The 133,340-nt window shown below is 37.5% G+C and overlaps 1 protein-coding gene across 4 annotated transcripts; it reads right to left on the reverse strand.

Moving 5' to 3' along the window:
* Window positions 1-58,390: 58,390 nt before the first annotated feature.
* Window positions 58,391-121,686, reverse strand: GRB14 (growth factor receptor bound protein 14). 4 transcript variants are annotated; one of them, XM_051623428.1, is made up of 14 exons: window positions 120,290-120,616; window positions 118,554-118,686; window positions 82,337-82,493; window positions 77,081-77,202; window positions 75,048-75,122; window positions 69,924-70,061; window positions 69,055-69,165; window positions 68,769-68,864; window positions 68,107-68,187; window positions 65,802-65,918; window positions 65,651-65,708; window positions 65,472-65,559; window positions 62,471-62,564; window positions 58,391-59,088 (listed from the first exon to the last, which is right to left on the reverse strand). In XM_051623428.1, the coding sequence occupies exons 1-14, from the start codon at window positions 120,430-120,432 to the stop codon at window positions 58,942-58,944; spliced, it is 1,560 nt and encodes a 519-aa protein (XP_051479388.1). In that variant the 5' UTR covers window positions 120,433-120,616; the 3' UTR covers window positions 58,391-58,941. The 4 variants fall into 4 exon arrangements, with proteins under 4 accessions (XP_051479388.1, XP_051479390.1, XP_051479389.1 ...); XM_051623430.1 differs by lacking the exons at window positions 118,554-118,686; window positions 120,290-120,616 and adding an exon at window positions 121,663-121,686; XM_051623429.1 differs by lacking the exons at window positions 118,554-118,686; window positions 120,290-120,616 and adding an exon at window positions 104,288-104,368.
* Between the last annotated feature and the right edge of the window lie 11,654 nt (window positions 121,687-133,340).

Genomic DNA, 133,340 nt, shown 5'->3' on the forward strand with positions numbered 1-133,340 from the left:
GAGTTCAATCAAGTCTATATTTTTAGGTTTTAGTCTGCTACCACTAAGATAAAAAAAAAAAAGCTGATTGTTCACATATCATCTCATTCCTATAAAAGCTGAAGCTTTCAGAAAAAAAAAAAAACCTCTGCCTCTCCCCTAGGCCTTCATTATGCCCCCCCCCCAAAAAAAAACAAAACAAACAAACCCCACAAACCCAAATATGAGAACTGTGAAACAGAAGATCATAAGAAGGATGGAAGTTAACCACATCTTCTATGAAGAACAGTATAGCAGTCAGTTTTCACAACCAAGAGGTAGAAAACAAAGTTACCCTAATTAAAATCAATCAAGATAAAAGCATAAAGTGTAGAGCACCGAATCTAAAATTTAATAAAGGAGAGGGGAGAAAATATGCCTCATAAGCGTTCAGAAAGTTTGGTTTTCTCTTAATTCACTAATTGAAAATGCTCTTTGCTACACTGAGTGCTTATGAATGAAACTGAACTAAAATTTACTAATTAGTTATGGCCAGGGACATACAAAAAACCCCAACAGCCAACCAGAAAACCCACACCCAGCTATGACCAAGCAGTGAATATTTGGTGTGCTCTTTAACTAAGATCTTGCATAGATTCACAGGACACAATAAGCTTTGAAAACTTTGAGCTGCCTTCTCCCTTAAAATTATTGAATAATCATTTACTGTTTACATACAGGAAATTAAACAAAATCTTAAATTGCTCTAAGCCTCCAAACCTGTCTCTGGCAAGGAACAAAATAAATACAACTGGCCAACTTCAGATTTCCTTGGCAATTTTTCAAAGATAGAAAGGAGCGTGAAACAGGCTCTCTGCCAGGCCTTGTGTGTCTCTGAATATTCTGAAAAAAAAAAAAAAATATCTAAAAAGCACTTCAGTCATACCAGTTGTTGTTCTTACTACACTTTTCTTTGCAGTAAAAGGAAAGACAAAAATCGTATCACCTGGACAAAAACAAGCTAACAAACAACTCCGAAAAAACACACATTGGAAAAAAAAGGATAAAGGGGTATTTCAAGAAAGAAAAAATTGCTTTTCAGTAGGCATTTTGATACCCTTATAAAGAAAGGCTATGAGGATGATTATGGTGCCATAAAAAACAAACAGTATCAAGCTAGGACTTTCCATCTCTTTTGACTCACGCAGTTTTACCAGATTTGTGTAAAGTTCACAGTGCTTCAAGAAACAGCAGAAAGACACATTAACTCCACAGTAGCTCAGAAAAACTTCCTTTGAGATAGGAAACATATTCATGTTGAAAACACAGAGTCACTAAGCCCTCAGACTGCATTCCAGAAGTCTACCAGAAACATTTCAATCAAGAGTATGAGTATGTGACAGCCAGGCCATTTGGGCTAAAAAGCATTGTGCAGAATTATGTTGGCGAATCTCATGCCCTCTAAATGACCTTATATTATGGCCATAGTATTAAGTCATGGAGAAACCTGTAAGTAAGATGTATAATTTTTTTTTTTTTCCTTAAAAAAAAAAAAGGAAAGGGAAAACTCTCAAGTTGCCAGTAAGAATGCTAAATTACCCCCTCTCCCAATGGAATGCTTCACTTTCATTTCCAAGTAGCAGTAAGCCTATTGACCCCCATGGTGTTATCCTTTTTACTGCTCTTGCAGTACTTTCTTTAATCTCTTGGATCAAAGATTGGTCAATAAAAATCATCTCTGCTTTTGTGGGGAGCAAACAAACTGCACCGAGTCCTATGATAATTGTAAATCTTCACTAAAATCCCCAAGGAAGAAAACCCCCACATATATGTTGACATTAACTTTACAACTGGAAATGTTTATGTTCCTTTCAATGAAATAAGTTGAATTATTTCATTTTTAATCAGTTCTTATTGATTTATACCCTTTCATACTCATTGTATTCTTTAATTAATTTTAGGCATTGAAAAACTAAAATGAAATTATACTTAAAATCAGTTCTGCAGTATTTCTAATAAATTGGTTTAAATTCTAATTCTAGAAAAACCTGTGGGTTTTCCACAAAGGTAAAAAAATTGGCCAGTATTTTACAATTGAAATATTTATTGAGACTGTTTTCAATGCCCCCCAACTAGATGGAATCCAAGGACTTTGTGTTACACCTTAGGTATCAAGTCTAATGAGAATCTGAGATTTAAAAAAGAGAAAATAAAAGCAAGACCCAAATCAAATTTTTCGCTGGAAGAAATATAATCAGGGGTATTCCAGGGAAGTTATTTTTGTTTAGCAGAAGCTCCTTTAAGTCACTTGTAATCACTGCATCTTCATCTACTCCAAACTCCCTGATAAACACAGAGCATTTCCCCTCTACTGAGTCTCAAGAAAAGCACAAATTGTGGATGGCCCTTATAATCCAGCTGTGACTCTAGTGCAACTTTCAATGTTCTACCCTGTCTCCCATTCCAAAACAGTGTTTAAAAGTCTTGACATCACCTTCATCACATAATCTGTTATCATGTATTTGTCAGCTCCAGCTGCCCTCTTTACTTCACCTATGAGGTATTCAAACCCACATTGCTACTAAGAAGTCTTCCCATTTTATCCCCTATATTCACTTGGCCCTCAGACAGGTTGTCTGCAAAGCTGCTAACAGATCCTCAGTCAAGCACTCTTCCTTAGTAATTCTAGTAAAACAACAACGCACATGTACCCAGAACATTTTAGTCATAGCAAGAGAGAGATTCCAGCATGCTGGGCCTACAGCTTCTCAGAGCAGAGATCCATGTGCTTTAACACATCCTTTTCCAGCAGCAATTTCCTGCCTCATAGAGCTCCAAGCCACTTTTTTTCTCACACTGAAAATAGATCAGGTTACTCAATGGTGAAGATGAATATCTTCTTATTTGTATTATGTGATGCCATCACTCTGGAGTGATGTAAAGTAACACAAAGCTAAATACTACCCATAAATACTGAACTATAATTATTTTCTCACACATTTATTGTAGGGTCAAGAGTTATTCTACTCATTTGCCAATTTGAAAAAACAACTCCACTTTCAAATCCAGATCCCTCAATCCACAGTGCCAAACTGAGAGACCAACTTATGTCTGCACATCAAACCCCTGCCTTAAAGATGGAGACGTACTCTGCGAATCAGGTTTGGCCCTTCAGTTTCCATAGAGAGCCAGAGGGTGGGTGAAGCTTAGATGAATCCAGATTAACCTAAAACAAAGTGCAATCTTAGTTTTGTTGCATTAACAAATTCATTGTTTTATTCAAAAACTGAGCATGGAGGCAATAGGCAGCTGGGTTTCTTGTCCAAATCCTGAACAGTTTTTTTCCCCCCCTTATCAAAGGAAAATACTTTATCACTTGGAAAATAGATTTTTAAAATATTCTTTTAAACTAGGTTTTAGGTTGCTACTGAAGAAACAAACCTTTTGTTCAAAGAGGTAGGAAGGAAGCCACAATAGTGTCAGTGATACTAGTGCAGAGAGAAGCTAACAAAAGGCACCCATGCTGTCTGCTGCAGCACTAGAAATGGAGCAAAATACAGGAAAGTGTCGGGAAAAGGCAAAACAAAACAAGCTAATTTCAAGGTCATTTTCAAAACCAGATCTGAAGTATGAAAATAGAGCTTCCTACTTTTATGATTGGCTAAGCTGACAGACTTTGTTCCATTGTTACAGTAAACTCAGAAAAATATTTCTTTGTCTAGAGCAACTTCCTGATTAAAAATAAAACACAGTTTATATTTTTTCTAAATTTCAGTGCATCTGAAATATCACACACAACATAAAGCACAGACAAACACACATCTATCAATATATTCTTACTGTTACACCATTTAGATGATTTCCCATACAGAATAATAGCAACTCATTTAAAATAAAGGTTTGATATTGTTTTTTTAAATATAGCACTCATACTAAAACTGGAATATTTAATATAGAAAGTAGGTTGGTATTCTCTAAAATCACCTCTAATCTTAGCTGAATATTAATAAAATCCATAAACCATTAGTACATTACAGCTGCTTTGTTCTGAGTTACATAGACCTCTTATGTTTATTCCTCAGTGAAAATACATTTAAAAAATGAAATCCTCTCTAATTGTGCTCTCTGAAAAAAAGGTGGTAAAATCATTTCTAGCAGCAATAAATCAATTGTAGTATTAAAATGACCTGCCAGGTGCATCTTCTGGGTATCAGACTAATTAAGGGAATGTATTAATTGCAACTATTCATCAACACCAATGTTGTTAGGTAACCCTTACAATGAATCTTTTTACTATATTAGCCAGCAATGAAACTGTAGTTTGACCAAATATGAGGGATTGAGCAAAAACACCCTCAAAAACCTATACACAGCTTTCTTCATTGTATCACTTTGATTCCAGTTCTGTACTAGAAAAATCAAGTAAAAGCAATAACAGAGAATTCTATGTGCATATGTAATTTATATATACATAACTGTCTCAGTAGCAAGTTCTACTACGTTTCAGAAACTGATGTGGGTTTTTATTTCACCCTCCCCAAAAATCTAACTCTCATCACCATGAGCAATGAGCCAAATGTGACCAAATTCAGATCATACAGGCCTTCACTGGTAAAGATTATTTACTTCTGGAAGTATGGCTTACTAGTATCTTCATTATTTTTCCACCAGGACTTCTTTATCATTTTAACCTATACTTTCTTATAATGCAGACAACATAATTCCAGTGTGCTGTTTTGTATGGATTGCTGGTTCCTCCAGTGTTATTTTCCCTTCTAAAAATAAAACCTGTGTCACAGTGTGACTCTTCAAAACTGATACAACTTATCACCTTCTCGTACAAGGAAAAATTCTGGGTTACACAATAACTTTGTACATTTCAGACAAAACACTAGAAATTGCAGGAAGCAGTAGAATTCCTACCATACCAATATCTCTGCCATGCTTTTTAGTGTAGAAGATTAGAACAGGGATGAAATTGTAGATTAACATAGGAGAAAAACACATACATGCCTGAGTTCAATTAGCAAAATACACAGAGAACAGTAAAGACAGACCAAATCTAAAAGGCACAAGGACAAAATTTGGCCCACCATATCAAAGTTCATGTTCCTCTCCCCAGTGTGCTGTGAGCACTCATACCTAGGAGTCTGGTTCTTGTTGACTCACTCTAGCTACACCTTTTAGGTATTTTTAACTCATCCAGGTATCTAAGCACAAAAAAATAGATGTAACTATGGCATTTCTATTGCCACTCCCATGACTATCACGATCATCCCCTGTCCCAGGTGAACTAGAGATTCAGTAGCACCTGTATATGCACAGGAGTTCATTCTTGTACCCAGACAAAAATCTACCTCTGTTCTGGCTGCACAGTTGTAGATGGGAAGTGAGATAGTGAATGTCATCATACTTCATACATTTGGTCATTTGGCTATAAACAAGTGCACGCACACTTGTAATAGAAGAAGAATATCTTGGTTTTATTTTTAAAAGGAGGAGCTGGAGGACACTTCATAACCATGGGACCCCTGCTTGTAGTTTTGCAAAATTTTTCAAGCCTTAACTTCTGCAGTAAACCCAGAGAATCACGCACCTGAGGGCCACAGTACTAAATATCATGGTAATCAAAGACAGGAAGCCAGATGGGAAAACATCAGCACTACAGTGCAAATGCAATGGTTTTAACTTCCCAGATAACCTTAACTCAAGTGCCAGGCAAAGAGCACAGGAGGGGCTTACAACAGCCAGCCAGTTCAACATCCACAGCCCATGCACTCCAGTCACAGTTCTGGAAACATGCTGCAGTCCTGACCCCAACACTGATTAATGTTGTTTTGAATGTTTCTTGAACAGCTACTCCCAAAATTGTCAAAATGAATGAAATTGAGAGGAAATAGAGCCACAGTGAAAAACGATTTATTTTTATTTAGGGCTCAAAATAAGAATACATACCTTCCTACTTTTAAAGTCTGTCAAGTACAGTAATTTTAAAATTATGTAGATGATTCAATCAGTGACAAATTTTAAAGTGAACCATGTGTCTCTAGCTTGTGTCAGTACATATAAAGAAATGCTCTTGACTGCCTTTGGTATTCAAACAGTTAGAAATAGAAGTTCACAAGTAAGATATTGTTCCTGTCTTTCCCTTCACTACCCAGACTGCTTTCTGATCTTCCTTTTGTCCTCAATCCATTCCTTATCCCTTTCACCTCTTTCTCACCCTCACTCCGTCCCCTTGATCCATCAGACACAGCCAAGCTATCTGACACCTATGCCTTAAAGTAATTTTGGACAGAAGCAAAGTGCCCTAGAAACCTTAGTAATCCTCCTCAGATCCTTGTACTGAGCTGCAGTTTGGCTCTTTTATAGCCACGGTCATTCTTTCAGCTAGCTAGCCTGGAAACTGAAAGTCGTTTCAGTAACAGAGGAAAGACAAGTCCTAAAAGTAAATGAGCCTGCTTGTGAAGGAAAACAACAAGCCAACCTTTTTTGGTGTTGACATTAATATAGGCCAGAACAACCAAACCAATCAATAAAGGAAAGTTAAGAAACTCTGACTATAGAAGGTAAATAGGAAGACAGTGAGTTCATGGCAGCAGAATTTGTCCTTTCCTCACAGTTGTGTACACTCCACATTCTGGCAGAAGACAAAGGTTTATTAACACCAGTGGTTTTGTGAATTATTGAAACAGCTACAGTGTTCTGTAAGCCTGCAGAAATATGTCTTTCACCCATTATCAATCCCTGTTGAGTCAAAGTGTAGTTTTTGACATACCACAGTGGTACTTTTTTGTCCTTTTCCAGTACAACTAAATCAAAAGCCATATGGAATTCACAGAGGTAAATAAAAAATAACACACAAAAATCAATAGACTACTGCCAAGACCCTGTAGATTGTACTAAAGTCAGTTAAATTACTTTTCATGACTAAGCAAGAATCTAGAAAAACTGAAAAGACTACTTGTACCATACTGAGTTACAGAGCTGCTCTCCCCCAGGCTCAGGTTGTACCAGCAGTCACACTCCTTAGGTACAAAAGGTAGATTTCCGTGACAAGCTGTGGGTCCTAAAGCTATCTCATCCTTTATAGGGAAAAGTATTTGACAAACTTATTCTTCTCAGTGTGGGACATAACAGATCCTTCTCTTAGCAGTCTAATATGAGAACTTCTCTCCACTTTTCTAATATTTTTAATAGATTGATTCAGATTGGAAAAGACCATTCACAAGCCAGTCCTTCCCAGCAAAACAAAACAGTTGGATACATCCAGGGAACAAAATAGATTACAAAAAGCAATGAAGGACTGTAAAGATTATGAGTTATTGTACTAAAAGAACATGGGGATTTTTTAAAGTGGGGTGAAGGAGGAAAGGGGAGGAACAGGAGGAAACTGAGGTGTCAGAAGCTGCTTCTTTCTGCCAAAGCCCATCAGATTTTGGCAAGTAACAGTACATGGATACAGATACCAGGCACAGACTATCTTAGGGTAAGGGCTTACTTCTTCCTTAGCTCTACCTTGTTGCCAATGGATGCTAGAAGACTTGTATCAGATTTACTGTAGTGTAATAAGGAGCAGAATCTGGCCTTGAGCTGTTGCAAGTACAGTCAGATGAACTAATGCCCAACACATCTATCTGCTGACACAGATTAGATTTTTTTTCAAGATAAAAACAGGAGCTCACCTATTCTCTGCAATTTAAGTGATCAGCTGTTTCTAAATCAAATAATTGGTATTTCTCTGTAGCAAAACAAATAAAGACACTGTACAAGACTTGCTTAAGGGAAAAAAAGTACACAAAAGCAAAAAACACTCATCACTGAAGGAAATGGACCATACCTGTTACTAAAAGCTATGATACAGACATGGCCAGCCCTTCTCCTTCCTCCAAAGAAGCAATTTACAACAGTGAGAGGACACAAGTCAGGGGATCAGACACAAGAAAAGTTTAAAAGCACGTTTTGGTGGCCATAGTGATGCAACCTAATGGGGGCAAAAGCAACTTAATGCCACATAAATCCATTTTTCTGGTAGGGCAGTAAGGCTTTGAGGCATCCTGACAGCTGATTCCATCTCTCTGGGATGTCAGTAGGCAATGCTCTTTAGAAAAGCACAGCCCAGACTTAAGAAGCTTTACTCACTCTTACTTCCTCATGACGAGTTGCAGCATGTGCCACATCAAGAGGTAAAGACTTTCAGCATTGCCATGTCCAGTGTTCCTAGCATTAAACTCTTGAAATAGACTGTTTTTTTCCGAAAATCCCACTTCTAAACACCATTTTCGCTTAAGAAAATACTTTAAAAACTAGAACAGCAAGATAAGATTAGCAAAGTAAAAACACACTACCACAAAACTATCATCCCAGATTAATTATTTTGGAAGTAATTGATTTTTTGAATGCTTTAGTCTATGGGAGAACCTAATCTGAGGTGGATAATTTTTGGTTCATAGCATGTATATTCCCCATAATTAACATTTAAAAGTTTAGGAAGAAGAGTGCATACCAGTTTGTTTTGCTTTTGTTTGCAAAATAGGCATTGCCAAACAAGAACTCGACCTTTGGTGGACGGGTGACTTCAAAACACATTTGCTCACCCTGCTCTACAATACTCATTAGGTTATTTCTCCAGCACTATAGTAAAGAGGTAAAGTTTTTAGTCACAATCACTCTAGACATCTGCCAATATGAATGGCACATAGGTACTTCATTTCTAAGCATCATTACTGTACCATAGGCCAAAAATCAATTTCCCTATTTTAGCTCTTGCCTACAGTCTAGTTGGTCAAGATATATGTACAAGGAGATCAAAACATCCATAATCTTCTGCAGTATACTCTGCTTTCTTAAAATGGCATTTGGCCTCAGACTTTGTCCAAAACAGCAGCAGATGCACTACAAAGCAACAGCAAAATCCTTACCTATAATCTGATTTTCTCCAATTGTACTGCTACACCAGCTTCAAGTCATTAGCAATGAGTTTACTAGTATTTTTCTCCTCCTCTACCTTAGTTAGAAAAGAAAAAAGTTTTTCCTCTAAAACCTATTGATTCTACAAGCATCTCCTCCTTACCATGATTGTTCCAGTAAACTGTTACTCTGTTTTCTCCACTATTCTTCTCCTATACAGTTATACTTTTAAAAAAGTAGTTGTTTTCTTTTAAAGTTTTACATGGATTATTTTTCTTTTATTCACCATGGTGATGTATCCTTAATATCATTGCAGAATATAACACATTATTCCCTATTTCCACATTTATTTTGTATCTGCTCTTTTCTCCCCAAGTGTCAGTTACATAGCGATTTTTTAAATAAATACATGAAATCTAATGAAGGCTTAATTCATTAATAAATGCAATTTACAGATCACACAATACAGGTATAAGACAAACATCAATCTGAAAAATATATGTAACTAATAGTGAACCATTATTTAATACTATTACATAGCTGAAAAATTCCTAAGAAACATATTCTTCAATCATATTTAAGATAGCTAGACCTTTTTTAGGAAGCAACCATCTGTCTTCCATTGCATGTGTAGTTAAGACAATTGTTCAGGACCTCAGTGGCCTTGCCCAGTGCATGAGTCAAGAGTATTTTTGCTGAATCAGGGTCTTAGCTCTAAATGATACCAATTTTTCTTTTCACAGTTCAGATTTCCTCTCTCAGAAAAAAAAAAAAAAGATAGAGGGTGGAGGAAGGGAGGGGAAGGCAGTTCGTTTACCTGTTTCAAAACAAAACACTGGAATTAGTAGAATTTCTATCAGTGAATTAAAACAAGGAATGAGATATACTTTTAGCACAAGTTTCCAGTAGAGGAACTCTGATTAAAAGTCCTTAGTCTTAAAACATAATAGGGAAATGCATCATTCCCATGATGAAAAATAGTAGCCCAAATATTAGATTAGCAGCGTAGTTACTTCCATATGCTAGAAAATATTTACAGCATCATCCTGCAGTGTTAGTTTTCACTGCTATGATAAGAGAAAATTATCTGAGAGGGGCATGGTACTAATTCATTCATATCATTTTACACTTTGGAGAAAAGTACATCAGAATAATCACACTAGACAACTAACAGTCTCTATAATGACATTTGTTATTTTCAAATATTCTTGGCCAGAAGCTGGAAATTGTGGCAATTCTGAATGGTTTTTATTATCTTATTAAATCCTAAGGGACCATGGGTGTGTTTCCCATTTCCTATATTTTTTCATCATTAGAAAGTTAAGATTTGCTAAAGGAAATGCTTACAACAGTAGCAGTAGTAGTCAATTTCAGAAACTTACCTCTACCCAGTATGTTTTATTACTAAAACAATATATTGCCACTGAAGTAAATTATTCTTCTTCAGTTTTTTAGTTGAAACAACGTTGTCATTAGAAAGCCAGCTTCCACATTAATATATCACTAGAGACACAGGTATCACTTCATGTCAATTGTATGAACACTTACATCCATATAATTTATTGAAACTACAACTACACAGAAAAAGTTCATAATTTTGCCTTTTTTCTTTTCATCCTCATTTTCCTCAATAGTCCAAACAATCAAAAATTGCACATTTCATCTTTTGCCAGTGACTCAATAATTATGATGGAGCTGTAGAGGAAATTATACACTTATGGATGTGGATGATTAAATCAGCCTAAACATTCTACTCTCATGATTCATTGTGGCATGAATGAAGACACCATATTCTTATTCTTATATCTGTCCTGCTAATTTTTCTTAGCTTCATTTTTTTTTTTTGTCTGGTATCTTTGACCCTTCTTTTGCTTCCCCCCACCATCATCTGTCTCTCTCTTTTTCTTCTAATTAGGCCACTTTTTTTTTCCTGTCCTTGCTCCAGGTATATTTCTGTCCTTGCTCCAGGTATACTTCTGTCCCTGCTCTCACCTCTTCTCCACATTATTCCTTTCTAAGCACAATACCAGTACTTCCCACCCCCTTTCTGTTTTCTGAAAGTCTTTCTTTCCTCTGTCCCTGCCCAGGCTTCCTACCCCCTGCCTAAGCTTTTCCTTTCTCCTCTATTATGAGTTATGGTCCCTCTTATATTTCTAGCTCTGAAGTTCACTGAGCTTTTGGGAAAAGAAAACCAGCTGCGGTGAAACAACATAGCTTTGTCCAAAACTACTGCTGGCAATTAAATTCAGTTATCTGTTTGTTTGTTCTACAGTAGTTGCACAATTGCCCTAATTACTGGAAATTTAGAAATTAAATAACATAAAAACACTAAACCTGAAACTACCAAGACAAATCCACTGGGGAAATGCACTTGCAGAAATCCTTTTGCCAGGAATTTCACAGACTGCCTGCACTGTGTGCATGCTTTTTAGAGGATTATAACACAGTAAAGCTCAACAGAAATTGCTAGACTTAAGTGATGTAGATTGAGGCATCTCTAGTAACAAAGCTGTACTAACATAATCCAGGTTAAGAGCTGTTTCTTAAAGTAGATAGTTGTATGGTTATAACCCTTATGTACAATGTACACCCTGTACATCCAATCAGTTCAGCTCCTCTGTCACCTAATATTTCAAATCAAGGATAAATTTTTTATATGATTTCATTTGCAGTACAACATAAAGTGTAAGACAACTGAGGAAAGTGATGATCAATTGGCAGTCATTTGCAAGGACCTTAGATGAAAGCACACCTACAAATAAATGCCCTAATAGTATATTCAGTCTCATACTTCAAGTATGCTGTGTTAAGGCTGTTGTAACATTACCAATACATACATTCCTTTGTAAACCAGAAATACACACCTGCATAATGCTCCTTAAAACACACTCCCTTTTTCAAGACAACTCTTGAAACTAAGTGTAGGCACTTCTATAAATCTTTCCTGATTTCAGTCCTACACTTTAATATACTTGTAGCCTTCTCATTTATATTTTATAAAGACATTCTTATTTCTACTCCCATATTGAGAATATCATCTCCTATCTATACATCTTCTCAGCAGAAACACCCATTGCTACAATACCCTCTACTGCTTTATATCTCGTTACAAACAAGAAAGACAGGGAAATTCTTCTTGAAATTTAAGTCATCTTAAATTACAATTAGATTAATGGCTTCTTTTAGATGTTGCCTTTAGCTTTCTTTTTGTTTTGCCTAAGGGAAGAAGTCAGAAACAGGCCTTTGTAAAATAATCTGTAAAGCCAAACAGAGTTTTGTTCGACTAATAGCTTCACAATTTAGTATCTTTCCCATCTTTTCTTTACTAAAAACGTATTACTGGGCAATATTACCAAAGCTGGCTATTCATATATCCAAACACAAGTGGCCAGTTCTCAGAACTATTAAACATCTAAAGTAATCTTAATGATCACATGGAATACATTGAAAAGAGGCTAGCAGTTCCTAAGGCATGAAAGGCTTATTTGGACCCCTAATTTTAGGCATCCGATATTATAAATTCTGAGGTGCAGAAAGAATGGTGAACTTTCCAAGGAAAACATACCTGTACATTAATATATTAATGACTGCACAGAAACAATTTGTCAATTTACTGTCTGCTGCTCTTCCTACTCCGTCAGAACATACTTGTAACCATTTCAAAACAGCTAAGTTGCAAAATATGAGAAAAAATGGAGAATCCAGCCTTTACAAAAAAATGACATAAACAAGCATAGCTATTCATGGAAAAACAGTATCTAACATACTAATTCCGTAAGGACTTTACTAAAGACTGAGAAACAAATATATATGATTGACTGCTTCTGAATGCTATATAAATCGGTGAAGTTTTGCACTCACCCATGAATTAGATTTGTAAGTCTTACATTGCATTAATTAGTCTTACTGATGCAATTCTACATCTCACTTTAGGAAAACTGTTAGCACAAGTTTTAAAAAAAATTATATTTCATTCACTGCCCCTATGTATTTTAGAGTCATTTTAAGATAAATAATGCTGTGGTAAGAGGAAAAAAGCATTAGCACTAGCATTTCTGCAAAAGTTTTTTATTCTGAGAAGTTCTGCAGAAATTACGCTATGCCAGTGATATTTAATTGTAGCATAAAAATTAAACACCATTTACTTGGTATAAAATTGGGATACTATGTAAATTAAGTAAGTTTCAAGTCATGTCATCTTACTCACATCTGTTGGCAGTTTAAATAGTTTTAGTGTCATTAATTGTTACAAAAGTGCAAGATTTGCTGTATGCTTGCCACTTAGGACCAAAGGCACAAAAGTCTAATTGAACTAAGTAATTAGTAATTTGTCATTTCCTATTGTCAGCAATTACTTTCCATTAGAAATCCTCACTGAAAATTCTAATTTGAAGTGAGGTTTGCATTTTATTGCTGTCCATCCAAATTAGTTTAAAATTGACAGCTACATTTTAATTTAAAAATTTAAAGATGCTTGAAGACACTGAAGCATATTCTACCCCATGTGTAGTTGTGATAATGTATCTGGAATCAAAAGAATGAGCATGAAAATCCAAAGTATTTTTTTTCCTTCAATTATGAATAGTGCCCTTAATTGGCAATTTCAAAGGGTAACAAACACAGAGTATAACACACAAGATCTATAAGGATTTATAATGATTTCTTATTCACTTTTACACAAGAAACCAGAAACACAGGTATCGAAAGAGCAGGTGTAAATTGAATGGAACTGTGTAATTTTATGTCTTTGTCCTAGAGGCTTTTCCTTGTGGTTTTACTGCAAGAAAAATTAAAAAAAAAATATTCAGATTTGTTAAAGTAATCAGCACTCTCCAATTGCTCATGCTTTGTGTGCAGCACAAAGCAGCACTTGGGAGGGCAGGAATGCTGCAGTTCCTCAGAAACGCACACAGTTGATTAGCCATGAGGAGGAAAAGATTTATAATTAAGATGTGTCAAATTGGTATGTACCATCATTTCAGTGCTTGTAACATGGAGCTGCCTAGCAAGCAGCAGCCTGGTGCCTTGTAAAATGCTTCTGCTGCCCAGTTCAACCCAGTCCTGCAACTAGGAGACAACTGGACGTCCCAAGGGACAAAATAGTTCAACTTTATGCAGCCCACAGGAGCACAAACATAGCAATGGTATAAATTCAACACTGTCCCAGAGCTCTTTTGCAAGCAAGTTACAAATCTGAAAGCAAAGAGCAGGGAGTTTTGCTGGTTTTAATGTAGAAAATGCTCAAACGTTTCAGCAATAAAGCTAACAGTTTAGCAGAGGTTTGTAGTAAATATGTTCAGAAGATACAAGTGGATAGCAACTGATAACCAGCTGGGAAGTAAGTCTCAAAAAAACCAAACAAAACAAAAATACAGAAGATAAAAGGTAGACGATAAGATTTCACCATATGATGAAGGGAGGGAATTTGATTTATACTGACATGGCCAACTATGTAGCGATATTTTAATGTATTAATTTACAGAATTAGAAAATTAAGACCAGAAGACAACAGAATTGCACAATTACATGTCTAATAACAGAAGAGACATTGGAGGTAGTATCAAGCACATTTACACTTTAACTGCAGTTCTGTGGTATACTGGCATCTTTTTCTTTGTTTATGTGATATGATAATTAACCTTTAAATCCAGCAACAGTGATGAATTTCCTTGAAATAGTTATTCTACACTCATATCCTGAAAGAACACACCCTCCACCAAAAGTCTCTCTGATAACTAGTTAATACACACCACAGATCATTAGCACTCTATATTAAGCGCACATTAATTCCTGTTAATTTAGAACATTATTCCTATAAAAAACAACCACATGCTAACAAAAAAATCATAATTAATGCAATGAAAAAGAAAAGTGACAAATTCTAATTATTAACCACTAATAAGTAGCAGCCACTGTCCATAAGACTTTCATGGTTGAAGCACATCAAGCAGACTGTACCAGGGAATCTCTCGGACAGACAGTATCATAGGCCTCTTTCCTTAAAATGATTTAAGCACTATAATCACTAGGAGTATATTTGTTCCCTCTACAGGGAAGGAAAAAAAAAAGGGAAAAGAATACAAAAGAAAGAGACAGAAAAGGTCAACTGGACTCTCAACAGAACTCTATTGGACTGGCTTAGTAAGCCCACTCCAACCCCATCACCACCTTGCACTGCAGGTAGTTTTACCTCATACTCTATTGGTAAGAGCTGATTTTAATTAGATGATATCCACTGAAGGAAAAAAAAACCTGATCTCCAAATGCACAGACTGTTTCCTAATTGTGTGTCCCCTAACTCCACAAGGTGTTCCAAGCTAGGCTTTGGAGATATTTTCAGAATAAAAAAAGATAGTAGGTATGTTGCAAGCCATTATTCTGCCATTTCTGCAGCTGTGTTTAATTGCCAATAAGGCACGGAACAAAACAGAGAATTAAATTAAAAGTTCAATAAACACTGATCAATATTCTTGTAAATACCAAGTCTATAAAATGATCTTTTCTTTAAATGTAGTTATACTACAGGCAATGTGCAGATGTTCCACGTATTAATGTCATATGTTGCTTGAAATTCTAGTCAAATTTCCAGTAAAAACATTTGGAATCTAGGAATGTTGTTAAAGATTATAAACCTGCCTTTATTCTTAAACTGCTTTCGTCTTCTGATTTTGCATTAGCTCATGACCAGCTGAATAAAGAAGTCATCTTCTGTCTAACATGTAAATAAATCATCACCTTCAGTTACTTTACCACTAGCTGTTTGTCATTCAGGAAAATAATGGTTAATCAATGACTAATCAATGAAGATGTGTAACGTATTAGTTTGCAGTCCTTCATCATCCTATTTTCCTCAATTGCCTGGGGGTTTGTGTTCAGTACTTACAGAATCGATTACAATTGTGAGTGATCATTCAGCTCATGTTGAGAGCTGTCAGCTGTGCTTTCTGCCAGGATTTTTACCCTCCTGTTTAATACGAGATGCTAATATTTAGCTGCATCTGACAAGCTAGATGCCATAGTAGAAAATTTTATAAGAAGTGCTTAAGTAACTAATTGCAACACTACATGTCACTTGATGAAACTAAACTTTTCCTGACTTCACAATAATCATAAGCATTACTGGCTTGCTGTGGAAAATTAAAGGAAAATAGCTGTCTGCTTGAGTCTGATCATGCCTGCAGGGAAGGTCTAAGAAAGGGAACTGACAATGATGCCTTTGTGCATAACTGCAGGAGGAAAACAGATAATTCTTCAATTTTCATATAAACTGACATTCTTCACCATATGACATTCATGGGTGTGCTCAGTTTCTTAACAGAGCCACTAAAAAGTTGGACACACAGACTTTTGATACAAAATAGCATAAATGAGTAACAAAGGCTTCTACAACGAAAGTAAGTTTTACTGCTTGACAAGATTGCTTTGAAGCAGGTTTAAGCTTGTCACCAATGTAAGGAGAAAAGATTGGCTGTTTTTCCCACACACACGTATTACTACCAATGTATAGCTTTATTCACTTTAATTATTGTTTTCATATTTCTCTTAGAAAATGCATGTCAGTGGTAGTCATACGGTGTAAGAGTGGAAACTAATACTTGTTAATGTATTTCATTAAATATTTAGAACCGAGCAGTATTGATTAAAACGGCAATGTCTAAGTGCGCATTTCTAGCAGTTTTAGCTCCAACAGCTCCCTCTTGTGATGGAAATACCAAAGCTCCTTCGCCTAAACAGCTACATTCAGATGTCACGCTAAGCTTACCGGCACGCTTTCCGTAGCTTGTATTAAGAGAGAGAGAGAAGTTGTCTTACTAGAAAATCTTGCTAATATATCTTTTTAATTTAAAACATTCCAGTTTAATTCAATAATCAAGGATGATATCCAAATTTAATCTAGTAAAGTAAAACTCCATTAATTTCAGGAGTATAACTCACCTAAGGATTATTTTCATATTACAGGATTTTGTTCAGTTGCCCTAGTTCCAGCTGATGCAGTAGGGTAGATAGCAATGTATTTCAGGAAACAAATATTCCCCTACCACAAAGGCTAAAAGACGCACTGATACCCATGGTACTGAAAACACGGTTTCTCAGAGTGCATAGAAACAATCTAAATACATCCTTTTTACTCAAAAAAATAAGTGACCCATTAAAAATAGCTACAAAGCATTACCTTGCTATAGCATTTCCAGCATTAAATCTCATTTTATTTCTATATTTTTGTTCCTCATCTGTATTGGAGAGAAAATTACCTTTCGCAAAGGAGTAGATATTCAGAACTTGGTTTTATATACAGTTAGTTTGATAGAAAACACCAATTTGTAACATAATCAAAGAAACTGTTACTGTATTTAGTATTACTGCATGCAGCAAAAATAAAACCAAGCAGCTATTGAGTTACAGGACTAGAACTAGACAAAAATAAGGCCTACAAATTATTTGTAGCAATGATTGTCCTACAATTAAATAACAAGCAAACATTGTAAGAGAGTAATATAACTACACAGTTACATGACATTTTATCTACAACATTTGCAAAAGCATGACAACATTAATTTAGCCTCCATCTTAGAAAAAACTAGTGTTAATAGAAGATGGCTTAGCTAAGCTGCCCCCAAGGATCTGAATAAAATTCCTACTGGTAGCATGGTAGTTTTCCTCCCTAAAGCTTCCTATTGTACACAGAAATATTTAGACATGGTCAATTCATCTTAACATCTTGAACAACCACCACAGCTCCCAGCCCTTCAGAATGACAACACAAATAGTTGCTCTGAAATTACAAAGTAAAAGAAAAAAACACCTTAAATCATGGATGGCATTTTTAGTGCAAGCTCCTATTGTTTCTTATTTCTGAAGTTCCTGCCAAATACTCAAAGAAAACAAACAGGTAAAACAGGTTCATTCTCTTAGTTATTTGGTGTCTACAAAATAGCTGCATTTTGTTGAGCCTATTAAGACAAGAACAAAAATACTCCTCTACTTATATCAAGTTCATACTCTGAATTACCTTGTTTTGTCAGGTGACACTTCCTTTTGGCCTGGAAGGCCCTGGCTCATGATAAAGCTATTATCAATAACAGAAGAGTATGGTAATTCTGTGTGACTAAAATTTTTTCATTTGAACTTTTGCAAGCCAAACAGTGTTCTGACATCTCATGAAAATATATTTCTAACATACTTTTCTTGGGTGAAATAGCTAATAATGTTCTACATAAAATAAAAATAACACCAAAACAAAGCAATCATATTATGTAATAATGACTAGAGTGCTAATTCTATCCAAACAATAAAAAAGTCTTACTATGATATGCTTCTTGATGCACCAAACATTTTTCTTTCACTCCCCCTTTTTAAAAGATATAATCACCAAAACAATGACAAATGAAAGACTCAGAAAAGGTTATGACTTGACAAAGTAACATTTTTAAAACTTAGACACCAATCAAATTGATATAAGCATCAGTGATGCAACACTTTCTGACACTAAAGTCTTTACCACTGTCTAAAATATATAGAATAGCCTATTGTGATTGCTTAATGTCAACTTTTGTTCATAAGCTCTTTCATAAACGTGAAACAAGGAAAAATGATTTAAAGCAGTTCAATTTGTCTATTTACCTTAATCTTTAACTATTCCCATATGTCTTAGCTACATGATGTATGACTCGCCATAAACCAATTTTTCAAAGATATACAAGACAGAAAAAAGTCAGGCTCCTAACCTTTTATGCACTGAACTTTCATAGACAGCTGGCAAAACAAAACACTTCTAGGCTTCAGAAAAAGCTGAACATTTTGCTCTTTGGCTTTTGGGAAACATTTATGCCTGCTAAATAGGATTCAATTGAAACATTTTATCATGGCAAACAATCTCCAGGAAGGAAGGTCTTTTAAATTTTTGTTAATTAAACTAAAAAGTTGATGGCTGCTACTTTAATAGAACAATTACACTTCCATTTTAGAAGCAAAGACTAGAATTGTGCACTCTTCCAAATGAACAAATCTCAAAGTTAGAAATTGCAAGTGGTGTAATCTCACTTTATGGTCACATGCATAACTTAAGGCACTTAGTCTAGCCACTGTTTTTCAAAGTACTTAGTGGTAACACTCACTTTAATATGCATCAGTCTGAAGCACAGGGTAGTGCAACACACACTTTATTTTAGTTTAGCAAGACCAGCACTGGCAATTTAGAAAATAAGAAACACACTGCAGAATAAAAATGTCTGACTTACCTAGAAATGTTGGTAGACTGGACCAAGGGGGAGATGTGTTAATTAGAACATGTGGTTTTGTTCCATCCAAGAAGTCACAGCATAGGATCCATTTGGGCATTAGGAGAAAGGGGGTACCAGGTAGGATTGTTCAGAAGCTTATTATTCCCACTCTAAAAAAAAAATTAAAAAAGGAAAAAGCAATAGAAAAAAAAATACACACAGATAAAAGTGGGTTTACTTCTCTTCTATATAATAAATTACCTTTATAATTTTGTGTACTGTGGTAAACCAATTAAGAAATACAATATAATATTCAATTATCTATTATAAAGTGACATTCATATTTTTGCTTACATTCAAAATATTTAAATAAACTTCTACTTTAATGGTCATAATTGTGAACTTGATAACACAAGACAACTTCTCATATCAACAGTAGTTAAAGCTTTCCAGTAGGTCTAGCAACATACTAATTGTCTGTAATTTGGTATCGCTATGTATTTTGAAAACATTTTGTGTCAGAGACAGACCAGGTAGAGATATCTGACAATGTGGGGGATAGGGATGGGGCTGCCTTTTCAAAAACCTTGCTGTCAAAATCTGTTTGTGCTAAAACAAAACAAGTACCTACACATAAAATAGAGGGGGGGAAACCTACTTCAAACTTACAACTTCAGAGAAAGAAAAATAGGTATAATTCAGAATATAGTTATATATACTTTTTGAATACTAGCTTTAAAATGGCTGTTTTCTTAAACTTGAAGTAAGCTTGAGAAACTGACTGCAGATCATGTATACAATGTAGGGTCAATGCTGTATTGAATTTCTAGACCATTTTCAGACTACCTTCTGGCAATGGAAGCATTTTGACCACTGACACTCCCCATGGGTATATCTGACTATCCTGGTACAATGCACCATTCCCCATTATTGAATCTACAACAAACTGCTGTAGGTTATTCATTGATTGAGTGTTTAAGTGCATTCTTTGGGAGCAAATAGAGAATGAAATCTGTAAACAATCATGCACACAAAATCAGTACAATTCTTTACTCAGAGATGGTTTTCAGTTTCAGCACTTAATTATTTGTATTCTTTGATAAGAACAATATCACTTTAAATAAAGATGCACAGGAATTCTGCTTTTAAAAGATACTCAACATGGAGCTGCACATTTTATCTCAAACAAAAATTAAGCCATCATTGTCTACAACATGACTACATCACGACATAAGGTTTAAGCTCATCTGCCATACTTTATGCTAACATCTTTATCTAGATCAATTACAATATGCACTATCACTGTTAAATAACCAATATAGATGCAGACTGCAGCTCTATAATATTCCTAATGGAGGTTAGAGCAGATATTAAGAGCTACATTTTCATAAGCTCAAGCAGTAATTGTGTGTGCTTGTACACCTGTGCATATCTTCAATCAAGCTGTATTCTAATATAACAGGAAAATCTTGCTTTTTTTACTTTAACCAGTGCAGACCCCCCTATTTCTCATATACATAGTTCTGAGTTCATTTGTACAGTTTGTCTGCCACTATGTATTTATAGCTACTGCCTGAATGAGTGGTTCATACAGTAGCAGTGATCTAAAAATCCCAAATGAGATATTTGAAACTTACTTCATGATAATTTCCACCTCTGATTTAATGAAAAATAAGGAAAAGGGTCATACACAGAATACATACAAATGCTATTATTTCACCTTGAGAAAACTATTTGTATACATCACTGCAGCATAAAAGCATAATAGAAAGTTTACATTCCTTAGTTAAATCTTTAAGGTTAATTTTACCATAAATTTACAGTATAGCTCTATTACTCCATCCCATTCTCACTTAAAAAAATGTAACTACAATATCATTACTTTCTATTTCAAATCAGCACCAAAACACCAGGGATACAGGAATCTTTGTCATGTGAACTTTCTACACATGTACCAAAGATTTAACTGTGCTCCAAAAAGCTCAAAGCCAAGTGGTTTGGAGCAAAAAACACAACAACCTGTTGAAAATAACTTTGTTCTATGAACTGAACTTTGAACTACATTATGATTCTATTACACTATAGTACTGAAGATGAATATTCATGCTCTGTGCACAAAGACATTTATATGTTCAGCACAGAATAAGTTAAAAAACAGTGTTTGATCTGTCTAGAAGCCACCTAGGTATGTATATTCACAGACACGAAAATATTGAGGTGCAGCACAGCAGGACTCCACAGGTATCATAATTCAAGCATTTTAGCCACACTGCAAGACAACTCGCCCCCATGCCTGCTGGCACTCAGACACGTGTGGCTGTGTTCAGACTGCAGGTTGAAGTCAGGTCTTCAGCAGGGTCCCCTTGGAGAGTTCCTCTCAGAGAGAGCCTTATATTCACAGTCAGTCCAGTCAGTTTAGACAACCAGGGAGTAAAACTAAACTGCACCATGGAGAGCATCTGTTCTGCAACTCGGACCCTCCCAATATGCACTTTTGAGCAGAGACTCAAGTGTGTTATTAAATTGTGGTATCAATTTCCTTCGCTGTCCGACAAGGTTCAAATCCATATCTCATACCTCCCCAGGGGCAGCTCAGCCATCTGCCAGTAACCCCAGCCTATTCTTTCCCTTCCACTTTAGTGGAATCATGCACAGGTACTTGATGGGCTAGTGTGGGACTGGGCAGGTTCATGTTTGGAAATCCAGCAGTACCAACTTCTATATGCTTGCCTAATTTCATAGATATCCAAAGTGGTGCCCAGAAATGGGATTCAGTTGCATCCCATTAAAAGTACTTTCATAGGAATGCTAGAATATATTCTGTTGTGTCCAGCTGCCACTTCAGAAACATGTTAATTTCCCATAGTACATCTTCTGGTCACATTCAAGTATGTTGAATACTCCAAGACTGTCTGAAACAACACAAAGCATCTGCATTTTGACACAGCCAACCCTTAAACCAGGAATAGCCCATAAGTTTCCCAGCATATCTCAGATACCAGAAGCAGTCTAACCATATTAGCTTTCTTGAGATGTAATGATTAGCACTACCAGGGCAGCCACAACTAATATGGTTTCATTTTTTTAGCCTGTAGTTGAGATACCTCTTAACAACATTCACTGGACTATAGAGACTTACTCTCTTGTTCTGCTTCTAAATACACCCAGAGGATCAACATCTTCAGCACTGAACAGCCACATATACATAGAAGCTGCTGAGAAGCTTCTTTTATAAAAGATTTCATGCACTTTGTGACACCATTAATGGGTAAAATGCCATCACTGGAGCAGGAAGCAGAGCACAGATTTCCTGCTCCTGGCAGAATGTCCCTGCTTATTCCCTTCAGGCCAATACAGTATTTCTGCAAAGCAGGAGAAAAGAAAACTAGATGTAGTACAAGGTAGTGAGGCCTCTCACTGAAAAAGGAGATACAGGTTTAAACCTGGTATAGGTTTGAGTCTCCACCAGTCTGACCAAACTCCTGCTGAACACCTCATACCAGTGGACAGAAATTCCTTTCAGGAAAATAATATCCTGATTCACTTTTTGTAAAGAAACAGCTCCAAGAATCAAACACCAAGAGATAACTTAATGCTATAAATATCACATAGAGGTAGATGTTCAAGCTCTGAAAAATTAATGCAGTGCTTCAATACTGCTTGCAATCATGACTTCTTATTGACTAATTTAGATGGTTGCCTTATAAGTGTCTTCACATAAAACAGATCAGTAAATCTGATAGCATAAACTATCAGTAAATCTCTATCAGTCAGAGAAGAAGCCACAGTAAAGGTTTCATGTTGCAAATGAGGCCCCTGAGTGTCAGGTATTGCTACATGCAGCTGCACTGTGACCCTTTAAGGGCATGTATGTCTGCTGGTCCAAATACACAACTGTGTAGGCTATACAGAGGACTTTGAAGAACTTTTAAATCTCACCTTGAATCTCTTGTGGCTGACTAACTTACTGTTATGTCATAGGGTTTCTTTTGGAATGATTTGGAAATGAGGGCTTACATCATCAGGAGACTTTCCATAATATTCCAAAGCAAGGCAATCACAAAAAGCAAATAGAACAACAAGAAAAATTTGGGGGTGTTAGGGAGGGTGGTGTTTGGTTGGGTTTTTTTGTAATCAATAAAGTACTCTAGCATTGGTAACTCTCCTTTCTAAGATCATCTTGTATGATAGGGTAAATCTAATAACAGGAGTATTTATTAAAAAAAAAGTCAGGAGTTTTGTATTCTCTTGTTTTAGCTGGTAGGTGAAGAAGAGAAAAAAGTTTCCTCCTTTGCATACTAAACATGTCCAACAAAGCATCTTCATAAAGACTTCTTCCTTTGGGACAGTTCTCAGCACACAGCTATCTTTAAATTATATTAAAATGGAAAACTGGGGCATTCAGCACATTTCTGCTCAAAAATCTATTACATTCTGTTTCCTATCCTGAGGAAGACATCAAGACTGCATGTAATCACCTTGTCACTGCTCCAATTTAAGTGTGGTCAAAACTTGTGTTGTAAACTCCTAAAAATGGGGCTTAGTCATCTGACAGCAGATGTTTTACTCCCCATGTCGAGTTTGTAGATTAGTCAAAAGAAATTTGCTCTACTGAAATACTCATTTCATAGTTGTTTTGTTTTAAATGTAGGGATCAGCTTGTGTGAGATTACATCAAAAGGGCCACATGAAAGAAGTCCAAGCCCATTTGGGTGAGCAACTGGTAATCTGGCAGGCATGCTGCACTTGCCATTAAGTCTGCACTGGGAAGAAGTCACCACCAGGAAATGTCAAGGCCTGAGTTCGCACACACTGCATTAGCTCTGCTCTCTAATGTAAACACATTACAATACAGTCTTAACACATATAGTAATTTACTTTTTCAGACAATACATACTTTCTATAGTTAAACACATGTAACATCCTATGTTACATATTCCAGGCAGAGAAAGAACATCCACAATATACATGTACAATAAAGAATACCATTCTAGAATGCAGTAAATTAATTGCAAACAATTGTTCTATGCTTTAATTCTACCAAATACCTAGTTACCTGCCCCCAACTTTGTTATACTGAAGTGAGTTCTCACTGATGGCTGAAAATAAATGTGTACCATGGGTGCTACTTAACTCCATAAACTTGCCAAAGGGCAGAAAGACCTACATTTTTAGGGTACACCACAGCCTTTCTGAAAATATCACTAGGATCATCCAGGTGTAAGAGATCAAGTTTGGTTTTCACAGTCATAGTCAAGCGGGAGAAGAACACCTGATACACAAAAAATTCTGAAAATTGTTTAGACAGCAACCTGACTTGTACTAGTACTTCCCTAGTACTGGGAAGTTATGTCCCACCTTGTGTCTCATCAAGGAGAGCTTCTTCATTTCCAACTATCATGTCTCAGATTTTTATCTAGTCTGTAAAATTTTGTAGCAAGAAAGGCTGACAAAATGATTTTTTAAAAATGTTGTGTTACTGATTCTTAACTTCAGGGGGAGTGGCAGAAGCAGGGAGGGCAACTCACCAGAATACTGATGAATCAGAATTATTTAGTTTGGAAAAAAAACCCTTAGGATCACTGAGACCAAATGTTAATATAACAATACCAAGTCCACCACTAAAAATGGTTAATATGTGAATAGCCTAGTCCTCTGTCTGGACAACTGTTAAAGTCTTGTATTTGGGAGATACAACCTGAGAATTAAGTAAGAATAACCTCGGAGTCCTATAGGATTAAAGAGCAAACCACCTCAGAAACAGGATTGAGCTCTGATCCAACTCAACTCTAGTAACAACAATTTTAGTAAACTACTTGACAAGAAAAAAATGTTAATTAGAACATAATATTTCTGGTGGGTTTTTTTTAATAATTTATTACTCACAATTAGTAGACTTTCTGGGTACAAGATAGTCTCTTCACAATCTAAGACTGATAAAAGTTTGTTGGTCTTGCACCTTGGCAGATTCAAGAGGCCCAAAATAGAAACAATATAAGCATATAACTTTAAGTGTTACATGGTACTGAAAGAGAAAAGTCATTTTAGAAGCTAGACTGTGACACCTCAATGCAATAAAGTGACTTCTGAAGGTGCTACGTTTTGTTTGTATAGAGATGAGTGCATTTTTTTACATCACAGCTCAGAAATTAACTGTTGATCTAGAACAGCTGGAAAAAATTAGTTATTGACATGAGTTTAGAAAAGGCTTAAATACAGAAGGTCAAGGAAAGGGTTGCGTGTTTAACATTAGCATAACAGAGTGACACTTTGTGCAAATTTAATTACCTAATATGCATATTTAAAAGTTGTTTGAAAATAATCACTGCTGACTTATTGTAGTTACTGAAAAATTAGCAGCTCCAACTGCTAAGGAGGCTAAAGGCTGGCAGAGGCAATCCTTATGGTCATCAGAACAAAGGAAGAAGCTGGTGGGAATGTAAGCACATTTTGGTTAACTAAGGTAGGATTATTAATAAAATAATTGGTATAGATGGTAGTTAAGTCAGATCTAAATGGGGGATAACAGCTAGAAATAGTACTGGTAGACCCTGAAGAACTCCCTTCTTCCTTCTTTTAACAATTTTGCTGCTACCAAGTTAAAAAGAAAAAGCCAAATATGTCTAACATGATGGAAAATCCAGAAGAGAAATAAGGCTACCCGATTGTTGCTCACAAAATTGACCCTTCACTAACCTATGAGAAACTAGTCAAAATAAACAGACTTTAGCCATAGCCAGATGAACATACAAGGTGAGCAGGGAGGCCTGTGAGTGATAAAGCATACAACACTTGGAAGCCCTAAAGCAGAGAGACTAATCCATGAAGGTGAAGAAGAGAGGAAAAAAGAAAAAGAAGCCTCCCAGACCAGACTGCAAGCTCCTCCAAATGATGAGAGATTAATAAATTTTATCCCATGCCTTTTAATGAGAAAAAAGATCTGATTATAGGATATCTACATTGTTGTCACAAAATTATCTGTCACATTAGCACCACAAGCCACCAAATTGGCTTGGTCAGAACCAAAAGGCAACAAAATTCAGAAAGTTATTTTAGTCCACACAAAACATGCTTGAGTACTTCTGCACTGATACCAGCTAAAAAACGTGAAAATTAAGCATAAATGTGAAAATATATACATGGTGCTAAGCAACAAAAGCCAAGCTTAATTATGTTTGGCCACTTGGTTCAAACATTGCTTCCAGACACCTGATAACACATTCAGAAATTGGAAACTTAAATTGTAGTTATATTTACCCCACATAAATAATTGTAAAGATTTCACTAGGACTATTTAAATGGAAGCATGATTGTTGTTGCAATAATTCATTGTTATCTATTGCTCCCACCACCTAAATAATCTTCAAATACCAAGGCATAAGAGAACACTTAGTCATATAAGAGGGTTGTCTTGCCCTCCTTTCCATTGACTAGGATATTTATTTATCCATATTAGGATTACAGAAATGAACAAGTTTTGCATGATGCAATCTTACCTTGCTTTTTTTTTTTTAAATTGTGCCATAAAGAAGGTTATCTCCTCTGTAACAGAGGCTGGGCACAAAGAACAGCCCATTTAAGAGTTTTTCTAATTCAGGAAATTAAATTGAGGCCATTTCTATCCCACTACTCCCCAGCAAAAGGGAGACCAGAAGGGAAGAAGAATGGTAAATTTGCAAATCATATTAAAAGTGTGTTTGATTTCTTAGGGATCTCAGTTAGACACTGTCACTTTGAAGAATACAAATTTCTTATGAGTGATCTACTGCACAGCAGGACTTTGGTTGTGGTTACTCACAACCTTCTCCCTGACAGCTAATCATCCATTCTGTGCTCACTCTCTGAGCAGGAAGAAACACCCTCCTGACCACTTCCTATAAAATTAAACTGCTCTTAACAAAACAAGTAGATAACAAGCATCCAGCCCTCCTAAAACATAAACAAGAGTCATTTGGCTCCTTCAAAAGCTGTTTCAAGTATGCAATTTCTTATCAACAGATTTTTTTTCTTAAGGCACAACCACAAAGGGAACATGTTTGAAATTTATCTCCCCACTACAAGTTTTAATGTGTTGTTAAACTCTACCATTTAAACCAGCACCAGTGAAATAAAACTGATGACTCTTAAAGAATTTAAGATTAATGCAGGAGGAAATTACTTTGCCTAGTCATGTCTAATTTTATTAGTACCCTGCAGCTGTGTTTTATTTTGGATGTGGCAAAAGTATTATTTGAAAGTCAAGAAGGCAACTTCTTGAATTTTGTATTTAGTTCTTGAACACAGAACAACGCTACAGCTGCATTTCCAAAGTTTGCAGTGTTGCATTTCACAAGTTTTACATAAATAAACTAGTCATGGCAGTAAGAAATCATGTCTTCCCTTCATCAAGCTGAGAAATAGCTTATGCATTTTTTAAAATATGTATGTCCAGTAATCACTATACCAGCACTGCAGAGTTCTACAGTTTGCTTTTTCTTACTTTTAGATAAGACTTACTTTTTTAATAGAGGGAAACAGATGCAAGCTTCAAACATTTCAGTAGGTCCCCCTGATTACAAGTATTATGAGATTATTCCTGGTGTATTACTTTCAATTTTTATTGTAGTATGTGATTTTTAAAAGAGTACTAGTTGCAGCTTATGGTAAAGTTGTTTTTATTAATAAGGCTACATTGGACTAGGAATTCATTAGCAAAATGAAAAAACAAAGTCAGCCAAGTGAGTTAGAGAAGTTCTTTTATCAAGTTCTGCACATGAACTGTATAATCCTTGGTACATCCAAGAATACCATGTAGATTTTCCCTCCAATTTTCTGCTCATGAGAGCTGCATGTCTATATTACTGTGCAAATGCTTCAGTGCCTAATCATTAGCTAAATAGCTTGAAATATATTAATTTAATTTTAATATAATCTACTGTTTACTTAGGCCTGCCTTTAAAAGCAAAGCTGAAATGAATGAAGCAATTTTATCACCTCCCTTACTCTTATCCTTTCCCTACCCACAAGAAGGAAGCATCTAGAAAATGCCTTATCAAAATACATATATTCTAAATAGCAACAGGCTTGTGAAAAGAGGTACAGTGGTGAGAAGCACTGAAAACCACAGATTTTACTTTAGCACTGGTGAATACAAGGACCATACAAGAACAGTATTTGATCTTTCATTACTGTATTTTGAAGGTTGTTCACATGACCAAGAGCGAGAGAAAACAGACCAAGTAGTAGTATTAGATTTCTAAATATTTCCTTAATATTTTTTTTTCCTTTTCTGGCCATAGGAGAAAAGGAAAAAAAAAGGAAAATAAACTGTATAAAAGAAGAGTAGCAAACATTCTTAGAAGTACTTTGAACTCCTCATGAAGAAACATGAGACAAGTATGAAAAAACCTCCAAGGTATGAAATGCCTTCATCATGAAAGAAGCTATTACATGCTGAGATTCAATCTTGAGCTACAAGTTCTGCATAACTCGTTAGCTATTTGTGTGCACACAAGTGTTTAGTGCGAGGACGACAGCTCTGCAGAGAGCCGAGCAAATGGTGACCACTTGAGTCTATGCTTAAAACTGTCTGGTCCACACTGACAGTGTCCAGAACCCAGCACCACAAGGCAGTATTCTTGGTAAGAAAATTTTCCATTTGAAAAATGGAAAAAATAGTTTCAGAAAGGCAGAGTGCAATTACTGAGGCTGGAATTTGGCCAGGTCATTTGCCTTAACTTTCCTCTCTTGCAGAGAGTGGCATGAAGTCTTTAATGACCACAGGTGGTCAGGACCTTGAATTTGCATCTTATCTGAAAGACCTGAAGCATGTTATGCAACTATGCATGGAAGAAAAAAGGAAAAAAGGCTTCAGGTGTCAAAAGGGTAATTCCTTCTAGTTAAATTTAAATGTCAAGAGAGACTTAAAATCTAACACGATCTGATCCCTGAACTTCTAAAGCCAGTGAGCACTGTTCCTTAAGTCACTAAAAGGAATAGACAAATACAAAAAGTTTTAATATTATGTCCCAGAAAATTTTTATGTCTTCACTTCAGATTGGACCTTCATCTGAATAAGGGAAGCAAGAACATCAGAAATTTATTCAATCCAGAATCTTGCAGGGAAACAAGTACAACAAAACTGAGCCAAAGAGGAGAAAACACTATAACATTCGAGCACATACTATCAGGACCAAAGAGGAAGGCAGTTTATCATACTGATAATTTATTCTTATATTTAGAACCATTCACTTGGAGGAGGGGGAGAGAAACTGTGGGATTTTTCAGTTGCTTTACTCAACAAATCACAAAGTGTAATTCAGCATCACATGTCACTGCAATGCCCAGTCAACCTCTAAATCATAAACAAATGCAGCCTGCTGACCAATAGGCACTTGCCTCTGGGCTGGCAGAAGGGACTTGAACTCTTGAAAAAAATTTTAAAAAAGAGCAAGACTGATCCTTCAGCCCATTTTCCTGCCTCACCTGGAACCCTGCTAAAATTATTTATGCCTCTTACAAAACCATCCATGGCTTCAGCTAGCTCATTCCTAATGAGCACTGTGAACTCAAATGTGAATAGGAGAACTGATAAAGGGGGTAGAAATACTAATAATTACTGCAGAAGATTTTTCACAAAAAGAACCATTCCATAGCTAACTTTTCAGCCCTGAAGGAAGAGTTGAAGAAACAAATGAGGCAAAACCAGAAATAACATTCATATCTCAGCAATGAGAACTGTAGCAACAAAACAAAATGACTTTTTTTTAATATTAGTTTATTCACCAACTTTCTACCCCCAAATATTGCCTTAATGTTGCACAAATTATAATTCTCTCTCTTTCTCTGTGCCGTGGATGTTAGTGACCCTGTCACCCCTCTCCTTGTTAATACTTCCCCTTTGCTTCATGGGTCCAATCACCTTTTCTTTCAAATTGCCTAATTGAAGAACATAATCAAGTCAAGCTCAGAGCAACTGTTCTCAAACTATATTTCATTTTGAAAGGTTTTTTTGCTTCTATTTCAGACACTAAGAACGGCTTTGTGTTCAAAAGCTTGTTTGTCCCTCTCTTCCAACCCTGCAGCTATATCAGTTGTTTTCTTATCAGCCTTATCAAAGAGCTTGAGATAGCAAATAAAATTCATTCAAACTAACCACAAAGCTGAAAAACATACTGTTACTACCTCACTCAAGCCTTCAGATATGTAGAAACTTTAGGTAAGGAGTCAATTTATATTTGTAACCTGAAGTTCTGGTAGAAGAGATGGAGCACCATGGTTTTCTGTAGTTTTTTCTAGATCAATAAAAACACAAGCTAAGAACAAGATATATCTAGTGCAATAATAATAGCCCTAGTCTAATGCAGAGTCCAACATTAAGATAATTCCTTCTCCCTCAATCTCTAAACCAAATTTACCACTGCTGCAGCAACAGGCTTTATGCCAAGTAAAACAGACTTTTCCAAGTGTCAGTGGAAGTTAAAGCTATGGGTTTAAATTTAAAAACAAAACAACAAAAAAACCTACTTGTAAACCTTCTTCCACCTTATTTCCAACAGAACTTGGGCTCCTAAGGCATCTTAGCTCCTTTGAAAAGATTAACAGAATTTCTGTTGATGTAATCAAACAGTGCTTTAAGCCAAGCCATAAGAGATACAGACCTTCACTTCTGAGTACAGGGCATTGACAACTGCATCCTGTTCCAATATTGGGCCATCAGGAGTCTTGGCATTGAGGTTTGGGCCCAACACAACAACAAAGGAACAGCCACATGGCCACTGACTCAATTTTGTGCTCATTTTGCTCAGGTCTCATTTCAGTTCTTTTGTATGTTAACTGCAAAGGTGCATCTATTGTCCCTCTAATGGCTCCTCGGGGTTTTGGAGCAGGAGGAGCTTCTCAGGAGCCACTCCTGGGACCCTTCCCCCACTATCAAAAAACCCACCAAACCAAACCAGAATACTTGGTATGGGATAATTCAGTGATGTGTTCAAGGAATCACACTGGACTTTGCAAGTCCTAATACACATTATCTGCTGGAAAGATGCACATACTCAGTAATATCACTGGATCCTTGGTAATAAAAATCACTGAAGACTAAGTATCATTGTGAAGTTAATAATTGTATTGGCTTTTCATTTCAGAATCTTATTTATATCTTCAAACTGGCACTGACATTTCAAGTCCTTCTGCCATACAGAGACTCAATTTATACATTCTTCAAACCTGACCATTATATACTTAAACACTATATATTTTAACTGTTAGCCCAACATTATCAACAAATCAGCTCTTCTGTAGCTTTCAATTTTCAACACCTTGAAAGTAAAATAGCTATTTTGCACCTGAAGCAAGACTAATCTATTGCTTCCCTCCTCCCTCAATACTTTGGGGTTATTTTATTTCTGCTGGAAGAAGTGATGGAAAGCATCAATTTATGTTTGCCAACTTGCTTGTCACTGAATAGGCATTCTCGTAGAAGTACACCGAGCTACCCAGGAGCTTTACTATCCCTACTTTCCAGCTCTCAACATGCTTATAATTGAAGCTGCCAATATCACTGAATTTTATGGTTTTCAATTGCAGCTATAGAGAGAAACCACTGAACTCTGTTCAGCACCTGTAATATCAGTAAGATCTTAACTCAGGTCTCCTGAGGTGAAAGGAGAGTGTATCAAGCCTGCCATGCTACCTAGCCCTGAGCATATTAAGATATTAATTAGTCACTTTCCTTATTATTCAGTCAAAATATGCTGGATTGAAACAAATTAGATTTTTAGCACATATTTCACGCATTGGATCAAGTCTTGCAAGGGTTATCTTTTATTATTTATAAGATCATGTGCTGTCTTCCTGCTGAAAATGAGATGGTCTGCATGAGGAAAAAAGGTAAAAGAAAAGCAGAGAAATGAAAATCAGATATTCCCTAATGATATTTAAAAATAGAAATTTTGCTACTGTTACATACAGCATGTTCCATCTTTTGAGATTTAATGGCTCTCTTGTGGTTTAATGGAGAATTACTTTCAGTAATTGATTATTAAAATTTAAAATTGCTAACCATCTTCATTATTAGATGAGCGAACATGTTACCCTTGTAATTAAAAAAGCTTGAGATCCACTTTCATCCTGTTGACAGAATGGGCATATAGGCTCAGTACTCCACTGTGATGGTTTCAGGGTTCTTGTTTGACAAAAATAACCAGTAAGTTTTTTGATGATGAAAATACAGAACATCCACAGAGACTGAGCAAAAAATAGTGAAAGTAAAATAATAATAAAAAGCCCAATAAACTAAAGTTTTCAATCCAAAGTGTCATGGGCAGAATGCATCGAGTTTTCTCCTGAACTCAACTGAAACTCATTGGGGAAAAAAAAATTATATATACACTCATAGTTTGTATTACAAATACAGTTTACATGATACATTAGATTTTTTTCCTAGATACAGAGCTGTTTTCACCTTTTGGAATGCAGTGCTGGACTTCCTGCCTGCAGTAATGCAGACACATTTCTGGGCGGAGTCTGAAAACTCCATCTTCCCCCTTAAGAAAACAACTGAACAAAGAAGTAGACAAACACGGAAGGAGAACCAATTTTAAGATAACCTCACAAGTAAAATTCAAAGGGCTGAGAGTCTGCACAAGAAAAGCAATCCTTCGGCCTCTTGGTTGAGCCTACCATCAACATTTTAGGTCCTAATTTTAATACCATAGGCAGAACATGAGAAAAATTCTAATATATAAATTCATACTATTTATTTAATAGCAGTTTCTTTGCTAAAAGCATCACTTGCACAAATCTTTTGGTGTAATTTCTCCTGTTTCTTCAGTGAGATGTGAAAATTTCCACCTACATTGTTTATCCTGAAAAGCACAAAATTTTCCAAAATATATTGCAAAATTGAAGAAAAATATTTCCACTGTAATTAGAGTGGGAAATATGGGGGGGTTTTACCATCATATTGTGTGATCTTTCTAACCAAATGGTAATATCAGTATCAAATCTCTGTGAACTACAGGAGCACAGTTCACAAGCCCACCAGTATTTATAAACACGATCTCCTGGCTATCTCAGGTTCTGTTTTCTTCCACTCAGTTCTTGCCCAACATGGTTCTTTTCACCTCTTCCCAAGATGTGGGAATGCTACTTACTGTATATATGTCAGCATAGGTTGCACCATCTCAGCACAATGCAAGGCAGATTGAGAATAATTAACAACAGGCATTGACACATCAGTCACCAGTAACAACCCAGGACATAATGTCAATAACACTTTCAAAATATGCTATGGAGGGAAATCCCAGATCCTTAGCAGATTATGCTTCAATACATAAGGTATATAAAGTAGTGCCAGTTTTCCTCCATAGCACTGCTAGCAAATGAAGAGCACTAGCATATTGACTGTAAAATATATACTGTATTACTTTTCAGTGTTAAAAAAATATGTTCATGTTTGTATCTTGAGTGGCTTACTCAAAATAAGTCTAAGCACTGCTGCTGCCTTTGCATTAGTGATTAAATGTTTATTATACCACATCCCTAATCAAATGCTACAAGAATTATGCAAGAAGGGCATTAAATTACAGTTTGAATCACAGAGTAGGACCAAATAACAAAGCTCTCTAACTTCAATACATCTACAAAGTCTATTAGCTCAAGTGAATTAGTAAAATACAAAATAACAGAGCTGTCAGTATCTGGAGACAGATCACCTTTTTTGATCTTGTCTGTAGAACAAGAGAAATGTGCTTTTAGGATCCATTCTTCTATTTACAATATCCCCATTGAGATTAAAGTATTTTAAGAACTTTCCTGTTTGAAAGAAAAAGTGAATGTGGGTTTCCTGTTTAAGAGAATGCAAGATATATATATAGCCATTCAAAAAAAACAAAACAAAAAAAACCAAACCTGTGGTTTGCTTTTAAACCTAGACAAGCTGAAGCTGAAAGTTATGATGGCTTATGATTTCCTGTGGTTCCTGTTACCTGTATAGCCCTTGAAATTCCCTACGTTTTACACAGATGCAAGACTTTCTTCATCATCCAAACTGCAAAAGTATTTCCATCAGAAATGACAATCACAGAAAAGATTAGAACAGACTGCAATGAAGAGTTCACTATTTCAGACTTTCCTGTATTAATCATTTTGCATTTTTATGCATCATTATTGGATTGCACATCCATTATTGGACACTAGACACCTTGAGACTCAGTGGCAGACAATATATTCCAAAGTTAAATTATTTCTGAAAGTGAGCAGTGTAGGCTTAGGACCAGGGAATTGCAAATTGAGATGCCAATAGAATTATTTACAAGGATAGAACCAGAAGAACTGTATCTTTAACCATAAAAATCAAGTTCTCCCTGTGGTTTCAAAAATTATATTAAAGTTGCTTGCACATGCCAGTGATATTCCATGATAGTCACAACATCACTGTCTCTTTTACTTCGTTGTGCCTGCATATCAGAGCAGGTATTTGATATGTTGTGCAGTGCAAGTTCAGCTTTCACCTTCATCAGTCACCAGCAAATCTACACCACAGATGTATCCTAACCCTAATGGCATGAAGCAGGTTGGGAACAGTAAAAAGAATCCCAAATAGCTTCAACCTGTGAGACAGAGAGTGAGCAGAATGATAGCAGACATCAGCAGGGTCTTGAGATAAAGCTACTTTTGCGAACTCAAAACACTAGCAAATTAGTTGTTAGCCTTGGATTGCAGCTGTAATTAAGGTTAAATAGAAGGATGTGAAAAATTAGGTTTGCTGATTGTTTCCGCAGGCTTTCAGGGATAGCAGGAAGTATTTTTAATGCATCCAATGGATCATGCTTCCTTTTGATCCTGTATTGTTCAGTTACGAAGGCCTGCAAGAGATGGGTGCTGAACATAGTATGTTTAATAGTCCTCAAGCAGTCTCACAGCTACAAGCACTTTGTAGGGAAGCAGGAAAGAGCCAGGTGGAAGCAAGCCTCAAAAGCTTTCTATAAATAGCAATCCCAGGATGGTCCTCAGAGCCTAAAAGCTGAGTCAAAGAAGATGGGAGAAGAAAAGGCAATTTACATTTGTTATTTCCTTTAAGTGCATTGAATTCCTGGTATGCAAACCCTACTGTGAGCAGTGCCAGCATGGATCATCTTTTCAGCTAGATACCAAGATGGTAATTGTAAGGTTTTCTCTGGGAGAAGATTGGGGGGGTAGGCAGGGGGTGAATGCCCCAAGAAGGTACAGATACAGCTTGGCAGGAAGAGCCTCAAGACCCAACTATCCATGATACACAGTCACACAAAGCTAGTGTGAGTATCCACACAGTCACATGACTATATACAGCACCTGTAATAATCAAAACCCTGTGCATGTTTGTGCTTTTCTTAAGCAACTCATCACATTCTCCTATATGAAAAAGACTAAATCCCTTGAACTTCACCAAATAATCTATTTTCATAAGATACACTAAAATTACAGATTGCTCTAATTCAATATGTCATTAACTAATGCTATTGTGGTTGGATTACAAATCCATTGTCACCCCTATACACAACTCACTGGATGTCAGTTGAATGTTTGGCTCTGTGCCTAGTTACAACACAGGAGATCCAAACCTTCAAAGTTGGCCTTGTGTCATTCTTCCCTCCTGAGAGGATTTCTCCTTGTCCTTACATGGCTCTGCTGTGCTGTTATTATAGCAACAGACTACCTAAAGCCTAGTGCCAAGACAAATACATCTCTATCAGCAGGGACAGAGTAGAAGTGAAGTAATCAGGCAACATTTTTTCCAGAAGTCCATTAATGTTAAACTCCCATCTTTCTGCACTTACACTATGCAATGCACATGCATTGCCTATGCATGCAGGAAAACCCTTTTCTTCTCCTTGTTTTGGTAACTGCATTCCTGGTCTTAGGTTGACTATGCACCACACTGCCCAAGGTGATTTCCATTCCACTAATACTCTAAATTACTAGCTTATAGTAAGCAATGTTTTGGATTTTACAGTTTTATGTACAATGAGACAGCAAGGACTTCTTGTTTAAAAATTAGTCAGCTGAAATTACATGTTATTTAACATGAAAATATCTTTAAGCAAGATGCAAAGGAAAAAAAATTTTAAACTTCCCTAGAAGCAGTATCAGAAGTCTACTTGTACTGACTAGAAAAAGCTGGTTTTATCGTTTAAAGAAGCCTTAAAAATACAGAAGGATTTACAATAGAAAATACATCCAGTTTTATAGAGAAAAAACACAAAACCAAGGAATTTACTTGCAACTCTAATTAGAGTCTCAGAGATCTTAAAGAAAACTCAGAAAAGTCCACCAAAAACTTCATACATCTTTGCTTCTTCCGGGTGCAGAAGAAATCTGATGCCAGTGACACTTGTACTATTATTTATACTGTTAAACATTACCACTATAATTTTCCATTCATGTCCCATTGCTTTAAATCTATACCTGTGCAATTTGCAGGATCTGCTTTAACTTGCTAAACTACTGCAAATCCAGTTCTATTACAGTGCCAGAAGGATTTATCTGTGGTTTTGCTTTTATAAACCAGATTGAAGACAAGCAATGTTTGACACCTCTAAGAAAGTGACCCACTCTGGCAGACCAATGACTTTGATTCAGAAGTGGGCAGATTTACTGACAAGACACAGGGACCCTCCTCAGGTTATGTGGAGCTACAATCAGCCACATGCCCCCACCACCTCCAGGAAACCAGAAGATCCACGACACTAGTTCCACAGTACTCACAAGCCGTGGGTAAGGGGACAAGTCAAACCCCTGAACCCAAAAAGCAGCTCTGGGATCTCCTGACCTCCTTCAGCTCCCTGACTTCCTGCTACCACTGTGAAAGGAGCTCAGCTCAAACACACCAAGGGCACCTATCAAGATATTGGGTCACTCTCCAAATCATCACTGAGCTGCAAAAGAGAGTCTCGAGTCTTAGAATAAATTACCATAAAGTCCTATATCCTACATGCTCCCATTCCTGTTTTTGTTCTCCTTTACCAGCAGAAGAGTCAATGGTCCTCAGTGATCATCAAGGTTGAAAAAGACCTTCATCAAGGTCAACCATCCTCCCTACAACCCCTAACCACTAAACCTGCTCACATTTAACTAAGTTTTTCATGAGCAAAAAACGTAAGCTACTACCAACACTTGGATTTTGTGAAGGTACCAAATATCACTGCAGCAAGATGTCTCCAAATAACCAATTTTAGTTTGGTTGCTCTAGCAGAAGACAGAAATAAGAAAAACTATAAAAAAACAAATTGAAGGCACACAGGTAAGTTCACTAACAAAGAACACCAAGTACAATCATATCAGTGCTTTGCTAATTAAGCAATAAATCCACCAGCTGTACAGTAATTAGCTATAGCATCTAGCCCACAAGATTTAAAGAAGTTTTTCCCCTAACACTCAACAGAAAACCCAAGTTACATTCATACATCAACAAAATATTCTTAGCTCTTTATAGAAATTCAACACACAAGCAAAAAGCATGCAAACCAAGGACCAAGATCTAGTCTAATAGCACACCCAAAGCACAGCATTTGTCCCTATAGGAAGCAGGATGCTGGGTTTATAGATGGGCACAATCTGACCAATAAGGTGTAGTTATTAGATATCATTTCATGGGAGGCACTGTGAAAGCAAGTTTTTATTTGCTGTCTGTTGAAAATATTTTTTCCTCTGCAATATTTTATGTACCTTGTCACTGTTCCTTTTTGCACAGAATCACTTAATGTGTTTGGTTTGTGGTTTATTTTAGCTTTTTTTGTTGGTTTTTTTGGGAGGGGTTTTTGGGCTGGGTCATCCCTCCCCAGTTTAAAGTGCAGACACACACCACTTTGAAAAGCACATACCCTTCCTTACAAAATGTTCTTGGACCAACAGAAGAACAGCATGGCAGCCCCCATTTAGAGCCATACTAACGAGTAGTTAAACTAGTTACATTAAGTTAAAAAAAAAAAGCGGATTGAAAGTAACTGATTTTCTTTGGCTTATACAGTTTGTATTTTTTCCATACCATACACTAGCACAAGTATTGTAATTGCAACATCCAAAATGTTGTTAGATTACCACTTGAAGCTTATAATTTAAGGAGTATGAATATCATTAATACACAAACTACTGAGAATATTAACCACCACTACAAATCAGTGGAACAATTGTAAATGTATGCTGATCTCTGAACTTGTGGCTATTGTTTAGTGATGACCTCTACAAGCCTTTTGTCATTGTTTGTACCATACCAAATAGTTTAGGTTACAAATGTTTGGTTTCTCAGTCCTACCTTTGCAAGAAGAGAGCTGAAAGCCTGTAGCTAGTCTCAGACTGCAGACCAGCAGCAGAGTATGTTACAGTTCCCTGCTGTGCTCAACACACTGATGTGAGAGTGTAAGAGAACAAGGACAAAGCTTTGCCTTTCCAGCTCTAACAGTTCTGGAGTGCCCCATAACAGCCAAGAGCGCAGGGCTTGTATTTAGCCAGAGCAACCTAGAACCCGGAGTATCAAATGTCTAAAAAAAGTCACTATCTCACTTTAACTAAGAAAATTAATTGAACTATCATGTTTTATCCAGAACCAAAGCAGTGTAGAAAATAAATTCAGTGGCTGCCAGGAAGAAATATGTGCTGCTTCCAAAACTGATTTGGTAAAGAACTGCAATTTTAACAGGTCTTGTCTTTCAGGGTAGGGGGGAGAAATAAGAGACACTTTAGCACTGTAAATATGTCTTCTACACACACACACTAAAAAGCTGCCAGCTTAAATGGGTTGATTTCTTTTCTGAAGAATTTTGAAAGAGATACCATTTTGATTAAAACCCATGGGAAAGTAGTAGTCTTACGAGTAGAAAGAACAGCTCTTGCTCAGAACAGTGAAAAACAAAGATCCTGTTGTCCATAACTGCTCTGATCCCAGGTCATGTTAGCTTTTTGTGGCATTAGGCAATGGCTTCTTAAAAACTATCTTTCTGCAGTCCAGGGGACAAAAACACAGCAGTATAGATCATTACTTTTCTGACAACACTAAAAAACCTAGGGTACAGTTGAGCTCTTAATAAAGCCAGCAAAAGCCATTTTCTCACACCCCACTCTAGTTGTGTGTCTTCAAGGCACAGTTATTCCTTTTTAATCATATATTACCCGTTAGCAGCTCTTTTGACAAAAGATTCCCAGCCTCTTTCCTTTGCTGTGTAGGAGGTAGCGATCACCTAGACTTTTAGCTTTCTCCCTCAACTCCTGCAGAAAAATCTCACCCTCTAATCCTCAAGTCACAAGTATCCCTCTTTGCTCAAGGACTGTCACCACCTATTTTCTCTTGTTTGGTTGCCCAGCATATTTGATTCTCTCTCTCTCTTGGGAGAGCCGAGTTAGTTTTTTACACCTGCCTCCTTAAGGCTTGAAGACACATTGCTCAGCCAACTGAGAAGGTTTCTAGGCATCTCTTTTGCTTGGCCGAAAAACAGGTGCTATGGAACAACTTCCTAAGTATTACTAAAGCTTATGATCCTTTTGGATCTCCACATCACTTTTACTGATTTTCATCAGTAAACCAAGTACAGATCTGTGACCTTCCTGTCTCTCCTGCACTGGCATTTCAAGTGCAATAATTGCCACATTTTTGCTTCAATAGGATTTTTACTGCTATTAAATTTAAGCCAAGTATGAGTTGCAAAATGCTTCTAGCCTAGGGCAGACATCTTATTCTAGGGCTTAATATTTTATTTGACCCTAGTTTGACTTCATATCAGGATCTACAAGAATAATCAGACAGGTAGCTTCAAAGAAGCTTCAGGTATCAGCTTTTGAGGCCTTTTCATTAGAAATTGTTCCTCTAAGAACACAACACAAATAGTAGTCAGTATAAGAACAGCAGGACAACTGTTTCCACAAGCTTTTCTTTTTCTTCCAAATAGAAACACAAAATTCAAGGACCTGCAATTCCTCTGTATACAGCAATGACCTTATCTAAGAGATGTTACACAAATGGCAGTAACACAGGTATTATGAGGCAGAATACCAATGCACACAAGCAGCTTAAAATGTACTATACTCAATTTATCCTCTTCAGGAATCCTAACCTCCTACAAACAGAGTCAAGAACAAACACAGACTGCACCTATAATAAATAAGCCTATAAGCAGCAATAGTCATATTTTGCATTTACAGTAAACTCTCTAATGGATGCAGATGCACAGCACTTAAAAGGTCTCAGAGTTTAGGATCTTCTTGTTCAGTTCATTGCTTAGCTTCTGGAAAGGCTATGGAAAATCTTTCCCCTACACATTTTTCGACCCTTTTGCCAAAATTCATACACTTAGTATTTTATGTACTGTGATGGATGAAGCTGCTTTTTCACCTCTGCTTGCATGCCATCCCTAAAACTCACGACATTATTAACCTCTGTTTTTCAGCATCTAATAGGTGTCACCAGAAAAATACTTTAATAAATGCATCCTGGAACATTCAGTTTGGACCTAAGGTATCATATGTGAAAAGGGAAAATAATGATAAGTGATAAATGGGATAAAGATTTTAGGGAAAATTTATTGTATTTAATTAATCTACCATTCTTACTAAGTTGCTTTCAAGTGAAATGGCTTTTTACCAACTCCTTTTGAAAAGGTTAGAAGGGTATTCCCTGAGCTACAATCATTAGCATATAAATGTCTCTAAGTGTTAATTTCTGTTTTCACTGAATGAATGTAATTTAAAATGAGGCCCTTTCAAATCAGTTAAGTTTGGCCATTTGAGAAAGATAAGAAAAAGGGACTCACGCCTCAACCCCAGCAAAACCTACTTCTTAAGGATAAATACATGTCACTATTTAAGAGTCTCCACTGCCACATCCTGTAAATAACAAAAAAAGAAGGATTATTTGAATTCATTTTTTAAGAGTTGAAAACCAGCCTAGAAATTAGAGTTCTGGCAATTAGTTTTATACCTACAGCAAAACTCATTTAACTACTTGTTTTTCAGTTTTATATAACAAAGAAATATTAATTTAGGAGCTGATCCAGCTCCTAAATATATGGTATACCAGCTATCATCAGCAGCTCTATGAGGCTCAAGAGTATTTTGTAATTTTCATTGTAAAATAACATAATACAGGCTCAGAATGATGTACAATGAATCTGACACAGCTGTCCATGAAGGCTTATCAGATGCCCCCCAAAAAGAGGGTTTCTCTTCAGCAGATCTCCAGCACACACAACTAATAAAGACAGATAAAATTTGTAGTTAAACATCTCCTTATAAAAATCATATCCTCATCAGATTATAACTTTCCTGAAATGGCATTTTTCCCCAGAGTTACCATTTCTTGCTTGTATATCTTTTAAATAATGGGAGAAAAAAAAGAAATTAAACAACCAACCAATAAATCTTGGAGAATGTTTTCTCATAAGAAATAAAACTAGGGAAAGTGAGTTGCCCTAACCTACAAGTAAAGTCTACCTGTTCTGGAAAAGCTATAAAGTTTTTGATTGTCTTTAGTTTTCACATGCTGAAATGATCATTGCCAAATTTGGCAAAATCCTCACAAAGTGTGTTTGCTCTGAATACACCAGGATCTGGAGAACTCAAAACCAAGCCACATTTTCTTGGCAGGAGTAAAATCCTTAAGGTGTGGCAGGCACTAGAAGAGAAACCAGGGAGACTGCTTTTTAGGGAAAAGTACAACAGCCAGAAAGTCAAAACCAGAAGTCAGTGGAAGTAGAGACTAATGCCTTGCCAGCTCTTTCTCCATTCCATGGAGGACACAACAGCAGACTGAGTTTGATGGATACAAGTTGAAGGGACAGGAAGTCACAGCATGAATACATCACACACATCAAAAAAAGTAAATAAAAAATCCCTGAAACTCAGCTTCTACATTCTTGTTCAGAAATCAATAATATTCTCCTTCTGAGTTACTTATTTTTGTCACTTCTACAAGTTTCTCCATTAAGTCAAGTGAAGTAAAGATTTACATTGTAGGATATAGTAGGTAGATTGGCAAGAGAGAAGTCAATATTGTTTTAGACAAGTTCTTGTTCCCTACTTTATAATCAAAACCAACTAATTATATTGAAATAGCATTTAGGTTGCAAAATCAACATTCAACAGGAAGGAAACACTACATTAAACAAGCACTGACTATTACATATGTCCAATCTACTGCTTTGAGTTCAAATGAAGTTGTCTTCCCAAGAAAGGTAATTTCAGTGGAAGCTTTCTCCTCCAAATACTCTAGCCAAGATGTCTTAGCCGTGCTCAAGATCAGTTCTCTTGCCTCAGCCTCCCATCTCCCCTCCCAACAGCCAAGAGAAAGGCCAGCTGATGTCAGCTGTTGTGTGGATACAAGTCTGTTTGGGCTTGGACTAGGAGCAGCAACAGGGTGTATTAAATAAACTGAACAGATGGTAACAGCCAGCTTTGGTATTTTTTACCTCAGTTACTTTTATGCAGACTGGCTTGAAATGTGTTGGTTATACAAACCCTGAAAATGAGCTTTATACTCTTCAAACATACATACATTATCCAACACAATATTGTAGCAGCAAATACATAAATAGACCAACCCCTAGCTGGTATTTCTATGAATCCTTGCTAATAAATCCTGCTTAAATAAATCATACAATAGCACTGCAGGTACTCCAGTCTCTGCTGTGGGATAGGAGTTGGCCACATAGAGAGGGACTTCGCACTCAGAGTTCTTTATAATATTTCCCAAATATACACTATGTATGAACACTATCTGCACCATATATTGGCTTCAACAGCCCTATTTTATTAATAAGCAGCATTTACATAGAAAAGGCTGAGTGGAAGTTATGAAATCACCTTCCACGGTTACAACATCCTTTGTCCAGTGTTGTAAAAAAAAATTCTGATTGATACTTTTATTTTTGTTTCCATTCTGGAAGATATTCCAGAAAAGCACAAAATACTTTTGACCCTTATTTAAATCCCCAAGATTCTATTTTGATTTTTAAGTTCTTCTACATATAGCTCCCATACAGTTTCAAAAAAGTTCAATAGCTAAATTTCTTCACAGTATGTCTTCCACATCTAAAGTGTAAGCATGTTTTTAGTAGAGCTATAAATAAAAACACACCATGGTATTCTGTTTTGGTTTTGTTGGGGTTTTTTTTGCAAGGCCCTTCATGTAAGCAGAATGCTTGTGCTCTGTACTTGGTGTATATGAAATGTGCACAGTCTATAGAAACACAGACAATCAAAAAAAGAGCCGCTAGGGAACCAAAGTAATAACATTAGCTAATGCCACACAGTAATGTTTATTTAACAAATCTGCATTGCATGCCTGACATTTCCCCTGGCATCAATTTATTTAGTTTTGTCTTTCTCTGTTAGCAGCACAAATGCATTTAAAATGTAAACTTATTTTATACCTACCGAAGTGTATACACAATATAATAAAAACATACTTTTTTTAATATCTTATGGGAATACATACTGGACATGTGCAGAAAGCCCGACAGCCAAAGTAAATTATCTAGATTAAGTTCATTTTTAGCTTTCCCAATAGCTACTAAAACTGCAATTGTCAGTGCACTGTACATCACTGCATTAGGTTATTTATAAAGTGCTACAATGTGACAAAATGATGCTACCCATCAGGATCCAATCTTAACTGAAAGTGGCAGGGGAAGTGGAGTGGATGGAAAGATATCTTTGCAGTCCAATCAAACTGGCAGTTTGGAATAGTTACAAATGGCAATTTTCAGAAGTTTAATTTTCTGGTCATTTGTAAAAATGTACACAAATGATTCTATGAACCAAGTTAGCAGAAAAAAAAAGTTCCTACTTTCAAAGTTCTCCATAACCAAGCTCTCTTTTTCATTGTCCTTCCAGCCAAATATCATACCCTTTCATTCATACCACTCTTGCTTTCTTCACTAGTCTCCTAGATTTGTCAGCCTCTCCTTTAAGATCAGTCCCTTTCTTCACTTAGAAAGCCAGCCCAGCCAGGTGTTTCCAATAAATCCTCTTATATTTCCCTTTTCTTTGTTGTCTGGTATTTTCTTGTCTTGCTGCTTCACTGGACTTTTTCAGAACACCAAAATCCCAAATTTTATGTTTTCTTTTCTAAAATATTCTGGTTGTATCAGAAAACATGAATTACAACAATGGACAACACACCAGGCAGGATGACCTTGTCTCTCACATATACCCACATGCTACTTTAACAACAACAAAAATATTTTAAAAATAGAAAATTAAAGAAGCATTAGTATATCTGAAGTAACAAGAATAATCTGAAGGACATTTGCAATGATTGGCCACAAGTTAGAAGCTACCACTCCAAAAACATCAGTTGAATACTCAGCAGTAGACAGAAAAATAAACTGTATTAGAAGCTAAAGAAAGTGAGAACAGCAGCAACAAAATCTCAAAATGTGACTTCATAAATCCAAATACATACAGATCTTTCACTAAGTGCATTCAAGGAAAGCAGAGTTCAGAAAAGCAAAAGAATAATCAGGAATATAGAAAACATCCCAAAGGGAGAGAGTTCAACTCTTCTACTGGTCTCTTTCTCCACAAAGGCACGTTATGTCCCCATCCATAAAGTAATAAATCAGTGAGAAAAAGGGGTGATGATGAATCCCCTGCTTACTACTTGTCACTTATAAACATCTGGTGAGTACATCATCAGTATGCTTCAAAGCTCATAAAGAACTTCCACATAAGAAGTACAACTCAGCCTAGGTGGAAGAGTGTAAATGGGACCTAACAGAGCCAAAAAATAGTTCATGGTCCAGTAATGACTAATTAAGAACAGACAAGACACAGCTGACTGCAAGGAAGTTCTCCAATGACAGACCAGTTGCAGAAGGATGTGCAACAGGGAGGGTCCCTACATGTAGCTCCTGTTTTCTATTCCCTCTACCAGCATTCACAATTGACCATTGGAAGGAAGAGAATACAGTGTCCATTTGTCTTAAGTTAATTTGGAGATGTTATGAAAAATCATAATTAGCACTTCCCCACCCTATCCATCAGCTTTGGGATAAGGGGAAAAGAAATTCTTACTCCCAAAGTAGCTGTTCCTAAAACCAAAGGTTTCAAATTGTTTTCTCATTTCTTCAGTGCTCCATTTTGCTTTCTCCATCTCTCACACAGAACCAGTCAGCCTGCATTTCCACCTCTGACAATCATTAGCAGTTTTCCAGGTGCAGGAATTTGGGGCAGAAGGTTTCACAGGACAGAGGATACATCAAAATTATTCCTTCGTCCAAAGGAAATTATACCCTTCAACTAATTTGAATGGGCATGTGCCTCCAGTTACAAGCCTAAGTATTCAAGAATTGAAGAATGAAAGTAAGTTGACTGGAAAAGGAGGTTTAACAAGAAACTGTACACGTGTAGGTAGTTTTAACTAGACTATGAAATTAATACTGCAAGGTTTAGGATTTGTTAAACTGTCCTTAAGAAAAAGGCCTGGATATAGAAGCTATTTTATAACATGGGAGTCTTACTGCTATTGCTGCCACAACAGAATCTGGAAAGATACACTAGGATATTCTGCCATATGGTCATACTTGCTCAGTTGCCCAGCTCCATCTATTTTCTTCTCCAATATAAGAACAGCTTGTGTTGTGCAAAAAAGCCTCCATTAGATGAAAAGGTATTCTTCTAGGTATAATCCATCATGTAAAGATGTGTTAGCCCAGATATAAATATCACTGTTTACTTATTTGACCGATAACTCCTTTACCTGGCACAAAACCAGAATGTGAATGCTTACCCAAAGACAATGTTTTGCATTACAAAAAAGAATTCTAAAAAGTCTGCATCCAATAATAGTCTCAGCTGAATGCCATTAAATGTACTAATATCACTGTACCAAATGTATCAATGTGCTATTCACTGGTAGTATGCATACAGTGTAAAGGTTACACTTCAACGTATTTCCTGCTGGGTACCAGTAGCATAACACTTGAACAACTTCTATGCAATTATTTGAAGTCTGACATCTTAAGCAGTTTAGCTAACATTGATAAAAAGTAGACAAGCAAGAACACACCTCCACATCTGACTCTAGTGTATCACACCAGTACAATTCTTTTCTTTCTATCACCAGGATCAACACAGTAAATTGGCAGATGTTTCAGTTATGAAGGGGAAGACACCTTCACAATGTCAGGCACCCAGTTCTTTGCTACCCTCTTCCACAGTTTCATGTTCTCTTGCTCTCTATTATCTCTGCAGAAAACCATAGTCTTGTTCAGTCAGCAGAGGAAAACTGAAAATCTTGCCCAAGTAGGAATTTTAGTCACTATATTTACTCCACATTCAGCAGCTCAATATGATGAGCCTTTATCATTCTTTCTTTTAAAGATGTTTTCTCCAGCACAAACAATGGGCAATGTAGAAGTGGTTATGTCACACTAATGAGTTACTGGCTGTAGTCTATGTTGCTTTCTCTCTCTTCTTCAGTGCAAGTGTTTATCCTCATTCTAGTCCTTTCTCTGCCACAACTGGTTTTCCTAAACTGTTATCTGCCCTTGTCTGGGTCTGTTATAGGCTCAAATTCAAAAACCTTGACAAGTTACAGGCAAGATTTCCTATTGGAAGTCCATGGTATAATCATTAATATGATTTTGGAAGCAGCAGCTGCACAGAATGTGCCAGAACCACTACTCCTTGAAGCCTCATTTTTGCTTGGATTTCTATGTAAAGCTTCCCTATGCATATATGAATCCGTTAATTTGGATGGATAAGGCATGAGTTTTAAAAATATTATTCATCACCTAAAAAATACTTCTGTTTACATTCACATTGAGGGTGGTTTCTCTGCCCCTGTTCATGCCAAAGATACCAGAATGTTTTACAAAATGTAGAACTGACATAGGAGTCTAATTCAATACATAGGAAAGTAGTAATTCCCCAGGACTGGCAGAATAGCACACTTCCTTTAAGTAAGAAATTTACTCTTGATCCTCTTCCCACTACTCACAAATACACACATTACCAGAGAGATGAAAATCTGCTTGAGACCACTAAGTAGAAATAAAGTACTCTGCACAAACAGATACTCCTTTAACAGATGATTTCCACTAATACTAATAAAAAGCCTGTTTGAAGAGTTAATGTTCAGTTAGAACAGAAGAGGTCAGAAAAAGCATAACTATGTCAGCAATTAATTTCATCAGAAAGATTCTGTGTCAGCTCTGTCCGGGAACTCTGTAGCTTTTACAACTTCCTTTACTTTGTACAGATTTAATTTCTGCAGTGCATCATACCCTGCAACCTTTCTATAGCAAAACTTTTTGGTTCTTAAGACAGTCTTAAATTGAATCTTTTCAATATTTGAACATACATGTATTAACGTGAATCCTTGAGGATTCACCTCATAGTTCTACTTTAATAATAAATAGAAGACTTCGGTAAACATACTATCTACCTATCAAAAGTTCTGAACTGCTGTACTATGACACAATTCAGTCAACATATCAAAATCTTTATCCTAAATATTATTTCTCTTGGCAAGGTACCCATTTGTCTCAAGTGCCAAAGCTCAAAGTATTTTTGGCAATGATTCTTTGTCTCTCCTGTCCCTTATTATATCACCACTCAGACACAAAGTTAGAGAAATATTTTCTATGAAAAATACTTTAACTTAAGTAGTGGGAAAAAGAACACAGCACTGACTGTTTATCAGAAGAGCTAAAGTAACATACACATGTAAGCATGAAATGCAATCTCTTCCTGAAGAAGTATCAACATGTAAAACCTAGAATCTATTCGCTAAATAGGACAACATACGTGTAATGAGATTGTGCAAACACATTTTGGATATGAGCAGTAGCCACAAAAATCCCTACCTACTCAAAAAACAGAAAAAGGAACACCCCCTTGAAAAAAAGCACCACCACACACACACACAAAAAAAATCACACTTAGTGTTTCCTAATGCTCAAGAAACATTCTAACCCAAGGTCTTGTCCTTTGCTCAGCCCCTCTCAGTCACCTGATGACTTTTTGCCATCTTTCCATGTTCTTTGGTGTTTCTCATAACTGATCGTTATTTAAAACTGCTCTAGTTTCTGACATCTTATCTCCATCCACACAGAGCAAGTGAATTGTTCCTCCTCCTTCTTCCCACACCAACAAGAAAACAAACCTGAAGTACTGGATTTTTTTTCATGTTCCTTGGAGCCTGCATCTACAGGCAGAATACTCAAGTCTCTCTGCTCCTAATATGCTTCTCCAAACTGGGTTAATATTAAGTTCCTTCCTACCTTACTGAAACCAGCTTAGGTATATATGTACCTTGAATGTACTCAGAGAAATGTACTGGAAGAAACTGTCTGAGATCATCTTGTTCTTACTCTGAAGACTGTTATGTGTCCAGATGCAGTATGACTAAAACAAGAGAAGCTCTTCACCAAGACTCACACTGGAGCCAGAAGATTTGAACTCGCACCACTATTCCCAGCAAACAGAGGTTCTTTGCAAGAATGCTGTACAGAGGTACAGTCCACAGACAGGTCATTTTGTTTCTTTAAAAAGGAAAAGAATGGCATTGAGCTCATTTGACACTTTAAGTCATTATGTAATGTGTGCATTTTTAAAAATAATCATCTGCATTATGAAGTTTGCGACATCATGGAAGATTCTTTAAAGTACTTTTTATACTGTCCCAGTTATATATGTGAAAAGAAACTATAAAAATCATAAAGAACAATTCTTAAATTAGTACAAGGGCAGAGCAACAGCTTTTTTAAAAAATGGCTTTTATGCTGAACATGTTTGCAGTTTTCAAATTTATGGGTGTAGCTGTCAACATGTATACTCACTTTTAGACTATCGTCCTGGCTTAATGAGGTCTCCTGGAATGATTTATTTTAATAAAAAGTTAACATGCTTACATATCTGGTTTCCACCTTTCTACTTTTTTTCTTTATAAATATCTACGCTAGTCTTCAGCAGAGAGATCACAGCAAAGTTTACTTTAAAACTTTACAGAGCATTCAACTAGTTGAACGCTTCAAAGCCAGGCAGCTTCCAATGAAAGCTTCAGGTAACAATTGTCACAGCTAACCTTTAACAAATATGGATCTGTATCTTCAGCATAAGAAACTAAGCCACAGAAATCTCACAAGATAACTGCACTTTAGTTACAAGTGCATGCAATCAGCAAATGGTGCCACATTACTACATCAGATTTCTTACTAGTCTCTCCATCTTTGGTCAAGCCTCATAACTGCAGCACATATCATGTGTCTACCTCACTTTTGACTCACCATCTTGTCACCTGTCTCCAGTTTATGTTACTGTTTCTGCTAGGCAGAGCATAAAGGATTAGATTGAGAAAAAAAAATACAACCCTCAGAAAATAACTTCCCCTGTAACTTCAGAACACCAAGTGACAAGTTTAGAGTTACTCAGTAAAAATATTGGTGTTTCACAAGCTCAGAATTGCTTCATGAGTCTCCACAGGTGACTGACTGAATTGGTGGCAATTTTAAAATTCACATGTCTGCAAGAATGCCTCATAATCATGGTTCAAACAGATTAAGACCTCCCCAAACAGGTTTTGAATGTCTCTAGAGACAGACACCACAACCTCTCTGGGCAGCCTTTAGGAAGAAATTCTTTAGTGTAAATGTGGTGAGACACTGGAACAGGTTGCTCAGGGAGACTGTGAATGCCCCCTTCCTAAAAGTGTTCAAGGCCAGACTGGATGGGGCTTTGAGCAACCTGCTCTAGTGGAAGGTGTCCCAACCCATGCAGCAGGGTTAGAACTAGATGATCTTTAAGGTCCCTTCCAACCCTAGCCATTCTATGATTTCATTTTCTCAGTCACTCCTTCCTCTTTTCAGGATTTTTCAGGTTTGAAACTGCCACAGCTTACTGGGCTACACTGCCCCAGTTTTCTAGCTTTTACTTGGAGGTTGTTTCCTCCAGCCTCTTCATCATCATGCTTCTCTTCTTCAGGAGCTCTCAATTTTTTTTAATTTTTTTTTTTCTCTTGAGCTACCCACAAGCAGTCTGGTATAATATAAAGGCAAACCACTCCACTATAAAGCCTGATTATTTTTTGTCTGTAGAACCCAGTATAGTAGAATTTCTCCACCACCACATTTCTTTGTGAAGAGTCTGCATAACAAATATATTTTTCTCCTAATGTTACAAATTTGAAAGCATCCTGAACAGTACATGTGCATTAATCCATTTAATATTATGCTTTCAGCACTAAATTCAGCAACTGTAGATACAGAACCAATGCTGCTTCCAGATTACATCACAAACTTAAGAGAACGGCAAATCAACAATGCTCTTCATATAGCAAAAAGGGTATTTTCCTCTATTCTGTAGAATAAATTCTAGGAAGATAAAGAACTGACCAAAAATTTTCAGAGATATTAACTTCTGTAAACATTATAAATATAATCTAGGAAGAATTATATACAGAGGGAAGGTTGAAAGGCTAGCAGAATGTCAATAGTTAGCATTCTCACAGCTCCCTGGATCAACATGATGGCAAGAGCATTTTCATTCTTCTCTGCATTTCTAAATTCATGCTGAGTGTTACAGCCTCATTTCAAGTGGAAGTAGGAACAGAAGTGGAACACACACTCTTGCAGACAAAGGAACATTTCACTTAATCACAGAACAACCTAGAATTCATTTGTTTCAAACCCCCATAATGTTAAGCAAAGAGGCAATAAAATTCAGCTGTACTACTTTGCTATGGGGAGGCCATTCTAAGGGCCACCTGTGTTGCTGATATTTCAAATCAGTGTTAGTTTTATTTCTAGCAGAGAAATAGAATTAGATCATTCCCAGAATGCTTTTTAGTTCCTGACTCTACAGTGCTGAGGAATGAAGAATTTTTTCTTCCAAAGTATCACACACCTTACACTTTCACAAGACCAATGCTGTGTCAAATATAAATTGTTACTGCAAATCCTCTCTTGTAAAGGAGGCTTGAGGTTGTTGGGTTTTTTGTTGTGTTTTTTTTTTTTGTTGTTGTTGTTGTTTGTTTTGTGTGTTTTTTCTGAAAAACACAATACAGGATAGTAAGTATAAATAGCATTATCAATGTACAAGTACAAAAGGGGAAAAACATTCTTAATTTTTAGTTCAACTTCATATACTGCTCTTCATTTAACTAAAAAATAGAAATGGATATTACTTAGTCACAGTGAACCCACTGACCACAGTTCATCATTAAATATCAACTACAATTTCCACTTCAACACCAATTGAAGTATCACCTTATTACACTTAGTGAATTTCCACAAACCCTTCAAGTTGCTTTTGATATCTTTGACTCTGATCCTACCAATGCTTACAGACATTATCTAAGGCATATTGAAATACACAGCATTATGCACAGCACACATGTATTCAGAAATGAGGGCCTCATTAATAGTTCAGTATGGAAGCAAACCCCTTCAGATGTGATGGGTACAGGTTAGTAAAAAAAAACAAAACACAACAAACAACACACACAACAAAAAACCACAAAACTCACTCTAATAGCATATCTATTGTTGTTCCAAGTGTTTAGTATCTCTTTTAAAATTCCTTCCTTACCCTTCCACCCTCCTACACGTATCACCTCCCTTACATTCTCTGTAAATGCCTAAAAATAACTAACTATGCATATGGTCTGAGCACCACAGCCCTATACCATATAGCTGGGGAGAAAGTATTTTAGTTTGAATAGCTGACCTCACATCCATCATCAGAAGATATTTTTCCATGAGCTGTTTCCCAGAATTTAAACATTTAGCACAGGTTGCAGACTTGGTAATTGCAGAGTTCCACACAAAATAACAGAGTAAGTTTGGGGTTTTTTGTTAAAAATATATCACAATAAGCTACAAAAAACCCCACAACAAATAAAAAACCTCAACCTGTAAAAACATGATGCTTTTTTTTCCTCCAACCTGCATTTTCTTCCATCGTAAAGTGATTTGAAATTATGCATTTCCTTTCCTTCAACTTAAGGATTTTTCTTCATATTAGAAATATTTCATTCACATTAAAAAGAAATCTTAATTTATGAACGTGGGATGATATCAGCCTACCCCACATTCCACATTGCAATACTAAGAACTCATTCTTTTGTTTGGCTTCAGCCACAAGGAAGAAAGCAGGAAGCACCTCATTCACATCATCTATTTTTTTTTCCCCATTTGCTTACCCTAGTTAATGCTAGTTTCCTCTACTCCTTCTCTTTTCCCAAGTAGGTAGCTAGCATTATAAGAGGCATAATAAAGTACATTTGTGAAAAGTCAATTTAAGTTAAAGTAAGAAAAAAAAGCAAGAGAGGAAAGTTGTACATCTGAGTCAACACATCTTCTAGACAACTAGAGAAATGCCTTCAGGACTGTGCTCTGCTAAGGCAGTTCCTAAGTCACAGTCTAATTTCACACCACCAAAGAGGCACACTGGCTATTTTAGATAAAGATAGTTCTTACTTATATTTATCCTCCACCACAAGATCCTAGCCATGTTACCTCAGTGGTGAATAGCAATAAAAACACCTTCCTCAGGTCTCTAGAAAAGACTGTCCTCCAGTTCTGCAGCCTACTATAGCCAGAACTGGAAACATGAACCGTGCTTCACATAACTCAACCCTGAAGAATACTACAAAAAGCTCAACATTTGAAAAGAAAGGGACTTTAACTTATAAACAGAACAAATAAATAGGGCAACATAACACGCACAACAATCTCCCCTCACGCTTTCCCCTCCCCAATCTAAAAAAATGAACAATTTCACTCATTATTCATATTGACCACAAGTTGATACGTAACATACCTTCCCCAAGCACACACCTAGTCTAACCCAAAACACATATATTTATTAAGGGAAACTCATCAATTCTGACAATCTCCAGCTGGTGGGACTCATCAGCCTCACCTGAGGGGTGACAACTCCTTTTCCAGGAGGTGAAGAGCACAGGAGCAGCTCCTGCGTCATTTGCACCCACCTTTGAACAGGGTCCTCAGGAGAAACTGGGGCTGGCCCTCACCTTCCTTCCAGCCTTGTCCACAGTAACTCAGTCCCATGAGGTGCCTGGGGTCATCAGCTGTGTTCTTCGGTGGCACTGCGTCAGGCAGGCCAGAGGCAGAGCTGGAAGGAGAGGGAGAGAAAACTGCGTGTGGGCTCTCCCTGCTGTCAAGCGCAGCGCCTGAGGGGGCTGACTCCTGCCTACCCTACCTGCCCCCCGGGCACCTGAGCCAAGGGCATGGCAGCACACAGCTCACCCCTGTGCCTCCCCACACCTCCAGTCAGGTCTTGTCATCTCCTGTTCCCTCTCACAGAGGCCTTACGAAACACCTAACACATCTTTTGTGCCCACACAGGGAGCAGATGCCAAAAGCTGTGCCACACCACTAGTGCTGGCTGGTGCCAGCCCCTCGGCCTCCCTCCACACCTCAGCTGGTGCCCACCTTTGCCTCTCCAGGCTGTGATGGTGTGCTTCTCTCAGGGAGGTGGAAAGCCGTCTCTCCACCTACTCCCTTAACTGGCAATAAACTAATTCCTTTTCTTTTCCCCATGGGAGAAGAGGATGGGCCCCTCTTTCAGAGCCAGTCCTGCAGGTTCAAAAGCACAAGGCTGCTCCGGCTCACCCTGGGCTCCCGAGGGCCCCACCTGTCATCCTCCACCCCCAAACCTGTCTCACTGCTGCCTTGAGCACAGCTCTGAGGAGACAAGCTCGTCACACCACCCCCTCACACACATGCCCGCTACCTCAAAAAGCTGGTTTGGAGGGCAGCCCCTCTTTAGGAAACTGCCTGCCATTTGCCACACTGCCTGGTAGTTCCCCAGTGACATTAATATACCTGAGTGGTTCCCACAGAAATCGCAGGGGTTCCTTGCACACCTAGAATCCCACACATACTTAAATATTGTGGAAACCACATCTTGATACAGTTTAGTTTTTAACTGTAAAGTTTAGGAGAATCATCTGTATTATAAGGGCTAATCACATAAAGTTCTCTTTCAAAAATATGACTCACTAGTGGATAAAGTTTTCCCAAATTGCTTAAAAGATTAATAAAATAATCAACTTAGCAGAGGGGAAAAAAACCCACAAACTATTCCTGTAAGGGAATCACTTTATTGCCTATACATGTGAATGAGCTGTTTTAATACTCAGGTTCACCGCCTCCTCTGCATTTAATCTCTTATTTTATGTCCTACTCTGATTTTTTTAAAAGACTTTCAGGCTTTTTTAAAATTAATTATACAAATCATTAGTATTAAAAAGGTAATATAATGGTTTCAAGAACAAGCCTCACAGACTATCTGCATATTTAATAATTTCTGCTAATAAATTTTTAATCACTCATTGAGTTCAGGTTCTTGTCTTGAAGCTTAACTTGATAACAAACCTAGCAACTGGTAGGACTAATTGGTACAGACTAAGTGAATAATTTATAAGAGGAAAAAGAACTGGGTGTTCTGGAGGTGTGCAGAGACCACAAGTCAGATATTTCTGGGAGGAAGCAGGAAAACAGCAGCTGATTACAGGAATTTCATGATACACTGCTGACATCCAGAGGCCAACAGTCAATACTGTTCACATATGTGAACCAGGCTGTAAAGCATGCTGTAAAGCTAGATTCATTAAGTTTTCAATATTCATGCATTTCATTAAAGTTAACATTAATTGCACTACCATACACATTGATTATGCATAGACTATAAGTGTTTAACCTCTGAAATCTTGCAAGTGTATTCAAGTAATGGGGTTTGTCCCATCTTCGATGATTTCAGTGAAATCTTCAGCTACGAAGTTGAAATTAGAATTGTAATGATGACAGTGCTGAGGAACAGTAGCTTGAAATATTGGAACAGTAATAAAAATAATTATGTTACTAACCAAACAGAAACAGTTTGGTTAGAAACAGAAACAGCTGTAAGTTGCTTTATATTTTTCTTAACTAAAGTAAAAACGTTAACAAAAATTATGTGCAAGATTTCCTACTGACAAATGCTAGACTGATTTGCAAGCTACATCTATTAAATAAGTTTAAACAGTTAAATTAATTGCTGGCTGAGTGGCTTCTTTTTAGATGAAGATGACTAGTTTAAACAATGTAACAACAACAAAAGGTTATTATCTTGAAATGAGCTGATGGATGTCTTAAAATGAGACACCCAAACCCGCTTACACTAGAGTAATTCTAGTCCCCAGGAAGCACAAAATGCTGCAAGTCTTAAACCAGGATGTATCAGACAACATGTGACAGAAATTAAATTATCCTTGAAAGATACCACTTGTGGTTAGCTACATGTGTAATCCTTTTTTATTTAATGAGTTAAAGTTATGTTTTAAAATGTTTAGTTTGATGAGCTGGAGACTTTCTACATGTCAAAAAATTCATTAAGTGACTTAGTAAGATTGTTAAGTAAAGACACTCAGAAGTTTAAGAATGTCATTTAATGCTGCCTATGCGACCTTAATTCTGACTGTGTATTTATATGCATTACAAAACACCGGTGAATTAACTTTTAATCTCCTTTGAGCCAAAAATATTTAAGAATGGAAAGTAAGACACAAAGGGCATGCCAACAAATAAAACACTGAGCTTTATAGCAATCTCTGAGTTAGCTCACAGCTTGCAGAGCATACCCCTGCAGGGCTAATTACCCCAGACAGAAAGATGGGCCAGTACAGTCATAGTGCTTCTGGTACCTCTGCATGGCAAGCTTAGTTTTTTGTAGTACACAGGTACTCTAACCTGTGTACTCTGACAGAAGCACAACATAGGTGCTTGGGAACTGATTTTCCATCATGAAGTTTGAGACCGTAGATTTTGATCTCCTTAAAGCAAAGGTAAAGTCGTATCACTTTCTTATGTATTAAAAAAGCCCACTGCAAACAATACCATTTTCAATTAAAATTTTGTTGAAGACCAGTCCTTAAATCTTCTATGAGGGAGATATAAAATTGTCCACAGAAGCAAACTGTTGCAGACAGATAGACTGGTTTGTCCGAAATAGTACTGATTTCTGCCTGAGCTGTTAACAACTCATGATTAGCCAGACTTATTTGTGAAGGTGGACAATGAAGAAGTGTAGTATTCCTAATTAGAAGCCTGTTAGCACACTGAAATTCTGTTTAAATAGCGTTGCCTACACCCTCAAAGGATTTCATGGTCAGACATATTCTGGGTGGTACCATAAAAAACCTTGTTGTTTTTCTGTCAAGATCATACTGGTTCCTAGCAAGGATCTTGCAAGTCTTGTATCAAGTACCTGTACTTTTAGCATGTTTTAAAGTAGACTGGGTATCAAATAGTTTTGCTTTGTTTAGGGTTGGGTTTTTTTGTTCTGTTATTTTGGTTTTACACATTAGAACTATCTCTTTCATGTTTCTTCCTTCAAGAATATTTAAACAGTGAGGTAGCCTATTATGTCATTTAAACACTAAACTAGATTTTATTAGTTTTAGTGGTTTGGTTTTTAATGGCATAATCAGAACTAACCATACAGCTCCGGAAAGGTATGCACAGTTTAACAAACAAACAAACAAACAAACAAACAAAAAAAACCACTTTGAATTCTCAGCAAGATTTCAGTTTAGGTTTTAATTAAGAGAGCTGTCAAAATGCAGGAGACAATACTTCACAGAGTATTAAGGTTTTGAATACTTGCCAGATAGTAAATTTCCAATGGTCAAAAACCACGTTCATTAAGCAATACTTGGTTTTACTTGGGGTTTTTTGATGTTGTGTTTTTTTTCAATTTCACTTGTGAGAAAAAAATTTAAAAGCAACCAAAGATTCTTAATCTCTCCACCACATGAGATCATCTCCACACTCTCTTTTCTGATAGGCCTAAAGGTGACAGGCACTCACTCATGAGCAGTTTGCTTCTCTATCAAGCATGCTAGCAATTACAAATAAAAATTACAAATAGAAATTATGGCAAAGCTTTCATATGTCCAAGTAGAAATAGAATACAGTAGACAATAATTTATCAGAAGATGCTAAAGAAAACATGGATGCAGAGAAGAATGTTTCTCCTTATTCTATACCAATCTCTGAAATAATACTAGGCCTGAGAAGTAATCATATTATTAAACTAAATCTGAAGAGGTTTTAATTAAAACTATAGCTTTGTAATTACAATCTGAAATTATATTTGAGGTTTAAGAATTAAATTTATCAGACTGTGAAAAGTTTTACAAGGCAGTCCTAATGTACTGAGCCTAGGCACCACATATGCTGCATCTTTGGTACACATAATGAAGAGTTGCTTTTTTAATGAGCTTTAAAAACTGTTATTTGCATACCAGAGGAAAAGGTCAGTAAATTAAGTATCACAGTATTATGTTATTATGACTGCCTTCCACAGACACACAATAACAAAACCATAGGCTATAGTTACTATGCTATTCTAATGCTTCCATTTCCATGACCTTGTGGGCTTACACAGGCTGGTGCTGCTGTGCCCCTGCTGCCATCTTACTCCATCCCTTGCCCAGGCCTCCTTCACCTTCTCTCCCCACCAGCTCCTACAGCAGAGCAGCTGGTGTGTCTGACAGTCAGAGAATCAAAGCAGGCACAGGAATGAGGGGCCAGATTCTGTGAGATGGCCCATCTCCAAGGTCAACCCTGCATTCCAGCCTTTACCTTGAGTAAAGATACCCAAGGTCAGGTCTGGAACCCTTGTAACAAGATCAAACCAATTGGACAGCAAATCATCGGGACAGGGACACCTCTTCCAATCCACGCCCCATTCCACTTGAGTCTTCGTTCAAGGGTGCAGCAGAATCATCACTCTTTCAAAACACAGATACCAAGAGTATTTCTCCAAAATTTGAGTCAGTTTACCATAACAGCTTGTATTAGTTGAAATGTTAAGATGTTTGGTAATCTACAGAGACTGGTTGACTGGTAGATATACTGAAATTTTTATTCTGTGATAAATAATAAAATAAGCTAGGAACTGACTGCAAATACACTCTCACCAGGTTTTCAGCAAAAAGTTCACTGGATTTACCTTTATTTGTAAGTATTGTAAATATTCTGAAATACTGTAAATTTGAACATATTATAAGTTACCTTCATTTTTTTAAGGGCAATTGAAGTTGACTCCCTTTCCAACTCTGTGACAACCCACGGTAGTTAACAGGTCTCTCTCTATGCCTCTCTGTGTTAGAGACTGTAGGTACACACTAAACCACGTTATGCACAACATGATACTTCATGTGTGTTTATACATGTCACATTCAAGAAAGTAACACTCCAGCTCTGTGTAAAGATGTTGATTTAGTCATTAGAGGAAAAAATCCTTTCAATTATTACAACAGGAAAAGCATGACTCGATGCAACTGATCATTTTTAAGTAGTTTTAATGATTTTTCACTTTTTGTATATGATAATCCTCAAAGTAGCATTCAAAAATATAGTGCAAAATATTTATTCATTTTATTTACAAATAAAATGTGCAGTTCAGCTTATTCTCACCACAGTAAATATTATTCTTCTATGTGATGAACAGAAATTATGAGAAACATCTGAAGAGACAAAAAGTTCCTATTAAACCTAAGAACAAAGATCTTTCCTTCAGTCATAGTGTTGTAGAAGTTACACAATATTATTTTTAAAAAAATCTTTTCAATTGAAAAAAAGAGCCAAAGTCCAAGACAACATTAAAGAATTACAAAGGGAAGAATGGTGTGTTTTTTTTAAAACCATAACATTAATTTTGCTGTGACAATCACAATGCAAAGTCCTTATCTATACAGAACATAATTTTTTTTCAGTTAAAACACAGAATCTTTACAATTAAATGCTTTTCCCCTTCTTATTCTACAAATTGCCTGTAGTGGAAAAAAGAACTCTGGTATCTTCCTTTGCCTCTGATGGACCAACAGATGCTTTGGTTAAAGAGCAATTCGCGCACAATAGTGTTTTAGCTTGCAAGGCAGTACTCCTTTGTTAAGTTGGTAGAATTCCACTAGCTGGATGAGATCAGTAAATCTGGTATGGCCATCATCAAGGGTATAGAATAGCTTCCCATCATCTTCCAACTGTAAAAATGGAAAAACACGATAGAATAAAATCCTCTTTTGCTACGGTATTCCCCCCAACTGCAAAACATACCTTGAAAGGTTAGTTTTTAGTTTTAGATGCTTAAAAATTTACCAAATTTACCAATGTGTTTCCCTATTCTAGGTTACTGAACATCAGCTCTTGCACAATCTGTATCACATTTGAGTTTTGCAATTTATTTTCTCTACTCCTAATATGTCTAATATCAAGAAGTTTCAGTGCAATAGTGACTAATAAGTATTAATGTAAATAAGGGTAACTATTTTTAAAAAGAAAAGGGGAAAAAAGATACTTCACGAGATTGAGAGAGCAGTGAACAGAAGATCCTGAACTAGGGCTAGCACAGAGTATCAGATGGAGTGCTAGGGAATGATGCAACTATCCTACTGCAGTACAGGTGAAGGGAGAAAATATAATTAGCTCTCCTACCTGCTACTAAGATTTCTTATCTGATGCAGCTGTTGAACTGTTTATAACTCTTGGTTATTCTACTCCTTTCTACCATGTCTGGAAGTAGTTATTACTTCTGTATTCTCAGACTTCGGTCAACTCAGTCACACACTACTCGTTAAGGATTAACTGATGTGTGCATCTGCAGAGTCCTGTGCTCTATCTAGCAAATAAACTGAAAATGGATTATTACCCATTGGATTTCTCTTATACATGTAATTTTCCTGCCAACACACTGAAGACAAGGAGGAGTTGACAATTCAGATGTCTGTTGACCAGAATTTCATTTTTAGCTTATTTTTCCCTCTCTGAGTTAATCCCAAGCCTTGAAATGAATACCAGGCAGATTGCTAATTCTAGAGCAATCAGTATTTTGCAAAGTAAAAACTCATATCAAATTTACACTGCCCAGGAACCTAACAACTTCTGCGAGCTAAGAAGGCTGTTATGAGAGAAAATGTATTGGAAAAAGACAGTCCCAGAAATAGATATCAATCCTTCTTCTTTTGCATGGACTACAGAACAGCTAATTTCAGTTGACACTGAAGTTAACTTCTATCAGTTCAGAGTAGTAAGGCTAAAAAATACATTTAAGCTGTTCACAGTATGGGATCACAAATGTATCCCAAAGGTTTTCAACTTTTTACAATCAATTCCCTACCACCCACCTGCAATACCAGTTGCACATGTTACCAGTGTTAACATGATGCACCTGTTAATGTGGGGGAAGCTTGAATTGGCAGGCTGCATGCCCTATCTGAAGAAACATTTTTAAATGCAGTTTAACCTGAAGAAACCTAAAATCTAAGACAAAAATAATTCATTCAGAGACTAAATGATTTTTTAACTTGAAAAATACCTTCCAAATGCCATTTATTTATTTACATGTACTAGGAAAGTTTATCTTCACTTTCCAAGGACTGGAAAAAAGCAAGAGTTTAGAACAGTAGGATTTTAAGTTCAAAAACTTGTTCTGCAACTAATAAGCTCCCAACTTACTGCAGTAACACAAAATGCCTTGTGTCTTAGAAAATGATAACTTCATTTTGAAGATCAGTAGCAATTGGAAGCCAAACCTTTGCCCCCCTCAAAAAAAAATATTTTGTGAACTCCTTAAAGAGCAATGTTCTAGCAAAAGAGAGCGTGCAGTAAGTCAGGGTATTGAGAAGGGCATGAGGGATTCTGAATGCAACTAGGAATTTAAATGACAGACAGGAACTGAAATATATTTGGGGAACTAAGTTTCCATATTCTGTCTCTGGATTAAGTTGCTTTCATTACAGATTTATTTTTTCTGGTAACTAGCATAGGATAAATTGTTTTTAAAAATAATTTTAAAAAATTTTCTTCAAGGAAGAGAGGTTTTGCACTGAGGTGGTACGGGTCTTCTAGACTATTAGCATGGAAAAATTGACCCAAGTCTGTAGACAATCTGTGTCAAAATAAAGAATTCCTGGTTCCTCCAAACATTCTACAACAGGAGAGCAAGATTTTAGCATGCGTGCTTATGATGAATTCCTCAAATGCACTGCTTCCATCTGCAAAAGAACATTAGAATTGACTGGATAAATTTTTTGGAAGGAAGAGGAGAATCATCCAAGTTGAAGGAAACCAAAGAAAAGCAGCTTTCTTATACATTTTCTCTTATAGAAGAGAGGGTCTGTTTCCTGATAGGTAAAGAAAAAGTGGTCTCTTAAATTTGAGAGTTAAATGACATTCCAATGAAGTAGAACCATACAGTGTTTGTACAGAGTTCAGAAGGTTTTCTAAACCACACAATAGTTATCCCAAAGTAAATACTAGAAGCGATCACAGTCAATAGAAGCACAGAGATCTTACACCTGGGATTCTGATCACAGAGCGTATGCTGAAGCTCACAAAGGATAGCTATCCCTTTTGGATGAAGGACTCCTCCAGTGCTTGTAACTAACACAGTTAAAATCCTGGGCAATTCTTTTAACAAACAGATTCATTCCTTTTTCCTCTCAAGTAATTCTTCAGTTATATTCTACAGGAACCTTTTTAGGGGAGGATATCAGCTAGAAGCCTTAGGTGAGGCATACAGAAATTTGATGAAAGATCACAGGGGATCACCAGATCAGACACAAACAAAATGCCATTACACTCTTCTACTGAGAAACAGCAGAATCTAGAAACTTCAGCAGGAATCTAGAAACTTCATCTCAACAGAAGCAGCTTGTAAATAAAACAGAATAAACCACTTCTGGAGGGAGTGGAGGGATGAGGAAAACTGACCATTCTGGCAGGAGAATGGGATGATATCGCATTCTGATAGAAAACTGATGGAAATATTATTTCAATTTAGGAAATTTCAGCATACCTACAAATAGCTGGACTAAAGAAGAATTTCAATTTTTTTCTAAAATTTTCTCCCTAAAGAAGACCTGGACATGAATATACCACAAGAACATGAATCAAGGAGAGAGGTCAAGATAAAATGCTTGATTCCAAACATTGAGAGAAACTATCCTGAACAGATGAGTCAGTGAGATATGCACACACACATATACCATAGGCAGTCCATCTGAACAGATGACTAAAAAGAAAATGCACACATTTTGCAAAATGAAGACACAGTATGACCTTTATTAATTCATTATTTTCATGCCATGAGGGTTGCTTCTATTCCAGTTCAAACAGATTTGTCTATTTTTCCAAGACAATTTTTAGCATTACATAATACTAATCAAGTTTTATAACAAATCAAACAGCAAAGCTCAAAAAATGTTCAACTCTACTGAAGAATACTGATTATTTTTAGTGATGTAGCTATTATAATGTTTATCTCCTACAAACAAAGCAAAAGAAAAATATTCCAGTGATATTCTACCACAATTATTCAATTGTTTTGTTTAACAACTGAATTTATAAACTGGAAAAATTACTTACTGGTACAATTTGAAAATGCTTTATTTTCAATCCATGACTCAATGACAATACAAATGTTTTGGGGTTACTTTGGCTATCACGTACCAGGAACACCCTAAAAGAGATTGAAAATTTTCACAGTAAGATCACTCTGGAAAGACTTCTGTAAACATCAACTAAAAACTGTTGTAAATTCACTGTAGAAGTATCAGTGAAAATAAAAAATAACATTAATTACATATTAATAATTAATTATTAATATGGTTTAAATCAGTATTTCTTTGCAAATATGTTACTGAAAATCCTTTTGCTTAAATTTTTCTTTGCCTTGTCTATTATGTGAAAACAATGCATTCTCATAATGAATGATGCTGTAGGTGTTAGTTTTCACACTGAACAGAATTGCAATGTATTCCTTTAGACAGAAAAACAACCTCAAAGTTTGTGCTCTGAACAAAATTTTTCTTTGTACTCTGACATTTACCAAAATCTCAAGTGTTACAGGGAAAATCCAAAAGGTAGTTCAATGTGAAGTTTGCAGAAAAGGTAATGCAAGACATGTAAGAATTATTTTCACAGCTGGCCAATATATTCATACATGGAAACTCACTTCTGCACATTGGCACAATTCCCACTGAGACAGAGCTATGCTCTGCTCTCTTTATGGCATTGTTATTCAAATCACAACACTCTCCATGGCCAACAGTGTCACTGCAACTATTTCACTGGTAACTCATTCCAGCCAGGTTATGGCCAGACAGAACTTTACCATAATCCTGGGTAGGATAATCTGGTACAGGCAAAGGATGACTACCAGTAAGAGACAGCTTTCATTGAATCACTGGGTTTGGGATATTGGTAGATAACAGTCTGGAGGACAGAAAGAAGTACCTGACTGACAGATTTGTAGTGGAGAGAGTCTGAATGGTTTGAACTGTGCAGGTCTGGAAGAGATACAGCTAACCAATGTGCCCAAGGGAAATGGAGGAACAGCCATTGGCAATCATGCTTCTCTCTCAGGACACAAAAGAAATGGGCAAAATGGACTTGCAGGCATCAACTAAGTGAGCACTCATGGCCACCTACCTAAGTTAGCCCAACCATGTACCAGGAATTAGAGCGCAACTATTATATGAAAAGTAAGGATTTCAGGAGAAGAAACAAGACAAAGGTTTACAGTGCATTTTCACTGAATAAGGGTGCTGGATCCAAACTACTAATCACATCCTCAAAGTTTTAAGAGTTCTGTTTTTAAAAAGAAAAATACCTGGAATTACGAAATCTGGAGGCCACAATCATTTACACTTCTATAAAAATCCCCATGCTGTCTAATTCAAAGCTCTGATACTAATTCAGCTATTAAAGAAGGGTAATTGCCAACTCAGCACACGGCTCGTAACAGAACCCGGCAAGTCTAAGAACAGGAGTTCTCAATAGACTCGGGCTCTCCTAACAAGCTCTCTCTCACCACCTAGTGGCCTTCCACCCTCTCCAGGACATGAATGAAATTTTCCAGAGCAGTTAGATCCTTTGCATAAACTTAAATCTTTTCGATGTTTGTCATTAAGGACTGGCATTTTATTTTATTCAGAAAAATGACACTCATAAGAATGTGTCGTTCTGCAGATATCCCAAATGGGCTCTCTACAGTGATCCAGATGCACTGATCCACATTAAACAATACAAAGTAATCACCATTGAGTGGGAAACAACATACAAGTTGGTTAGGATTTATGTCCCCAGTCATCAGTTCTTTTAAAGTATATTTTCTTACTTTTTTTCCTCACTTTAACTGAAAAGATAAGCAAAATTTTTTCCTCCTTCATACTCTTTTCTAACCTTATCACATTAGACCTACTTTAACTGTTAAAGAACCTTTAAAAGGATCACTTTATTATGAAGAAAAGTTTTTAGTTCACAGAATCTTAGAAATGCTGGTTGAAAGGGAGCTTTTTACACATGCTGGATAAATCCAAACAACTGATTCTTCATAAATTTGTAAGGAATTATCTGAATTACCAGTTGCATTTTTCAACAGCATATTTGTTGGTACACACAGTATTACAGAGGTCCTACCACCTCTGTCATACATGCAGAAGATCTCCCCACTTGGGATCATCTTAAAAGGCTGCCAGAAACTAAAATTGTATTATTGTAATGGAAAACTTCTGTATTTCTGATGATAAGTCATTCTTTCAGCCCATCAAATAGCACAGCACTTGACACATGCTGTAATGTATTAATGACTTAATTGTAACTCCTGACTCTGTATCTTAAAGCACATGAGAACTTGTTGATTATGACTATTTTTGCCTCCCTCTCAGGTACAGGTACCTAACCGGAAACAGACTCAGAAAAACTTCAGTTTTATGGAATGACTCGTTGAATGAAGGAGGCTGAAGTTTACATTTAATATAGGAGCAAAGATAAAAATATGGAGACGAAAACCAGGAGGATTTAAGCATAAAATACCTATTTGCTTTTTAATTTAAAAAAAAATAATATTTAAATGAGAGAAAAACAAAATCAGTAGTCTTAACCTAATGTTTATTGATTACCATTACGGGATAATACAATTTTCAGTCATTTCATAAGGAAAAGCATACTTTTTTTTCAATGGCTGTCTCTGCACAGTTCATTTTAGAAAAACAGTAGTCAATGTTTTCAGGCTTTCTTTTGTTCTTTCATCACTAATACAAAATATACAAAAGACACTGGTGCCAAAGTTGACAGTTCTTAGAGAATACTGTGCAAACATAGAGCTCAAGTGCCGGGCTCTGAGCAGACATAAGTAATCTGTCAGTGACAGAATTGAAGTGTTAGATCACCACTTTACTGCTTCCAAAAGATATAAAATAGAAACCAACTGATCCCCAGATAGCCCTATATAAAAGATTTTTTATTTCTATTAGGTAAGTGCAAACTCTTCCTTCCTCCATCTCCCCCCGATAAGAAGTACATGAAAACAGCACTTGGTGACTAGAAATGTGTCTCAGAAGAGTTATTTAAAGAATTAACTTACCCATCTACAAGTCCATGCTGCAAAATAAGTCTCTGAGCCTCTTCTCTAGAGATTTTATGATGAAACCATGACTGAGATCTGTGTATAGCTGTAGAAATAAAGATCTTTAAAAAATGTATTGCCTTTATTGAAAGAACCAGCTATTGCCTTTCTCTGGCACTGAATTAACTCACACATACCCATGTTAGACATGGCAATAGGACTACCATGTGAGTTGAGTCGTAGACACCCTCTCCTCTGTATGAGAGAAGTAAAAACATGTTTTCAAAGCTTTTTTGTTTAAAAACAGAATCAGAAAATAGTATTCTGATAAAGCAAAGGTGTTTATACCCGCCATGCTAATCCTTCTTCAACTGCAACTGAAAGGGCTTCTGTTGGATTTTCTATGATTCTGCTTCTGTGTCCTGAGAAATCCATTGCTACTAAAGAATTTTCTGAAATGCTTCTCTGCAACAAAGAAAAATAAACTTAGCTTGTTAATAAACTTCGTTAATTTTTTAAACAATTCATCATTTAAAACGAGCTTCTGAGAAAACACTGTTTTGTAAGTGATGTTCCAAGTATCTGCAGTGTTTCCCATCAAAGCCAAACTCATTTTACCCTAAGGAGCATTAGTATTTCCAGTATGCTGCTGCAAGGCTCAATTTTACAGTCTGACAGTACAGATCAGCTTTTTGCTTTACTGCAGTGGAAGATAAATACATTGCTTTACCATAAACTCTATTTGTATGTTTGACTATCACTAGCCCTTTGCATCTAAAAACAAGCCAGAAGATTGTTACTTACTTGTCCAAGTAAAAAAAAAAGCTAAAACACAAAATTCTTATACACAGCCACCAAATTAACAAATATTTGAAATATTTTGCTATAAACACATAATAATTTTTTACATTTTGTATGTAAACTTCCACTCAAAGTTTACTGGTTTAAGAACTGAAAACAGCCAGAAGTTTACGGAGTTTAACTTGTAATCCCTTCTAAATGCTTGTTGTTTTTTTCTCCCAGTGAAGATCACATTTGTAGTAACAGAATAAAAAGCACTTTAAGTTTGACAAAACAGTCTTAAAATTCACCAAAATACTTCTCAGAAACTAAGGTTTACAAAATGAAGTTTAATACAGATTGTGAGGGTTCAAATGTTGGCAGACACTGGGATATCAAACAATTAATAGAACATTCTAGCATTGTGTAAGTTAAACTAACATCTGGAACACAAGAGGGCTAGATTTCTGTACAGTTATCAAAGCTTCCCAGTCCAAAACCAAAGCAGGTGTTTTGTGCCTGTTTAGTCATAGGCACGAATATAACTAGAAATGGAAGACAGCAATTCTTTAGTTTGCTGTAATTCTTGACACTGTAATCAAGGTCTACCTGAGTAACTGTAACCTGTAAAGAACTTTGCAAAAGTAAAAAAACAGACAAAATGGTTGCTTTTAGGAGTGGAACTCCTTGTAGCTGACATGGTTGTGAGTTATTGAGGAATGTGAAGTGGTTCCCCTATGAAGTATGTTCATTAGCTTGTGCACTTAATTCCCAAGTTTATCCAATTTGCTGTTTAATTAATGAATTATACACAAGCAGAAAAACAGTGCCGTGCTTAGTACTGGTTATAGATTCTGCCTGTGTTAGAAGCTATGTAAGCTTTTAGCACACAACAGTGTAAGAGGAGAGAGAATCAGTAATAGCTCCCACATCTGTTATAAAAGCAGCAGCGGGCTATTGTAACAGCTTCACATAACAGAAAGACACAGTCACTGTATGAAGCACAACTTTGAAGCCATACTTATTAGCGATATTACTGCAAACTATTTTTGGGAGTACCTATAGTATATATGAATGCATATTTTACACATTTTAACAGCAAGAACTATAGCAAGAGCTAAAAAAATCCACCATAAAATCACTCTCCCAAGACGTGACAAGTAATTTTTACCCAGTTTAGTCAACAAAAACCACAAGTGATATGAAACATCCATGAAAAAGTCTGTGATCAAATGACTCATAATGAACTAGGATAACGTAAGATAGTAAAGAAAAGGACAACCTGAACCAATCCCAACTATATGACTGAGGAAATGGACACAGTATCTAGTTCAGGCTGTTATTCCTCCAAAACCCAATTTGGCCAAATTACAGTGTTCCTCTCAAGTCCAGTCAGTATTACACCAGCTGAAATTCAGCCTAAGTACTTAAAATTTTATATTTTAGAAAAATTATAAAAGCAAGCACTACTGTATACTGAAAAGGATATTATAGATTTCTTATTAATAATTTACAGTATATGTAAGCTTAAAACTTCACTTCTTTTTTAATGCATTTATAGTTCTGCTGCTCTGTTTTCAAAATCCTCTTTCCATTCTTTTTGACTGTGATTATAAGCCAGTGAACCTCCAAAACACTGGAAATTTGACAAAGGGAAAAAGCCTGTTAACTCATCTGAACTACCCAATTTGTTTTTAGCAAATTTATTAATTAGCTCTTTAGCCAACCCTGACAGACCCAAAATTTTCAGCAAGCATTAATACATGCAAATATCTGCAGGATAAGTTCAGTAGTATAGCTGACACAAGTTACTTAAAAATAGCATGATGGCAGAAAAAAAATCATTTATTCATAGAGCTACAGTGGGACATACCATAGGTGTTACATTCAAAGGGCTGCAGCCACTTCTACCTTGATATGGTTGCATGTAATTCTGATACAGCTGCATCCCATACTAAAACCAGAAAAGAACATGGTTAGCATTTTAAATTATAAACCTAATCCAAGTAATTTTTCTCCAGGTGTAAAAGACAACACATACTTTCCTTTACCATCAAAACCAGGGACAAACACTGCTAGGGTAAGGTAATGCACAACAGCTGTCATTGCTGTTGCTGCCTTTATAAATGTACACTCTGCATTAAATACTATCCATTGAATACACTGACTGACCTACAGCTACGTTGTCACGAACAGACACATTTTTAATAGTAAATTTCTCTTCTTGTAGCTTTGATCCACAATACTCAACAATCTCAATTAACTCAGCATTGTTACATACAAGCATAGGCTTAGTGTTAAGTATTTAGGAATTTGCAGGACTAAGGCTTCAAAGCCATCATCCCATTCCCTACAATGATTCCAGTAATTTGGTCTCTCTCAATTTGTTGGGATGAAGGAAAACAAGCTTTCAGAATACAAAATTGATATAGCCATTGCATAGGAACCTAGAATTATGTTACTTCTCTACTGTACAGTATCAAAATGTCACATAGTAAATTTAAGCAAGAAGTTATCTCCACACAGAAAAATTACCTTAAGCAACCTAATTGCTGTCATCCAACAGGTCCTACTTTGCTCATCATCTGCACAGAGCTGTTTCAGGTCTCTGCTTCCTCCTGATTTGTTAGGCTAGAAGGCCACAGCACATTTTTTTAGCATTAATGCATATCTTGAAGATAATACCTGTTGAAATAAAAGCCACTAATTCTCCTATTTTATAATAAACAGCTGAATATTGTTTTCAAAAACCTTTAAGAAACTTAAGCTTACCTAAAAACTGTGGCTTGCTTTAATATGTATAAGAATACTAAGCTTGTACCTTAAAGCAGAATCCATAGTTTGTTGGTGCTCCAGAAATCTTTTTGCCTGTCAAAGACATGTACATATCACTATTGCTGAATTCACAGAAAAACTGCAGGTGCCTTGGCTCCTAAAAAGAAGAGCAATGTAATACAGTTAGACTATTTTTAGCAAGCCTCTCCAGGTAAGAAACTCAAAAGAGTATATATTGTAGTTATCCTGTTCCAAAATAGAGTCTTGCAGACTAGGGTTTTAACTGTGACATCATGAAATCTAGAAAGAGAGAATTCAACATTAATTTTACAATGCAGAGAAAAAACATCTCAAACTAGTCAAAGGATTTTTTCTTGTAGACAGGGAGAAAAACCCAAGTACAAGTGGTGTCAGTTCTGGGAAAGCATCCACTAAATTCAAGCCACGATAATATGAGTAGGAGTCAAGCTTTGAGATCACTGTGTCTTTCAAACATCAAATATACTTTCCTGATCTGAAAAACTGACAGTGTAGTGACAAAATTTGAGAACTCTCAAAATCTTCCTGTAAAAAGTTTTTATACACAGGTTTGTGTTTATTTTAGATAATGAAGAATTATGTCCACCTTTCAGAGCGTCTACTTAAGAATTTTCACTACGAAGGGCACTCTGTTAACTGATTGGAAAAATATTAACTGGAATGAAGCAAAATTATCAGGCAAAAAGAATCTACTGTTCCTAAGACAATACTTCCCCAATTTAATATTTCAATATATCTCTAGCTTTTATCTACAATAAATATTTTATTTCCTTTTTATTACTATAAATTGAAATTCAAATTTTTACTATTATTATAAGAAATGATAAATACATACACATTTGCTCTTCATTGTGCCCTTTTTTTTCCTCCCCTTACCTTAGATGTACCTTTAGTGGAAAAATAAAGGCCAGATCTTCTCAACAGAAAGTACAGTTTTTTCCACGATTTTTTTCCCTGCTCCTTTGCATGCAAATAACCATGAATCTCAGGATACGTGCTGGAGCTTAAGAACATCTGAAAGAAAATATCAGACTGCATTTTTCTTTTCACCTGAAACCAGCTTTCTGTTTCATTAATGTACTCATAAAGGACCTAGGGGAATAAACCCCTAAATCCACTGTCACACCACAGTAATTCAGTTATGATTGCATCTAATTTCATTAAGAGTGCCTCTCATTTAAGGTGTGCAGAATGTTACAGAACGAACTCCAAGGTATGCTAAGCAAGGTACTTATTTATATAAAACATAAGGTGTGGAGAATGTCACAGAACTCCAAGGTATGCTAAGCAAGGTACATATTTATATAAAGCCTATGGTTTGACATGCAAGCATGAGTTATGCAATATGTTGGCTTCAGTGTAAGAAGCTCTGATCCCATTTTGCAGACCCTATTTATATAAAAGTACAAATCAATGCTATGAAAAGAATCATTTAAAAAAAAGCCATCCCTCCCCCACCCCCCTTCTGTTTTATAAACCAGATAAGAGAACTGATCTGAGCCAAAATCAATTCAGGAAACAAACTACAAAATCTGAATCACAAAACCATGCAGGTCAGGCAGATATTACCAGTCTCAAAAGGAGGGAAAACAGTTTGCAGGACCTGAGGTGGTGCTTTAATAGGAGCTTTAGGAGCTTTAGTTGCACCAGAAACAGGAGAGGCTGGGCCAGACACCAAGACAGCTCCTGTTTGTGCTCAAGGTCATGTGGCAGAAAGTATTAAAAAACAAGCTGCACTGGGAGAAAGGAAAGAGGACTTAAAAAGTCTGAGAGATCAGCCACTCTGCCTCCAGAACTGCAAGAATAAGGTGCACACTCTCACAAGCCATAGAAAAGGCAGAATTATATAGTCAGACAGAGAAGCTAAGTAATGCACTGATAGCAGCTAACTGATGCACTGCCTCTGCTCAAAGAATTCAGTGGCTTCTCTTTAGCCAATTCAACCAGACATTGTCAGAATGCAACATTTCTGTTATCTTGCTAAGACCAAGTATGTTTTTCCTTGGTCTCCAAAACTACCTACTAAAAGCTGGCAACCATGCTAACTTTATTCTAATTCCATGTAATGTATTCATTTTGACTACTCTTCTTCCAATAAAACTGCACAGAACTATGACTCACAGCAAAACAGACTAACCTGAAATTCTTCAGTTTCCATAAATGCAAAGGAATCTGTGTTGTTACTAAGCATTTCAATAAACCTTTCCCCAGACTGGCCTGCAGAATCATAAATACTATCTAGGCATATACAGTAGAGAACAAGGGATTTTTCTGGTTGGTATCTGCAGCTTCCATTGCCACTATTTCCCCCTGTCCATTGCCATTTCCAGAAATTCTGATTTGAGGACATAAAGCAACAGATCACTGGACAGGAGGCAGACTTGCCAATACCAGACTTCAGCAAAATGATTAAGTGAACATGATTTTGGAAGTACACCAAATTCTTTGGCTACTAAATAAAGCAGTCTAACTGAGCTACACAAGGTTTCTTACACTTGCATTGTTTTCCTACCTTGCAGTCAGATGCTTGACTGTACCACCCGCAGACCATCCCAAGCTAATGAATTCAGCTGCTGTGAATGCAGTAACATGGGCAGGTGTCACTTGACGGGAGTGCCCTGTCACACAACTAGGAATGCATTATGAATGGTTTCACTGCTATTCACCTGAAGAGCTCAATTAGAGCAAGGCCAGGTACATCTATCTCCATGTGCCGCTGCATACAAATGCAGTTTAAGCGATTTCAGTGACACTGAAGCAGATGAGTAGGTCCTGGTAGGTGTACCAGCCTGTTAATCTTCCTACTTGCCACATATTAGCAGGTTCACTGGTGGTGAATATAAAGGCTGCATTGAAAAAGTATTCAAGTCCATAAACAAGTCAAATGGAGGCTTTAGGAGAATTTAAAAGTCAATGTATGTAAAGCCAAAAGAGCATCTTTTTAGGCTTTAGTTTCTCTGCTGAAGATTAGAGTGTCTGGCTCCCAACCTGCACAAGTATCTTCCCTGGGATTTCTGCCACAAGAGCTTCAAACCAGAAGTGCTGTCATGAAAAATGCTTTTCTTACTCAGCTGGCTAAGTGGAGAAGCAACACAAAGCTCAGCTTCAACTGTCACTGTTGTACCCATGCTATCAATTAAAATAAAGTAGCAATAATGCTAGGAAAAAGGCAATCCTAGATCCATCTTTTTCTCTCTAAGATAGCTGAGGACTGTGTCAGAAAATGTAACATGAACAAGCTTTAGTTAAAACCATTAAGTGTCACAAGGAATGAGCAGTAAAAATATTTCAGAGTGAGAACAGACTGCCTACAACAAATACCTAAAACTAAACATAGCAGAAAACTTCCTTAGGGTTTTTTCTTGTGGGTTGGTTTTGGTTGAGGTTTTTTTGTTGTTATTTTGGCTTGCTGGTTGTTTGGTTTTTTTTAATGGAAGTACATGCAACTTTATAGTAAGAAGGAATGTATCCCTATTTATGCAGCTAAGAGGTAATCAAAATAAGACAAAAATAAGAAAAAAAAAAAAAAAGAAGTCTTTAATATTAGAGAGTTACATGATGGTATGCTGCAGACAAGGATTTCTGGTCACCCAATACACAGAAATAAGCTTGGATCCTTGTCCCCATACAGTGAAATATACAACATGACACATAGGGTGGTGTCAGTGTTACAATGTCTTTCAGAAGGTAACATATGGCAGCACCAGGGCTTAATTATGATAAGATTACGTGTAAAACCAACCATTTTAAAACTAATCGGAACACAAAACCAAAGCAAATAAATGCCTTTTGTTGGAAAAAAAACCAACAACCCAAACCAAAATCAAATCAATCAAAAAGTGAAGTAACAATTATACCAAGTGAGTTAATTGCCCACCCGTGAAAGTTGCTAGTCCTCAAAAAACAAACCCACCCCAGAATCTGAAAATAATAGAATATTTCATTCTTATGGCAAGAGGCCTAAGATTAAAATCTTCCTACCACATTCAATTTTGACATGTTTTAAAGCATCCAACTAAAGCAAGTTCCAAATGACCCATACTACCTACCACTAGACATGTACATACAGTGATGTTTCTCAGAGCAGCGATACTCTAATCACTATAGTGACACTTCTTCTAAGCTAAAGATCTTCATGGCAGAGATTAAATCTCTCTCTTTGGTATACATAGATATTTGGTATACATCAGACCTAGTAATTTTACTTAGTACATACTAAAAGGATAGGAGACTGATAAACTTCTTTATTTTTTATTTATTTTTTTATTTCAGGCTATTTAGATGCTCTGATTTAAAGTCATCACCCAAAAGACTCCCTCTTTCACTTTCAATAAAAGTCAAGGAAAACATACCTGAAAAACATTTTACTTGCTTACAGCTCAATCCACAAAAAGCTGTAAAAATATCAGAAGTTATTTTTTATCAATTGTAAGCATTGAGTTGTTAAAACTGATGTCTCTCCTGATACTTGACCAAGCACATCACAAATAATAATGCAAGCCCATTAACTTGTCTTAATGAAAGTTTCCAAGGAAGTAGTGACACACTGTAAACTATTTACCCAAAAGCTTCTGCTGAAACCTGCAAAATGGCTGCCCAACGCACAAATGTATTCTCTACTTTGTGCCTACTAAGTTTTATTTGACAAAATACAATTAAACAGACAATACAATGACAGAATTATTCTCTTACCCACAACCTCTGCATATGTTCTACATATCACAATATGGGCTTAAGGAAGCTCTGTGCAAAAGTACAGGCAAACAGTTCCATGACAAAAGTCTTTATTATTTTTTCTAGGTACCAAATTACATTTGGAACAAAACCAATTAAGTTCTATTAAGACAAAGGACAAGAGTTTCTAAATTACATGTGTACATTTGACTGGGAAATCTATTTGCTATTTAGGGAGCAAAAGTGAATGAATCTTAATTAGATAGGCAGCATCTTGTGAAATGGAAAAGTTTTTATTTAGGTTTGTAAAAATAATTTGCAGAGTCTAGCAAATGTCAATGAAATTGAATTTGAAACATTCTTTACTGTATTTAGGATAATCTTAACCTCCTCACTAACATCCACTTCCATAAGTATATAACTTTGATACAGAGAATGCTTTGAGAATTAGTTCCTTTAACGTTTTTCATCTACTGGTGGATGCCAAGGCAAAATCTAGTATACAGATGCAAAAAGTATCTTGTCTTCTTTTACTTCTTGTCTTCTTTTACTTCTACCTTAAATACCCTGTCTTATTATGTTGCCTTTCCAACAGTTCTTTATCCCTAGAACCTACATATGGGGTTGTTGTCTTAAGACCAGTGAAAGTTCTTCTATTTATTAATTTTTCTAGTGACAAGCAAACAAGAGTGATGTGTGTGTTTCCACCTTTATTACTCATTTTTCCCTCTTTGAGAAATAAGATGATGATCCCTGATATGGTCATTCTGTGAAATTATTCCCACTGTAAATTAAAATCTTGTGTCCGTGTAAAAGATGACTAACACTGAATGACCTACCATCTATTTTTTTGAAGGCTACAGTAGCCTTCAAGCTAACAAATCATACTAATGAGTTTAAATTTTTTATCATAAAGTTTAACCATTTACCTCTTTTTTAATATCCATTTTTATCACATTACCAGTTCCTGAGTATTCTATGAAGGCCTGATGTTAAGTATGTGCTGAGTACTGCAACACTCCAAACTGTCTAAGGAAACAGGGTCTTTCACGTGAAATTGCCAATAAAGGTATTAACCACTTTTACAGCATTCTGTCTGTTTTGGAACTCCTTGGTTCTGAAAGAATGTGCAAGTTTCCAAGTTTGGTTATATAATAACTGTAAGGGACACATCCATCTCATAAAGGAAAAAAAGTTATTAACTATGTTTTGGGTTACTCAAATCCTAGCAACAGATCCAACAATGACAAAGAGCTACGCTCACCCAACACAGACAATGGGAAATTCTGAGCTATGTAGGTTCATCTTCACTCAAAGATCACATACCTGTAATATCCCAGCATGGCTTACAGCTGCATTGGTCTCACTTGGAAAAGATATCATATGATCTGGAAAAAAGCTCTGTAACGATAATAATTTGTATCAAAGTTCTGTAAAAATAAATATAAACCTTCCTGTCTCTTTTGGATGTAAAATTAAAGTTCTTAATGCAGAGCAAGACACTGCAGATTCTGTGATCCAATAATTTCAGCTTACTGTAATATCATTCCTAAATTTGTGATGTCCTCTATATTATTTGCTGAAAAAACAGAATTTTGAAAAAATACCAGTGGTCGCTGAAAGCAAGAGGGTTTCATACACCAGTGCAAGTCATACTGCAGTACTTGGCCCTTAGTGTTGTTCTTCTAGCAGTAATTTCTCTTGCTGTTGACATGTAAGACTTGCCTGGGGCTTCAATACAGTAAAAGTAGGGAGGATATACACCAACATGCTGAAAAAGATACTATTTTCTATCATTTTCATTATACTAGAAACCCAGTAAAATATTTTGGAATAACTTCCATTAATAGAAAACAAGTCCTCTCAGGTTTTTTTTTTTTAATTGCCTATTATGTATATTAATATTAAATTACATAAAAATCTGACTACATCAGTATGGTGTGGTTAAAAAGTCCACATTTTAGTGCCAATTTCATTATCAAGAAAAGCTCAAGAGGTAATTTATGGAAAAGACCTTTAGCTGGGGAGTTCAATATAGTGATGCAGATATGAACCAGCCAAAAGTTTGGCTAGTGAAGTTTTCTCAAGGCTTGGTGGACAAATTTGAAGCTTATACTCCCTTGACCATCCAATGTCCACTGACTTCCATTTTTAATAAAACTGAACTACTGGTAGGGTTAATTCATACCAACTTATTTCTGATACTACATCTGTGATCACAGTACCCAAAAGAATGACCCAACAGGAACAACAAGGACTCTGCTCAGCCACAGATGCTGATACTAGTCATAGCCACATGTCTACCATACTCCACAACTGTTTCTATTCACTGGTTAACCAATACATAAACATACTTATTCTTTGAAAGCTTCTTTACTAACTGTAGAGCACCCCAAGCTTGGAATTTTTCACTACTGCAGTGATATCTCCATGTCAGGGGAGCACATCATTTGCCTAGAGAAACAGAGGTGGAGCAAGAAAAAAATTCTCAGATCTCTTCTGTCTTTTGTATCTTAATATTTACCATTTCACTGGTAGATAATTTGAGTTCCCTTCCACTTTTCACCTTTCAAGTTCTCCTACATTTCTACTATTTCTCCCTTTGACATCTGAAACAAGCTGACTTCGTAAGAGACAGCATTAGGAGTAATCCAAACACACCATGCATTGAAGCAACCAGATGGCAAGTTTCTCCTGTTGAGTCAGGACTGCTTACATGGCCTCTGCCATTAGCCAAGGTCTGAATCAGCAGCATTAACCTTTGGCACCATCCTTGAGTCACAAATTGTCTCTGCTCTCTTTCCATTCCTTACATACCCTAACTTTCGCTTCACTTTCACTTAGTTCTAATAGGTTATGGCTGCTCATGGACTTTTGGGTCAGCTGTTATTTAGATGCAGCTGTGAGAAGCTGCCATCGGGCAGCGCTGGGCCATAACATTTGCTTTTCACCTTGATAATAAAATAATCTTTACTAAAGATGCCTCTCCACACACTGCTTCATTTTATATTTTGTTGTCACTTGATGGAAAATTCACTCAATTTAAATAATTTTATTTTCTTGTAGGTCCGTGTTCAAATTTTAATAAAGATAAACCCATGTATGTCTCCTACGTCACCCCCCACAAAAAAAAAAAAAAAAAAAAAAAAGGAAGAACATGGATGTTTTACAATTGCAACAAAGGGATCAGTCAAGAGTTACAAGCACTACAGTATATTCCCATATGTCGTATATTCCCTCCCAATTATTCCTTTTGACTCATGTGACACAGAGTTACATCCTGCCTGTCTGTGTGTAACAGAAAATACTATTTTGCAACTGCAGTTGCATCACTTTACAGATACAATCTTAGGACTTACCAGTGGATTTTTAAAAAACTCATACTTGGCATAATTTTTTCTAAAATAAAGTTTGTTTTCCTCTTCCATTACCCAGTTTGACTGGACTTCCATCACTAACTCATGGTCCTCTATAGCTCTTCCTGTAAAAAAAAAAACAACAACAAAACAAAACCCACAACAGAAAATTAAACCAACAGCTAAAGCTGCACTTAAGAGCCTAGGAGTAGAATCTGAAAACACAGTAAAAAATCTATTATTAAATTAAATTAAACTAACAGAGAACATGAAACAAGCAATCTGTACATGGTCCATTAATCAGAATATTACATCAAGTTCCACCTCAGCAGGGCCCAACCTCTGAGGCAGGTCACACGCGAGGTTTTCTGTTTTTCTTGTAAAGAGGCAGCTGAGGGCTTCATCCCATTTCATGGCCAAATCCCTGTTCTCCCTGCAGAAGCCAGGCAGTTCCTACTCTGTGGTACATGGTGCAGCAGGCAGACCACTGCAACCACTCACTCAGCCTGTCTGGGGTGTCAGGAATGTCTTTCTAATGCTACTTTCTCTGATGCATCATTAATAAAGTGAAAGTTATCTGCAGTATAGAATAGCATTTACTTGTCTTCTTCTCCCAAGGTCCCTACTATGTCCTGAAGCATTTCTAAAATTGTAAATAAACTTGAAGGACTAAACAAAGAGCCTAACTTTCATAAAGTGTAGCATGCACAACTTTCTAAGCCATGAAAATCAAACCTCAGCTGTAAAATCACTAAAGCCTCTTTAGGACTACAGCATCTTTCTGTTGATCTTCTCTTGCCACCTGTCCTGGTTTGAGCCAGGATGAAGCCAGTTTTTCTTTTGCTGATTCCTTTTTTCATTTCAGTGAGCTTTCTTCAATTAGCAACTGCGTGTTCTGCTAGGTTGATAAGACACTGGAATGTTTTTGTAATTGCTGGGCCCTCAAGGTCGTGCCTTTGCTCTGCCGGCTCAGACACTACGGGGGGATTTGTGGCCCCCCCGTGGGAGGCTGGGTTAGACGAACAGCAAAACTGGCCAGAGATATTCCATTCCATATATCTACGTAGGCTTGGGGAAGGTCGGAGATGACAGACGAAAACTTCCTTCCTTCCTGCTTCGCTTTCTCGCTGCTTCGCTTCGCCTCTCTGTCTGCCTTCCTTCTTCTCTCTCTTTCTCTTTCTTTTGTTCGTGGCCGGTGTCTGGGAAAACACCATCTGCCCATCATCGTCGACCCATCGACCTCAAGCCCTCCTGACCCTCGTAACTCTCTGCCTTTCTCCAGGAGCAGCTTCGGGATTCCTCGGAATTGTCTCGTCTGAGGGAAGTGCTGTGGGAATTGCTGGGGGTGGGGGGAGGTGAGAGGCTTCTACCACACCTTTGTATAATCACTATATATATATATATACACACACTCTTATATCACGTATTAGTATTCTAAATAAAGTTCCACGGTTTAGTTTTCAATCTAGCCAAGTCTCTCTCTCTTTTTTCTCTCTCTCCTTCCCTACCTGGGTGGGAGGGGGAGGGGATCGAGAGCATTGTTGTCAAACTGAGTCAAACGTTGACACCACCTCTATTGCCAGTCACTGCTCCATGCTTCTACACTGTTCAATCTGGTGGATAACAGCCTTATTGTAGTCTGCAAATCTCTAAGCTTCTTCAGGAAATTTCCAGCTAGCAAATGTAGAGAAAATACACTCATACAGCTAAATTTCACCTCAATACAAAAATATCAAACTCATGACTAGCAGAAGACAAAGCACTGTCATGATCTACAGATCAAGCAGAGGAAGGTAAGCTTCCTTCAAATTTAATTAATTCTTCATTGAACTCATTGAGATCATAAAGACAGAGATTAAGGATGCTACATGAAACTCACATTTTGTGACATGATCAAATTAAGCAATGAAAAACACAGAAAAAGTCAGAAAACAAAAAATGTCCAAAAAATACTGAAATAAAGCGAGCATTTTAACATCTTGTACAGGGTGCTCTACTCCAAAACATTTTCTTCAGATGCAAGGGAAAAGAGACACTGAAGAACTGAAGCTCGTACTCAAAACCAACATTTTTTTTTCCTTTCACTTCTATAGAGAGACAGTGCTCATCTGGGATGACATTTAAAACTCTTATATGCTTGGCATGGAGACATTTAAGAAAATACCATTTTCTTAAGAGTTACTTCTTGGTACAAAAATAAGACATTCTGCATTACTCCAATGGATGGTTAAGATGCTTTTATTTCTTTATTTCTTAAGGTGTCACATTGCAGCATATTTTAAAATTGATTCAACTTACTTTCTTGAAGGAACTGAAACATTGTGTCAGCACCCTCCAAAACACAGCCCTGTAATCAAATCTCTCAATGTTGCCATGAAAAAGCTGCACTTTGGTTTAGTTAGGTAACTTTCAGTATTCCAGTTAGACTGAAGAGTTTCTACCTTCCTCTCTACCATCTCTTTATTTCTACTATCTCTGACATAAGGACCACTTTTTGCAGACCAAGAAAAAGTCTCCTTAACTACGGAAAGTAACTAAAGCACATGAAACAAGATTTAATACTGAAATGGATGAAAGATCACATTTGTAATAGCCTCCTCTCTAGCCACTCAGCAGGGAGGGGGAATGAAGCTGTACAGGGGAATTGCAGTGGAAGCATGAGACTCCAACACTAAGGTACCAGCTGGTAGGGATGACATGACATCATCCAAATCTACACATACCTCAGCTGCCTTCAATAATCTTAGACAAGGTGAAAAACATGTAAGAATTTATTTGAATTCAATATCTTGGAATAAAAAAAGACACAGCTCTAAAAGATACTGCCATTTGTAGCGCTGTGGTAATTGTTGTACTTCAGACAACTGAAACAGAGCCCAGGCTACTGGAAAACCTGGGAGGTGGGTAGGAAGGCTGAGCATGCGGGCTGTGGGCAGGATGGGTGCCCGAGGACAGGCAGGTGGGTGCATCCCCGGGGAGTGGCACTGGGGGAGCAACAATCTCACCTGTCCACTCGCCCCGAGTCAACACCACCTGGTCAGCACTGGGCATGCAACGGAGTGAGGACACAACCCTGCTTCATGTTCAACAATATAGCTCCACACTAAGGGGCATATAGATTTGTGAAAACAGGAATTTACAGACCGTGGTTTTATATTTTCTTCTGGGTGGGATTTTTTTTCTATTCTTTTTTAACCGTCACATGCAGGTAACTTCACACAGCAATTAAGGCACACTCCAGTGATGTAATTAATGTCTGTCTTGATTAAAAGCAGAACGCTGCACTCAGCTCACTAAGACTCAGGCAATCATAACTAATTCAGGAGTATTCAGACAGCTGTTAGATATTAAAGAAAATGTTCACTAATTGATGAGTGAATAATTAATCTCCATCCTGCTGGAACTTACGCAGACAGCCACACTCACTCACAGTACTTCTCCTTTCTATATCCATTCATTTAACTTGGGAGCCGAAAAAGACTGTTCAAATTTCCATGGGTAAAACATACAAAATAGTAATGAATAGCAAACAACCCAAACTAAATGATAATTTGAAAAATATTTGTTTAAGCTACTCATCCAGTGCTTAACATACTTAACGCAAGTTAAGCTCAAAATGTTCAACCTTTCAAACAAAACCAATTCTAACAATATCAGAAAATAAATCCATTATTATTCAGTATTATAAAGAAGAAAAAAAATAGCTCAAGTTGTTCCTCTCCTTGTCTACTAATGTTGAATTTGCATCCTTTAAAATAATTTAAATAAATAAATTTTAAATATTTTTATTTTAAAAATGGACAATTCGCTTTTTTCTAAAATTATGCCCAAAGCAGCTGGAGCAATCAGAAGACTGTATGGTGAATTCAGCTCTTCAGACTTGCATGCTAGCAATTTCAGAACCTTAGGAAAAACAGTCAATAATGACTTGATACTGAAATCTTTCAAGAAATCCTTCAGATTGAAGCAAAGAAAGTAGTTGACAAAAAGTGTATTGTGCAAATAAACAAACCTGGAGAAACAATGCCACTACTGCTCTAGCATGGTTGTCAAAAGTGTCTTCAATAGTTACTAGAATACTTAAACACCAGCCATACTATAAAATACAAAACCCACTTCTACTATTTATATAGTAGTGTTGTCTAAAGCCATTTTTATACCTCCTCTTCTGCAGCATCAGTCAGTTACAGTCTCAATCCAGATTTAACTCTGACCTTACTCTGAGCTGGAAGCATCTTACAACTGATACATTCAGTGCAAAAGGTTATAAATATCTTTGAAATGTTACCAAGCAAGAAAAAAAAAATTGAAAAACGTTTGTGGCTGCCTTCATAGGATAAAGGAGCAGAAAAGGGCAGAAAACAGCTTTAGCTTTTGTAGTTAATCTTTAAAATACAGCTGTTAAACCTAATACAGTTGGAGATGCACAGTCAAGTTTATTTTAAACAAATGCATGAGTCCAGGTTCCCTAGATAGACACACAGAAAGGGAGTTTAGCAATAGCTTTTAGCCATATGAATGGCTAAAATTCATTGTGGGGAGAGGGCTTGTTTTTTTGGTGGTGGTGTGTGTGTTTGTTTAAAATGTACTAGAGTTACCAGTTACCAATGCAGATGACCCTTCTGAGAATTAAACACTCCAAGCAGCTTTCTATGTATTTCAGAATGCAGGAAGGCCCCTAAAACATCCTCTTTCTTAAGCCACACTTTGCACTAGCAACTGGAACTGCCTTTGAGGTTGCAGAAGAAGTACTGCGTGTGGTAACTCCAGTACAGTGCTGAAGTTTAAGAATAATATGGAAACTTTGAGTGACATGAAATGAAAATCAGATGAAAGTATTTGTCTTCTAGTAGACTTTTTTATGTAATTCCCTATCAAAACCAAACACAATACAGTACTGAAGAACAGTGCTGTAAAAGGACTGACTAGAGTACCAGTTCAATACTACATCCTAGCAGTGGGCTTCTAAACTCTTTTTTTGCTGACTAGTCTTTCCTGTGTTCTGCATTTTTACATCTCCTCAAACATCCTGTTTCTTCTTATATTTAATATGTCTCAATGTGTTTCTATACTGGAAGTTTAGAAGAATGGTTTCAAAAGAAGATAAACGGAAACAACGAATATACAACAGAATGAATTCTCACAAGCCCTCCCATCATTTTGCTTCCAAGCCTTTCTATTACAATTGTACTTCTATGTGAAAAGGAAAACAAAACCCACCTTATTTACTTCCATAACATTGTATAGTATTAGTCTTACCTAAACCTGTGTGGGTAAGTTGTTCAAACAGAGTCCAGCTGTGGTCATCAACATAGTGGTTTTTCAATACCAACAGCTGACATACATCCCTGGCTGTTATATCACTTGGTACTTCCAAAGCTCTGCTAGTATCATCTTCACTATATACTTTAATCACCTGCAACAAATAAAAAATGCAAACATATCCTTAAGTTTTGTATTTGATCCAGTTAGTTCATATATGCTCCTCTCTCAGCTTCATGACTGACACAATAACCTGTATGCCTAGGATGCAATAAAGGCAGACATGACTCTAGTGCAACGGTCATTGAGAACAAAAGAGCTGAGCAATGCATATCCCAGTTCTACATTTGGCTACTGGACATCCTTTACCACAAGATACTGGACAGATTGGTGCATTCACTTTAAATAGGTAACGTAGAGGTAAATAAATCCAGTGAAACTGTACCTTCTCATTTAAGCTAAAGAAAAAAACAGAGAGGATAAACAGTGAAACCTGCAAAACTGTAGAAAGATTTGATAGAGTTAGTTCAGAGAACAGCAATCAGATTCAAGATGCTCACAGTTCTACAGACAATAAAAACAGAAGATGCTACAGAGCTGCTTCCAATTTTTACAAGCAAGAACTGGAACTACGAGGAAGAAAAGGCATATATACATATATAAAAAATGCTGCACCTGGAAAAGAATTATCATCATTTGAGTACCAGGAAAGTAAACAAAACATTCCAGAAGATGTACATTCAAAAAATGTATCAATTTCTACCATTTTTTATCTCAGTAGTTTTTACAAGTTTCTTCAGTCTGCTAATTAAGCTGGGGGGGCATGGAGAAGGAAGTAATACAAAATCTGATGACTTACCCCTGTTATTTGCACTTTTAAATTTCAGCAAAAAACCCTATTTTTCAACCTTGGTACACATTTTAGAGTCCTGAAGAATGGGTGCCCATAAAGTTTCCAAAGAGGTGAAGCTAAACTTGCTTGTGCTTAATTTCAAACGAAGAGGCTGAGGAAGTCTTATTGTATATTGACTGTTTGAAAGAAGGCATGACAATTTAAGTATTTTTTTGGTATTTTATTTCTCTGAAGAAAAATGAATCAAAAGGATCTGATGAATCAGTGAACTGGATGGAAGTGATGCAAATCACTAGTGCTCTGACTTTGTAAGCTCTACAGAGTGACTAATCCCATTAAAGTCAACCCAGATTTTTTTTTGTAGAAGAGTAGAAAATAAATTCATATTCCCCACAGCAGTCAAAAACCTCATACTCTGTTACATTTCCTTTTTATAATTTTTTAGAAGTAGATAAAACACAAAAAAGTGAAAAATACTTAGGCTTCTGACAAAAGGATCAACTCTTATCTGTTATGCTGTATGTTAGAATAACATTGTTTCTAAAATAAAACAGATTGCAGAATCACAGAATGTTTGGGGTTGGAAGATGCCTCTGGAGATTGTCAAGTCCAACCCCCTTGTCAGAGCAGGGATGTTTCAGATTTTATTATAAACACAAACAGGTGGGTAAACATGGACAGTAGGCATAGATTTGATGCAACATTAAACATGCCACAGAAGACTTCCGGCACTCAGAAACACACTAAGTCTGGAATACATGATTTTTACTCTTTGCAATTTTAAACAAGCATTTCCACCAAAGAGCTGCTCAATGTCATGAGACAGGGAAGTGAATACATTAATTCATCTTTAAGAATGGGATTTATTTCCCGATATTTACATTTTCTAGTAGTGTGAAGTAACACTAAGTAACATTACTGCCTCTCCATGAGTACAGTATGAGACGCGGCAGCGCAGAGCGGAGAGCGGCAGCGGCACCGGCAGCGGTGAGAGCTGCTCCTTTAATTACTGAGGATTAGAGAAGGGGCCAGGCTTCCCGGAGACGGTGAAGCCGGAGCAGAGCAAGGAGACCCGAGTCTGAGCGGGAATCCTGAGAGGAACAGGAAGGCTGACGTGGCGGGGGGCGTGGCTGAGAATGGCGGCAGGTTTAAAAGCGGCCATCTTGGCAGCTCCTCAGAGCGCGCGGCAGCGCAGAGCGGAGAGCGGCAGCGGCAGGAGCAGGGAGTGGCGCAAGGGTGGAGAACGCGAGGGCACGTGGTAGCTTTCTCTAGCATGGTGACAACACGCCCTAAAACCATATTGAAAAAGGACGTGGGAACTCAGACGGAGGTTCTGAGCAGGCACACAGCCGTGCAGGTCTCTGGCTGCAGCGAATGCCTGAGCCTGGCACTGGTACCAGAGGGAGCCAGTGGCACCGCGTGTGTGCGGTGTGAGCAAATCAGTGATCTCCTTAAGCAGGTGGTTAAACTGACAGAGGAGGTTGAAAGACTAAGAACTATCAGAGAATGTGAGAGTGAAATAGATTGGTGGAGCCAAACCCTGAGGCAAGGGCAGAAGGACGAGGTTCTAGAAGTGATGGATCCCCTCCCCTCCTGTCATCAGACAGAAGGAGAGAACTTTAGAGACATGGAGGAATGGAGGGAGGTCCGTCCTCAGAGAGGCAAGCAAAAACCCTCCCAACCCCCTCCGCCCTCCAAATTGCCCTTGAAGAATAGGTATGAAGCCTTGGTACTTCAAGGACAGGAAAATGAAGTTGGAATGATAGATTTGTCTAGTGAACCACCTAGGACTTGTCACTTAGCTCCACGCCTTAGGACTTCTTCAAATAAGAAGGAAAGGAGGGTAATTGTGGTGGGTGACTCCCTTCTGAGGGGAACAGAAGGGCCCATCTGTCGACCAGACCCATCCCACAGGGAGGTCTGCTGCCTCCCTGGGGCTCGCATTAGAGATGTTAAAAGGAAACTCTCTAGTATTGTAAATCCCTCTAATTACTACCCACTGCTGATCTTTCAGGTTGGCAGTGACAAAATTATTACAAGAAATGTAAGGGCAATGAACAGAGACTTCAGGGCCCTGGGACGGCTAGTTAGGGGGTCTGGAGCACAAGTCGTGTTTGCCTCCATACCTCCTGCAAGAATGGGTGGAGAGATAAAGAGGAAGAGCTTGCTAATGAATGAGTGGCTACAAGACTGGTGCCAAAGGCAGGGCTTTGGTTTTTTTGATCATGCTATATGAGACACCTGGCCTGATGGTGGCAGGTGAGATGCACCTGTCACAGAGGGGGAAAAGGCTTTTGGGGCAGGACTTAGCAGGGCTCATTGAGAGAGCTTTAAACTAGATGTGAAGGGGGAAGGGGAGAAAACTGGGTCTGTTAGGGACAAACCCAAGAGGAACATACCAGGGCCTGAAGGAAGGTGGTCTAAGAAGGATTTGGTCCCACCAGTGTGCTCTGCTTGCTTCCTGAAATGCCTGTACACCAATGCACGCAGCATGGGGAATAAACAGGAAGAGTTAGAGGTCTGTGTGTGGTCTAAGGGTTATGATCTGGTAGCAATAACAGAGACATGGTGGGACAGCTCACAGGACTGGAATGTGGCCATGGATGGCTATGTGCTTTTTAGGAAAGATCGGTTGGTGAAGCGAGGTGGTGGAGTTGCTCTTTATGTGAGAGAGCAACTAGAATGTATCGAGTTTTGTGCAGGGGCTGATGAGGGGCAAGTTGAAAGTCTGTGGGTAAGAATTAAAGGGCAGGGTGGTATGGGTGATACAGTTGTAGGGGTCTACTACAGACCTCCTGATCAAGATGAGGAAGTTGATGAGGCTTTCTACAGGCAGCTGAAAGCAGCCTCACAATTACAGTCCTTGGTCCTCATGGGAGATTTTAACTACCCCGATATCTGCTGGAAGACTTATACAGCCAGCCTTTCACAGTCTAGGAGGTTCCTCCAGTGCATTGATGACAACTTCTTAATGCAAATGGTGGACAAGCCGACTAGAAGAGGAGTGCTGCTGGATCTTGTGCTCACCAACAAGGAGGGCCTTGTTGAAGCAGTGGTGGTCAATGGCAGCCTTGGCTGCAGTGACCACGAGATGGTGGAGTTCAGGATCCTGTGTGGGAGGAACAGAATACCCAGCAGGACCAGAACCGTGGACTTCCACAGAGCAAACTTCAGCCTCCTCAATCAATTGTTAAGGGAAGTCCCATGGGACAGAGTGCTAGAAGGTAAAGGGGCTCAAGATAGCTGGTCAACTTTCAAGGACCACTTCTTGCAAGCACAGGATCAGAGCATCCCAATGGTTAGGAAATCTAGTAAGGGAGCTAGGAGACCTGCATGGTTAAAAAAGGAACTGCTGGGCAAACTCAAATGGAAAAGGAAAATCTATAGATCATGGAAGGAGGGACTGGTCACTTGGGAGGAATATCGGACAGTTGTCAGAGAATGTAGGGAGGCAACTAGGAAAGCTAAGGCCTCCTTGGAACTTAACCTTGCAAGTCGGGTTAAGGACAATAGAAAGGGCTTTTTCAAATACACAGCTGACAAAACTAATACCAGAGGCAATATAGGCCCACTGTTGAATGAGGCGGGTGCCCTGGTGACAGAGGATATAAAGAAGGCAGAGGTGCTGAATGCCTTCTTTGCCTCTGTCTTTACTCCTGCAGGCTTTCCCAGGAGCCCCAGTTTCATATAGCCCCAGAAGAAGTCAAGATAAAGGAGGAGTTTGCCCAGGTAGATGAGGATTGGGTTAGGGATCAGTTGAGTAATCTGGACATCCATAAATCAATGGGTCCAGATGAAATGCACCCAAGGGTGCTGAGGGAGCTGGCGGAGGTCATTGCTAGTCCACTCTCCATCATCTTCGGTAAGTCATGGGTAACAGGAGAGGTGCCTGAGGACTGGAGGATAGCAAACGTCACTCCAGTCTACAAGAAGGGCAAGAAGGAGGACCCGGGTAACTACAGACCGGTCAGCCTCACCTCCATCCCTGGAAAGGTGATGGAACAACTTGTCCTTGGCACTATCTCTAGACATATCAAGGACATGGGGGTCATCAAGAGCAGCCAACATGGTTTTACCAAGGGTAAGTCATGTTTGACTAACCTCATAGCCTTCTATGAGGAAATTACTAGGTGGATAGATGATGGTAGAGCAGTAGATGTGGTCTATCTTGATTTCAGTAAAGCATTTGACACCATCTCCCACAGCATCCTTGTAGATAAGTTGATCAAGTATGGGTTTGATGATCAGGCAGTGAGGTGGATCAAGAACTGGTTGAAAGGAACAAGTCAGAGAGTTGTAGTCAATGGGGAAGAATCTAGTTGGAGGCCTGTGACTAGTGGAGTCCCTCAGGGGTCGGTACTGGGACCAGTGTTGTTCAACATCTTCATCAATGACCTGGATGAGGGTACAGAATGTACCCTCAGCAAGTTTGCTGATGACACCAAGCTGGGAGGAGTGGCTGACACACCAGAAGGCTGTGCTGCCATTCAGAGAGACCTAGACAGGCTGGAGACTTGGATGGGGAAAAACCTGATGAAGTTCAACAAGGGCAAGTGTAGAGTTTTGCATTTGGGGAAGAAAAACGCCATGTACCAGTACAGGATGGGGGCTGACCTGCTGGAGAGCAGTGTAGGAGAGAGGGACCTGGGGGTCCTGGTGGACAGGAGGATGACCATGAGCCAGCAGTGTGCCCTTGTGGCTAAGAAGGTCAATGGCATCCTGGGGTGCATTAGAAAGGGGGTGGTTAGTAGGTCAAGAGAGGTTCTCCTCCCCCTCTATTCTGCATTGGTGAGGCCGCATCTGGAGTATTGTGTCCAGTTCTGGGCCCCACAGTTCAAGAAGGACAGGGAACTGCTGGAAAGAGTCCAGCGCAGAGCCACAAAGATGATTAAGGGAGTGGAACATCTCCCTTATGAGGAAAGGCTGCGGGAGCTGGATCTCTTTAGTTTGGAGAAAAGGAGACTGAGGGGTGACCTCATCAATGTTTATAAATACGTAAAGGGTGAGTGTCAAGAAGATGGAGTTAAGCTTTTTTCAGTGATGACCAGTGATAGGACAAGGAGTAATGGATACAGATTGGAGCATAGGAGGTTTAAGGTGAATATCAGAAAACATTTTTTTACTGTGAGAGTGACAGAGCACTGGAACAGGCTGCCCAGAGAGGTTGTGGAGTCTCCTTCTCTGGAGATATTCAAAACCCGCCTGGACGCCTTCCTGTGTGATGTACTTTAGGTGACCCTGCTCTGGCAGGGGGGTTGGACTAGATGATCTTTCGAGGTCCCTTCCAACCCCTAGGATTCTATGATTCTATGATTCTGAATGTCCATCCCCAGGGCAGCACCTGCTGTGTACTGTGCCAGTGGAAACACCATGCAGCCCAATTGCTAGTGACAGTCTGGCCATAATAGCAAGAAATTCAGCACATGTTAAACCACCCTGAGTACCCTGTCTGTGCCAAAGCACAGATATCCTCAAGACAAAGGGTGTCCAAGACATTTCTATTTTATCTCAAAAATCCTCAGTTTATTCATTTTATCCATAGTCATCAGAATACATGACACACCTCATCTGAACTTCATGCACAAAACCTAAATACCATTGTAAACCCTTCATTAAACATCAAGACCCAAGTTCTTGCTTTTAAGACAAACAAGCATGTTGTTGTCAGTCAGTCCTTAATTGCTGCCTTACTAAACACATGCTCATTTCAAGCATCTAATGACCAAGCAGCAATGTATTGTTGCCCTAACCTGTTACAGCAGCCCCTTTTCTGGTTTGTGCTGAAGTTGGTAGGAAAGTGAGTCAAGAGCTACTACTGTATCTCCTGCCACCTGCTTCTTTCCTGCTGATGGCAAAACTTCAAAAATAAGTAAAAAAACCCCAAATCGAGTCAGCTCACCCATGCACTCCAATCAACAGAACAAGGAAGAAGAACTACTTGAAAATGACATAAAGATTAAATCACACTGATAGCCTTACTACTCTCCAAAAAACCTGCTTTTCTATATTGAACTATACATACAGCAGTTCTGTTACAAACTTTGGTCCTGCATATTAAATCAGTATGAAGTTCATAATGACTTGCTCTAATATTTCAGCTAATAAATGTCGAAAGCTCAAGAGTTCCATACAAGGTTCAGCAACCCTTGCCACGACACCGATCTCCAGGATACAGGAAACATTAAAACCATGCTTCTTAAGTAGAGAAAATCTCTCTCTACTCATGAATCAACCACCTCAAAGCAGGGTCTTCCACAGAAAACTGGCAGACCTTGGAGAAAGTCAATCCAAAGTTTCTATAGGCTTAAGCTACAGCGCAGTAGTTACATTTAATATAGAAGGGGAAAAGACCACATCGGTACTGAATTCAATGATCAATACTGCCAAAGGAGCCACAGTTGATAGCTACAGTGGGTTTTATAAGATGTCTCTGCTTTGGCAGCATTCCCACTGCTAAGAAAGTGAGACTGGAAGCAATGCAGCCTGCTTGCAGCAGGCTCTTGTTGCACACACACAGCTTAACTTAAGCTCCTACTCCAGTCACACAGAAATGATGTTCTGCAGTTCAGCATAAACCAACATTAATTATTTAAATTCCTGCAGTGTTTACAAGGATTCAAAGATGAAATTAAAAGAGGTGTCTGGCAGGGTGTGCTGTGACTGGGATGGAGTGCTGTACAGGTGAGTAGACAAAACAGCATCCCATCACCTTAAAACATGTCCTACTCTGCACTGAAGGGCAGCACTGAAGGTGAGGAACAGCTTCTTTAGCCTCTCCATTAAGTCTGTGTCAAGCTGAATCCAAAAGATTTTGGAGGCTAACAAGCCAGAAAGGAGAGAGACAGTATAGAAGGGGAAAGGAAAGGAGAAAATTAAAGCGGCTCCTCTAGTACTGGTCTACATGATTGTTGTAGGTCCCTTTGAACTGAAATATTCTATTTCTCAAAATTCTTGCAATAAAGCTAAGATGAGAATCCATGCCAGCACCCTGGCCAGAGACCCTGCCAGCACACACTAACTGCTACAGTTTCCTCCAGGTACTCATGAAGTTAGGTCGTGTGCTTGCTTTACAGCAAGAGCACATACACCCCACGCTGAGGCCCTTGATGGATGATTTTTACAGAAATTCTTTTTAAAAGGGTTAAGAATTGCAGAGCAGATGACTACACTGTTATTGCTGAAAAAATAGAAAAAGAATTTCTAAAATGCTGAAGACAGCAACACAAGTCATGATAATGAGCTGCCTGTGGTCATTCAACTCAGAGAATGGGAAGTCTTGCAAGCGGCCTTGGACTACAGGAGCACAGCTAAAACAAAACAACACAAAAAAAATATGGAAAAAATCCCAGAGTTTATATTCTCTGTGAGTATTCTCACTCAGCTTTCTTAGTATAGGCAAATAAATACCGTGCAAGTCTAGGACAACAGATCACCCCAGCCAACAGCTATGATACATGCTACCTTATAAAACACAAATGCTGAGCCCTTGTTCTCTTCCTTGCAAGGGATTCAAAAGCAGCATGAGGCAACGGATAGGCACCCACCTAATAGACCCTTCTGAACTTCTGGTACAGTTTTAGTTTAATGAATTGAGTGTGATGGTGTAAGTCTCATCAGTGAGACTGTCCTTTGAGGGGTTTTTTAATTAGGGAAAGTTGCTCATTCTGTGCTTTCTGCAGTGTTTGAAGCAAAGACTCTTGTAGGATTTGCTGGGAATGTATTTGTTGCAAGTGGAGTGGATCACATTAAAAAAGATAAATTCAAAATTCCATTTCCCTTTGGAAATATGTGGCAAGAAATACTTCTCTTCCCAGAAGTAGAGGATGTGCCAAGAAGTAAAGGGTGGCAGGACTGTGCTAAAGATCCAGTTATTCTGACCTCCTATGGAGATGAGGAAGACTGAGTGAGCACTTCTTTATTTTTATTAGCAGCTATCATGATGTATGAGGCCAGCCAGTCATCTCCACTCTCCTACATTCTTTCTGCTGAAGATTTGTCAGAGAAGTAGCACACACAAAAAAGAGCTGCTAATTGGGAACAAGCTGATACCAGTTTATATTACCATACACCCTTGAACTTTTTTCTGAAGTATGCTATTTAACTTCTGTTGACTATACTTACTAGTAGGTAGTTAGAAAAAGTTGCCTCAATATTGTTCAAATCTTCCTTCCTGTCTAGTTTATAAATACAAGGAGATTTAAGTTCTTCCCAAGGTCAGGAAAAGAAATATGTCAATAACTTCCATTTAAGCCACTGTAAGTAAGAAATTAGCAGCTCCAAGATCTTCTAAGAGGAAAGCACCAAGCTGAGCCTGACAAGCATTAATCATTTTCATTGCCTATGGGAGCAGTAAAGGAGGTACAGCTTTCCTACATGTCCTCTTTCCATTTTTCAGTATACTAAAAATCAGCCAAGAACCCAGAAGTACGTGCAATGCATCTTTATCCATCTAAAAATTATTTTGCTAAGAAATCTTACTTTAAAATAAAATGTTATTGTTTGCATTTCACTAATCATCTAAATTCAGAATCGATGTTGACAAATATAACCCAGTATTTAACACAGAAAAGGAAAATTAGAAACTATTGAAAAAAGCAGAGTAAAAGAGCAGATAAGGTAATTGGTGTGGGAGGAGAGAGAAGCAAGAAGGTTGGACCCTACTCCCTTGAGTCACATTCAACAACCATCTCCACTACAATAATTAAATAATGTGTTTCAGAGATTTTTAAGAGAGGGTGTCCAAGCCTGCATCTTCAGATTCTTCAAGCCATCTGTTTTGGAAGTTCCAGTCTGCAGAAAGTAAACAAACATATGGAAAGACCATACACTGCACTGAGGAGTTTCAAACTTCAAACTATGTCCTGACGTGTGAAAAAAAACAGGTAGATCCAACAGAAAAATAACTGCTCAGCAAATGGAGTCCGTGTTTAGGTGCATACATCAAAATGACCTAACATTTACATTATTCTTAATGCTTCTGTATAGCCAGGAAGACAGCAGATGGTCAGCTCTTTAAAAAAAAACAAAACAGGCCACTGACACAAGCATCTAACTTCAGCTTATAATTTCTACAATTATTTTTCCCCCACACATAAAACACTGCACATTTTGTACTTATATTAGAATTTCAGTCACATTTATGTTAAATACACAGTTACTGAATGCAAAACCAGGCCTTAAAAAGTCTTACACTCCAGGATGCCATACTTCCCCTGAGATCCTGCCTGATACTGTGCTAACCTCTGTCCTCAGTGTTAACTAACAGGCTATTTGCCTAAAGCATTTGTTCTCCAACCTTGCCCCCCACTAGACAAAGTTTTTTGCTTATCGATTATTGGCAGAGGGTACAGGAATTAGGAGTGTATTTGAACTACAATGGAAGTATTCAGAAATTTTTAGCATTTTTTGACTATTTTATGACTTCTAGCAGTAGGCTGTCTTGGGTTTAGGGAGAATCAACAAAATTCTGCATTCATAAAAATATCTAAGGGCAACGTAACTCCCGGCTACTTAAAACAAAAAAGCATGTCAACAGTTTTCATTATCAGGTTTGAATGCAAGATTGTCTCTTTAAATATCACCGTCTACAGTTAAAAGGCCAGCTTCCCATACTTCCTCCAAAGGGAAGATCTGCAGGCCAAAAGGATTCTCACAGTTTACAGAAATCTATGCCTGTCTTAAAAAAAATCCCACAACTAAAAAACCCCACAAAAACGGGTGTACAACTACAGCTGCTCAGCTCAAAGCAACTGCCATCTCAATTGCAACCACAGGAGCTTTCCAAAATTTGTCCTACACACATCCCTGTAAGGAAAGAACAAAGAGAACTGAAGCACACACATGAAACAACGAAGAGAGAATTTGCTAATATTTTAGGCACCCAAATCCTAAATGGTGGTAATTAAGCCTGTGAACCACTCTTCTGAGAAGAGTTCACAAGGCACCACAGGATTTCTGCATAGACTTGTCCACTTGTATAATTGGGCAGGTACAAACTGTCAGTCAGTGATTAGGGAGAATTACCTGGAAGCCTGTCCACTGGGGAAGAGGGCAAAACTAAGTTCTGGCATGTAATCCAAAAAACAAATCTATGTAAAATACAGGCCCCAGTGAATCCTCACTTCTTTTTTGTAATAGAATATAGCTTTGAGTGGCAAAAGGAACACTGCTCCCATGCGGATGATACAGGATATATATATAGTAGCTTAGGTGACACTAAGCATTAGACTTAAAATCTCTTGTCATGCACAGACCCCCTACATCCCTGTCACCTTCAGGAAAGGAAATTTTAAGATCCTATTGCCGGCAACATTTTCTATTTTATAGCTCCAAAGTTCTAGAATACCTTGCTTTCTTCTCAAGGTACAAATCAGAAAATTTATAAAAAACAGCCAAAATATGCAGATTGGACACTTTAGAAGTTACAGAAAATAAAAGAAATGAAATGAAATTAAATGGAACAAAATGAAATGGAATTGTCATATTCTTCAGTAGGACTATCAAGACTATTAAGGAAAAAATAAGTACCCTGTACAGCTTGTGAGGCCATATTCTGTGAATGGAATATTCACACACAAAAAAGGAACTAAATAGCAATGTGAAGAAGTAACAAAAAATATTTGAGAATACCTATAGGCAGAAAACATCGAATACTTAGTTTTGAAAATATGCATTTGCCATCTGACTCTGGACAAGTCAGTATTAGTCCCTCAGTTTCCTTTTTGTAAAATGGGGCAGGAGAACTGAAATCTGTTTCTGTACAGCAGGGTAACAGATTGAACTCATTAAGATCTGTAAAGCACTTAAGACTTCCTCACATGACTTCTGCTTTAGATGTGTAAATATGTTGTATTATAAAAAGGGAGGTGAAATTATGCAGATCTCCAAATTATAATAAGCTATGTGCAAAAATATACCAGCAAAGTTCTTTCAAACACAGGTTATGACAATTACACTATAATGTTAACAAAAATGGCAGAATGGGGACAATGCTGACATGCAATCATCTCGAAGACCACGTCAGTGAAACTGAAAAGAAACAAGGTTTGAAAGACAAGAAAGTTAAAATACAAATATCATTATTTTATCTTGAAGTTGATACATTCCCTTTTCAATATTGATCAACAGAAGCAAACTATAGTTATAAATAGTAATAAAATAGTTATAGAAGATTTCAGATCTCTGTATAAACTGAACAAAAGGCAAGGTCTAATGAAAGCAACTTCCATGCTTTGGACAATTAAGCCATAGTATTTTAGAGCAGAGTGTGAGATTGTTGTTAACTATAATTATTACACTTTGCTCAAAAATTTACTATAATTGGACAATTAAATAACAACATCTCCATTGTTAAGTTCAATGTACTGGAAGTAAGAACTGCAGTAATAAATAAAATGTAGGCTAAACATCGAAAATGAAAGATCTATCACCATCAACAGCCATCACCACAATAAAGGACAAAGAAAGGAGAAAGAAATACAGAGTTAGATATAAAAGCACACTGAATTCCTTAAAAAGAACACATTTTTTTTAAAAAGGAAAGGGTGGACGGAACAATTTATTTAAATAGAGTCTCAAATTTTTCTGCCTTATATTTTTTTTTTTTTCAGACTCAAGAGATTCCAAAAGCATTTCAAATACAACTGATGTGTATGAATAGCTAGAAAGCTATGAGGAAATTCAAACATCATAAGCAAAAATTTGAAACAATAGTATTCCATGGAATAGCAGAAAGGAAAGTAAATTAGCAGGTTTTTTAGATGATTAAGCAGTCAAATATCACTTACTTATACAAGATAAACACACTGTAGAGCAGCTAAATTATTTATTTGCATAAATTACAACAGATATGGAATAATATGTTTACAGATGAAATAAAATTACCAGTTTAAAAAGAGGGGACACTGGAAATGAAAAGGTAAAAACTAAACAGTTAACAGAAGGTTATACAGTCTAAAACTTAGAGAAACTGAAAATGGCAAACCTCAGTCTATCCTAAAATCAACAGAAATGGAGGCTTAGGCTCCAACTATTACTTCATGTGATGGGCACAGGTTATAAACTTCACTTCTGAGAAAGAGGAAAAGCCCAAGGGGTACTGTGGCAGATTAATTTTGGGATGTTGCATTGTGAATTTGTGAGCCACCACTGCCAAACAAATGGTTAAGAATCTCTTAACACTACCTGAAGTTGTCTTTAGACTAGAAAATCCACTCTTAAGATTTATGAAAACTCTTCCCCATGTTTTTTTAAGAGTTACTAGAATGGCTTAGCATAATCATCATATTTCTGAAAAATTTCAGTGGGATAATGCAGTCCACACTGATTGGTATCAATAGCTTTTCCTAAGTCCTTCAAAACAATAGCTATTATGAAAATTTAAAAGTCATGGAGTGGGAGACAACAAAATAAACTTAGAATGAGTGGTTCATTTTTAAAACAGCTGGTTATAGTAATTTCAGACTCTCATTCATACCAACTTTCAAATCAGAGTGGAGAACCCATGTCTTACAAGACATGACAAAAATAAATCTTAGTTATTTTCATGGCACTATTTGGTAATGCCAAGTGTGTACATTAACATCTGACACAAAGGTATTTGAAAAAACCCTCTTGACCCTGGGAAAGGTAAAATGTTCCCTATTCGTGAATTGTATGTATCACTTACAGACAGTTAATCAAATGTAAACATCGTAACTTCTCATCCTCAGTGCACAGTATGGATGCCTCCCCAGTTAATCTAAATCCAGTACATAGACATGTAAATCTTAATTAGGAAGACAAGAGACTTTTACATCTTACAATCCACTAACAACAAACAAATAAATAAATAAATAGATATTGACAACAATTCAGTGAAACTCGGGTTAAAGTCTTTAACCTAGGGAAAGTAATTGTAAAACTCCAACTTCTGAAAAGGTGTATTTGTATGCAAGCTAGTCTCCCTTCTAGCCATGTACCACAACTTCTTACTGTCAGAAATACCAAGCTCTTTCTTACAGTTCACTATGTCCAACCAATACAGCTCACAATACAATCCTTGAGTTATTTAGGCAAAACGTACATGCATTATGACCCATTCTCTTCACTGGGAGCCACATTAATACTCCTCACAAGATTCATAGAAATTGCCATAATAACTAGCAATACACAAAACTAATCTTGGCAGTGGCTAAGAGTTTCATATTTTGCTCCCAAAATAAGTTCTTTATGCCTTATTGTTTGACTTAAAGAGAACAATATTCAGACAGCACTTGATTACTGCATTAAGGTTAGTAAGAGTGTAGTTTTACATGAACTTTTTTTTGGTGAAGAGTTAATTTACTGGAGATTAACAGCTTACTAGCCCCAACAGTAAACTTATACTACTTCGTGTCTTCAGTCTCTTGCTTCCACACTGCCTGCTAAGTATTTACATAGCTTTCACGTATCTAACAGTATCACATGCCTTTAAATTTTATACACAATAACAACATGTAACACACCATATACTGATGGAAAAATATGCAGTTATACTAACTGGACTTTAAAAGAGGAAGGGATGGAAAATCATGCTAGAGGATTCAAAGAATCTGACTTGAAGAAGGAACTTCAGTATTTCATTTTTTTTAAAATGTTTGTGAAATAGAAAATAAACAGAAAATTTAAAAGTTTTCAGTGCATCAGTGATGCAAGCTAGAAATATAGCAGAAATTATCTACATACTACTCTACTTTCCAAAGAAGTCATGTATGAAGATCAGGAGAGAAGGACATTTAAAGCCACTAAAAGACACTTCTGTTTTTTGTTTTCTGTGTAAGGCAAAGTTAAGGGCAGAATGTTATCAGCCTCATGTTTGAATAGCTTGTCCCTATTTGTGTCAAAGCGTTAACACTATTTAAATGAGGCTTTCTGTATTTAATAGTGCAGTTTGTCCAACATATCCTTCGCTTGTCAGAGATAAATAGAATGCCGTGTTCCAGCACAAAAGAAAGCAAATCTGTTACTGCCACATTCTGGCTGCACTCTATGTTTCTGAAGTGATACCAGCTATAAAAAGAAGTACCTATTGTTTCTACGAGGGTTTTCACACTATGTTGCTGGTTTCTCGGTAAAGCAGATATCTTGCTCAAGCTGAGAAAGACCAGATTTCTGAGTAACACCACTAAGAGACTAATTAGTTTCCCATTTCCTTTGCAGCTGTCTTAAAATATATTTTTTAAATAAACAAATAAAGAAAGAAAGAATCTTAATATGTTTTTCCACTTCCACAATTTTATACACAAGTTCTGGCTTGAACTACAACACAGCTACAAAGCAAATAATGCCTTTGTCATCACATTTATCACCTATTATTCCCATGGAGGTCACTAGAGAAGAAAAGAACATAGATTCTGTAAGACTAAGAAAAGCTTTGATTTTTAGCTAAAGAACACAGAATTTAGAAATTTTCTCAGAATTCCTGGAGTGATACAAAGAATGTCCAGAGCAAATATGACAAAAGCTATGCAAGTGAACCCAGTATAACAAATAGTTGTTTTAGAATGCTGAAGGTCTTTGCCATTTGGTGTAAGACCAAAAAACCTGCTTTGCTGGGTCAGACTACAACATCCTTCCAGCCCAGTAATGTCTCTGGGTTTATGTTTCTAGTCACTGGTGGCATAGAACAGAAAGGTTTAACTGCTGTAGAACACCTATTCTGAAAGAACATTTTATCCTTCAGCAGTTTTAAACTTGCCTTTCATTTTATTAATGTACCACTGTTCCCTCCAGGCAAAGCAAAAAATCCAAAGAAAGAGTAAATCTTGCAATTTAGGCTACTCAAACCATGTAAAACTTTCAATTATACACTGTCATATTGTAACAGATTTGACAGAAGATTCTGCCGACGACTCCAAACCACCAGAGGAACAGAAAAAAAAAAAAACATCACTGAGCGCCCAGGCATGGAAATCAGGCCCTGTAATTGTCAGGAAAAATGTAATAGTCATCCAATGCAGGAGACACTCACTAAAACAGGTGAAAAAAGTGGAACCAAACCATAACATTAAGCAGACAATGTAGTAAGAAAGGAGACACTAATAGTTTCAGAAATATTTTTCATGGTGCCAAACAGAAAAGGTATCAGCAAAGACAAAAAAAGCAGGAAGTTGTAACCTCAGGGATGTGCAAGATATGGGGAAGAAAGTAACCAAAGATGTCTCTTGAAGTCTACATTTTTGATGCCCAAGCACGTGCATTGGTAGGTACAGATATAGGTAAGCAGTCCAAGACAACATGAGGATCCGCCAGAGAGAGGAGATGAAATATGTTATGAGAAAAGTGATTAAATGTGAAAAATACTATGAGAGCCTACCAACTCTGGCTCAAGAAGCTAGATATTTATCCTTGGAAAGTGTGATTTGGGAAGTTTGACTTGCCTTGCTTTGTCTGGTTCCCCAGGCACCCATTACATGCTGTACTCTGCCAGAATAAATCTCGTAAAACTTCTTGCAACTATGAAAACCAAGTTGCCTTGAAATAATGTAGTCATAAATAAAGGGCTGAAAGCAAGCAAGTAATGGCAACCTCAAAAAAAGAAACTTTAGGAAGTCACAGCCAAGTGAAAGAGACTAAGATGGACTAGAACTAAGGTAAAATTTCCAGTGTTTTAACAGAATTATATTGGTTCAGAAGTTTTTATAATAAAGTAATAACTTCTTTTTTAGGTTCTTTAGGCAGCTGGTGTTTTGTTGGTTGGTCCTGCCTGTGTTCCTGACCCACAGACAGAAAAACAAGGAGCAGAGAAGCATGGGGCATGGCCAGTACCCATAGCAACAGCATGAAAATGAGGAGAAAGCAAGCTTAAAGATGAGTAATTCCTTAGTGCAAGGTGATGAATTTTATTTGTAAATATTAACATAACTTCAATTTAGCAAAAGGAAATACAATCTTCTAATTTTTCAGGTACTTGCTTATGTATTGTAGCATGCTGAAAGTACCACACAGAACACATATAAATGAGGAAAAATTGATTTTTTCACATAGAACTGATGCCAACACCTTGTGTGCAGTTTGTTGAGTTTATCCCTTCTTTACAGCAATGCAGCGTATTCAGTATGGGATTTACAACCAGTAGAAATAACTATTCAGCAATAGCTCTTGATATACTTCAAGGCTAGATAACACAGTCTGAAGGTCAAGTTCTGACTTTTTGCAGCCTAATTTATTCAAGAGGATACTAAAGTACTAGAGCTAGAAAATGGCCAAGAATTTCCTTTGACTGATGAAAAAGCTGTTTTTTTCAAAAGGATTTCTGCCAACAGAAAAGGTTTATGAACAGAGCAGGGCACTAAACATTGCCAATTTCCTTGGTTACTGTATCAAGAATCTTAGATGTACATAGAAGCAAGAAGAAATTGAAAAACATACCAAAGATTAGTTCAAGAACTGAAGGCAGAGAGGAGATATGCAATGTTAACCATGCCACTAAACCCTGTCAAACTACAAAAGGGGCAAGTAACGATCAAGCATATTAAACCACTGAGATTTTAAAAAGACTTCTAAAAAGTTCTGTGCACTTAGCACTTACTAGTCACTCTCATCCATGCATGCACACATCCATCCATCACTATGTACCTTTCATGGCAACTATGCACCATAGTGCTACTCATTTTAAATTTGAAGATCGTTGATGATTTTGTCCCATTTTTATTTCATTTATACATGTTGAATCACTTTCATACACAATAAACTGATAGGAAGCTTTACTGGTTTCATGTTTTTCAAGGCAGGAAATATGACTGCTCAACCAGAACATGACTGATACACCAGAACACATTTTTAGGTGCCTGCTTGTGTATAGAGTATATACTAAAAGCAAAAAATCAGTAGTAGAATCCTCTTCAGGTATAGTATCAGATCTAGACTTATTAGACCAAAATCACCAGGGAGGGGAAAAATCCTGCAACACCTTCTCCTTAGGACACCTGTCAGTAGCTCTCCTAAACAGTCCCTGGACCTAACCAGATCTCTTCCATGACAGAAAATGCTAGTTTGCCACCCTCCTTCTTCCTTATTATCCACAAACTGAAACTTCCACACATCAGACTCTACTATGGGCAAGTATCTTGGTACCTGCAAGTACAGTACAACAGATGACTGAATTCTAGGCAGTTCATGAATCCTTTCATAGCTAATATGGAAGTTGTACGCTCCCTCTATCAAGTATCTGAGGGAGACACTCGTAAAACCAGTTTCACAATGTTTTTACGTATTATCAAGAGGAGGCAAGAATCCCAAATTTCTTCAAAAAATGCAGCTATCTTAGCACATGTTAAATACACAAGGGTGGCAAGACCTTTCCTTGAGCCTACATACTAGCTTGGCCTTCTAGCAATTTTAAATACAAACTTCTTTCAGAAAACACACAACCAGTCTCCTGACTTCAGTTTGGGTCTCTGCCCATTCCCAGATACATTCCTCCTCCTCAACCTTTCTCAGCTCTTGCTCTGGCTCAAAACCTTTGCTATTTGTACCAAACTCTGCAGATCCAGTTGCAGCATATCATGATGCTTCGTCCTAGTAATTTATCTCCAAGATCTAATTCTATACTGAATTCCCAGCAGGCCCATATTACACTTTTACCTGTGGTTATCCCATTTTCTTCTCTCAGACTCCCCAGTAAGTCATGAAACAAAATACTCCATTAAGAATAAGATCTTATAGTGATCCAAATACTTCAATTTCAATCACCACTGGTTTTCTGACCACTGGTACTAAAGTCTTTAAAGCCCCTCAAGTCCATCTCCCACTTAAACCTCTCATCTTTCTTCAAATCTTTGCTGGATGTTACCCTTTCTTTTATTATTGTATTATATTCTTTATTATTACATTTATTTTTATTGCTGCACAAAAGACTAAAAGGTCAAGGGTGTTGTTTATGCATCTTTAAATTACTATTTTTCAAACTGTCCTTATGAAGAGATGTTTCATACATCAATGCTTTGTCTGCCTCCAGTTATTTTATAAAAGGTATCCATTTAATGACACCAAATGATACCATTATCATGTCACTTAAAGTGCCTTATGTAAAATTCCTGGATTAGCACATTGGCCTTTCATCTCAGGGAACCCAAATGCAAAACTGAAAAATTACTTTCATGCTCTTAGCCTTGCAGACAGACATTGTTAATTCTCTGTACAATTTGGCTTAAGTGACCATACTTCTTGGGGGAGGGACAAGTGTTGATTAATGCAGAAAGTGATTTCAGGCCAGAAAAATAGAGGGAATAAAGATGCAAGAGAATCTTGAAATTTGCATACTTGTCCTAGATTTGAGCAATCTTAACAACCTCATTTCCTAATCAATATTTCTTCCATTTATAAGACACTATGTAATCTCTTCAAGAATCATTGGAAATTATGCAGCTGTGATACATACTGCCTACGAACAGAAGACTTTTTAAATGTGCTATCAAGTTCGCAACTACTGTGGAAAAAACTACAACTCTCACTATTCACACACCTTGCAGCCAACATTAGGTGCATAAGTACTCTTCTACTTGCCACATAACAAGTCCAGTAGACTTTTTGGTGTTAACCTTGAATAAAAGATTGGTCCTTGACTATAAAACAATGGCTTGAATGCATTCTGACCTTTTAAATCTCATTTCTTAAAAACATTTTTAGAGAAGTACAGAGTTACTAATACAAAAGATAAAGAACACGTTTAACTTTGTTGGATTAATTATACATCTAGTCTATACACGCACTATAATCTAGTTTTAATAGTATTCAATATGCATAATTCCTTATGCTTATTATGTAAGTAATTTTTCTGCTTGTGCTAAAAGACCCCCTGGAATCTAAGAGGCCCTGTGGCTTTAGTTAAAAATGTATTACTTAAGAATAAAACATGTCAACTGTGATAAGTACTTCATATCAGATTTTTAAAAAGAAAGAAGTATGCAATAACTTTGGACAAAGCATATTAGATATTTGGAAGAAAAATGAGAAAACCCCACATATTCAAGAAACTGGCAGAACAGACAGATTAGTACATTGATAATGCAAAAACTTTTACCTTTTGTGAGGGAGAAAAAAAAAGAAGAAGAAAAAAAGACTTGCCCTTTTTTCAGTACTATAATTTAACTATACTCCTTATATCATTACCCATTCTGTGAATTTAAAAAATAATTACTGGGGATGATCAATACACTAAAATAATATTTCATGAGCTAATGCTTAAGTTTCTCTTGACTATGCAGTGCTACCATAACATTTCTAGATCTCCAGGTCCTCCTTCTATTACAGAAAAAAAATATAAGTCACAGTACTTTAAGTCAAAGGTGTTTGAGGTTCTAATGTCCAAGAGAAACAAAAAAAAAGTTATGCATGCACAAATGTTACTCCTTACAAGCAAGGCTCTATTTTGCTTGCCTTCCCTCCTTGCAGTATTCCAGTTCCAGAAATCAGAGTCCTGCTACAGAAAGAAGCACCTTCTGAATACAGAGAAGAGATACTTTCAGGATACATGCATAAATATATACATCACAAGCATAGAAAGGACTATTAAATTTGGCACGCAGCAAGCCCTCAGTGAGGACACATGACTTTGAGAATTTTTGCAACTCTGTGGAACCCAATACCTGCCTACCTAAATAAACATCCTGCACTGTTTCCTCCTCCCACTTCCATTACTTTTATTTTGGGCTTACAAAACGCACAGATAAAGAGAAGTAAAACCAATAACTGTTGACAGATAATTTGATAGTGGTGTGAAAATATGCATGTTCTAAAACAGGATAGAATACACTCACCATGCTTTTTTCAAAAAAGAAAACTCTTAAATTTCCTCAGAGAATGATGCTCACTTCTCAGCAGAAAAAAAAAAACCAACACAAAACAAAACAGAGATATACCAAATTTTTAGGATAAAACTATGCCAGAGCACATCTTGCACAGTTCAAATCTGAAAGGGAAGTTACAATATCAGAAAAGCAGTATACGATCATGTCATTAAGACAGCAGTATAATCTAATCTGTACCAATCAGACTAAAATTGTATATTCATAGGCTTCCAACTCAAACAGTAAAATAATCTGAAAGAACACCATACATCCAAATCAATGAGAGCTATGTGTTCATCTTCTACTTTAGACCAACCAGACTTATGCCATAAGAACGATATGCTGTGTCTTGTGTAAATTGCTCATGAAAACCATTTAATACTGTAGCAGTATTTCAGTGAAATTTCATTTTTCACACTGCTGGTATATTAAAAGCTTCTGAGTAACAGAAGAGTCTGTTAATGGTGATTCAGGCACATTATGCAGCAATGAATTTTTGAAAAATACCTACAGTTACAAAATAAATCGAACTAATAAATTACTTAGAGTTTGTTTGAACTAACTCATTAGAAGTTAATACATCGAGCTTAGAAGAGAGTCATATTTCCATACTTCACTTCAGTGTGTATTTTTAACTTTATAGATACCCCCAATGCATAGAGTTACACCAGGCAATGTAAGTGCACAGAGGCATACTGATTTTATATTGCTTCCACTTAACACAAAAAAAAGACAAGCTACAGTGGCTGTGGGGAAACACTGTACAGTGTTACTCTGAATCCCAAAATACATGATGGACCATCCACTATTCAGCTGTTAACAAGAGAGGGTGAGGAAAAAGTTGTTTAAGGCTGATCCAAAGACTGTGGAAGTGGACTCCAATAATCCTCCATCAGGAACAGCTACATAGACTTCTACAGAAGCATATTTTAATATTCTGAAATGCAGTTAAAACACTTTATATTTAAAAACTACATTAATCTGTAAGCAAAATCAACTTCATGCACAAGGTATAGAATTAAAGTAACAGAGAAAAGTGCACAGTAACAAATACTCAATTATGTACACATATATATTTACACCTATTATGTAAACATATATTTAACGTTATGAAAGTAAAAAAAATTACACGTAGCAGAAAAGAAAAATTCTTATTACATTAAATAAAAAATAAGTGAAAGATTAAATACAGTCCTGTTTATTTTAAACATTGTTTATTTACACTAAGCAAATGTACTACCAACCCATACTGAAGTCAGAATTACAAGACCAATTTCAATGTCATACCCGTTTCTGCAGAGTTACTGGCACAACTGCAGGCAATGTTACTCTTCTTGAAGATAAACTCATCCCTGTTTTTCGCAGAACTCGCCAACCTTCACGCAGGTGATAATACAAAGCAGAACAAAGTAGCTAACGATACTGCTTAAAGTCTAACTTCTCCTAATCCAAATGTTGGAGAGTCAGTGCCAAGACTAAGGATGTAGTCAATGTCACTCTGTTTATGTGAATCCAGTCCTGCTCAAAGCCAATTACAGAGGACACTGGGGTAGGACTAAGTAGAAATCAACCAACCAAAGAGCTTGAAAACTCATCTTCTGTCCTTGGAAGAGCTCACACTGTTATCTGTGGCTATAAAAATAAGCAAAACAACTTGCATTTCTAGCACTCAGAATCCTGTTTGCACTGTCAAAACAAAAAGCAAATTGTTAAAGACTATTCTAAGCACTTTACCCTGAGTGGTTATAGTGTTGTTGGGGTTTTTTTCCTGGCTTTTTAAGCAACCAAAATACTCTTCAGTGCTTTTGATCCTAGGGATTCCGGAAAGTAACTAAGCATAAAAATAGATGCACTGAATCCAAGGACTCTGATTCTATGATTCTGAACTGCCTGTATCCAAAGCAGCAGAAAAACTCAACTTTAATTATTTAAAGTGCAATTTCTGCCTTTGCAGTGCAACAAAGACCTGAAAATGTGGCATATATAATGTTCACAGTGAGTGAAATTTAAGACTGCTTTATGAACTCAAATTGTTGATCACTCCCACTCACATAGACTTTACGTATCAAATATCTGCATAACAAGTGTGGTTTCATTAACAGGATTCCACTAAGGAAGCCAGGGTTTTTCTCTTTCCGTCTTCCTCAAAAAGAGTAAAATTTTACATTCCTTATGTGATAAGGCATCTATAAACATTTTTAAGGTCTCATAACGTGCTTAGTAGTAGAAAAGAAGTTTTCCATTTTTATGCAGCATGAATAAACAACACTCCTGTTGTAAACCAAATTACTAAACAGATGTTAGAACTGTGATAGTGGATATTTATTTTATAACTCCTGAACAAGCGCAGTGTGCACCAGAAACACTGCTCATCATAGGTGAAGACTGCAGAATTCTGCAAACATTATTTGCATTAAGTATTCATAACATCTAAAAAAATAAAGTATCAGATATGCAGACTACTGAAGTTTCATAGAAAGTTACTGCAACTGTATAATTTAGCACACATCTGATGTGTACATCTTAGAAGCATTCAGAACTGACTTAGAAAGTATTGTAAGAATCCAGGCGAAAATTCACTAGATCATACTCACTGTGTTTTTTCCCTCAGTAACTGGAGTTTAGCACACTCTGTAGTAATCCCAAAATGTCTCAAAAAAACCCAAACACCTAATCTCCAGGACATAAGAAACTACATACTGGCAAGAAGTTAAAGATAAATAAAGTGATTTAATTTAGTTTTATGTTCTCAAAGTTCTGTAAGTGGCAAAAGCTACGTAACAACTCACTGACACCAGTAAGATACTTCAGAATCCATGGATTCAAAACATCTGATTTCACACTAAATTACTTGCCTGAAATCCTAAAATCAGTAGGGCTTTGGTAATTCCTGTTGATGAACAAGAACAAACATAATAAATACAAAAATACTACAGCTCTTTCCCAAAAACCTGCAACACACTGGCATTTTACCTGCAGCTCTCAAATAGTAATAAAATACTGTAAAGAAAAGTATTTTCCTGAACTTTCACAACCTGTTGTCCTTGGTTGAGGCATCCAGGGTGAAAAAACCTGGTAAGAAACTGATGCCAAGTCTCAAAGAGAATTTGTTTGGAGACAGACATCTGATCTTTGTTCAGTTAGCTTTAAAATAAGTGCTTTTAATAAAGCCATAAAACCAGTTAAAATACAGCGGATATTAGCCTTTTCCTTGGCTCAGTAATAAAGGTCCGGTTTTAACTTGGACTCATTTTACATTGAGTCTATAGCAGCTACAGAGGCATAGAAACTAATCTCCTAGGCTTAAGGTATTACATTTATTCACTTTTATTTTTCTCTCTTAAGCTCCAGTCCAAAATCCTTATGACTGTTTTGAGAAATCAGAATAAAAAGCTATTACAGAGATCAAGATTAAAGTGTAAATTCTGTAACATTTGGAATTAATATTCTTTTCTACTAGACATAGGTATGAAAAATGTGAAGTGTTTGCAATTAAGCTTTACCTTTCAGGCACAAAGTTTCTATTCCCTATGGGAGCATGTTCTCAAAATTCCGTAATATAACTTCAAAATTTTGCTGTAAGATTCAGAAAACAACTTGTGGTGCCAGGGCCTGATCCTGAAGACATACATACATTTGCACCACCAGAACAACAAAACTCCCTCTACAATCTTTTTTCCTTGGCTCTTATGGAAAAATATTTGTGAAACAGTTCTGTAAATCTCAGGACATTGCATTAAAGGTTTTTTTGGGAAAGAAACAAAAATAAACATCACAATTTCTTCTTACCCCCGGGTACTGAAGGTCCTTGGCTCTTGAAAAGCACATGCAGCTTTTTGTTCTATGAATAATATTGACCTATTTCTCTGCAAGGTGAAGCAGAGGATTATTTTCCTCAGTGCAACTATCTGTATTTTATCTTCTCTAGTCAGATATACAGATTACACCTATTTAGAAAGTAAGCAAACTCTTAAGTGGTGTGTTTGCCTTTGTCATAAATATCCAATATTCAAATATTATTTGATTTTAAACAAAAATACTACAGTAATTTACTTACACTAATGAAAGTACACATCAGTTGCACCCAGGAGTTGTAAAATTCACCTGAAGAAATACTTAAATATCTTAAATTTCACAAACAGCTAATTCATAAACTAAACTAAAATAAATGACATCTCAACTTCTAAGTGCAAGCCCTGCAGAATCACTTCAACATCTGAAGGCCAAGAGGAGCTCTGTTGAAAAATGTGAGATATAGAAAAGCTCTGAAAGCCAATTGTACCTTCAGGAAAACATCACTTTTTTTTTCTACAGGAAAAAGATTTGATTTATCAGTGGCAGGTTTGCAAAGAACTTTGCTGGTGCTGGTGGACAGGAAGGAAATCAGATCCAGGCCACTTGTTTGAGAGTTCTGTAAAATGAAAGTGTTCATGTAGCTTTTCACTCCTATTTTTGTCACTAAGCTATCAGACACAGTTCTGAAAACACTTTAAAGATACTTTTCAGATACTTCAAAATATAAACCACTACTACTTCTTGCCACTAAAGAAAGCATGACTACAGTGACTGGGCAAGAATAGAGAAACTCTTAGTAAGAGTCAGTAGCTCCAAGTAAGGGTTTGTAACAACATACGGAATAGACATATCCTGTTAGCAGAGGAAGGTCAGTCGTGTAGTTAAGGCACTGGATATGGATTCACAACAGCTGATCTATTCCTGGCTCTTCCAGCCATAGTGCAAGAATGTGGGTATTTGTAGGCAATAAAATCAAACCAGACTCAGCTTTTGCTTCTCTAGATGAAAAAATAAATAAATCTAGAGAATACAAATGTATTAAGTTTTATTAAAAAACTGTGATGCTACTTTTTGTACGTGATTTTCCTTTAAGCTAAGGCAGAAGAGTATTACACAAGACCAACATGAAGTCAGGGAAGTTATTTGTGATACTATCTGCACTTCCTCAAAAGAGTGCTTGGCACAAATGGTCACTTTGTCTCTTTACTGTAAGAGTCAATACCATCAGTGTGGCTGTGGAAACACATACAGGGTATTATTTACATAGGTACATTTGCATACATTTGGCAAATAACTATTTTCTTCAAAACCGCCCCACAAAAGACAGATTTCAGAGTGACCGAGTGAGCTGTCTTTCTAATCCTACAGTCCCTTATACAAAGAAATGTAACAAGGTCTTATTCCTCAAACAGAACATAAGGTACACCCTCTTAAAGGGTTGATAATGATTCATTCCTGTGCAGAAATAGTTGTACTGAAACAGCCTGTATTACCTGTACAGCATCATACATATTATAGCAGAGGAACTTCACAATGAAGTTTGAACCATCATGATATCTCTTCTGTCTCTTCATGCAATTATCCAACTACTAAATGCTTCTATTTTAAGAGACTAACACAGCACAAAAATAACCAGCACAATTCATAGTTTCAGCTCTCTCGATTCTAGCCTTTCCATGGATGAGCCAGGCACTACAAATGACACACCATGCCAGAGCACTTTAAGGGCCAAGCAAGATAAACCTAGATCCCAAACCCTGCAATGAGAAGTCATCTCCAAATATGTCACCTCATAGTTCTCAGCACATCACCGTTATTTTGCTGGACAATAAACATGTACCTCATGAAGTCTGAACTCTTTTTAATGCTATCCCTAAATTACAAACTCACGTGTCAGCTTCCTCCTTCCCCCTGGGTATAGCTATGATATAAGTGGGTCAAACTGACCCTTTAAAGAACCTTAAAACAAGATTATTAGATAAAAATTCTCAGCAACTGTACTTTCTGACAGTCAAGTCTAAATGACCTTGCTCTCTCCTAGGTCTATCCCAACTGAGCAATTCATATTTTACCTAGAAAATTAATGTATTAACACAAATCTTAACAAAGTATTATAAGAGAAGTAAAACAGCTTTCTTGGAAAATCTGAAATTAGATAGCTGCTACCTTCTGAACAAGGCACACACACACACAAACACCTTATACTTTGAGAAAATTTCAAAAAAAATCACTTTAGCCCTGAAGAGTAATTACTGTACCATACAGAAACTAGGCAGATCCTCTCTGCTTACCAGAACAGAAAAGACTATTCCTGTATCTTAATGCTACAACTAATCAGGGAGGTGTTGATGTTAGAGAAATGTCCAATAATGGAAATCTCACCAGTCTGGAAAAAATATTTTCTTGCTAGACTATTCATTTCCCCTCAAATAATTACAGTGGGGTTCACATTGCAAGAACAACACCAACCTCATGAAGTTCAACAAGGCTAAGTGCACAGTCCTGCACCTGGGTCGGGGCAATCCCAAGCACAAATAACAGGTTGGGCAGAGAATGGATTGAGAACAGCCTTGAGGAGAAGCACCTGGGGGTGCTGGTCGATGAAAAGCTCAACATGAGCCACCAATGTGCACCTGCAGCCCAGAAAGCCAGCTGTGTCCTGGGCTGCATCAAAAGAAGTGTGGCCAGCAGGTTCTGTGCCTCTACTCTGCACTTATGAGACCCCAACACAGGAAGGGGGCACATAGAGCTCTTGGAGTGAGTCCAGAGAACGGTCACAAAGATGATCAGAGGGCTGGAGCACCTCTTCTACGAGGACAGGCTGAGAGAGTCAAGGTTGTTCAGTCTAGAGAAGACACAGCTCTGGGGAGACCTTATAGTGGCCTTCCAGTATTTGAAGGAGCCTACAGGAAAGTTCTGGAGGGACCAGGGTGTAGTGACAGGACAAGGGGGAAGGGTTTTAAGCCGGAAGAGGGTACATTTAGGTTAGACATTAGGAAGAAATTCTTTAGTGTAAGGGTGGTGAGACACTGAAACAGGTTGCCCAGGGAGGTTGTGGCTGCCCCCTCCCTGGGAGTGTTCAAGGACAGGTTGGATGGGGCTTTGAGCAACCTGGTCTCATTGGAGATGTCTCTACCCATGCAGGGGGTTAGAACTAGATGATTCTTTAAGGTCCCTTCCAACCCAAACCATTCTATAAAAATGCTGAATTTTACAGTATCAGAGAACATAATGTCATTTTCCATGCTTGTCAATTCTCCTCACAAACTTGTGGGATCTTAAAGCCTTGTTAGGCACACGCCTTTGCAAGGCCTTTCAGCTGCCTATTTTCACAATACGTTCAAGCCTGATTGAAAAATATACTGATAACAAAGTTCTGTCAATTGCGTTCTAAGAAAACCCTCATTTTGCATGGGATTCCCTCTTACTACATAGCAGTAAATTCTAGTGAGTATGAGAAGAAATGCTTGCAAACTTCCAGCCTGATTCTTAACAGTTGGTGCCATTTCTGTGCCATTATCAAGTGCCTGCAGCTGTTCATAAACTCCAGGTCTTAATATAATCAGTAAGGGGAGTTACCATAACACAACTAATATAAAAAGGCTATTTATAGCCTAAGAATGCAGTCATTGAAAAAGCCAATTCTGATCACAAGGCAATCTACTGTATCTTGTTTTCTTGTGCATATAATATCAAGTTAAGAAGCAAACATACTGGTATGCAGCATATGCATACATACCAGAAACAGGCAGGAACAATCCATCACTATCCTAATTAGAAGCACAGGCAGACCTAAGATAACCGATACACATTTATCTCTTGAGATTTAAGTATTAATATATATTTTACAATATTGGGCTAAAATATGAGCTGATTAGTTGCAAACGAATGTTATGTGACTGAAACAGGAGAAAAGAAAGTTCACACTGTTACTAGAGCAGAGAGGTCTAATTTCTTCTGCCTCTTAATTCCTCGTCCCACAACTGCCCTTCACAAAAATTTTTCTTTGGCCTGATTAGCATTTTTTTTTAAATCTTCCCATTTGAGGTGACTCCCACCAGGACTCTAACATGAAAGACACACTAAAGTATGCTGTCTTGAAGGTTTCCCTTCATCTTCATTCCCAAATTAAACGCAGTCATAAAGTCATGAATTCCCTCAGAAGTAGAAGCTTTAAACATACTGAAGACAAACAAAGAGCATATGTACAGTCAACTCTTCTCCCACTAACCACTGCAGGATTTCATCCCTTGCTAGAGATATATTCCACCTTGATACCAGAAATAAAAGTGTGGAACCCCTGAGCCCTGAAATCACCAATTGCAAGCTGAATCAGTTCTTGCCTCTGCACGTGCACACACACACACAGATCAAAATCAACTGTCAGTAGAAACATTTGGATGCCTTTCCATTGCCTGACCACAATGGTTCCTGCTATTAAAGTACCAAACAGAAGGGTACTCTTACCCTAAAGGTACTCATCTAAGTAATCTGCAGATGCAAGACATGCAAGACAAGCTTTTTCTATCCTAGTAGTCCCACATCCAATTGATCCAATTTCTATTGCAGTTCTAGCTAGATCTCTTAAATACAGGGGCACAGCATAAAGATTACCACTGCAAAGAATTAAAAATATCATGGAGCAAAAATTGAGAACAAAACCAAACCAAACAACCCAACACAACAACAAAAAAAAACCCAAACAAACTAACAAAAAAATCCCCAATACAGTACTAGTGGCTCTGGCATTATCAGGTCAAAGAACAAGTCCCCACCTACCTATTGTAAATAACTTAAAAGAAGATACACGTGTATAATGTATGTATAATTTTTTTCAATAATCACAAATATGTAAGTGTATTCTATATGCACGATCAAGTTAATTCTACCTGGTGAAAACTAACCAGGTTTAATGTTGATTTTTATGTGGAGGTAAGTTTTACTTATGTAAAAATCAAAATTATTCTTACTGTGGTACAGAAGTAGGGTGGGGATATTCCTTTGCTTGTTTCTACAGTTGTCAAGTTCTTATTTGAATAGATAATAATTCTCAGAGCATCAGAAATGCATCAATCCAAGGATATGCTAAAACCTTCACCAAACAAATATTTGGGGAATAGAAAAGCTCTCAATAAGTTGAGAGGAGCTTCAAAAAGCAACAGAATTCAGGTCATTTTAACAATGCCTGTTAATAGCAATCCACATAACTTCTTCAGTCTGAATCATAACATGTATCTAGAATAAACTATAGAAATTATAAAATGCTACTAAATACTATGCTGATTATCCTATACTTTGTGTCCCTGGAAATCAGATGGGAATGTTTCTCTGTTTTGTTCAAAAGACAGTTCAGACAGCGGTCTGTAAAGGGAAGACAGTGTTCTGCTGTTACAATACTTATGTCTTGCAACCCCACTGATCACAGCATCACTTACTGACAATGGCACCTATGAGAAGCCACCTGGAAAAAGATCTGTCAACAAAATATTTATTTAATCATGGATCTGGCTATGACAAGTATGGAGCTGCTACAAAATGACCTAAACTTCTCAGTTCTTCGGTCTAACACTAAACAAATGCACTCATCCTTGGCAACAATTATGAGTAAGAACAGTGTCAGTCTCTATCACATTTCATTCCCTTCTGAAAATGATGATGATCTGAGCTCCATTCATTAGAGTTTAATATTTTAAAGCCAACCTCAATAAAACTGAGTTATCAAAAGTGACTCAGCAACATTAGAGTAGAAGTTCCCCTGGGTTTAACTGTCAAGTCTCTTGTGAAATTGAGACTGTTTTTATCACTGTCTGCCCTAACCACCTCGTAATTTTGCTATAGGGTGTCACAGAACCAGAATACTAGGTAGTTAACTCAAAATTTGAGAGATTCATATGAAAGAATCACTTTTGGAGAACAAAGGTTTCCAAATTTAAAGAGAAGGTTTTCTACATAAGGATTTAGATCTACTGCAATGTAGCAGAGGTTTCTTGTTGCAAATGTAGCTTCCCAAACAGCATAGAAGAGGCAGTTTCTTGTACTGAGGAAACAGTCCTAACAGAAAAGACAGGAAACTTCAGTTTTGACTTTTCACAGAATCAGTCCAACCCCCCTGCCAGAGCAGGACCACCACAGAATCTAGGGTAGGTCACTCAGAAACACATCCAGATGTGTCTTGGAAGTCTCCAGAGAAGAAGACTCCACAACCTCTCTGGGGAGCCTGTTCCAGTGCTCTGTAACCCTCAGAGGACAGAAGTTCCAATTTGACAAACACTGGCAAAATATCTACCAGAATCTTTGACAGTACTGATGATTATTTGATTTTATATACATATAAATAGTACAAATTTAAGACTAAAATTTGCCTGATTTAAGTTAATTAAACATTAAACAACGAGCTTGTAGAGGCCATATCTTAGTCCAGAACAGTTAAGAGCGACCTTGTTTCCTTGCTTATTAGAAAAAAAAGCTATTTTAGTGAAGTTAGAGTATTTACAGTCTTGACTGATGTGTTTTTGGAGAGTAACAAAGTACAAGGTTAAATTCTAATAACATTGAGAGCTGATATGAAGTTTGACAGAAAGCAGCATCTTTTCTCTGTAAGAAAGATACACTAATGAATGAACCAATGTAAAGAAGACAAAGTTAATTAAATAAATAGATAAATAGAAATAAAAGAAAAATAAAAAGAAAATAAGTGATTATTCTGAAGTTCTGAGGTTTCCCTAGGGTGATGTATCAGACAGCTTGTGCTAGGCCACCTCAATACAAACCAGGTGATATTCCTTGTTGCAAAAATGAGAAATTCTTCTACTCTGCCTTCTGTTTTACCTTTAGATGCCTGTGACTTTCTGCCAGTGTTAAGGTGACTGGTCAAAGCACATAGGCACATGCATTAAAACAGTAAGTTTTAATAGAGTTCTAAATAATTTTAATACATTGTTCTAGCAATAAATCTTTACTTGGTGGGAGGGTTCAGCCATTTAAATGAAGAACAAAGCATGGAAAGTGGAGCAGAAGACCCCCAGATGATGCAACACAAAAAGGAGTCCAGCCAATTCAAGTCTTTATACTGGGGACTTAATGTAAAAACCTTGACTCTTTTGACTTGTATGGGATGCTTCTGTTCATCTGTAAACTGCCCGGAAAGACTTCTTCCCTTCCCATCTGCCTTAACTCTTTTTTGTGTAATTTAAAGGAAAAACATGGGAAAACCAGATATATGTTTAGGAGCTAGAAGGAAAAAAAAGAGAGATTTGATAAAGGAGGATACGTGCAACGTGCTCCAACCAGGAAACAAATCTGACAAGAAACAGAAAGACTGGAATTAGAGTGCAAATTTAACTAATGCATCTTTTGGTTGGAAAAGATATTTCAACCCTTGGAAATTGCTTGAGACAACATTAATAATTACATTTCAATTAAAAAAGAACAACACCAAACTTCTGCATTTCTTAAAAGTCAAGAGAAAAAAATGGTACTCCAACTGCGACTCTCAATGCCCAATATTATTAATAAACTTTGAATGGAACACATTTAAAGAAACATCTGCTCTTCATCATAAAGTTCCGCTCAGTTCTTCTTTGCCAAAGAGCTTTACATTAAAATCTTTGTTGACACAAAACGAGAAGTGACGTTCCACTACAATCAAATGTGTATTTGAGATCCTCTTATACAATCTATTTCCTAAAATGAACACTGTGGGAGTATATTTGGATTCTAAATGATAAAAATATCTACTTGTTTAGAACATCAAGAAAGACAAAAGAGGCAAGATAAAATTCCAAATATTTTAGTGTGCTTCACCTTGAAATTTACTTGAGTTTTATTTTTGCACTTCTAATTTAATTTAAAGAAAAAAGGCACTAATTACCTTGAACTACTTTTGTAATGAAACACTTTTTGGCTTCTCCTTGAGCAGGGCAAGAATTGGCACTCCAGTGCAAGTGATTCAGCTTTTGTTTTTAGAAAGACTTAAAAACTAACTTTTCATAAATCTATAGTAACTTATTTTCAGTGACCAAAGAAAATCAGAAGTATACTAAAGAACCAAACATTTTTTTTTTACAGTTAACAGCTTTCCTTACTAGTATCTATTTTGATCATAATTAAGAGACAAAAGCGTCTTATATTTTCAGTTCCTTGCCACTTCTTAGAGAATACAGACTCTGAAACACAATTAGATTTTTCAGACAAGTTCACATACTCCACCTAACAACAGCAAATGATTGATTCCTCAGAGAAGGCAATATTTCCCACCATGCACCTAGCTGACTGTGCTGTGGTGGACATGAGGGGAAAACTGGGGGGTTTTGGCCTTTTCAGATAGAATTCTTCCACCCTGAAACATAAAATTCAGTTTACTTGAATAAATGTAACAGTATTCATGCCAAAAAACACTCACACTCCTATATTTCTTTCAAGGATACAAAATTTGATGATTTCTTGCAGAATGGATTATGCAGTCCACAAAGTGGTCTTGCCATCCAGATGTTCAGCTGTTGATTTCACCTCCATATTATTCCCTGAGGATGAGGACATTAAATACATAATCCCACTCCCACTTGCAACAGGTCTCAAAGTTCCACCTTCCCAAAAACAGGTGTGATACCATAATATCTGCTCCATGGGGCACCTCCACTAAATGCTCCACTGAGAACAGTCATCTGATGCACAAGTCCACATGTTCTCAGCAGCTCAATGCAGACCTGTTGTTTCCATTCTCTCAGCTCGTAGTCCTCCCTCTAGGATAATAACACTTGTCACTGTACTGACTCTATACTTTTACTCCTTATTTTGATCTCCATAATTCACTTCATTTTTTAAATAAAAAGAGAAAAAAATAGTCAGGGTTTCCTCTTAAAGCTTGTGCTAATTACTGTTAACATGGAAGGTTTATAAATCTCTGAGGATATAACACAAAAACTCTTCAGAACTGCAGGGGGGATAAAGGAGCTGGACAGCTGTGTTGATGTGGCAGACCAAAGAGTGTTCAGACACACTGAACACACAGTCCTACTTCTCAAGCACAGAGGCAACTCACTATTCTTCTACATGCCTTGTACCAATTTTCTATTAAAAACTTATTTCCAGTAAGTCAACCCCACAAAACAGACATGCTGTTCAACGTTTTGAGAAGCTTATGATAAAAGATCATCAGAAGACAGTAAAAATTTCTGCTTAGAAAAACAAGAATTCATAATAATGTTAATAATCTGTTCAGAAGAGGAAAGATTTCAGATGTCACAGGTGCTACGCATAAACGAGTAGATATTTGTCACAACTTCTTTTTTTCCCTGAAAGTAGAAAATCTTTTCTGTAGCAGGAAATAAGTCAGAAAAGGCAGAACCTTGTCTTTTAGATACACCTACTTTGGTAATAGTTACCTGCCAGACATAAGTAGAAGTGCACACTGTAATTTTTCTTTGTTATGCCTGAAATTAAGAACACTACAGAAAAAGAAATTAAATCAGAAAGAAAGCAATATAAAAGAAGAACCACTGGAAGTACATGTAGATTATCACAGAGGCAACAGAAAAAAAATCTGGCAGCTGTCAACATCATAAAAAAAAAGTGCTTAAGTGTAACTGGTTTATCTTAAGAGTTAGGAAACTATCAAATAGTAATATCCATGACATTGGGGCTATATTCAATGAAATCTTTACATATGGACTAGGTATTTGCAGACAGAGCTGCTACAAATTTGGTGAAACTAGAACAGTGGAAACACAACATTTCCAAGCACAGCCTCCACAGACACCTGTGGGAAATCATAGTCAGATCACTTCTCCTCTTTGCATACCTGCTTAGTGTTCCTTCTCTCTCCTTTTTAAATCAAAGTAATTAGAGAAACATATTAGAAGACTTCAACCTGAATTTCAAAGCTAAAAGTTTAACTCAACAGTTGCCATTTGGCCTTAACCTTTAATAACTCTAGATGAAGAACATAAGAACAATAACATTGTGTCTGACAAAAAGTAAACTTAGCCCAGTACCACTTCTCCTGCTGTGGCCATAAACATTTTCCTAGATGAAAGGATTTTGACAGAAATACTGTCTTGTTAAAATTACTTCAGAAAATACCAGGAAAATCTCTCTGGTAACTGAAAAATGGCTTGTTCTTAAATGGAAAACCAGGAGAAGTTGAAGGACTGTGAGCAGAAACTGTCATAAAAAGTATGACAAGAGCTTTTATGAAGAAACAGAAGTGAAATCAGTGAAGCTATGAACTTCAGCTTCTGAGAGACTGACGCTAACACTTAACTGGCCTAACTAATCAAGTCAGTCAGTAATTTTAAACAGGACAGGACACAAAAGCAGATAGTTGACCTTTGTGTGTTAAATCATGCTTGGGAAATCTATTTTCCAGTTACAAGCACAAAGACTACCACAATGAGTGCAATTTAAACCAGCAACATGAGTAATTTAAACTTTTTTTTTTTTAATATGACTTGTAGTCCTTATGTTTGAAAGATTACCAATTCAGTGATTTCCTACCTCTGCAGAGAGTCAATGCTTCCAACCTGCCCAGGCATGAAGCTAGCACAATTTTAGCCTACTGCACTAGCAACATTTAAATACACAAACACCAGTAGAGCTTCAGGTTAGTACTAATTCTATAAGAAAGAACTAAAAGCAACAAAAGTATTCCAGAAAGACACTACAGCTATTTTTAGAGAACAAATAGATTAAGGGGCAAAATAGATTAAGTGCAGTTTCCCAGACACATACATGTTTTTGACTGAAGAAGGGGGGAGAAGGTTCCTCCTTAAGGTGCTGGCCAAGACTTTGCTAGTACAGTTCTCTGGCAGGTCCACAGAAACAGATCAGCTTCAAAAAAGTTAACACAACCACAGGAAACTTCAACTTCCAGACAATTTCTTAATGCAAATCTAAAACCTGAATAAGCAGCAGCTGTTAAGTTCTACACCTCCAATATCACCCCTAGAACTGTTAAGACCATTATCTCTCAGACCACCAAAAAAATAGGCAGGCAGTACCCTTACTCCCAGTGTTCCTCATCAGAACTCTCTCCATACTCAAGAAATGGAAAGAGAAATTAGACAGGTAAGCTTTCAAAGAGTGAAACAGATCTCTGACACCAGTAAGCTCCATTAATTGGAATCTCTTCCTCTTTACCCTACACAAAATAACAAATACAGCGAGTGTGAACACTACTAGGACAGAGCAGTACCAGGTCTGCCTGCACACTCAGAACTTCCCTTGACTTGCAGTTCAAGGTATTTACTGAAATATAGTAACATCAGCCATAAACAGATAAAAACCATGCAAATAAAGTATAGCCATATACACAGCAGTTGCTCCTTCCCTATCAACTTTTGATTTATTCAATTATCCTAGCAAAATTAGTTTCAGACAAAAGAAGCTGCCCAGTGCCTGTTAGAATCCCTCCACTCTATAGCACTGATGACAGTTATTGGAGGTGGGAAGGAAGGGAAGAAAGAAATTAACTTCTCACGTAAGGACATAACGTACTGCCTGCCTACCCTGGTTTTGCTTTTCAAAAAAAAAAATGTGCAGAGTCACATGTAGACTTTGTGAAAGAACAGTCACATCTTAAGTCATAGATTCAGAAGCCTCATTTTCTACAATCAGCTATGACCTACAGAGAAAATATCACCAAATTACAGAAATATGGAACACATTTATCAGCAAAAGAACTTAATAGGTAACTGGGCTTTTCCTCAAGCTTTCATGAAGCCAACTGAGAATTTGTCAAATAATAATTTACAAGTCTTACCTGCTTTTTTCTTGAAGTTGCCTTGGGCAACAGACTGGCTGACAAAACTGATGCAAACGGAGAGCAACACAGCTCGGGAAAAGGATTTGGAATGGATGGGATCTCCACAATATTTTCATCTTTCTTTTTTCTCCTATTTCAACAAAATATATAATATCAAGCGATAATTGTATCAACTGCTGTTAAAACTGCAATATCCAACCACAAGGCATGAAATATCAAAGCACTAATACCATGCTACTTGCTGGTTGCAGCAATTAGCTTTTTTGTGCAGCTATTTTTTTAAATCAGTAGGCTGAATCTATTAACATACAGTGCTTAACACTACTTGAAAGCAATCCAAGTACTTAGCTCTGAATATAATGTTGTTTGAATATGTGTAAGTCTTTGCAGAGTAAAAACACACATATATTTATATTGGCTGCTAAGGACGTTAGTAAATATTTTGTTGTCCCCGTGTTCATGCCATTCCCTATGTACACACATTACAACAGGGATGCATGTAACTTCTCAGTAACACTTCCCAAGTACATCACAACTGTATTTTAAACAAATGGAAACTTTTTCCCTAGAATCAGGAGTCCAAGTGACTGACAAAAGAGAGCAAAATAATACACGTATTTCTGTTCTCAGTTACTTTTGTCTTTGAATCTTCGCAGCTCCATCATAAAATAAATGTCTCAGTAGTTTCTGGCTAACTACATCTGATTCTGTGGCAAACAGCACCAAGCAGCATTTGCAAAAGTAGTGCAGGTAATCACTGCTGTACTTGCTGAAGAGCTCAGTTATGCACTGGTTAGAAGAATCCAAGGAATACTGTTAAAATGGTGTGTACATTACAGTGCAATTTTATCTTGGAAAATATTGAATGGGACTTTGTCTACCTGATTTTATTTAGAGAACAGTACCCAAAGCACCCCAACTATCCAAGTCTGCCAGTACTTAATCAGATTTTTCCACATGTGTGAGTTGAGGGCTCCAAGCTTATATATTTAAGTTTATTATCTTCGTTATTGTCATGTCAGATTTCACATAGTAATTGGTACAAAGTGAAGAAAACCGACACAGTAAGGCACCAATGCAGAATGAAGATGCTTTCTCACCAAATATTCATTTAAAGTAATATTTAGCATTAAGGAGCACTGAAAAATCCTGTCTGCAGTATTTTAAGGTTCTCTGAACTTCAGTCTACCAAAAATTGATTAGACGCTTCATGAAAAACCCAGATCAGAGTTTCCTTTAGTAAGAATAGAGGCCAATGCCTTTAAGAGCAGCCCGAGAGGTAACGCAGGGTGCACATCACTGACAGCAGTGGCAGCGGCACCGCTAATGGTGAAGCAGTTTATCTGACGAACATTTTAAGAAAGGCACTGCAATGATAAAGTAACGGCTGGGCTGCAGGGTCGGCCACGTCGCCTCTTGTCACCTCAAACTGGGAAACCTCTTAAAAAAACAGAAGGTGGGGAAACGCATCGGCAAGGGTGGGAAGTGACTGCAGGGCCGGGAAACAACTTTTGAGCTCCAGGGAGGAGCGGGCCGGTCCCGGGCTCGACCGCCCCCCTCCTGCCGCCTCGCCCCCTCCCCGACCCGCCGCTCTCGAGCCGCGGGGCCACCACCGCCCCAGGCCCCGCCGACCCGCTCCCGCCGCAGGGCGCCCGCCAGCCCCTAGACGGCAGCAGGCCGGCCCTCGTGGGAGCGGGCAGGGCGGGGGGCACCCGCCGGGGCTCCGGCCTTACCTGTCGGGGGGCGAGGGCGGCGGGTCCCCGCCGGGGGGCCTGGGAGCTGGGCATGGGGAGCCTGCCGCGTCGCGGGGGCTGCCGCCCGCGGGCTCCGCCGCCCGCCCCGCGCCGCGGGGCACACCGGGCAGCGGCGCGGCCATCGGCAGCGGCGACGTCCTGGCAGGGCGGCCGCCCGCGGGGGAGGCACGTCGGCGAGCGGCCCCGGCGCTGCCGGGCGCGTCGGGCGGAGGCTGCTCTCCGCTCCCGATGCGGAGGAGGGGGGAGGCGGCGGGGAGCGGGGGAAGCGCCGCCCGGGCGGCACCGCACGCCTTCCCCGGCACACGTGCGCGGGCGGCGGCGGGGGCGGGCGCCCGCCGGCTCCGCGCTGCGACGGGAGGCAGCGGCGGGCGGGCGGGGACGGGGCCGTGCCCCCTTGGCTGCCGCCGCCAGGCTGGGGCGGGGGGAGCGCTCCGCTCCGCTGCCCGGCGGCTCTGCCCGGCGGGTGCGCAGTGTCACCCGGCTCGCCGGGGTCGTCGGGCCGGGGCGGCTGAGGGGAGAGCGGCCGCCGCTCGTCTCCTCAGCAGGCGGCGCGGGGCCCCCTCGCTGAGCGGCCCCGGGGGGAGCCCGCCCTGTGCCGCGGCCCCGGGGCCCGAGCGGAGGGGAAGCGGGGCCGCCCGGTCGCCTCCCCCCGTGGCGGTGCCGGCGCCGCGCAGGGGTGCGCAAGGGGCGCGAGCCGCGCAGCACCGGGCGGGCCTGGCACTTGCCTGAGCGCCCGAGCACTCATTAACTGCGCTGTCCCGTCCCTCTGTGGGGTCGGGGTTTTATGGATGTCTTGGAGAAATAAGGAGTGAACAAGGCCGAGGAATAGGCCCTGTGTGCCCGACGAGCAGGTCGTGGGGAGGCCGGGTTCCCAGCTGGGCCTTCGAGTCCCTGTTCAGCCACAGGTCCCAGAGCAGAGTGGAAGGAAAGGTTTTTTCTTGTGCCTTGGGCTCCTCCACAGCAGCTTGCACAGCTGAGGAGGCCAACTCCTGCCCTCCTGTATGTACACAAAATCCCATGTCATGTGGCAATTCCATGGCCATCCTTATCAGCATTTATCCTGTTGCAAAATAAAAGTAACGACCTCACAAGAGCCGTGTCACAGCACCAAGCAAAGTGAGTAAAATTGTGTGAATTAGTTTGATAGAAAGCCACATTATTAAAACCCAGGCCCTGTATGTAGAAACCTCCTGACTGTATGGCATGACTGAGATGTCAGACTGGTGGGAAGACAGAATATTTTTGGACACATGTGCCCTGCAGTTTCCCTGGACCCACTGAAGAAGTCCTCACACACAGGCCAAAATTTCAATTGCAGAGAAAGATTTTGCTAACATAGAACCAATACTCACAGTTTTCATTTCAGCTGAGTCATGGATGATTTTGCAGGACATTTATTTTCGATGAAACACAGGATTCCTTTGCCTCTAAACAGCTCATTCTCTGGTATGCTTAGAGCAGAAGTGCAAGTCCAAGTTGATTTAACAGTTCTTACATACATAGGCTGGCAAACATACCTGGAATTTTACAGTGCCAGATGAATGACTGGATTTGCTCATTGCTTGGAAACAGCTATCTTTTTATACAACTGCACATACCAGACCACTGCTTTTCACCTAATTGATTAACTGGCATAAATGTGGCTTGTTAAGCCTCACTGTCTTCAAAAGAACGGAAGGAAGGACAACTGGTGTAGGAGCTCTAGGTAGAAAACTGAGATTGAGAAGAGAGAAAAACCTTCAAGTGGCAATTGTGTGCTGATACTAATCAGCATTTTAAAAGTTCAGCCAGAAAAAGAAAATATGTTTTGACTTTTAACCCAGTCTGTGCAAATTGTTCCATAGCTGCAACCTGACATACATGGTAAGTTTTTGTGTCTTTAACTTAGTCACATAATTGTTTTTAAATGACAGGCAAATAAAAAATAGTATTAGAAGGAATATTAGCAAGTCAATACTTAGATGTTTCAAAGTAACTTTGATAGGATTCTAATGAGTCATGATAGCAAAAACGCCACTTGCACGAAAGATCAATTTAAATTTTTAATGCTATTATAATTTCACTTGAATGTAGTAATTTTAGAAACAAATTGACTTAAAATATTTTTTCCTACTTCTCACAGTCTGTCCAGATGCTTGCTGCTTTCAGTGCTTTCTGTGATTGCTTGAGCTTAGCTAAAGATACCTGAGAGCATTTGACTCTATTCAAGTGTAAGCTTTTTTAACTCTTTGAACAAAGTACAAACCCAGTAATCTCTGGACAGTGATGTTTTTTGTATTAAAAGACTAGCAGATTGCTGCTGAGACCTGACATAAAAATATTTGCTGAACTGTATGACTTGGATGCCTTTTTATCATGAATACACCTAAGCTGCCTAGTCTGTTTTTTGATACTATGTTTCTGCAGCATCGTGGCCCTTGTCTTAAGTTACATTTCCCTAAAATTGAATTTCTAGGCATTCTTTAATCCTGAAAGCAGTAGTTTTGCTTTCTCATTTAATTTCATCTTTGCTACCTTAATGAGGTCCAGGTACTTATCAAGTAAAATTAAAATAGATATTGAGAGAAACCCCAATGGATTCAAGCTATTCAGTATGCACCTCACTTCCAGAAAATCAAGCCCTCCAGTTCTCAAAAGCCTGTGCACCATTTAGAACCACGACACTTGATTAATATGACAAAATTATGCCTTTAATTAGAGTAAACTTTCACAGTTATTACTGACAAAATGAAGGTTTAAAAAATCCAAACTATCTGTGATTTTCTCTGAAAACTGTAGAGGCTTCCTGCTGGATTTTTTTATGTCACCCTTCCACACATCCCTCATTGCTTTTATAAAGATATTTTACATGTGGTTTTAAATGTTTAACTGCTTGACCATAAAAAGCTTCCCTATGATTTCTTAAAGATGGTTACACTAAGAGAACTAATAACATACCTTTACACCAGCTTCTGTCAGAGCCACAGCAGCAGATAATAGAATTATTTCTACTGAAGTACTAGATTGAAGCCACAGAAGTAGGCAATTTTTCCAGTGTGAGGCTATAACAAGGCCTAGTCTTGGGTCCCAATACAATATTTTCTCTACAAGCACCCCAAAATATATTACATCAAATGTGATGATACAGAAGATCACCTTAAGAAAAAAAAAAAAAAAAAAAAAAAGCAGTGATTAGTCCAGTAAAAAAGGCATGCCCCAAGATTTTGTATTTGAATTTGTAAATTATGTGCATTTATTATCTCAATGTAATATGTTGAACATATATTGTCGTCCTGATACAATGAGCTGTGCATTCTTCTTGAGCATTTCAAAAGCTCATTTTTAACTTTGAAAACTGGACTGTCTGTTTGGGCAGCACTTCATGAGAGCCAAATTTATCCAGTGAGCACCAGCAGAGATATCACTAGCAAACTTCTTGGCAGGAGTGAATAACTCTTTGAAAATTACCTGTGCTTGAATGTTTTGTGAGGAGTCTTGCTATTATTGTTGCATTGAATGTTAAGTTTAGAATTACTGGTCAAATGTGTACCTTTTATTGTGGATAAGGAAAAGGTTTCAAGGGATTAAATCAGTATCACCAGTCTCAGTCACTTCCAGAAGCCTCTTTTCAACTTAATTTGAAACTCCCTCTGTGTGCACTTAGACAACCCACAGCACGGTAATACTCTGGTGTCTCCCCTGCTTTGATTTTCTTTTTCTGCACTTGCTATCAAGCAGCAGATTTGCACTGTGTTTTCTGTTGTTTGGATTGGGCTTGGGATTTTTTACCTATTGAAAAGCATGAAGAGTTTAGCATAATTTGAATAGAGGGATGAATTTTATTGCTAGTTTTGACAACACTGTTTGCTATTTCAATAGCAAGTTCTGTGTTTCCCTGTGACAGCTTTGCCCTCAGCCCAGAACATCCCCCTGCTGGAATTTTGCCCTGAACTGTAACACAAGAATAGAATTGAATTCTGTGCAGAATGTTGATAATAAGAATGATAACCTTCAAACCCAGCAAATCAAATCAAGAGCTTATGATTTCTAAAAAGTCATTGTAGCTAAAAACAAATAATTAAGTTCAGCATAGGGTTGACTGGCTGGCACGTAGGGCCCGTGAGATGCAGGTCAGACAATGTGACATACTGGCTTCTGCTCCCTCACGTGAAGGCTGCATGAAATCAATCATTCAGCAGTGTCTGTAATAAACAATGTATTATGTGATGCGATGTGCACTGGCCAACCTTGAACTTCTGTAAGGCATAAGGATCCTTCCTAGAGAGAAGTGTAATAGCCCCGGGTGAATATTACATATGTATGGGTTACAGTGTCTAGGTCTTCATCTAATGGGTCCAAATCTACTGGACTAGATGCAATCTTCTGGGTGGTTATGGATGAATGAACCACATAATATACTGTTGCAGTTATTTGTGTGAGTAAATTGACAAGTTTCAGGGAATTGATTTAGCAATGCTAAACATCTGTAATGACAGTATTGTAATGGAAGAAACACGCTTTTAATACATGTATATATTCTTATTAATCCCTTGTAAATATTTGTGATAATTAATGCTTTATTAGTTCCTCTGAAATAACTGCTGTGCAGAGTGGACAACTTTAAACATCACGTAAGTGATAAAATATGTAGATAAATTAAACAGGCAGTGTTTCACAACAACAGAGTATTGCTGATACCTTTTGCTGGAACTCCACCAGAACAAAGAACAAATTTCTGACTTTATAGACCTTCAAAATACTGCACACAAACATATAATTATGATGGAGGGAAGGGTGCAGGTGACTATGCAATCTGGTAGTCCTTGTGTTTATCCCAGCCTATAGAAGTTCAGTTTCTGTAATGTGAGTTGTTGGGAAATCAGATTCAAAATCCTTTAATACTGGTCATTTTGTGAAGTAGGAAACAAAATACAGGCATTAAAACAAAACAAAACAACAACAAAAAAACAAGAAAGGTATCACTAAAATAACTTCACAAATAAACACACCACTCGTAAGTCTCAACTATTTCTGAGCTGCTGCCAAGGGCACTGAAGCAATAGTACCAGACAAAGCACAGTAGGAGTCTCCAGATACATGCAAAGAAAAAAGGAGATGTAGAGCTATCTGGGAAAAAAGACTGGTCTTTTTCCTGGTCTGACTCAAGGCAGGCAGCATTCCACTTTTGTTATCAGAGTACAAGACTGATACATTAAAGCCAAAGACAAAAATGAATTCTGTATTTTGAAAAATGGATGTATACGGATTTTTTTGTTTAAATGGCAGCTATCTAATACCAACTTAGATATCTATTCTACCATGCCATAAGCAGGCATGGGTTTCCTGTTCATCCTATGCCACGTGACTGCCCAACATGGATGTTTCAGATATCCTTGGATATTAAATATGGCACCAGACACTTGTGTTTAGGTGCCTGAATTTCACTCATATAGTTTCTTTTTTGCTTCTGTAACATGCAGATCACATAGACTACACATGACTTTAAGAAACAACATTAAAGTCTAGTAACTTCAGACATACTGCATTATGAAATCAGGTTTTGGAAGCTTTCATTAGATCTAAGATTTTTCTCCAATTCTGGGAATAGTAAGAAATCTAAAATGTGATTGTATATATATCTGCATACATGTGAGGAAAGGAGGAATTTTTCCCTTCCAAAATCACTAGAATAACTTAGTCTAGATTTGCACCCCCAAATTCACACCAGCCCCCATTGAGCAAAGTAATTTCCAAATCAATCTACCTGTGCATGTGCTATTTAGAATGCCTTGAAAATGGGCTCTGAAATGGAAAGCTCTACTGAACCTTAATGATGGAGTCGTTACGTTGCTCCCAAAGGACAGCAAGTAAAAAAAAAAAAACCCAAACAAGTGCATATCTGGCCAGCTGGAGTTTCTAAAGTAGTGCCACTGTATGATAACATATCTGCCACCATTTTAGTACATCACCTGGTAGGACATTTAGTACACCTTGGAATGAATTAATCCCACAGGGTTTACACAAAGAAGCATTTGCTCTGTCTCAAGAGTTTTTCCAAGAAATCTATCATCAGGGAATCAGGTATTCAATAAGCCTTTGAAAAACCAACCTACTGCTCCCATTTTTAAAAGCATTGTGCTGACTACTTGGAAGTTACTATATTAAAAGGTTATTAATGCAAATGTCTAATTCAGGAACCCTATCTAACAACCATAATCTCAGCACTTACGATGAACCTAATTATAACAACATCAGTGCACCTAACATTTTAATGTATCTATTCCTTTCATATGGATGAGTTAATGTTTGCATCTTTATGTGCCTGAACATGTTTAAAAACTAACCCTAAGTGGGTACCTGACTCTAGACACTATACCAAGTGAGACTGGCCAGAGGTGATGAGCTTCCATGGAGAGAAACAGAAGACTCCAGAGGTCAACTAAAACACACCTAGGGGCTTTAGCATTGACAACCATCCTGGAATTACTTTTTGTTTTTTCTGGCTACGTGGGAAACCTAGGGATAAGTGTCTTCTAACTTAAGCAACTTTCTCAGTTAGTTGTTGAAAATTAGATAATACCATTAATTTGCTAAGTGATTTTCTCAAGATCTAATGGAATTTGGGGCTCTAACAATAACTATGTTAACAACCAGGCCATCCTTCTTCACGGCTATAATGAAGGTTTCTTGTTTCTAAAAATAAAAAAGGTAAAATGTATTAATACTTCAGCACTCCTGACAATAATCAGCTTTAAATCTGGTCCAAAAGGTGATTTTCCTTTGAGCTGGAGAAAAAAAGCACCTTTTCCTTTGATTTCATGCTCACTGAAGCCGTGCTCTGGAGTTGTTTAGCAGCTACACTACTTCATTTTAAAAGTAAGCTTTTTCTAATAGTCCTAATTTTACCATGACAAATAGAACAATTTCATAACACTGAACGTAAGCTTTTGTGTATTTACAAAGGAAACATTACACAATACATGAATAAAAACATACAAGATAACTCCAGACAATTATGCACACAGTGGGCCTGGCAAATTCTACTTAAAAGTCAAAAAGTGTTACAAAGTTTTCCCTTGGGGTGGGAGGGGAAAGGATAAAAATGCTGGCTACTTGAAAAAGTTCAAAAATAATTTGCACCTTACTTCAAAGAAATTTAACTTATCATGTATCTGAAGCATTTGGGAAGCAGGAGTACAAACTGAGATCACATCTAAATATAGGAAAATTGTTATAGCCACTCAGCTTTTAAATTCAGCCTTCAGTCTTCTCTATGAGTTCCATAAATTTAGCTCAATCCATTGTACTTCTCTGAGAATTCAAGTATGAGAAAGCAATACACCTTTTTTTTTTTTTAACATTCATTGAGTTTACTTTCTAAAACAATAGCAAAGCAGTTTTCAGTCTTGTAACACATGAGCTTTCATCCTATCATCCAAGAATAACTACTGGACTAATATGTTTCCTTTTCATAAAGTCCATTTTTTTAATAAATCCACGCTAGGCACAAAAGTTGGCATTCTTCCTCATGACTGGACTTCTGTGCTACTGGATCACTCAAGATGACATACTCATTCCACAGCAGGAATAAACACACAGTTAAATTTCTATCAAATTAGCCACAGCACACAATAAAGAATCTGTAGCAGCTTTATGTTTATGTGTTGGCTTTGTACAGGCTGTGGGAGGACAGGCAATATCTGATGTGGCAAAAAATCTACTGGTAAAAATTCAACCCATTGAAAACCTCTTAACAAACTTGAACTAATAAAGTGAGCTTGAGGATATTGTGAGCCAATGGTGTCATAGAGGCCACCGGAAGTCAGGGTGACTTCTCCAGAGAGACAGTCTTCTCTGTTCTCCACAGAGGATTCTCCTTCCTGCAGCAGTTCTTCAGGGCCTGAAGCCAATTTTAGCATGTTGTCAAGCCATGGCCTGAGAGCCAATACCAAGCCTCTGACCAAGAAATAATATTTGAGCCAGAGTATGTCACTGAAGGTGATACTTGAAACTTCCTAACTGATAAATTGTACTTTGTGTGAGTGTTAGATGCTGCCTTGACTGAATTCCAGTTCACATTCCACCAGCCTGCATGGTTTTAATTGGGGAAGTTACTTTGCACTGTAGCTGGAGGTAGCCCGTTGAATACTGCATTCAGTCCAAATGTAAATGTAGTTCAGCAGTGGGTGAAGAGAGTGAACTGTTGCATGGGCAAGTTTTGTTTGAGTTGGATTCAGCTCAAAATGGATGTACGATTTTAGTAACGTTTTCAACTTCTGTGGGGAATAAGAGGCCACTATTTAAATTCAAGGCTTCCAAACATTCTACTTTCAAAGTGGCTTTAAAAGAAAGGTATAATCCACTCTCTTTTATTAGCACAGTCCCTTCAGAACATTTCTTCTATTGTTTATTTGAAGGGAAAATCTACCTAAGTGATTTGTTAAGACATTAAAAATCCAATCCATTTTCTACAGAAAGTTTGGCTGGCTCTCAAGCAAGAACGTAGGCTTCTATTATAACATATTGGGAGCTTTTAGAACCAAAGCAATTCATAATAAATTTATTCCAATTGACACATTTCTGGTTACAATGTCTTCATTATTTCTTCAGAGTTATGAAACAAGAATTATATCACTATAACCACAACACTAGTCAAGGAAATCTAATTTGCTGTGAAGTCTGTTTGTACAGTCATCATGTAGCTCAAGGCATACATTCAATTATTTTCTTGTACTGTTCCTTATATTGGTGTTATTCCAATGGCTACAGTGGTATTGCAACCTCATTACATCTCATTTTTAAAAATATTTTTACATGGCAAGCTCTAAAAATACATAGCTACCTCACAAATTAGAAATAATTACATCACTAAAATCTATTAGGTGCACATTGAGGAGAAGTGTATTTCAGATTATGTATTTCAAACACTTTCTGTTTAAGCAGTACATGCATTTTATCATCATAGCCAGCAAACTAGCCAGTATTTTATTCAATTCAAATTAAAGCTGAATTAAATTAACACAGCATAGAATTTCTGAATCATGAGAACAGAATCATTAAAATGATCAACATAAACCTAAAAATTACTTTTTAAAGCAAAATGAAAAGCTTCTCCATACATATATTTTCACTCTTACACTTCATTTATTCAATTATTCTAACAAGAATTAAGTGAATTATAATTTAAAAAAAAAGCTGGTAGCCTCTTTTACAGCTTCTTAAGATGGAAAGATTTTTTTCTCCCTCACTGTGCTCTCAGAAATGAAAGCCTGAGCTGCAATTATTAAAGGTCTGAATTTGCATTTTTCAGCAATCCAGATAAATGAGAGCAGCTACTGTTATGATCATTATCTTTATAAAGTTCTTTGTCTATAGAGCTTCTAACAAAGTTGTTGTTCAGCTGTTTGTTAGATGCCTTGCCAGTTATCAGATAATCTCATAGTAGATCAAAAAGAACAGCAAATTAAAACGATAGCTTTGTATACTCACAGATGGTAAGTCCTCTATAAACTAAAGCAACTGGATGCAGTGCCTAGTGCTAGAAGCTAACACAGAAATTCGCAGAAGCTAAGTATGTATTTATGGATTTGTTTGTAAATAGCTGATAGGATTCTGTCTCCAAACCTTAGTCTCTTTCCTCCCATCTTTCTTGTTGAGACAGCTGGACTAGACGGCCTCTCAGAATTAAAAACTCCCCTAAGCCAAGACCTCTCAACCTTACTGTGTTATGAACACCTATTTAAGGAACAATGTTAAAGACAAAAAGGCTCTGATAAGACCTTGCTGGCCTGAACTAACAAAGAGAAGGACCAGCTTGAGAGAACACTGTGTGTAAGATTCCTTCTGGAGTAGTGGATGAGGGAAGAATCTCTGCCAAAAGACCTATGTTCAGATGGCTCCTTAGGTAACTGAGCTGATTGAGTAAAATACACAAGCCCAGTCTCATTCTATGAATGACTGTTTAGAGACCTGCCTTGGAACATCTCCAAAGGCAGCTCAAGCTGACATCCACTGAAACGGTGTGTCAGGAGCTTATCTGCTAGAAGTACCTGATAGGAAAATGTGAAAGCCAAACAGAAGTTTGCTCTTCCTAGGGAGGTCTGAAGTATACATATTTTATTTCCAGGTTTTCCTTAGAAAATGTATTTACTTGTATTGTTTTTCACTGTCATCAGATATGTGCATATCCCTAGTCTTCATATGAAGCCTGTCTGGAAAGATAGAGTCTCACACAACATCCTCTGATAAGTCTGCCCCGTTTCACTCCAAATTCTGTTGCTGCAGCAGTTACTGTGAAAGACTTCAGTGGAGGGATACAGCTAAAGACAGTCTTCTTGCCACTGGCAGCCTTTTACAGAGCCTTCACCCCAGGGCCCATGCAACCACCTGCCCATGTTTATTGTGTTACAAGGTAGAATAGGAGAGATGAAGTGGGATAGTGGGTCCTCACACTTTTGCTTTGGAAGCAAGGCAATACTGTACTCTTCTGCAATGGCTGTTAGGTAACACCACGGGAATAAGTGTTTGCTTCCTTGTCCTGGACAGGACGGAATAAAGCTGAAAGACAGTGTATTTGGTGTAGATTCCTTCACCATCTCTTTGGCTACCTTTGGCAGACTGATGGCATGGTCACTCTTCAAAAGCCCTTGGTCCAGCTTGCTGTGCTATATATGCATGGCAATTGAGTGATGGATGTGCTTGCTAGGAGGACTTCCCAAATACTTGAGAGGTGGTGTGTCACCACGATGAGGCAGCTTTCAGGAGAACTCTTTGGAGTCTGCTGCATAGATGTGGACAAGGTGATCTGACTTGAAAAGGTCTTCTGAACTGCTTGGCAGCAGTTATACAGGGCAGCTGAGGTATTGCCATTGTTTCCAGAGTTCAGGGAATTAATGCATTTCCAGTGTCTGGCTGCTGCATAACTAAGGGAACAGAAATAATTTAACAGGTACCACAATTTGTTTTCATACTGGGATTCCATTTTTCAGGGAGTAATAGTGAGAATATATCAAATTGTTGACCCTTCGCAAGCAGGCTTCAACATAAATTAATTGTTGTGTAAAAAACTGAATTTAATGTTTACAGTGCAATTTGTCACTGAAATGGAGGCTCAATTAGAGTCTCAATGATTTACTAAAGACATTTTAAACATAATGTCCAAACAATGCAATATAAATTAAACATGATGTAATTGAGTGTAACACTAAGTGGCTCATCACTGTTGATTCATGTGGAAATCACAGGAATTTTACTGATCATTATGCATTCATTCAGTATTAATGTAGATACCATATGTGCTTCCATAGGGATTCTACTGTTACTCAGCATTCATTAAGTTTTAATGTACCATTAAAAAGGCATCAAAAGACCCATCTAAAAATACTGCCACAAAGGTAGTTCATTTAAAGAGAGTTAAAGAAACATGTTTCACTTTAATATTCTAATTGAAAGTGAATTAATAATGAATCAGCAGAAATAGTTCAGGAGAAACAGTAACCTTCAACATAGTGATTGACTGCAGTGAAAATAAGATTTTAAAAAAAGAGGAGAGGGAATACAAATTATGGCCATCTTGCCTACTGCAATCTCTTTGGTGAATGGGGATTGAACTAGGGTGAGAAAACCACAGCAGTGTTAGTAACTTGCCTACTGCTCCCTGCCTTTCCTGCTAGACCTTGTGTGTATCTGCTGGCAAAGTGATTTTCCAGCGGTGAACTTTAGTATATCTCAAGTATTACATTGCTGTAGCTCCTTCCACTCAGAGGCATACTTTCCATCAGAGCCAGGTATCAGAGGCCCTAAGCACATCTCCCTTGTCTTGTGTGTGTGATACCCTAAGCTCAAGACTAGGCCCCTGCACATGTAAACATGGCACATTTTAACTGCCAAAACAATCTCATTATTTCAAGTTGAAAGTAATGAACAACTATCACAGTAAACTGAGCAACCTATTTATTGTGACCTGGAGTTTAACTATTTTTGTTCACTGGCCAAAGGACCAAAAATACCATGTGTGAATCAGATCATCATATCTGTGAATAAGTAAGACTTAGCAGGGTTCCATTCCGCTAGATATTTCGTACTTTAGGAGTGTGACACACAAACTTCTACACAAGATCAAGAGTCTGAAAGAAGATAGGTGTGTCCTGCAGGAGACTCACTATAGCAAATAGCTACAAAAGGAAATAGATTATAAAAATAAATGTGGCTAAGAAAATATCCTCTTCCCAAGATACTGAGTCAAACCTTGATGACTTCTAACAGATAAAATCTGAAAAGTGTAAAAGTCATAAATGCCTATGGTACAACCCCTTACACTGTAAAGACATGAGTGGCATAGAGAGCATGAATGGAGATTGATGAGTTAATGTCTCAAAAAAATGGAAGAGGGTAAAATTAAGCTAGCAAGTAGAAGTTCACAACAAACAAAAAAAGATAGTTCTTCAGCTAGTATGTCACTAAGTCAAGGAACTCCTTGTCACAGTATTTTTACTGCTCCAAGTTTACAGGAATTGAAAGAATGAGTAGCTGTGTTCTTGAACAAGAAGATTATTAAATACACAGAAATCATCTTCAGCATTCTCAGAGATAAAAATAGTTGAAGATTGGGCATACCTGGGGTATTACTTTTTGTGCTTTATAATCTTATGTTTTTCCCTAAGCATAACTTTTGATCATTGTCAAAAGCCAGGCAACAGGCTAAGTGAACCTTCAGTTTGACCCAGTACAGCCATTCTTCCATTATTCTCTAAAGCTGGAACAGAATATTGCTTGAAGATACAATGATTAATCACTTGCCTTGGTGTAGTGACTTTTTGTGTGTTGAAACATGGTTATGTCATCCTAATCAGTCTTCCATTTTTTATTTTTTTTTACACTAAAGCAACCTCATTCCTTTAATCTTTCTTGACATGTTTTCTAAAGGTCTTATAACTCTTATTTTATTCTCTCTCGCCCAAATTGCCTTCCACCTTTAGATTATCAATCTAAAGAGTCAGAATTTAATCTAAAATATTTGCTGCTTGTAAGTGACTTGTTTCAGCTTTCTGAG

The sequence above is a fragment of the Apus apus genome, chromosome 6, assembly GCF_020740795.1.
Source record: "Apus apus isolate bApuApu2 chromosome 6, bApuApu2.pri.cur, whole genome shotgun sequence".
Lineage (NCBI taxonomy): Eukaryota > Metazoa > Chordata > Aves > Apodiformes > Apodidae > Apus > Apus apus.

Excerpts from the sequence above, each read along its gene's own strand:
- GRB14 (XM_051623428.1), bottom strand. The coding sequence starts at position 120,432 with ATGGCCGCGCCGCTGCCCGGTGTGCCCCGCGGCGCGGGGCGGGCGGCG. Across the intron at positions 75,123-77,080 it reads AGTTTTTTAAAAATCCACTG|AGCTTTTTTCCAGATCATAT; the intron begins GTAAGTCCTAAG and ends TTATCGTTACAG. Across the intron at positions 70,062-75,047 it reads GCCATGCTGGGATATTACAG|ATGTTCTTAAGCTCCAGCAC; the intron begins GTATGTGATCTT and ends ATTTTCTTTCAG.